This window comes from Engystomops pustulosus, chromosome 5 (assembly GCF_040894005.1).
Source record: "Engystomops pustulosus chromosome 5, aEngPut4.maternal, whole genome shotgun sequence".
Lineage (NCBI taxonomy): Eukaryota > Metazoa > Chordata > Amphibia > Anura > Leptodactylidae > Engystomops > Engystomops pustulosus.
This window is the reverse complement of record NC_092415.1, coordinates 92188069-92332247: the sequence shown is the minus strand read 5'-3', so window position 1 is coordinate 92332247 and position 144179 is coordinate 92188069. Positions and strand designations below refer to the sequence as shown.

General features: G+C 40.7%; 2 protein-coding genes across 5 annotated transcripts; one reads left to right on the top strand and one right to left on the bottom strand.

The window, feature by feature from the left end:
* Positions 1–29020: 29020 nt before the first annotated feature.
* On the bottom strand, positions 29021–58916 carry LOC140133083 (MARVEL domain-containing protein 3-like). 3 transcript variants are annotated; one of them, XM_072152693.1, is made up of 4 exons: positions 58743–58913; positions 55915–56151; positions 45835–46010; positions 29021–31994 (listed from the first exon to the last, which is right to left on the bottom strand). In XM_072152693.1, the coding sequence occupies exons 2-4, from the start codon at positions 56052–56054 to the stop codon at positions 31309–31311; spliced, it is 1002 nt and encodes a 333-aa protein (XP_072008794.1). In that variant the 5' UTR covers positions 56055–56151; positions 58743–58913; the 3' UTR covers positions 29021–31308. The 3 variants fall into 3 exon arrangements, with proteins under 3 accessions (XP_072008794.1, XP_072008796.1, XP_072008795.1); XM_072152695.1 differs by having other exon boundaries at positions 55915–56148; XM_072152694.1 differs by lacking the exon at positions 29021–31994 and adding an exon at positions 37034–41262 and having other exon boundaries at positions 58743–58916.
* Positions 58917–84015: 25099 nt separating this feature from the next.
* On the top strand, positions 84016–143842 carry LOC140134085 (cytochrome c oxidase subunit 4 isoform 1, mitochondrial-like). Of its 2 annotated transcripts, none has more exons than XM_072154729.1 (5): positions 84016–84152; positions 95582–95666; positions 112671–112841; positions 113345–113479; positions 143669–143842. In XM_072154729.1, exons 2-5 carry the CDS (start codon positions 95582–95584, stop codon positions 143803–143805), a joined length of 528 nt encoding a protein of 175 aa, XP_072010830.1. In that variant the 5' UTR covers positions 84016–84152; the 3' UTR covers positions 143806–143842. The 2 variants fall into 2 exon arrangements, with proteins under 2 accessions (XP_072010830.1, XP_072010831.1); XM_072154730.1 differs by lacking the exon at positions 84016–84152 and adding an exon at positions 91719–91755.
* The last annotated feature ends 337 nt before the right edge of the window (positions 143843–144179 follow it).

Below are 144179 nucleotides of genomic sequence, written 5' to 3'. Positions count from 1 at the left end.
TCCAAGAAATAATTTTTTTGTTAACCAAACTCTATTAAATCCATAACAAATTGCTTTTGTTCCTCTAGTATACAGTTATCTTTTTCCAAAAATGTTGCTGCTGCCGCTATTTCCCGTTGGTGTGGTATGCATGTATACACTCACCGGCCACTTTATTAGGTACACCTGTCCAACTGCTCGTTAACACTTAATTTCTAATCAGCCAATCCCATGGCGGCAACTCAGTGCATTTAGGCATGTAGACATGGTCAAGACAATCTCCTGCAGTTCAAACCGAGCATCAGTATGGGGAAGAAAGGTGATTTGAGTGCCTTTGAACGTGGCATGATTGTTGGTGCCAGAAGGGCTGGTCTGAGTATTTCAGAAACTGCTAATCTACTGGGATTTTCACGCACAACCATCTCTAGGGTTTACAGAGAATGGTCCGAAAAAGAAAAAACATCCAGTGAGCTGCAGTTCTGTGGGCGGAAATGCCTTGTTAATGCCAGAGGTCAGAGGAGAATGGGCAGACTGGTTCGAGCTGATAGAAAGGCAAAAGTGACTCAAATCGCCACCCGTTACAACCAAGGTAGGCAGAAGAGCATCTCTGAACGCACAGTACATCGAAATTTGAGGCAGATAGGCTACAGCAGCAGAAGACCACACCGGGTGCCACTCCTTTCAGCTAAGAACATGAAACTGAGGCTACAATTTGCACAAGCTCATCGAAATTGGACAGTAGAAGATTGGAAAAACGTTGCCTGGTCTGATGAGTCTCGATTTCTGCTGCAACATTCGGATGGTAGGGTCAGAATTTGGCGTCAACAACATGAAAGCATGGATCCATCCTGCCTTGTATCAACGGTTCAGGCTGGTGGTGGTGTTGTCATGGTGTGGGGAATATTTTCTTGGCACTCTTTGGGCCCCTTGGTACCAATTGAGCAACGTTGCAACGCCACAGCCTACCTGAGTATTGTTGCTGACCATGTCCATCCCTTTATGACCACAATGTACCCAACATCTGATGGCTACTTTCAGCAGGATAACGCGCCATGTCATAAAGCTGGAATCATCTCAGACTGGTTTCTTGAACATGACAATGAGTTCGCTGTACTCAAATAGCCTCCACAGTCACCAGATCTCAATCCAATAGAGCATCTTTGGGATGTGGTGGAACGGGAGATTCACATCATGGATGTGCAGCCGACAAATCTGCGGCAAATGTGTGATGCCATCATGTCAATATGGACCAAAATCTCTGAGGAATGCTTCCAGCACCTTGTTGAATCTATGCCACGAAGAATTGAGGCAGTTCTGAAGGCAAAAGGGGGTCCAACCCGTTACTAGCATGGTGTACCTAATAAAGTGGCCAGTGAGTGTATAGTGAAGTGACATCACAGGTGCAAAGTATGGTATCTTGATTTACTATGATATCTTTGATGATTTCCAACAAGGCTCCCAAGTCTCTTAGGTAAGCCTGAGTCTTGCACACAAAGGGCTGCAGGAACTTGTCTACATATTATGATGTTCTACTTGACACTGAGTCAATCCCTGCCACTATCGGGCGTCCGGGGGGAGATGTTTTATTTTTGTGTAATTTTAGCAGAAAATGAATTGTAGTTATTTTAAGGAATCCGATATTTAGAAAATCGTATTCCTTGTTATCAATTATGCCTTTCTTTTTGGCCTTATTCAAAATAATCTTCAGTTCACTTTTATACTTCTCAATGGGATTACTTTTCAATTTTGAATATGTGGAACCATTAGATAAAATTCTAATCATTTCCCTCATATAGTATTCTTAATCCATAGTTACCCCCCCCTTATCAGCGGGTTTAATTACTATTGATTGGCCGTTCTGAAGATCTTTCAGGGCGTCTCTTTCTGCCCCTGATAGATTTGGGGTTAGTCTTTTGATTGTACCTGTCCTAGTTCCTCTGTCATGATACGTTTAAAAGTGTTAACACAATCATTGTTAGACAAGTTTGGCATGAAATGAGACTTCTCCTTTAAGCCACTATGGATATATTTATTTGTCTTTTGGTTTATTTCGCAAGGATGCATTATGAAATACTTCTTTAGATTAATGGATCTAATACATTTTTGAATATCAATAAATACATCAAATTTATTCATTTTTTTTATCTGGAATATACTTTAAACTTTTTGATAATGGATAAACATGTGCTGTGGACAAAATTTTTTTTCTCAAGTTAAAAATTCCTTTACTGGGTCTACTTTTCTTTTTTTTTTTTTTTTTGGAGCCATGACATTCACCTCCATCTTTTTACATCCTCTTCTAGTTTTTCTAACTTTATCTTTATTGGAGTGGATCTGGTCTTCTGGCTCCCTTCTATATGTGTTCCCTGTATTTTTGTTATTTGTTCATTCCCCTTTTATTGATGAGGAAAATTTTGTGGGTTACTAGACGGGTTGTGGTGTTGAATAGGCATTGGTTCATTCTCATTATGTTACTGTAAGGGAGCAAACTTGTTTATATCTGTATAATCATTATACCTTGGGGTCTCATGGATTTGGTGGTCCGACCATCTGGTCGGTCTTCTCTTATAGGTATACTCTATCTCATTGTGTTTCCAACTATGCTGGTTATAGTTATATATCTTCTGGTATCCTTGGTTATAATCTCTACTAGGATACTGCGAGTTTCTATTGTAATCGCGGTACCCTTGATTCTTTTGGAAAGGTCTCCTTTGAGTATTATTATTCCATGATTTATAATAATTTTTTACTCTGCTGTCTCTATCTTCATTTACCATAGAGACAGCAGATACCATACTTTGCACCTGTGATGTCACTTCACTATATACATGCATACCACACCAACGGGGAATAGTGGCAGTAGCAACATTTTTGGAAAAAGATAACTGTATACTAGAGGAACAAAAGCAATTTGTTATGGATTTAATAGAGTTTGGTTTACAAAAAAATTATTTCTGGTTCGATGGATCATATTACCTACAAACTTCAGTAACGGCGATGGGGGCAAATTTTGTATATACACTCACCGGCCACTTTATTAGGTACACCTGTCCAACTGCTTGTTAACACTTAATTTCTAATCAGCCAATCACATGGCGGCAACTCAGTGCATTTAGGCATGTAGACATGGACCTGGAGTTCAAACCCAGCATCAGTATGGGGAAGAAAGGTGATTTGAGTGCCTTTGAACGTGGCATGGTTGTTGGTGCCAGAAGGGCTGGTCTGAGTATTTCAGAAACTGCTAATCTACTGGGATTTTCATGCACAACCATCTCTAGGGTTTACAGAGAATGGTCCGAAAAAGAAAAAATATCCAGTGAGCGGCAGTTCTGTGGGCGGAAATGCCTTGTTGATGCCAGAGGTCAGAGCAGAATGGGCAGACTGGTTTGAGCTGATAGAAAGGCAACAGTGACTCAAATCGCCACCCGTTACAACCAAGGTAGGCAGAAGAGCATCTCTAAACGCACAGTACGTCGAAATTTGAGGCAGATGGGCTACAGCAGCAGAAGACCACACTTTCAGCTAAGAACAGGAAACTGAGGCTACAATTTACACAAGCTCATCGAAATTGGACAGTAGAAGATTGGAAAAATGTTGCCTGGTCTGATGAGTCTCGATTTCTGCTGCGACATTCGGATGGTAGGGTCAGAATTTGGCGTCAACAACATGAAAGCATGGATCCATCCTGCCTTGTATCAACGGTTCAGGCTGGTGGTGGTGGCTTGGGACTCTTTGGGCCCCTTGGTACCAATTGAGCACACAGCCTACGTGAGTATTGTTGCTGACCATGTCCACCCCTTTATGACCACAATGTACCCAACATCTGATGGCTACTATCAGCAGGATAATGTGCCATGTCATAAAGCTGGAATCAGCTCAGACTGGTTTCTTGAACATGACAATGAGTTCACTGTACTCAAATGGCCTCCACAGTCACCAGATCTCAATCCAATAGAGCATCTTTGGGATGTGATGGAACGGGAGATTCGCATCATGGATGTGCAGCAGACAAATCTGCGGCAACTGTGTGATGCCATCATGTCAATGATGGACCAAAATCTCTGAGGAATGCTTCCAGCACCTTGTTGAATCTATGCCACGAAGAATTGAGGCAGTTCTGAAGGCAAAAGGGGGTCCAACCCGTTACTAGCATGGTGTACCTAATAAAGTGGCCAGTGAGTGTAGATGATGTGGTCATTCTATGGCAGGGTACTCAGGAATTATTAGAGGAATTTATTATATATATAAACAAGAATGAATATAAATGATCTTTTACTCATAATTATAGTAAAAACGATATTTACTTTTTAGACTTAGAATTGATCAAGGAGAATACCGTATAGACTCGAGTAGAAGCCGACCCGAGTATAAGCAGAGACCCCTAATTTTACCACTAAAAACTGGGAAAACCTATTGACTTGAGTATAAGCCGAGGGTGTAGTATACAGCTAGCCAGCCTCCATGTAGTATAGAGCCAGCCCCAAGTAGTATACAGCCAGCCCCAAGTAGTATACAGCCAGCCCCCATGTAGTATACAGCCAGCCCCCATGTAGTGTACAGCCAGCCCCCAGTAATATACAGCCAGCCCCATGTAGTATACAGCCAGCCCCATGTAGTATACAGCCAGCCCTCATGTAGTATACAGTCAGCCCTCATGTAGTATACAGTCAGCCCTCATTTAGTATACAGCCAGCCCTCATGTAGTATACAGCCAGCCCCCATGTAGTATACAGCCAGCCCCCATGTAGTATACAGCCAGCCCCCATGTAGTATACAGCCAGCCCCCATGTAGTATACAACCAGCCCCCATGTTGTATACAGATAGCCCCCACGTAGTATACAGCCAGCCCCCTGCCAAGCGCATAAAAAATAAAAAAAATCGGGAACCTCGCGCTGAAGATCGGGACCTGCGCCAACGATCCGGACACCGGAGGGTGAGTATTAAGTTTTTTATTTTTTACTTGACTCGTGTACAAGCCGAGGTGAGTTTTTTCAGCACTTTTTTTGTGTTGAAAAACTTGGCTTATACATGAGTATATACGGTATAACACATACACCAAAACTTATTTTAAGGAGACAGATTGCAATAGTTTTATTGAAAATGTTAGCTGTCATTTTACCACATGGCTAAGAAATATCCCCAAAGAAAAATTTAAACGAATTAAACAAAATTTCACAAAAAAGAGGATTTTGACACACAACGTGCAGTATTAAAGTAGAGGTTCTTAGAGAGAAATTATAAAATTGAAGATCTCAATAAAGCACAGAGGGAATTGGAGGAACATGACACAAGAGAAGGATAATAATGTGCAACAAAAAGAGAAATTTCAACAAGGAGGTGGAGGGTGAACAAAACACAATCACTGTACCTTTTATCACTGATTACACAAGAGAGTCCCATCACATACATAGAATTATCAAACAAAATTGGCATATTTTGAAGCATGATCCGATCATAGGCCATTTACTTACAGAACCAAAAATTGTCCATCGGAGGTGTAAAAACCTGAGGGATCATATAGGACATAGTAACATCCACACCAATACCTACCTTACAAACGCAGAACAAAGGTTTCTTTAGATGCTTATACTGCAAAGCGTGTAAAAGTGCTTGCGGTACACATACTGGTGGTATTTTCCACTTTACGCTATCTGACAACTCTACGGTATATGACATAAAACATTTTGCCACCTGTGATTCGAATAGAGTCATCTACATGATTGTTTGCCCTTGAGGCCTCAAATATGTAGGGAGGACAATAAGGAAGCTAAAATTACAAGTGAATGAGCACTTTGGAAATATTACAAAGGGGAAGCTAGATCACTCATTGTCTGCACATTATGCACTTTACCATCAAAAAACACATAAAGAAACTACCTTTTTTTAGTTTGGAGCAAGTATCTCCACATTGGAGGGGCGAGAACCTAGTTAAAAAGATTAGCCAGAGGGAATCCTTCTGGATTTTCCAGTTAAAAACCCTGGCTCCACTAGGTCTGAACACTGATTTTGAGATAAAATGTTTCTTATAAAACCTCCTCTCCTAATATTAATTTTTAGTATTTTTATTAGTAATTTTATCAACTTTTATGAATCTACATTGGTCTCCTGTTATATGAAATTCTTCCTGATATTAATTTGTAGAATGAGTTCAATCGATATGATTGTAGTTTTCTACTAAAAGGGATATAAAGGGGTTAATATGATTGTGGTTTTTACTAAAGGGGATACAACGGGTTAATATGAACACACCTATCTCTATAAATACTTTGAATGTCTGCACGCTGTGAAGCCCCAGAAGAAGCCGTCCTCAGCGTGCATCTTTTATACAAGGCATTTTTAGATTTACTTTTGTGAGTATATTGATGGAGAAATAAAGAATTTTATCATTGTTAAAACTTGCTGCACCATCGCAATTTCCTCTTTTTTTTTTCCTAAGAGTTCAGTCGGTGGAGATAGGAAGGAAGCGGAACAAAAGGTGGAGGAGCTCGGTGTCCGAGCGGAGAGATCATACACCGGTACAGAAATCAACCGCAGGACCGTTAAATGTCCAAATGAACGCCACCCCAAGATAAGGACTCCGTCGTCTCTTATAACCTTTAGATGCGCACCGCCATCTTGGATGGCCGATCGCTGCCCCCTGTCTCATTGAGACTCGTAGGCTTGCCATGTGCATTGATTTCTAATAGCCAGCAGAGGGCAGGCTATTAAAAATCATAGTAAAATAGCTACATACTGCAATACAGTAGTATTGCAGTATATAGTATTAGCAATCGGACCCTGCAGTGGTATAAATATAAATAAACAGTAAAAATCATAAACACATTAGACATCATCACGTCCCAAAATGTCCGATCTATCAAAATATATTAGCAATTTTTCCTGGCGTTTAACCCCGTATTGGAAATTGGCGCCCAAAATGCCACTTTTTTGCCATTTTGAAAAATGTAAAAAATTCTATAAAAAGTGATCAAAAGCCCATACAGTGCTCAAAATGATAGCATTAAAAACGTCATCAAAAGTTGCAAAAATGATACTACCCACAGCTCTGTGCGCTGAAGTATGAAAAAGTTATTAGTGCCAGAACATGGCAAAATGAAGAATTTTTTTTTTGTACAGAAGGTTTTAATTTTTTTAAAAGTATGAAAACATTATAAAACCTGTGCAAATTTGGTATCCTCATGATCGTACCAAGAATAAAACAAATAAAACCATTTTTTCCTCATTTTCACTGCATTCTGAATTATTTTCCTGCTTCCCAGTACACGGCATGAAATGATAAATACCCTCACTATGAAGTGCAATTTGTTACGCCGTAAACAAGCCATCACACAGTTCTGTAGATGGAAAAATAAAAAAGTAACAGATTTTTGAAGTTGGGGAGTGAAAAATGAAAATGCAAAAACAAAAAAGGGCCACGTCCCTAAGGGGTTAAATGCTATCCCAATTAGACAGTTCTTGAGGATCAGAAGAATCTGTTCCACGAATTAACAATTCGAAGAAAGGGCATCTGAGCTCCAACAATGATTTTTGGATTGTGTATACAGTAGATGATCCATTAAGAAGGCAAACAGAAGAGCATGAATTACAAATCAGTTCTCTTTGTACATCCTCAGATTGACAAACTTAAAGGGGTATTCCCATCTGGGCATTCACTTTTTATTTAATTTATTTGCCATATGTAAAAATTTCTTCAATTGGATGTTATTAAAAAATGTTCCTGTGTGAAGATAATTTCTCATAAATGTAGCCATGTAGTCAGATAGCTTCCTCGGATACGACCACCTCACATTTTGGCAGCAATGGCCAGACATTGTTCATTACCACAGGACAGCTGTGGGACATGCAGTAACTCCCAGACATTTCATATACAAAACCCTTTTGTTTCTTTGTGCAATCACTCCAGCAGAGGTGGCTGTATCCAAGGACACAGTCTTGTTGCTAAGGGACCATATCACTACATTTATGAGAAATTATCTTCACCAAGGTAAATTTTGTTAATAACATCTAATTGAAGAAATGTAATAATAATATGGGGGGTATTTATGGGAGCCTGTCATACAGTGGGGCACTTTTACCCCTGAGGAAGTCTCCAATAGGAGACGGAACACGTGGGAAGCCATCCACCTCCACCTGACCTCTGAATTACCTCCATAATGCACTGCTCATGACGCTCACATATGGACTTGTAATGTATGAAGGCTTTTGGATGCACAATTACTGTGTCTTGATTTACTTTGCTGATTTACTTTGCTACTGTGAGCCTTGCATTAAGATATTTACCTTTTGGATATATTTTTCATATACTATAGGTATTCAGATAAACATATACCATTTAAAGGAGGAGGTGTTTAGTATTTATTGTATATGGTACATCAATGCACTATTGTTCCTTATATATATGTACAAAATTTTCCAGAGTTTTTACACATGATCAATTAATGTATTCATTTTTGTAAAGTTATACACATTTTTATACAGTGTCTGGTTTGCACTTTATTTATTTGTACATTAATTATATATGCATACTTGTTAATATTGCGCTATTGTCTATAATTATACAATCTACTTTTCCTTATTTTGTTTTCTTGTACCCTGGTCATATATGGACACTATGCAGTGTTCTTACATTCATTACATTCATTCCATTTATTATTGCAGCTGCTTGTTTATTCTACTCACCATGTAATGTCTTTTTTCTAAGTCTCAATCCTCGCAGCGTATGCTCGCTATGCCGCTGTCTCTTCAGACTGATCGGTGGGTGTATTCCTGCCGTCATAGGGGGTGGAGGGGTGCCTCCCCTCGGTCTCGCTGTCGATACAAGCATTTGGACATGCATTGTACACACAGGTGATTTCAGTCCCCATCAGCTAGGTTCTGGCATCCATTGGCTCTGGTCCTGTTTATATATCAGTGTTTTACTACCTGGCGTCATCCTTGCTGCGGTTTAAACGTGCGTCGGGTTGCACGGCAGGTAATAATCCATCCAGCCCTATACTCTGTTTACATTTTTCGCCGTTTTCGGTGTTTATGTCTGTACCACTATAGTTCTATTCCTCAGTGTTATTTAGGCCATATTACCTTTTGTGCCATCCACACTATAAGCACTACAGCCACTTTGGCGCTTATGTATTTGCTTATATCTACTTGTATCTGTTAGTGTGTCTCTGGCTAGATTACATTTACTGTATCTATATTATAGCAATTTACACTAGGACTTGTTACCTGGTGTGTATTTATTCTCCTGGAGATGTTTTTATATATTTTTATTGTCTCCGTGTTTAATACAAATTATTTTCACATTTTTGTTGTTTGAAATCTTGGGTCTTCTTTCCTCTTTTTCTTCTTTTTGGTTATTTACTTTAATTGGTTGGACTAAACAAAGGATAACATGTTGGGAATATGTTCAGTCATGTTGTGAAGAATATATTTATTTAAGAATACGCTTCATTATACTGTAAGTGACTGTGGTGTTTTTTAAGGGCACATTATGAAGTTGTGCTGCCTGTAGCTGAAGACATTTGACTGTGAATTCAGCAGAGTCGAACCATGGCCACAAAAAAATAGTAGTCCTCTTCCGGATGGGGCAGATCATCACCTGTACAGCACTAGATATCAATAATGTCTGGTTCATTTTCAATTTTTGCCTAAGGGTGCTGTCACACAGTGCGTTCTTGGACCATTCTTGGACTGTTTTTAAATGCACTGAAAATGCATCTCTTTTTAAACACATGTGTTTTGTATGTTTAACATGCGTTTGGATGGTTTGAATCTGTCTTTATTCATTTCTGGAACTGTAAGCAGCTGTGAAACTGATTAAAACCAGCAGAACGCATGGTAAACATACAAAAACGCATGCGTTTAAAAACATACGTTTTCAGTGCGTTTAAAAATGGTCCAAGAACACACCGTGTGAGAGCAAAAAGGCTAGAATCTTCCCTGGTTGTGACCTTTGTAGCTAGTTGGAGAAACATTCAGGTTACAGTATGTCAAGAGCTGCTACGAGTGCAGTGATAGTATCTGTTCAGTAGATGGTAGTGTTGCACAATTAGTATACAGTAGTGACATCTGCTGTGTGTTTAGGTCTGTACGTGTAGAACTTTCACCCCTCTTGTTAAGTACTTACAGGAGACCTTTTCCACTGGACTGGAGCCAATGTTTGTAGTATACAAAAAAGGTGGTGCACAGCTGAGATAAAGAAAGTCTTTAGCAGGAAACAATCTCAAATGAAGAGAGAAACAACCTTTATTATACCTTCTTTAAAACATCCATACAGCAATGGGGAGATGGTGCAAGAGGAGTGGAGTCCACAGGAGCGACAGCTGTTTCATGCACAGTTTCTCTAGCGCTAGCAAACTGTTATAAGCATGGCCAGATTAAGGGTGCAGTCATACGATGCAGTTAAAACGGCATCACAATCAGCTTTGAGGTGGTTTTAGATGTAGTTTTGTAAATTTAACAGGTGAAAGACATTTGTTGAACAGGTTTCCCCTTTAAAATCAAATTCACCTGTTCTGATCATATCCTTCACCTGTTAACCCCTCCCGCCGCAGCCCTTTTTAGTTTCTGCATTTTCATTTTTCACTCCCCACCTTCAAAAATCTATAACTTTTTTATTTTTCCATGTACAGAGCTGTGTTATGGCGTAACAAATTACACTTCAAAATGGTGGTATCTAATAATCCATCCCGTGTACTAGGAAGCAGGAAAAAAATTCCAAATGCAGTTAAATTGGTAAAAAAACGTATTTGTGCTGTATTCTTATAGGCTTGGATTTTACGTATTTCACTGTATGCCCCAAATATCATGTCTACTTTATTCTTTGGGTCAGTATGATTACGGGGATGCCAAATTTAAAACCTCCTGTACAAAATTTTTTTGGGGATTTTGCCATCTTCTGGCACTAATAACTTTTTTATACTTTGGTGTACAGAGCTTTGGAGGTGTTGTTTTTTGCGGCTTTTGATGACATTTATAATGTTATAATTTTTAGGACTGTGCGACCTATTGATCACTTTTCATCAAATTTTATATTTTTTTGAAAATGGCAAAAAAGTGCCATTTTCGACTTTGGGTGCTATTTTCCATTGCGGGGGTTAAACGAAAAACCATTATTATAATTTTGATAGATTGGACATTTTCTGATGCGTCGATACCTAATGTGTTTATGATTTTTACTGTTTATTTATATTTATATCAGTTCTAGGGAAAGGGGGGTGATTTGAGTTCTTAGGTTTTTTTTATAATAACACTTTTTTTTAAACTTTTTTTTAATTTTTACTATTTTTCAGACTCCCTAGGGTACTTTAACCCTAGGTTGTCTGATCGTTCAGTATGGCAGTATATGGGGATTTTCCTCCTCATTCATTACAATGTGCTAATAGTACATTGTAATGAATGGGTTAACAAGAACCCATGGCTGTCATGGCGACGGATTATTGCTCACCGATGATGTCACGGGGAGAGACGATCCTCAGCAAAATGGTGGTGCCAGCACCGATCGCGGGTGCAATATGCAGCAAAGACTTACTGGCTATGGAGAGGGCTCCGCCCGTGAGCCCTCTCCATGCACCCGCACCTGGCATGTGACGTAGTATTACGGCACATGTCGGTAAGGGGTTAAAACTAAACTAAACTAAATTAACTAAACTGCACCTAAATCAACTCAAAACTGATTGTGATGCAGTTGTAACTGCAACGTGTGACCGCACCCTAAGGGTGCTGCCACATGGGGCTTTCCTGGACCGTTTTAGAATGGGCTGATGGTATGTATATCTACACTTCTAGTAATTAAGATAAATAGGTTCAAACCAGCCAAACGCATGGTAAAAATACAAAACGCATGCGTTTTCGGTCCGTTTAAAAATTGTCCAAGAACGCACAGTGTAGCAGCACCCTAAGGGTGATGGCACACGTGGCATTTTGAACGCGTTTTTGGCCCTTTTTTAAACAGTTCGTCAAAAGCCGCATGCATTAAAAAACGCATGCATTTTTGACCAGTTTCAAATAATTGTCATTATCGATAAATTATCGATATTCCCCCGCACGCCGTCTAGCCACAGTGTGTAAACATCATGGTAACATGATGTTTACACAATCGTCAACATGATGTTTACACACTGTGGCTAGACGGCGTGCGGGGGAATATCGATTGGCTACACTGTTTTTTGTACACTTGATACTGTGATCATATGATGTAATAATATTGCACATTGACATGTTTTTGTAATCATGATGTCACATCCTGCGGGGGATTTAAACCCGCCCTGTATCACTGTTTCACTATGCTTGAGAATGGCTGCATAGAGTCAGCCGAAACGTAGCTCTTACCACTGGTGGAATAAACATTCACTATTTATCTTGGAGTGCTGCTTCCTTCCTTGGAGTTTGTATTCAGTGTAATAAATATAAATATATGTCCCCCACACTTCTTGCTAACGAACAGGACTGCTTAATCAATTATTTTATACAAAGTCTGAATACATTTTGTGAATAGTGTGTCCCATTACTCATATAATCCCATCTAAATGATTAATGTATATACTGGCCCCCAATTAATTATTTAATATACTCGGCCACCCCTGTGAATTATTTTAAATACTGAGCTTCCCCAAGAAATTTTATATACTGCCCCTCATGTATTTTATTTACTGGACCATCTCATTTATTTTACTTACCGCCCACACCCCCAATGAATTATATATACTGCCCCTTCCAATTATTTTATATACTGGACCTCCTCATGCATTATATATACTGCGCCCCCTCCAAATAAATTTTTTAATATACTGAGCCCAGCTTGATACTGGTCGTTGACGCCAAGCCAGCCAGGGACCCTCCCCAAATGATAATCCAGGTTGCGGTTCCAACAGTGCCAATGATAATCTGGCTCTGGTTATAAGTGTGTAATAATAATACACAGAGATTTCCAAAACGGTCCCTGTCCCCAATGGAGCTTACAATCTAATCAACCTACCAATTTTTGGAGTGTGGGAGGAAACCAGAGGACACCCACGCAAATACGAGAGCCCAAGACCCCAGGGCTGCAAGGTTGTAGTACTAACCACTGCGCCACCATGCTGCCAAAACAATACAGTTACATCCAGGGCTTGATTTTATTATTATATGCATAATTTTATAGCCTTTTTTTTTCATAAAAACAAGGATATTAGAAACTAAAAGAAGAGTGGATCCTGCCAGAAAGGGTACACATAAACATGTAAATGTGTTTGGTTTACAATATTTAATCCTGGTGGTAGATTTCCATTAAAGTTGATGCTGCCCTGATGGATATGTGTCCTAAGATTGAAGTAGTTTATTTTAGCCACACTTCCTCATCCAGCCACATGTTATCCACATACACTCAGCGGCCACTTTATTAGGTACACCATGCTAGTAACGAGTTGGACCCCCTTTTGCCTTCAGAACTGCCTCAATTCTTCGTGGCATAGATTCAACAAGGTCCTGGAAGCATTCCTCAGAGATTTTGGTCCATATTGACATGATGGCATCACACAGTTGCTGCAGATTTGTCGGCTGCACATTCATGATGCGAATCTCCCGTTCTACCACATCTCAAAGATGCTCTATTGGATTGAGATCTGGTGACTGTGGAGGCCATTTGAGTACAGTGAACTCATTGTCATGTTCAAGAAACCAGTCTGAGATGATTCCAGCTTTATGACATGGCGCATTATCCTGCTGAAAGTAGCCATCAGATGGTGGGTACATTGTGGTCATAAAGGGATGGACATGGTCAGCAACAATACTCAGGTAGGCTGTGGCGTTGCAACAATGCTCAATTGGTGCCAAGGGGCCCAAAGAGTGCCAAGAAAATATTCCCCACACCATGACAACACCACCACCAGCCTGAACCGTTGATACAAGGCAGGATGGATCCATGCTTTCATGTTGTTGACGCCAAATTCTGACCCTACCATCCGAATGTCGCAGCAGAAATCGAGACTCATCAGACCAGGCAATGTTTTTCCAATCTTCTACTGTCCAATTTCGATGAGCTTGTGCAAATTGTAGCCTCAGTTTCCTGTTCTTAGCTGAAAGGAGTGGCACCCGGTGTGGTCTTCTGCTGCTGTAGCCCATCTGCCTCAAAGTTCGACGTACTGTGCGTTTAGAGATGCTCTTCTGCCTACCTTGGTTGTAACGGGTGGCGATTTGAGTCACTGTTGCCTTTCTATCACCTCAAACCAGTCTGCCCATTCTCCTCTGACCTCTGGTATCAACAAGGCATTTCCGCCCACAGAACTGCAGCTCACTGGATGTTTTTTCTTTTTCGGACCATTCTCTGTAAACCCTAGTGATGGTTATGCGTGAAAATCCCAGTAGATTAGCAGTTTCTGAAATACTCAGACCAGCCCTTCTGGCACCAACAACCATGCCACGTTCAAAGGCACTCAAATCACCTTTCTTCCCCATACTGATGCTCGGTTTGAACTGCAGGAGATTGTCTTGACCATGTCTACATGCCTAAATGCACTGAGTTGTCGCCATGTGATTGGCTGATTAGAAATTGAGTGTTAACGAGCAGTTGGACAGTTGTACCTAATAAAGTGGCCGTTGAGTGTATAGGTGTTTTATTGTCCAAACATCCTGATACCCTAACAGTGTTACAATGCTGTTACCTCAAACACTCTCCCTCAACTACTTTAATAGACAAACACAGAAAATCCTCCTGAAAATAATAGGCAAATAAAAAAGCTCCCCATCCCTTTTCAGGCTCTACATTGTATGTGCAAAAAAAACAAACAAACAGAGAACATATAAACCTTTTATTGGAAATTTATTTTAAATAGGGCATCCATTACCTATATAGTGGGGCCAGAACTGGCTTAGATCTCTCCAATATGCACACTTATAAAAAATATACCACCAGGATCAAGAGTTGTAAACCAACCACACTTCCATGTTGGCGTGTCCCCACTCTAGCAAGATCCACTCGCTTTTACACAAAAAGGCTTTAATAATTATGCAAATGAGCCAGAGGGGCTCTGGGCTGAATTCATATTGCAAAATTTGCATCATTTTTACGGCCTTTTTTTGTAATAAAGAGGGCATAAGGAACTAAAATATGAGCAGTTCCTTCCAGAGGTTGCACGTAACAGCATGTAAGTGTACAACACATCTGGCGTCCATCTCGACGCACGTTTCAATCGTACAGCTCTTTCTCAAGGGGCGCCTATAAGCAGGATGTTAGTTTAAATAATATAGGAAACAAAACCTACCCAATAATAGAAGACCCACGTGAACACAGGGCCTGCAGTGATGCATAGTGCCGGAAGCGTGAGTGGGTTCTGGCCAGATGACAAAAGTGATGATGAACCATAGGTACTAATACTAATTGTAGTATTTTCACATATCCTCTTCGCATAGTTTTTTTTGGGAATTTTTCCATACACATCCCTTTTTTTCATTTTGTCACCAATAATGTCCATACTCATGGATTCTCCACACATGCCTCACACCAAGTTTTGCTCACACAGCACATTTTCACAGTTGCATTATTCCATATACACACATATTCACATATTCAGATCATCAGCATCAAACATTCTTACCAGTTCACTGGTGACTCCTTCTAATTTGTCCCCTAATTTAGGCTTCTATTTGACCCTAGTGTGCACGCCTGGGTCAGTGTGCGGTGAGTGAGGACGGGTTGGAACCTATGGTCCGTCATCGCTGGCGTCACCTGGCTGAAACCCACTCCTGCTTCCAGCACTATTCATCCCGTTGTGCTCTATGTCCATGGGTCTTCTATCATTATCTAAAAAGTGATAAATGTTATGAGCTCCAAAATAAGACAGCTAAAAAGAACAGCTCTTCTTGCAAAAATTTAGCCTTTAACCAGATTTTTCACTCGAAAAATTAAAACATAAAGCCTCTGAAAAGATTTTGATGCTAAAATTTACATGATTTTCTCCAAATTAGTTTTCATTCAGTAAAATTGGGATTTTTTTTTTTAAAAAAAAGCCATATAAATGAGGTATTTCCATAATCGTGGCCACCTATAGAATAAAAATAACATATTAGTTTATGTTATGGGGAATTCGCCAAAGCAACAGCAAAAAAATCTTGACAAAAATTGAGGATTTACATTTCTTCCACCAACAAAAAGTGAATCAAATCCCTTCAATAAGCTATAGATGCCCCAAAATGTACCAGAAAAATAAGCCCCTATACATAAAGGTTAAAAAAAGAAAAAATTAAAACCTTTACAATTTGACAATGCAAATCTTCTCAGAATGGTGCTCCTTCCATTCTATGCCCGGCCATGTGCCCATATAGCAGTTCACCACCACATATGGGGGTCATATAGGGTATCTTTACACTCGTCAGAAATTGGGTATTAAACTTTGTGGAGAATTTTGTCATTTAATCCATTGTGAATGTTTAATTTTCTGTCCAAAATGAATGTATTGTCCAAAAAGATGTCATCCAAATTTTTAAACTAATTTGAAGTACAATGTGTCACGGAAAAAACAATCCAAAAATTCTCTGGATATGTTATAGCATTCCAAAGCTATAAGCACTTATATTGACACAAAACAGATTTGAAAAATGGGGCTGTTTGCTTCAGGCCAAAATAGGCCGGAAAGGGTTAACCCCTTAAGAACGTGGGCCTTTTTCAATTTTGCGTTTTCATTTTTCACTCCCCACCTTCAAAAATCTATAACTTTTTTATTTTTCCATGTAAAGAGCTGTGTTTGGGTTTGTTTTCTGTGTAACAAATTGAAATTCATAGTGATGGTATTTATTATTCCATGCAGTGTACTGGGAAGCAGAAAAACATTCTGAATGCATTGAATGCATTTGCGTCATATTCTTGTGGGCTTGGATTTTATAGCTTTCACTGAGCACCCCAAATGACATGTCTACTTTATTCTTTGGGTCGGTAAGATCACGTGGATACCAAATTTGTATAGGTTTTATAATGTTTTCATACATATGCAAAAATTAAAACCTCCTGTACAAAAAAAAAAAAATCTTCATTTTGCCATGTTCTGGCACCAATAACTTTTTTAATAATAACTGGCACTAATAACTCATATTTCAGTGTACAAAGCTGTATAGTCTTTTGATCACTTTTTATAGAATTTTTTATATTTTTCAAAATGGCAAAAAAGTGGCAATTTCGACTTTGGGCGCTATTTTCCGTTACGGGGTTAAAATAGCGGACATTTTGGGACATGATGATACCGAACATGTTTACCAAAAAAAAAAATGTAACCATTATTTCAGACTCTCCAGGGTACTTTAACCCTGCAAGGTCCGATTGATAATACAATACACTACAATACTACTGTATTGCAGTATATAGCAATATTACTGATGATTTCTAATAGCCTGCCACATGGCAAGCCTATGAGTCTCAATGAGGCTGTAGGCTGCCATGGTTACCACTTGCCGGCCTCCGATGATGCCACGGGGGGCGGCAATCGGCCATCCAAGATGGGGATGCCATGTAATGGTAAGTTAGGTGCCGCTGTAAATAGGTTAACTGCCGCGATCGGTGCCAGCACTGACCACGGCAGTAACAGGCGGACGTGAGCTGTATTATACAGCCGACACCTGCTGTGAATTTCGTTTGTGGGGGCGCCGATCGCTGCGATGGCATCTCTGGGTTCCGATCGGGACCCCAGAGATGCCTGAAGGCAGTGCCTTTAAGACGGCGTCTGTGACGTCATCTTAAAGGCACAGTGGATGCCTATGCATGCGCATAGGCTGACAATACTAATACACTACTAATACAATACATTAGTATTGCAGAGTATTATCATGAACAAGCAATCAGATGATTGCTTGTTCATGTCCCATGGTGGAACAAGTAAAAAAAAAAAAGTTTTTCAATAAAAAATAAGTTTATAAATCACTAAAAATGCCCATAAGAACCAAAACATATAAAGAGATATATAACGCAAAAAAAAGTCTAAATCATAACACAAACCCCACATATAGAGTATCACCATGTCCGTAACAATCCATAAAATAAAATTAAATAATTATTGAACCAGTACGATGAACGCCGTAAAAACAACTTTAAAAACTCACCAAAAAATATGATTTTTATCTATTGAATCCCACAAAAAAATGCAATAAAAAGTGATCAACAAAACATATGTACTCCAGAATGTCCCGCAAAAAATAAGCCATCAACCAGCTCCGTAGCCAAAAACGTAACAATGTTATGCCACGTGGAAGACGGCAATGCAAAAATGATAGATTTTCCCTCACAGGATTTTATTTGGCAAATTTTGTAAAACATAAGAAAAAATATTCAAGTCTGGTATCCCCATAGAATAAAGACTACATGATTATTGGGCTATACGGTGAACACGAAAAAAAAAAAAGTTAAAAATCCAGTACAGAATTGATGTTTTTCTACTCGTGACCTAAAAAAGTTCCTAAATATTCAACAATAGGGGACAACAACCCCAAAATGGTAACACTGGAAAAAGCATCTCGTCCTGCAAAAAAAATGCCATCATATGGCCCCAATAACGAAAAAGTGAAAATTGTATAGCCTACAAAAGGGGCCAATTAGGAAACTAAAATCCTGGCAGTTGCAGGTCCCTCCTTCCTTTCTGCGCCTCGCCGTGCGCCCATAAAACAAGTAACGGCCGTGTGTGGGGGTCTCTGTAGTTGGGAGAAATTTCATAAAAAATTTTATGGTGGGTTTTCTCTTTTTATCTTTTGGAAATGTGTAGATTTTAGGGCTAAATGAACGTATAACTGACACAATTTGACCATTCTAAATTTCACCTCTGTTTTGATTCAATTACTATGAAGATCTCAAAGTGTTAACAATCTTCCTAAAAGCTGTTTCTGATAGTTTGAGGGGTGCAGATTTTAAAATGAGTTGGATATATAAGGGGGTTTTGATGTTAAGCCCTTCCCGACGCGCGCGGTACTAGTACGGCGCGCGCCGGGACCCGGTGTATGGAGAGGGCTCGCGGGCTGAGGTTGCACAGTCCTAAAAATGATAGCAATGAAAACGCCATCAAAAGTAGCAAAAAATGACACCACCCACAGCTCTGTACACGAAAGTATGAAAAAGTTATTGCCGCCAGAAGATGGCAAAATAAAAAAAAAAAAATTTGTACAGGAGGTTTTCATTTTTTTAAATGTATGAAAACATTATAAAACCTATACAAATTTGGTATCCACGTAATCGTAGCAACCCAAAGAATAAAGTAGACATGTCATTTGGGGCGCACAGTGAAAGCTGTAAAATCCAAGCCCACAAGAAAACGTCGCAAATGTGTTTTTTCACCATTTTCACTGCATTTGGAATTTTTTTCCCGCTTCCCAGTACGGGCCATGGAATATTAAATACCGTCACTATGAAGTGCAATTTCTTACGCAGAAAATAAGCTATAACAGAGCTCTTTATGTGGAAAAATAAAAAAAGTTATAGATTCTTGAAGGTGGGGAGTGAAAAATGGAAGTGAAAAAACTAAAAAAGGCCAAGTCGTTAAGGGGTTAAATATGTCAAATTTCATTCAAAACTGTAATTATCCCCAAAATAGTCAATTCGGAAAATCCGGAAAAGCGATATTCGATTTGTAAGCCGCATGACATCAAAATAAATTATCCAGACATTTCAAAAATTATGAAAATGTAAAGTAGACATATGGAAAATGTAATTGAACAAGTTATTTAAATGGTAAATCTATTTGCCTTAAAACCCGGTGATTTCGAATTTCAAAAATGGCAAATTTTTTTAAAAATTCATTTTTCCTTTTTTTTGTAAATAAACGCAAAACTTATCAGTCAAAATTTACCACTAAAGTGAAGTACAACATGTGGGGAAAAAAACAATCTCAGAATCACTTTGATAAGTAACGGTGTTCAAAAGTTATAACCATATAAAGCGACGCAAGTCAGAATCCAAAAAATGGGACTGAGCCTTAAGCTACAAAAAGGCTGTGTTAATATCAGTTTAGCAACAATTCCTCAATAACAAGGTTTTATTGTTTTACCAAGCAAAGTGTGCAGGGCCCTTGCACAAAAGAAACGTACAAGCACATAGACATAAAATTGTTACTATTAAAAACTATACCAATAAAACAGCATGAACACCCTTAAAATAATTATCCCGACTAGAACACTTGCAGCCTTGGTAAATCATTCCCATGATTAGTATCCAGTCCTGTATTAGGCCCAATATAGATCGACTGAAACTTTAATGTTTTTACTTGATAGTTATAATGTAGAAGAGTATTAATCCTGTATTAGATATCACAATATATTCTTATTGCAACTCACAGTTTGTTGTTCCACAATCTTATAGGAACGCCTGGTCTTTCTGATAACTCAGGTGTCCTGGAGTAAACTTTGCCATGTTTCATCCTAGGCGCGCATCCACATTTGCTCTCTCTGGCACACTACAGGTTTCAGCTGCCCTGCGAGTTCCTACTGAAAAGGTTCTAAAAAATTTTCCAGTTCTTACATCAATAAAGGAGATGGTATATGTTGATTAATCTAGTTGTCTGATCAATTGTTCCCAACGAACATGCCGGGTCCGGGAGTACATCTACCAAACAAACATAGGTGCCTAATTCTAGCTAATTGAGGCATAACAATTATGCTACCTGCCTATACTCATTGCCTGACGCGTTTCCACATGGGTTGGTGCACCCAGGTGTCATCAGAGGCTGTCAGAGGATTAATCTGGCACAGTCTGACTGTGCCTGCCTGTGTATAACGGCACTGTAGTGGCCACTACAGTTGCAGGTGTACTCTCAGACCTGGGATGTTCTCTGGGAACAATAGATCTATGTCAATCCAGGAAGAGATCACAATAAATCTGCCTATGTGAGTGAATACTATTATACAGATGCAGTGGTGTTATACACTTGCACACCATTACCTATCCCCACATACAAGTCCTGACATCAAATGTGAATACTTTTTGACTATTCAGTGGCCCAGTTTTTATGCGACTTTACAAATAAAGTATAAATTTTAAACGTTCTTCAATCAGGAAGTTTGACTCTTATCTTAGCACAGGACGTATATTTTCTATTGTGACATTTTTTGTGGATATTCTCTGATTAGTCTAGTGATGTTGTCACCGACTTGTGACGTAATGCTACATCACATGCCAGGTGCAGATGCATGGAGAGAGCTCACGGGCTGAGCCCTCTCCATAGCCGGTAAGTGTTTGCTGCATATTGAAGCAAAGGTTTACTGGTAACACCCGTGATTGGTGCTGTCACCCCGGGTGAAACTGCTGACGGCTTCAAAAAGATGGGGAGCGGCGATCCATCGCCATGACATCATCGGGTCTTCCGAAGACCCAAGGCTGCTTCGTGTTAAACCTTTCGTTACAATGTGCTATCAGCACATTGTAATGAATAAGGAGGAAAATCCCCATTTCCTAATCGTCCTTCAGGCAGCACAAGGAACAGTGAGATTAGGATCCCCTAGATCTAATCACATAGAGACAGGTTAGCACAGCAATGACAAATCACTTCAGAATGAGGCTAACCCCACCCATATAAGCTCCCCTGGAGCGAGGACACCTCGTATTTACTTTTCTCTAGGTCTCTGAAGAGACAAGACACAGCAGGGCTCCGAGCCCTAAAAAGATCACCCGGGTTGTATACGCCCTGTAGTGGCGTTCCTCAATCCGAAGGTGTCCTCCTCCTGGACAACGGAGGGGCACACGGGTATCTGAACCCAAACTTTTTTTCTCCCCTCTCCGGCTGCGGGCGCATGCCGTGGGAACTCCGATGCCATCCTTAACCCGTAACCTTGCTCCCTGGGGCCTCCGTGTTCCTCCATGATCGGGCAGGATGACATTCGGGCAAACCGGAAGTGACGTCACGCGGCATTGCACGACTTCTGATTTCGGCAGGTATGTGCCTTTTCCCTTGTGTTCCCCCTGCAAACATGGCAGGAAGTTTCCGGATCAGCGTGGGACACGCTCAGTATGAACGGAAGTGAGGGGATGGAGCGGTAAGTTTAAAAGCTCACCTGAACCTGGTCTCAGGTTGCACTCTGCCATCAACCCGGACCCCTCTGCTGCTGTGGTTAGTACATGGTGAGGGGATTATGCACCTTTATTGTGGATTTCTGTGCATAATTATCTCTGTGGTACTGTCTATGCTTTTTTGTTAGATGTCAGCCTAGGTCTGAGATTTAAGAGTCTCTACAGACTGGAAGAGTCCCCATACAAAAAGTGGGAAAATATCCCTAAAGTGGATTTAGCAGTCGCTCAATTATCCAAAAAAACCTATCTTCCCTTCAGAAGAGTCTTCTTGTCAGATCCAATGGATCGCAAAGCGGATTCTAGTTTAAAAAAATTATACACATCTACGGTGGGCGCTTGTAAAGCTTCCCTGGCTTCCATTCCAGTAGCCAGAGCCCTTAGAGTCTGGCTAAGTGATCTCACAACAAATATTGATGAAGGTACTCCCAGAGAGGTGTTATCAGACACTATGCCGATATTGAAATCCGCAGTTGAATTTCTGGCTGATGCTCATCTCGAGATTCTCAAATGTTCCTCTAGAGCAGTGGTCCCCAAACTATCCGGCCCCTTGGAGCGCCAGCGGCTCCTGCTGAGGCCCCCGGCAAGTCGCGGCAGTCAGGCAGGAGCCTCCGTCCGTCCGGACAGGAAGCTCCTGCCCGCCCCTGAATAGTGCTCGACGCGGCCGATACGGCCGCTCGAGCACTATTATTACAGGTGGAGCGATGTGGCCGGAAGACGACCCCGGCGCACATCGCTCCGTGAACCTGAGTGCGCGGCCGCGTGATGACATCATCACGCGGCCGCGCACCCCTTCCCGGCCGACAGCAGCCCGAAGATAGAAGACTCGGGAGCCGCTGCCAGAGGTGAGTATAGGATTTTTTTTTTTAACCAGCAGCAAATATATTTTGGCGGCCGGGGGGCCCGGATATAAAAAAATTTAATTATGGGGGCATTAAATATAGTATAGGGCAGTATAGGGAATAATTAATAATGGAGGAGCAGTATAGGGAATAATTAATAATGGAGGAGCAGTATAGGGAATAATTAATGATGGAGGGGCAGTATAGGGAAGAATTAATAATAGAGGAGCAGCATAGGGAATAATTAATAATATAGGAGCAGCATAGGGAATAATTAATAATAGAGGAGCAGCATAGGGAATAATTAATGATGGAGGGGCAGTATAGGGAATAATTAATGATGGAGGGGCAGTATAGGGAATAATTAATGGTGGAGGGGCAGTATAGGGAATAATTAATGGTGGAGGGGCAGTAAAGGGAATAATTAATGGTGGAGGGGCAGTATAGGGAATAATTAATGATGGAGGGGCAGTATAGGGAATAATTAATGGTGGAGGGGCAGTATAGGGAATAATTAATGGTGGAGGGGCAGTATAGGGAATAATTAATGATGGAGGGGCAGTATAGGGAATAATTAATGATGGAGGGGCAGTATAGGGAATAATTAATGGTGGAGGGGCAGTATAGGGAATAATTAATGGTGGAGGGGCAGTATAGGAAATAATTAATGGTGGAGGGGCAGTATAGGAAATAATTAATGATGGAGGGGCAGTATAGGGAATAATAATGATGGAGGGGCAGTATAGGGAATAATTAATAATGGAGGAGTAGTATAGGGAATAATTAATGATGGAGGGGCAGTATAGGGAATAATTAATGATGGAGGAGCAGTATAGGGAATAATTAATGATGGAGGGGCAGTATAGGGAATAATTAATGATGGAGGAGCAGTATAGGGAATAATTAATGATGGAGGGGCAGTATAGGGAATAATTAATGATGGAGGGGCAGTATAGGGAACAATTAATGATGGAGGGGCAGTATAGGGAACAATTAATGATGGAGGGGCAGTATAGGGAACAATTAATGATGGAGGGGCAGTATAGGGAATAATTAATGATGGAGGGGCAGTATAGGGAATAATTAATGATGGAGGGGCAGTATAGGGAATAATTAATGATGGCGGGGCAGTATAAGAAATAATTGATGGAGGGGCAGTATAGGGAATAATTAATGGTGGAGGGGCAGTATGAGAAATAATTGATGGAGGGGCAGTATGGGAAATAATTAATGATGGAGGAGCAGTATGGGAAACAATTAATGATGGAGAAGCAGTATAGGAAATAATGATGGAGGTGCAGTACAGAAAATAATTAATGATGGAGGGGCAGTATGGGAAATAATTAATGATAGAGGGGAAGCATAGGAAATAATAAATGGTGGGGGGAAGCATAGGAAATAATTAATGATGAAGGAGCAGTATAGGATATGTGCAGTGTACAGAGGAATTTCTTATTTTTTTTTTTATTTTTTAACTTTAGTCCGGCCCTTCAACGGTCTGAGAGGGACCGTGAACGGCCCTCTATGTAAAAAGTTTGGGGACCCCTGCTCTAGAGCTTTAGCATCCTCAAACGCAGCTAGAAGAGCCTTATGGCTTAAAATGTGGAATGGTGATACTGTATCCAAGGTTAATTTCAGCAATTTGCCTTTTCAGCCAGCTTCGATGTTTGGTCCTCAGCTATCCAAAATTTTGGAATCGCTTGAAGGCAATAAAGGAGCAAAGTTTCGTGAGAGAAAGAAACAATCTGGTAAATTCTTCCAGACACAAAGGAGAAGATCTCCAAAGTCCAAGCCAGGCAAGTTCCCTGCTAAACAGCCCTCCTTCAGGAGAAGGAAAGAACCTACCTCAGGCAAGAAAGTCAGCTTCACTCCAAAGCCTGATCTTTGACGCCAGGAGTCCCTTACTGAAGGTAGGGGCAAGGTTGGGAAACTTTTGGAGTCAATGGTCCGAAACATCATCAGATGCCTGGGTTTCCTTTATCATACGCAGCGGCTACCAGCTCGAGTTCAAACGGTTCCCTCCGGACAAGTACGTCTGCAACACCCGGACGAATCAGGTCCTAGGTCAGTTGATCCAGGATTTTATCCACAAAGCAGCCCTAGAACCAGTCCCCGTTTATCAACAGGGTCGCGGGGTATATTCTCACGTTTTTCCGGTACCGAAGTCAGGAGGCTGGTCATCGACCTTTCGTTTCTCAACAGTTTCCTAGTGCAGAAATCCTTCCGGATGGAGACCATTCGTTTGGTGATCACGACTCTGCAGAAAGGAGATTTCATGGCCAAAATCGACCTTCTGGATGCGTATCTTCACATCCCTATTTTTCCTCCTTACTGGAAATACCTGAGGTTCGCCATCAAAGATGGACTGGGGATTCATCATTTCCAGTTTACGTGTCTCCCCTTCGGGATCACATCCGCCCGAGAGTATTCACCAAGGTGGTGATAGTCCTAGCCTCACTCCTAAGACTACAGAATATATGCATCATCCCATACCTAGACGATTGGCTGGTCAGGGCTCCATCCCAAGCCCTTCTGGAGACTCACCTCCAATATACCCTTCGGATACTTCAGAATAATGGGTTTCTTATAAACCATCAGAAGTCACTCCTAACACCCTCTCACAACATGATGTTTCTAGGGTTCAATATAGAATCTCTCAAGCAGAAGATCACATTAACTCCAGAAAGGATACAATCCATTCAGCGAATGGTGTTCAATCTCAGGAGTCAACGTACGGTGACTATCAGGTTTGCCATGAAGGTCCTAGGAAAGATGACCTCAGCGATCGATGCAGTGCCTTGGGCCAAAGCAAGAATGAGGTCCCTCCAAATGGATCTTTTGAAGGTTTGGAATCATGGCAAAGAGAATCCTCATTCATACCTAACAGTTTCTCCACAAACGATCAAAGATCTATCTTGGTGGCTGACCCCATCCTCTCTCCACAGAGGAGTGTCACTAGTTCCCCTGCCACAGAAGGTCCTCACTACGGATGCGTCCTCCTGGAGCTGGGTGCCCATGTAGATCATCTCGAGTTCCAATCCAAATGGAGGAAGAGAGATTCTTACCTATCGTCGAATCCCAAAGAATTAAAGGCAGTCAAACTGGCCCTCCTACACTTTCAACCAGTTTTGCGAGGTTTCAGGATACTTGTACAGTGGGACAATCTATCCACAGTTTATTATTTAAACAAACAGGGCGGCACCAGAAGCTCATCCATGATGTCGGAGTGCAACCAAATTATGAGCTGGGCTCAACTCAATGTCCCTTCCATCTCAGCGGTCCATATTGAAGGCCATCTGAATCACCTGGCGGACAGTCTCAGCAGAAATCGTCTTCCTCAAACGGAATGGTCACTGAATCATCAAATATTTTCCCTATTGACGAACAGATGGGGTACACCGCTGATAGATGTGATGGCAACAGAGGAGAACTCGAAATGTGTTCATTTCTGCACACTACATTGCTCTCCAAAAGCCCTAGCTCAGCTAGGTCACATCACCTAATATATGTTTCCCCCAGTAGCCCTCATTCTGAAGGTCCTAATTAAGATCAGAGAAGACAGGGCAGAAGCTACAGCCATTCTTCCCTTTCCCCCACGTAGGGCCTGGTTCTCACTCGCGTGGTCGCTTTTGAAAGAAGATCCTATCAAGCTTCCAGTATCCCTCAGCTTACTCTCTCAGGGAAATCGTTTTCACCCGAATCCAGAAGTACTCCAGCTAGCCGTCTGGAGACTGACAGGGAAAATTTGAGAAATTTAGGTCTCTCAAGGGAAGTTATAAGTACTCTCCTGTTATCAAGAAGACCATCTACAGTGAAGGTCTACAATAGAGTTTGGTCTCTGTTCAAGTCATGGTGTCATCAAAACACATCTATTCCAGGCTCCCTTAACTCAATACTTCAATTCCTACAGGAAGGATATCAGAATGGCCTCAAGGTTAACATTCTTAATGTTCAATTCAATGCGATAAATGCGCAATTACAGAGTATCTTCTCTGGTAATCCCTTGGTTAAAAACTTCTTCAACGCTCTTTCAAGGCTGGATCCGAATCCTCATCCTCCAGCTCCTTCCTGGGATTTACCTACTGTCCTAGAACAACTCGTAGGTCCACCATTCGAGCCTTTGGACAAAGCTCCAATCAAGTGGTTGTCAGTAAAAACCCTCTTCTTAGTAGCTATCTCCTCCGCAAGGCGCATTAGCGAGCTACAAGCCTTGTCCCATAGGGATCCATACCTAAGGGACTTAGGGGAATGTCTTATCCTTAGAACCATGCCAGGATTTCTACCCAAAGTGCCTTCTTTCAAAAATATTACACTAGAAATCTGTTTACCAGTCCTATTTCCAGATCCCCAAAATGAGGAGCAAGAGAAAGGACATCTGTTGGACGTCAGAAGAGCAATTCTGATTTATATCCAAAGAACGAGCTCCTTCCATAACTGTGAAGCTCTCTTTTTACAGCTAAGGGACGCCAACAAGGGGCAGAAAGCCAGCAAAGCTACGCTAGCAAGGTGGATTAGAGCCGCCATCGAAAAGTATTATCTTCTAGCAGATTTACCATCTCCTCTAAAAATCAGAGCCCATTCTACTAGGTCAACAGCGACCTCATGGGCCGAGATGGGCCATATTCCTCTGGATGACATCTGCAAGGCTGCAACTTGGTCAAACTCCTCTACGTTTATTCGTCACTACAGGCTTGACTCACTAGCGGCAGAGGGGTCTAAATTTGGCAAAAGAGTGTTGCAGTTGGCGTGCTTGTCCCACCCTTCATCATGAACAATGCCTTGGTAAGTCTCACTGTTCCTTGTGCTGCCTGAAGGACGATCAGGAATGATAAAATTTACTCACGAAATGTTCTTTTCCTGGAGTCCAAAGGCAGCACAAGGCTCCCTCCCTTCTCATTGTGTATCACAAAATTATTGCTGTTCTAATAATATGAGGTGTCCTCGCTCCAGGGGAGCTTATATGGGTTAGCCTCACTCTGAAGTGATTGGTCATTGCTGTGCTAACCTGTCTCCATGTAATTAGATCTAGGGGATCCTAATCTCACTGTTCCTTGTGCTGCCTTTGGACTCCAGGAAAAGGAAATTTTGTGAGTAAATGTTATCAATACTGCCATACTGTACTATGGCAGTATATGGTAGGATTGATCAGGAAACCTAGGGTTAAAGTACACTAGGGAGCCTGAAAAATAGTAAAAATAAGGTTAGGTATTGATGCGTCCGAAAAAGCCCAATCAAAATATAATAACCATTTTTTACTGCGTTTAACCACATAATGGAAAATAGCACCCAAAGTCGAAAATGGCACTTTTTGCCATTTTAAAAAATATTAAAAATTCTATAAAAAGTGATCAAAAGGTCGTACAGTCCTAAAAATTATAACATTGTAAACGTCATCAAAAGTCCCAAAAAACAATAGCTCCCAAAGCTCTGTATACCAAAGTATAAAAAAGTTATTAGCGCCAGAAGATGGCAAAATCCCCCAATTTTCTTTTTTGTAAAGGTTTTAATTTTTGTAAAATGTAATGTATGAAAGCATTATAAAACCTATACAAATTTGGTATCCCCGTAATCGTACCAACCCAAAGAATAAAGTAGGCATGTCATTTGGGGCATACAGTCAAATTTGTAAAATCCAAGCCCACAAGAATACGGCGCAAATGCGTTTTTCACAAATTTCACTTATAATTTTTCTCCCGCTTCCCAGTGCACGGCATGGAATATTAAATACCACCATTTTGAAGTGTAATTTGTTATGGAAAAAGGCATTGGCGGGAAGGGGATAACTTTTATGCAGACGCATCAGTGTTCTGGCTCCATAGTAGAGTATAAAGTAGCTTAGTTCAGATTGGATCGGCTGATCCTCAATAGTGGTCCATATAGAACTTCAGACAGGCCCAGATATACACACACACAAAAATATTCATAAATATTCATAAAAATAAATTTGCATTTCCTCATATAATAAAAAATCCCCTGCTAAATAACAAATAAAAAGGCCTTTTTTTCCCATTTTTAACCCCAAATAAAACTAAAAAAAATGTAAACTTATTATTATGTTTTAACTAGTATTAACTTTTTAACTAATATTTTACTGCCATGTATGAAAATACACTAAAATGCCCCGTTCATTGGAGCTTTTTCAGGCCGCATCACTAAGGGGTTAAAGATGGTGTTACAACAGTAAAAACAAGATGAGAACAGACAAATCTTTATTTCAAATTAATGCAACACAATGCAAAACAAGTTTAAAACTGTACAACTTTAAAAAGAGAATAAATGAATATCTGCGTATTTTTTATGTTCACTGCCTTAGAAAAAATAAACATATATAAACATATACACAGAATCCCCCCAGTTCAAATGAGCAATAAAACAGAGGTAAGGAAACTGTAATTTCTTTATAGTTATCCCTAGTAATAAACCTTTATTCACATAATTGGTAAGAAGAAGGATTCTCCTCTGGCTACTCTCACTATCCATAACTTTTACAGCTATGAAGCTTTTTCATTATTGATGATATTTAAGGGAATACTAATATGTCACGGCATACCTTACACTTCTAGATACACAAATTTAACTATGGTACTTCAATGTCTTCTCAAACATCCTTTTGTTTTATGGTCTTAGCAATGAGCTATAGATTTTCATCCAAGAAAGTGATCAGATCCTGATCCAGAGACATCATCAAAGCTGCTAAACTGAGTTATGTCCAATTTTCATAATACAGATTATTAAAGTAATAGCTGCAATATTTATTCTTAAGAAATTATTATTATATTTCCCTGGTGATATTTTCTTTCCAAAGAGAACTGTATTTAATTTAAACAAGAGTAACATTATTATATTATATGCGAGTATGTACATAAAAAAAAAAGAAGAAAAACTTGTAATGGAAGATTGGTAAGTGCCACCATTAGGGGATACTGTTATAGTGGATCCTGAATACCATTTGGATATTACATGTTGTAGCAACTTATGAGCACAGTTGTAGCAGAGTTTGCATTGAAAAAAGATATTAAGGATAGTGAGAGTGCTGCTTTTACCTCTTTTTGTAATTATTATTTGTATATAATTTCAACTGGAAGCAATAGAACTCAAATTCAATAATAATCCATTAAAATTTAATCAGGGCACACATTCTAACCTGTCTGAAGACATGTCATTTTTACAAGTTGTAAGTAAAATGCCAACCCTTACTGGTAAAGGCAGTTCGTTCTTAAGTTGAATTTGTATGCAAGTCGAAATTGTATATTTTATAATTGTAGTTCTAGACAATTTTTTTGGCCCCAGTGACAATTTGAGTTTCAAATTTTTTTGCTGGAATGGGACCAAGGATTATCAATAAAGCTTCATTACAGACACCTTACAGCTGATTATTGCAGACTGGGACTATAGTAAAGCATCCAGAGAGCTTCACCAGAGGTCATAGGCGTCCGTTTGTAACTATGTAACTCGGGTGTCCCTAAGTAGGGGACCGCCTGTATCTTAATTTCTGTTCCAGACCATTAAGTACAGATCCACAGAGACCAGTAAGCTTCAGAAATCAAGAGTGTTGGAAATTTGGCAAAGTGAGTATTGTTTTTTTTTTTACCCCACTATGAACCATTTAGCAAAGAAACTTTCCCCTCTGCTCAACCCATTTAAGCACCTAAGCATTTTGCTCCTAAAATTGTTACTCAACTTTATCATGCAAATGTTGTGATTCCACCATCCACAAATCCTATACATAGAGGAACAAGGATTGACAACTTCTCAAGTAGAAATAGTATATAGAGGGAAAGTTAACCCAGTGCGTGGGTAAGAGGGGGTTCAAAGATTTGCAAGTCAAAAGAAATTTTTTCGGCACCAGCTTGTAAAATCCAACGCTCAGTCAAGAATGATAGCGCCTCGGTGTGCTCCAAACGCTTTGACCGATTGTACCCAATGACATGTATGGTGAAGGTTGTGATTTTATGTTCATAAATTATTGATATATAAAAGATGAACATTTGCATTTTACAAGCTGGTGTCAGAAAATGTATTTGACTTGCATATGTACAGGGTCTTCAGACTGGGTTTGTTCCTGTGCACTGCTATTGCAAATGGAGATCTGGTGAACTAATCCCATTTTTTCTTTTTCTATGTTTAAGGGGTTGGACTGCTTGAAATAAATCAAACATAATTTCTTTTTAAAGCTGCATATATTTTAAAGGCTCTTCTCAGATTGGCGGCACTTTAAATACATGAAGAAAGCTTCCATTTTTGATAGTTGCTATTTACCAGTTTTATCTTATGAATTTTTATATTTTTCCAGTACTTTATTTTCTGTAATAGTTTTATAATATTGTTAAAAACAACAATAAAAAAAAGATGCTAATAAGTAAAGTCCTGACAATTTATCTAGCAAGAAAGTAGGCAAACATTTTTAGCATGGGTAATGCCAATACACATGGGACTAGACATGGCATTAATAGTCAATCCTTCCTCATAGTCCTTGTTTGTATCTATACTAATGTACTTGGAAGAAAGTTAAGAGTCTCTTCTCTTGATTTGTGCAACCTTTCTTGGTTGTCATTGTATGGAGGTGTATATTCATCAGACAGGTATTTTTTTCTAAAGTCACGTACAGTCCTTATATACAGTGCACACAAGATTGCACTTGGAAGATACACACATGCAGCAATAAGGCCAAAAATAGCCACAGCAGCGTCCCCTCCTTGTACTTCACAGTTCATCCAAGTATAACCACGGCCTGCATACAGGCGTTCCCTAGTTTTACAAGTATCAGTAGCATTAACTTGCTTGATGAAGTGCAAGTATAAACCAACTGCAACAATGTAACCCAAACAACCTAGAACATCACATACTAGTTCTGCATAAAGTAACTTAATGGATACCCTGTGTATGGGTTTAGCCCCCAGTATCAGGAATACTGTTGTTAAGGCACACAATGACAAGCTGAAGGCAACTCCTCCATAAACTCCTGGGGCTCTCAGTTGACTGTACTGAAGGTCCGCATCTCTCACTTGCTGCAGTTCTGAGCCTTCAAATGGACTGTATGCAGAATTAATGCTGAATGAGCCAGAGCCAAAACCAGCAGCAGAAGTGTATCCACTCAAAACTGCATATGAAGCAACCACGCAAATGAGGACCAAGATACCCGCAGATATTTCCACAAATTGTAGAACCCCTTTAAAAGAAAACAGAAACAAATAAATGTTAAATGCCGAACAATATGAAACAAGGTACATAAGAAAATTAGTATTTAGAAATATTTTCCTCTGCCTTTCTTCTTTATTTAAACAATTTTTTATAAATCAGCTTTTATTCCCATAAACCACTGACAGGTAAGAGATAAAGAAACCTGATAATATTTCTTATTACATAAGTCTTTATAGACAGGCAATGAATAGTCTAATCTCCCTAGAGAACGTGATCATCAAGTGAAGTATGGAAAGAGTAAATCTGTAGCCTGTTTTCCTTATCTCTATACTATGTACAAGACTTTTGTTCTTTCTCCTGCAGTGAGCCATAATGTATCTGAAGAAAAAGACAGAGAAAGTGTTTTGCATGATGATGTATATTACATAGTTTACTATTATCACCTTCACTTCTAAACACAGACACTCACACCTTTTATTTACAGAAATAAAATAATTTCAAAAGGTTTAGTTCTGCTTTAAAATTCCGTAACCTTGTATAGTGCCCCATGTATAAAGTGGATTGCAGATTTAGTTAGCCTAGCATGAAATGTACGGTAGATGGATTCAGATGTTTTTGGCTGAATTACCAGAATCACAGAGAGGTCTATCCATACAATCCTTGTTGCATATAAGGTGCAGTTTATCATCATGAAAGTAATTTGCAAAGTACAATTGGAAAACAGTTGAACTGATTGGAACAACAATTTACAATAGAAATGTAGATATGTAAAGGTAAGTGAAGGCCGCAGTTTGCACATTGAAGTTCACACTAGAAATAATGGAAGGGTCTAAGGCAAATCCTTTATTTAGAATTGCAAAAATAGGGTGATTGATAATGAAAGCATAATAGAAAGTAACCTTCTTAATATGGAACCCTATGTGCTTCAGAATTTGCTGTGCTCTTCTACATTATGGAAACCTATCGCTTTTAATTGTGTTAATTTAATATTTATTGATTTTTCTAATAAAGACAGTATATTATATATACACATAAGAGAGCTGAACAAGCTTTGAAATGCATAATTAACTGGTTCACGACCATCACGGGCTGAGCCCTCTTCATAGCCGGTAAGTCTTTGCTGCATATGGGGATTTTCCTCCTCATTCATTACAATGTTCTATCAGCACATTGTAATGAAGGGGTTAAAACTAAATAGCCTCGGATCCGAGGCTATTTAGTTTTAACCCCTTCATTACAATGTGCTGATAGAACATTGTAATGAATGAGGAGGAAAATCCCCACTGTAGTATGGCAGTATATGGTAGGATCGATCAGACAACCTAGGGTTAAAGTACCCTAGGGAGTCTGAAAAATAGTAAAAAGAGAAATAAAAAAAGTTTTAAAAAAAATTTATAATAAAAAAACCTAAAAATTCAAATCACCCCCTTTCCCCAGAACTGACATAAATAAACAGTAAAAATCATAAACAGATTAGGTATTGACGCGTCCGAAAAAGCCCCATCTATCAAAATATAATAACGGTTTCTCAATGTGTTTAACCCCGTAATAGAAAATAGCGCCCAAAATTGAAAATGGCACTTTTTTGCCATTTTGAAAAATACAGCTCCATACAAAAAAGTATGAAAAAGTTATTAGCGCTAGAAGATGGCAAAATCAAAAAAAAAAAAAATTGTACAGGAGGTTTTAATTTTTGTAAATGTATGAAAACATTATAAAACCTATACAAATTTGGTATCCGCGTAATCGTACCAACCCAAAGAATAAAGTAGATTTGTCATTTGGGGCGCTCAGTGAAAGCCGTAATATCCAAGCCCACAAGAAAATGGCGCAAATGCGTTTTTTCACCATTTTCACTGCATTTGGAATTTTTTCCCCGCTTCCCAGTACACGGCATGTAATATTCAATACCATCACTATGAAGTGCAACTTGTTACACAGAAAACAAGCCATCACACAGCTCTTTACGTGCAAAAATAGAAAAGTTATAGATTTTTGAAGGTGGGGAGTGAAAAATGGAAATGAAAAAACAGGAAAGGGCCCGGTCCTTAACCGGTTAACTGCCCCCACGATGTTAAGACAGGAGAGAGGGAGTGATAAAAAAAAAAGTAAAAAGAAAACAAGCACTCACAGAGTTGATTATACTTATTCTAGGTAAATAAGAGTATATTAGAGATCCAGTTTGTGTAGTCTTAGAAAAAAAGGTCTAGACCAAATATGCAAATGATGATGAAAAAGTTGTATGGCATTAAAAGTGTTAATACCAAAAGTCACCACTGGCACCCTGGTTTTAAATGTGTGTTTATGAAATGGATGTAATACTTTAATTGCATGCAAATGGGTTGGTCACTTTACTTTGTGACTTTGTCATGTGGATTAGTGTGGAGGGTAGGATATTTGGTAATTTACCGGTATACACCTATTAGAAATTCTGCACAACTTTTTTGAAATGTCAAGTAAAGTCCCTGTTTCAGAAATGTTTTTACCTCATCAACCAGCCATTCCTGTCGAATAAATGGCAGCAGATGGAAGGTCATGTGAAATCTAACTATCCATGATCAATCAACTTTCCAGTACCTTATGATAGCAAGTGGCCAACTTCTTTAACTTTTCTCTAGTAGCTTCAGACATCGCTAAACTAAGTTATAAGTTAGATATTATTAGTTATGTGAACTAATGCTATTTAGAACTGTAGCATTATCATTTATATATATATATTGTATTAATATATCATTTTTAATGTTTGCCTATAAGCTCTTTTATACCTATGCAAATTGGTCAGAGCCAATAGTGGTCACTACTTAAAGGGAACCTGTCACCAGGAGACCCATTTTTAGCACTCCCCCAGCCCCCACAGAGCATAGTACATACACTGCCAAAGTGTTTTTGTATAAAAAATATTTTTTTTCCTGTAAAACCTAAGTTATATTGTACCTTTCATTAGCATCTGCTGTGTGACTAGGCAGTTGCCTTTGGGGAGGGGTTGGAAAGGAGCAGTTCCCCCCCCCCCCAACCTTGGGATTCAGCTCCTCCATGTGACCTTTTCAAATATATGAAAACACCCATCACTGGGCTTAGCGACACCCCCTGCTCCTCTACAGCCAATCCCGGGTAAGGGGGGGGGGGACTGCTCCTTTCCAGCCCCTCCCAATTGGCAACTTCCTAGTCACAGACACTGACTGTGCGACTGGTTTCTATTTTTTAGTACAGCATCAATTGGGCAGTATAGACATCCCAATTAAATCACTTAGGTTAAAAAAATGTATAAGGCTAATTGGTGAAAAAAAAACTCTTAAAACTTAAAATAAATAGATCCAATATGTTCCAATAAAATTGAATAAACAGCCCATGACAAGATACACCATACATTAAACAATGATGCCTAAATGAATAATTTCATACCTTGTGACGTCCCAGAGCCAGCAGTACCAATGATATATAGACAGATAAAGTAGAGGTGTAGGTGTCATTTATATGGAGTATGTATAACTGGTTGGTAAGAAAGGAACAGGGTGTATTATTGGTCAAAAACGGTCAGCGTGGGATTGCAGTGTGCCACCCTATTATGATCCTCAATGAACAGTCACCCTAATAAGCCCTAATAAACCCTGAACACGGAGCCACACCCTTAAACGCATGTGCTCCCGAATGGAACCTGACCCTGGGAACAAAACAGTCCCTACTTTATCCCTCAGGTGTATGCAGGATCCTAAATAATGAGTTCTGTTGTAGTGAGTACAATTCATTCGGTCAAAAATGTTTCACGACATGACATGTTTCGCCTAATCATAGGCTCATCAGGGGTATATCATAGACCTATCAAGAGACGGATAATTACACTCAGATGTCACAGAAAATATAGCTTACTGTGAATAAAGCCGCCAAAGAAGATTTTAAGATCTTACTAAATAAAAGCATGTCCTGCTCTTAAAGTTCAGAAAGCCATAGAAACCATCCTCTCTTGACACAAAAATACCTATGGGCAAACACATGAATAGGAATGCACCAACAATTGATGTAAACCACAAACCAAACCAATGGACTAATATACAGTCATCCTACCAGAAAGAGAAGTGTCTTTGTGCACCAGGTGCTCTGCGGGGTAATCCATGCACGGTGGACAACAAGAGGCACCAGCTCACCACCTCCCTGCTGGTCTCATGCAATATGGTGAAGACAGTGGACTTACCATAGAGGTCCAAGATTAGGCTTTAAATACAAATATTATAGAGGCATGCCAACCTAACCGTTACCCAAGAGAGTCCCCATCCGGTTTTTGGACATGTGCATGTTACAAGAAAATGTTAACTGCTAACGTTTGGGTGGCAGGCGCCATTTTCTTGTAACCTGTTCTATGCACATGTCCAAAACCTGATGGGGACGCGATCTGGTGTCATAGTTTCCCTGAAGTAGTCTTCTCTTCCTTCACTTCTTTTCAGCATTGTATGCATGGTTCTATTGTCGATAGACACAATGTGATGACATCATGCATGGAAATGAATGAAGAGAAGACTGCTGCAGAGGAAACTCAAATAGATGAAAGTTCCAGCACGATCACGGAGGACGCTTGAAATATTTCAACAGTTTTATTTCATGGATAAAAAGTCACAAAACATGCAGCACATGGACGTAGAAAGACCTACGCGTTTCGTCTGGTTAAGACTTAGTCATTGTCCTTCATGGTCACACTTCCATACTATCGATATGTAGTCAAATATACTGTATAATAATGTTTCTGAGGACATTATTAAGTATCCCAGTCCTCCTTATGTGTTTTGGGGTATATATTTTGTGTTTTTGTTTATATATTAACCCCCCCTTTTGTTTTTATGATGCTTGTCTGGTGTATATAACACATATTCATTTAATAAAGGTTTGTGTTTTGCTATCTGACATATGTTCTTGTGACCGTTTTAAAATTTATACTGTATAGGACTATACATTATTTCGAACATTGATGGAAATAAGAAAAACTGGGAACAAGCTGTTTTAGAAGAGTTTTATTAAACTAAATATTTAGTTATAAATTGCAAAATATTACAAAAGAAACAAATATATTCAGAGAGGCTGATTTGAAGTACATCTATACAATGGCTGAAAAACAATAGAATACATTTACAGACATATATTAAATGTGCTTTGATTTCACAAGATTGTAATCATGGCACAACATAGTGGGATATACTTATACCTGTGCATTCATCTTTCCTAGTGTATTGTTTTTGGCATTACTGAAAATGTTAAATGTACAATAGCTTGCATATTTAGAATGTAATATTTGTATTATATACAATAATGTAACAGATAAGAATAATAAGGGCGTCTATTAGAGCTGAGGTATAGTAAATGGAAAGTGCCAATCAAGTCCCCTTTTATATTATTTGTTCATTTTTGGAAAGTGAAAGCCATCAGCAGTCCAATGTGTCAACATAAGGAGTAACATTGTTTCTGATCATTATGTGACTTGTAATCTTCAACTTTTAGCAGTTCTGATCTCTACTTTCTCTGAATTCTGCTTTGCACTTCCTAATGTGGGAGATGAAATAAGCTTCGAATCATCGACATTGATCTGTCTGCGATTTCCATGTAGAGGTATGTCTACATATTGGGGTTTTTTATGCTATAAATGTTCATTTTAAGCTTTTTTTGCCATTTTTAATTGTATATGGCAACTTTCATGTTCCGTTCTTTACTTAGGTATTCTGGGAATATGAACGTCTGATACAAAAACCCATGATGCTATAAATAAATGAATGTAACAAAACTTAATGTCATTAGTCACAAAATGGAGCTTAAATAGTTAGATTTTATGATTCACAAAATTTTATGGCCTCTCTAAAGTTATCACCAACATGGCTGCCACTGAAAACTACAAGTCCCAAGATCCTTTAGTTCTCAGTAACGATGTGTAACTGCCATCAACAAAACACTGGCCATACTGGATGCACTGCAACCAGCCGACTACAGCCAAACGTAGTGGTGGTCACATGACCTGCCCATGCAGGTGCAGGACATGTGGTGTGGACATGTGACCAGCGGCCATCTTCTGTCCTGTGTATGCTCTGCAACGGACCGCGCGGAGAAGATTAACGGACTGATTAAAGGGCTAGCAGCATTTTAATTCTTCATTACAGTCTGTCACCAGCATTGTATGCTAAGGGAAGCAAAATTTTAAATAACCAATTACATATTAGCTTATATTTTAAGGACCCATTTGTATATGAATTATGCTGATTCCTGGAATACCCCTTTAAATGCTTTACTTCACATTTGAATCATAGGAACTAACTATACTAAGGGATTTTGTGGATTTGAGTGACATATGTCATGAAAAATAGTGTGAGAGAGTGCTTGAAATGTGTTGATGATTCATAATAATGGGATTTTGTGCTTGGTCCTGTTCATGCACTTGGACCTGTTTTAATGCAAGTTTAGATACATAAAGGAAAATTTTTATTATAACGTTCTCAAGCAATTCTGGATTATAATACCTCTATGAAGTTGGTATCTCCTGACTCCGTAGTCCGAACTCGCTCAGATTGTGATACTACTGTATTACTGCAATACTACAGATTTTGCAGAAAGGCGACCTGGAAGTTTTAGAGAGAAGCAGATCAACCATGGGAATGATCTTATCCAGAATGGTGGCGTACATGTGTCACTGCAATTAAATGCTGTTGGCAGCTTTGCCGAGTACATATAACTGGTTAACACCTCGGATCAATGTGTGCAAAGATCCAGGTGTTAGTGGCGGGTGTTACGCATGGTGCGTTATGGGGTTAAGATAGATAATCATTTTTAGATTAGTGGGGGGTCAAAAACCTTGCATGTCCACCAATCAGCCGCTACAAGCTTCAATGAGTGCTACTTTCACTTCACAGGTCAGTTACTTCACATATATTGGGAAAAATTATCTGTTTGCAGCTCAATGCAGAATACTGTGCTTAGCATTGATGACAACTCTGCTGTCTCAGATGTTGGAACCTTGATTGGTATTGATGACCTATTATAACGGTAGGCCTTCAGTGTTTTAAAACTCCTTTAAAAGGTAATTTATTAACATTTTTCATTTAATAATAACAGACAGCAAAACCTTTTTTTGCAATCTGCTTTTTACATTTCTAATTGTAGATTTTTTTTTATCCATAATTATGGAAGCGTTTTTTTTTGTTTTTTTTTTTTTACATATGGTTTCACAGTGAAGAGAAGTCTAAAGGCAGTGACACAATGGGGGATATTTATTAACACACTTGTGCCAGAGTCTTAAATGCCTTGTACCACATTTATCAAGGTTTTTAGACTTTTTCGGCACTTTCCAGCTTGTTCGACTGGCTGTTCGAAAGCGGGCATGGCCTCACATAAAAGGGGATGTGTTCAACTGTAAAATGTGTGCCAAAAATTCCAGTTTAAACCAACAAATATTAGGTCTAAAGTAGGAACTTACAGTTTTCTACTGCATCATAATTCATCATCACAATGGTAATGTTGGTGCAGCAAAAGACTAGTGTTCTAGCCAGAGACTCGCGGAACCTGAGACACATTCTTAAATGTCCCCTGATGTATTTTTACTAATGGATTGGCAATGTTTAGGTTTTACAGAAGGCTGTTACCTGCTATTTTATTAAAGACATGAGGAAAATATTTAAAAAATTTATAACAATTACTAAAATACATATTAAAAAAAAGGGATTTCTAAAAATAGGTAATTTTACTGATGAAACAATAAAAGTAGAATGTAGGGAATTTATTAACACTAGAATTCTGGCGATTTTTCACCCCAAAAAAACCCTTTCTAATAATGCTTTGTACCACATTTATCAAAACTTTAAGACTTTTTGTCTTTAAGCCACTTTTCAGACTAAGGGGATGTGGCCACTGTAAAACAAGTGTGGCCTCACTAAAAAAGGGGCGTGGCCAACAGAAATTCTTCCAAAAATTCTGGTGCGCAGTTTAGACAAACTAAAACTGGGTCTAAAGTAGGAACCAACAGTCTTATACTGCAGTGGAATTTATCATCACAGGTTCTACCAATTAACTAGCAAACACTAGTTTTTGCTGGGCTAAGTTTATCCCTGAAACACATTCCAATATTCTCTCATAATGACAAAGTTCTGAGGAATGGAAAATGGTATATCTGGAAAGCATACCAATAGGTTTTATTTTGTTCTATGAATTAAGACCGGGTATCTGTCTATCAAGGGTCTTCCAGGAATTCTTGAAATGGGGCAGAGGTGACAAAAAACAAAACAAAACAGAGGTACTTTCAATCTTTGACTGTACCCAGCTGGAAGTGGCAGTGGGTCACAGGACCTACTACAGCTAATTCACTGTCTCCGAGGACCACAAGATGTTTCTTCTAATGTCACGGGTCCTTCGAACCCCTGACACTTCTGGCCAGGTGCATCCACTGAAGACCTGAACTACTGAGCTATGGGGAACTGAAAACTGGAGCAGGGATAGTATACCTTTGGGGTTTTATTTACAGCAGCAGCCCTCAAGGGGTTTTCCAGAATTCCTGGAATCACCATTTATGTTATCTCAGCAGTGCACATAATAAACAATTTGTAAATCAATAGACTCACTGTTGTAGCATAGTTTAAAAAAATGAGACTAAATGAAAAGCCCACTTGAGATGTTCTCTTTCATTTTATTGTTGTTCTCACTTTTAAGATCTTGCAGCTCTAATTCTTTTTGTTCTCCTGAATTTTTAAAGGACACCAAGTTCGGGGTATTTCCATTCAACATAAGAACAACAATCACTGCACTAGCAATGTACAGCACAACCAGCAACACAGCAAACACACAAACCGCCATCTCTGTACCCATAATATCACAAGTCACAGAGTTATAGCCACGGCGGTTATAGAGAGACTCTCGTCGCTTACACACCTCTGTACTATTGATGTTTTTGATAAAGTGAATATATAGTGCAGTACATATGATATATGTGATAGCTGACATTACATTAAACACTTCCTCAATCAGCAAAAGCTTCCTGTTTAGGGCAGTAACAGACATGCAACTGGTTGCAAGGCATGAGAGTGTTAGAGTCAGTAGCAGAAGACTGATGGCAACAGCAGCATAAATAGTTGGAAGCTTCATCCGGTTGTATTCCACATCTAATTGGGTCACCTGATCCACTTCCTCCCCCACAAATCCACTCATGCTATAACCCATGCTGTAATATGAACTTCCAAATCCCCCAAGGCTCGAAAAGCCGGCTGATGCACTTTCAGTGGCAGAGGCACAAATCAAGATCAGCAGGTTTAGGAGAATCTCCACAAGCTGCAGGAGACCTGTGAAAAGCCGAAGCAATGGGGCTAATTAAAGCCAAAAAAGCATGTATTATATTATTTAGATCAATATTCTAATACAATAATTTGTTCGAATTTTGAAATATAATTAGAACATAATAATTTCTAAAAACTGATATCAAAGTAGAGAATGTGATAAAAACAACTTTTACCCAAATATTACCCCCATAAAGTGATAATTTCCAAAGGGGTCAGTGTCAATATCAATGATGGAAGAACGTTCAATACATAAACCGGTGAAGCCATTTGCTGCAACCGAAGGAACATTGGGACCAAAATGGGGAAAAACTGGAGTGGCAGGGAATTTAATTGATTCTTCAATTTAAAGGGGTTATCCGGGTTTAAAAATTTTTTATGGCCAGGCTTGGGAGGGCTAGTTAAACATAATAAACATGGACTTACCTCCTCCGGCTCCGCCGATGTCCCGCGCCGCGGTCTCTTCGATCTGTGCCCCTGTTTACAGGGGCACGGAAGCCGCGCACAGGGAGCTTCCAGTCTGCGATGTGGCCGGCTCCTCCCATCCATCCCTATCTCTCAGCGTTGTAAGTGCTGGGAGATGGTGGAGCGCACGGGAGCTTCCGGCCCCATTTACACGGAATTGCTTGTTTACAAGACAGGGGGCAGGAGGGATGCATCTACATGGAACTGCACGTTAGGAGGATTAAGGGACAGGAGGGATGTTTTTACATGAGACTGCATGTTAGGAGGTTGGGGACAGGAGGAATGCATTTACATAGGACTAGGTTGGAAGCATTCAGGGAGTGCCATATATGTAGAAAAGTTTGTTGTGCAGGTGAATTTTTTTCACTTTGCTACTTGGTCGATTTACATGGGTTGTCTCAAATTGGAAAAACATGTCTGCTTAACAGGTAATGCATCATATTGCAGCTATGCAGTTTCCACAGCTGAGATGCAGTACCAGTATGAACTTTAGCCAGGTGTGAAGCTGTTTGTGGAAGAGAGCAGCCATGCCAAATGCCAGACAGTACCTTTAATGGGAGGAGAGTGTTTTTTTTTTGTTTGTTTTTTTTACATGGGGCTGTATGTTGGAGGACTGAGATGCTTTTTATATGGAGGGGACTGGATGATGATGTACATAGAGGCAATTAGCACCTGGCAGGTTACACTAATATATGGTGGGGATTTATCACATGCTTCACATATGTGCAGACACATGGTATACCAGTATAGTATATGACACTTCCAGTATGACCAGTGTTTTGAGACGTCTTCTCAGCAGGGGTGCTTACACATCACAACTATGGTAACAGAGCAGGACAGTTTTTTAGATCATCACTGGGAGTAGAACATGAGAGGGAGAAGATGTTACTGTAATATCCAGTGGTGGCCATCTTGGAGATAACTATGCCTACATTAGAAAGTCCATAAAATTTTGTGAATCATAAAAGTAAACAATTGAAGCTCCATTTTGTGATGACATTGGCCCAGTTATATTATTGTGTGTGGCCAGTTTTTCAACTAAATTTGTACCTGAAGTGTCTTTGGATTTTGCACATGTATTTATTATTTATGTTTGTACCAATTCTGTGTGGCGGCTGCACTTTGTCTGACACTTTAGAAAACTGTTCACCTAAAGGGGCATTGTAGTGTTTACTCAGAGTTTGCTTTATGCAGTTGTGACATTATTGTGGTACAGCACAGTAATAAATCTGATGCAAAGTACACCAAAAAAAAAAAAAAAAGGTGCAAATGTATGCACATCCTGAAAACACACCTGATTTACTAAGAGTGTGCACCAATGTTGGATTATCTGGCACAATCTGCACATATGTGAAGCAAACCGCACTAAGGCAGTTTGCACCACTTTTGATATATTTTGGCCATTGTATTTGTAGCGTATTAGCCATAGAGAGCAGAAGAAGAAGATAGAAGAAATCAGGCAATACATTTTTGAGGCTAACTGAGTACATGTGATGGTCAGCTTTCGAGAATAGTAGCTCTCTTCATCAGACATGATGTTTCATGTTATGCATGAAATAGAAAATTTACAGTATTTTATACACACTAGACATTGATCATTAAAGGAAATTTTAATGACATATTAAACTGGTAGACATATTAAACTACAAAAACTTACCTACGCTCCTCTTGATGTTGATTTATTGTCCTTCTCTAAGCTTGACACGCTGGGATCACTTAGAAAAGTAATTTGCAGCCCGGAGCAGGGGGACGAGATTTCCGGAGCTCTGTGCTTCTAATTATGCATGCCTCCTGCATAACGTCACATCCCTCTCCCATGTCGGAGAGGGATGTGACGTCATGCAGGCGGCATGCATAATGTCATGCAGGAGGCGCGAATTCATGTCTCTCGTATGATGTCACTTCCCTCTCCCAGCACGAGAGAGGGAGGTGTGAGGGTGTGGATAATTAGCACCCTGGAGCTCCGGACATCTCGTCCCCGCTCTCCGGACTGCTAATTAAAAGTTACTTTTTGGATGGTCCTGGCATGTCAAGACTAGCGGAGGACAGCACTGGCAACAAGATCAAGAGGAGCATAAGTTTTTGGAGTTTAATGTGTCTACCAGCTAGATGAACAATTCAGTAGTAGTACCAGTGTGAAGTTTATTTTATTGAATTTGCAACTTGTAATGTCTGTGTACTGAATTTATTTCTGATTTATGTTAAATAGAAAATAACAACATGGGCCACTATTGATTTTGTTTTGTTTTCATTTATTGCTCCCCACCTTCCAAAATCCATTAAAAAAATTGAGTTTTCCCATCTACAGAGCTGTATGAGGGCTTGTTTTCTTTATAACAAATTGTACTTTCCAGTTACTGTATTTAATATTCCATGGATAAAAAAAATAGAAGATTGCCACAGACACAGTCCCTGGATCTATGAGTAAGTGTCCCTCGTTTTATCATGCTTGATTTTGATGGTGGATTTCCTTTAAATATAACTTTAATGAAGCTTCCTCCAGATAATCTGGAAGTGTTGGAGAAGGTCACAGAAATAAAGATGTAGCAAACGCTGGCTTCTAAAATCTAAAAATGTGACTTTTAAATCAACCCACCTCTCAATAAGAACAGTAAGTGCTATTCACCATTTTGTTTGTACTGATTCAAAAAACATTTTAAATGCCATCTCCAGAACTCATTGTTCTAGATATACATTGTTCTATCAACCAAAAGTATTTAAAATTCTGCTTAATGCTCTTTCCTTTGAGAAATAATTTCCATAAAATCAATGAACTTTACCATAACAATAGAAAGAATAGTTAATGGGTAACAAAGAAAACTACAGAAAAGAAGACAACAATGTACAGTGAGGATAAGGACATGTATTTCACTTATTAAAATTGATAAAACATTCCTCATTTTATCCTTACAGCCATATATTAGAGTTTCTGTAGGTTTCAGTATTACACCGCAATTAGGGAGTGAAACAATGAGTACATTTTAGCCCCATTGTTATGAGTAGTGGCTAATAACCTGTGAAATGTGTGGTGCCATATTGAAGTAATAAGCAAAATGTGTTTTGTGTTGTGCGCACAATGGTTTGGATTCAGTGTTTCTTCACTGGATTCTTTGTGGTATGTGTACAACACCAGCACAATTTCAAACAGTCTTTTGTTTGCAACTGTGTACATGTATTAATTATGAGGGAACAGTTTAGGAATTCTGAAATAAAATGGCCCAAGTCTAGCACAAAGTTCAATTTTCTTTACGGATATGAAACCAGCACAGCTGAACATGTCGATCTGCAGGAATTGAACGAGAAGTAGCTCACAGCTTCACCTGATATGCCCGATTATGTCAGCATGAATAAGACGTGATACAAGTCATTCACTGCCAAGCATTACTAACTATGGTCTTTAGCTGAAGAGACTAGTTGAAAAAATGCAGTTGAAGCTGAAGTAATACATCCTGGCTTCAGTATGCATACACCAATGATATGACATCATCCCGCCTGCCGGATTCAGTGCTACACACAGCAGAGGAAAGGAGTAGGACTGTGAAATCGGGAGAGCCATGTACCTATTGTTATTTTACTAACCAGTAGAGGGTCACAAGGATAAAGGGAAGCTGAGGAGGGTAATGGGGGCACGGAATGGAGGGGAGCTGCTCCGGGAGTTTGGTAACCAGTTCTGCCAACCAGTGTTAGGTACTAATGGAGAGGAATCAGGTTTCACTCTGCGTTCAGCGCCGCTCCTGAAAAGCATGCTGCAAGCAGAATACGGGATGGGTGGGCACACTCTCATGGACAGAGCCAGCGAGTCACTGTCATAGCTTGGAGGCAGGAGCAACTGCGGTGTGGGGGCAAGACCACTGCGCATCACATTACTCATAAGGGGACCCACTTATGTAAAGTGGTGGGGATCCCAAGGTGTGTGTCTTGGAGCCCTCCATAGAATCGGGCCTGACGCCAGGAGCTTTCCGGGCATACATGCTAGACATGTGCTAAAAAGTGAAGTGAATGTACCCTCGACAAACTGTCCTGAGCCCTCTTCTCTAAATCACTGACAAGTAATATTTTTATTTCTAGCATTCCAAATATGTAATGTTGATCATCACACAAATGATCACATACCTCTTCTTGAGCATAGATTGGAGCACTTTTCTGAGAATGTCTGCTTCTCTGTGTGGTACCTATGAGAGGGAGAACTGTGTTGTTGATAAGGTGCTCGACTCTGTCTTGAATGATGTTCAGAAATGACAGTGGGTGGTCGCGAATGCTGACTTCTTACTGGGGCCTGTGAAGACAATCTGCAAAAACATATAAAAAAAATATATAGCAAATTATACTTAAAACTGTAATACATTTTTTGTGTTCCTATCTACACTTATAATCCTACCTACCCAACTACTACTCTGCACCCTATTCTGTCTTGCTAGTGAGACAGACAGAAGTACAATAAGATGTCTGATTACATCAAGTGGAAGGGGGTAGACGTTAATAACTGCAGCTAGGTTTCTACATTCCTGCTCTTAAAGGAATTAAAATTAGAGACTACAGAAATGAGAGATTCTAGGAAATAAATAATACAAATCACATTCTACAAAATGAAATGAATATTGCTCCTCTTGCTAACATACTGGAATATTATAGGACATATGTAGGCTAGATTTATTACACTTTTTACTTTAAGTTCCCCTTTTTACAAGGAGCGACAGCATGGTAAATATAACTACTATTGTTGTTTATGCACTTGGCAAATATGATTCAATGTGGATAAATATAAAAGTTATGCACCTGGACACTAATAATCTGTATGCAACATGTGTCTGGGGTATATATACTGTATATATCATAGATTACAGAAAATCTACCATCAAAATCCAGCATTATAAACCAGGCACTGTGTCTTTGGTAATCTTCTTATGTTTGTTATCCATGGCTTCCTTCCTTCTTAAATAAACTTTAACAAATATGCTAATGAACCGGAGGGTTTCTGGTTTCTGTTTTCTGAGCCCCTCAATGAACAGAGAAGGTCTCCCCTCCTCCTGCACCTCCTGTTGCTGCTAGATTGCACAGGCAGAGGGAAAGAACAGGGGAAGGGGGGGGGGGGGGGAGTCATGTTCTGTTCATTGTAACAGCCTGTGAAAAGACATTACTGAGAGGCTCTTGAAACTCCCCCTGAGCCCCTCAGGTTCTCCAGCATAAAGTTTATTTTAGAGGGAAGGAGGCTATAATAATTATTACAATACTTATAAGAAGATTACCACAGTCATGGTGCCTGGATCTATGAGTAAGTGTCCCTGGTTTATCATGATGGATTTTGATCGTAGATTTTCTTTAAATAACAGCATGCAATGTCAATCTGCTGCCTCTAAAGCCAGTAGGATGTTGCCCTAGATGAAGAGAGATATGAACTCAGGATAGGGATGTAACATTACCACTCTACAAGACATTGGTTCAGACAAGGCTTCTTAATAAAACAATTGTGAATCTGTGTTATAGGATACAACAGGAAGAGTGGAAAGCTTCAAAAAGGGCTTGGATGTCTTCTTATAGCGAGATAACATTGATGGTTATATTATAATATAGAATTATATTTCCTTACATCCCTTCCTCCTGCCCTTTACCTGACCTTCCTTGGTAGAACTTGATGTCTTTTGTCAGCTATTCTACGTAACTATTAATTGACAAATTTCCTACTCTAATGTTCTTCAAGCGATACGTACAGTTTGCTTCACTAATGTGCAGCGGGCGACACTTGCCAACAGGGAGCTTGCCGACATAAATGTGGTGGCCGATAGAAATACGCACTGGATCGCCTTTTTCTGTGCACAGGATTGTGTCACGCATGTGTGCAGCCACAACACAATACTAGTGCAAACACTTCATAAATACATGTGCAACCAGTTTGGCAGAATTCTGGTGCAGACTGCTTAGTAAGTGTGCCCCATTCACTACATTTATTTCGCTCATTTTTTTGGCTTGGGTTTCTGGCCCATACACATTAGACACAATAGTTTATACTTCTTTATACACATGTAGGCCCTATAAACCTATTATTCACACAGTGTAAACATTGTTTAATGCTGTGTATGGTAGTTCTAAACGATTTGGTGCAAAAGTATTCCGGAAACCATTATTAAAAGAAACATCACCAGATAATGAACTATTTTTTAAACCTATTTTCAAGTTACTATCTATATTTAACAAAAGGTATGCCATTATTTTCTTTATCATTTATAATGTACAAACAGAATTACAGAAGAGAATTACAACTGCAAATAACACCTAGAAATTGGTTGCGGCTCAAACCTCAGCACATGATTTTACAAAGCCATAGAATTGCTTTTATTTTTTACATAAAAAAATAAATAAAACGTTATTAGAGCAAGAATATGCTGTATATATAATTCATCTTTCTATTTAAATGTTCCTATATCTATCACATGTTGTTGTATTATGAGAAAGCCAATTCAAGCCCCTTTTACATGAGTGTTTTAATGTGCATTTATAGCGCATGTTCCTGACATGCTGGGCTTCCAGTGAAAACGGACTCAATAACCCAGATATATTATTATGTATGCACAGTTTTTCTCTACATTTGCATTTAAAGAAAAGTGTCTTTGCAGATTTAACATTAATTATTATGTTCCTGCTCCACAAATGGCACAGTTGTGATTTGTCTGACACTTTTTAACCCCTTAACGACCAATCTCTTTTTGGTTTTTGAGTTTTTGTTTTTCACTCACCACCTTCAAAAATCTATAATCTTTTTATTTTTCCATGTAAAGAGCAGTGTAACAAATTGCAATTGATAGTGACAGTATTTAATAGTCCATGCAGTGTACTGGGAAGCAGGAAAAAAAATCCAAATGCAGTGAAATTTGTGAAAAAAATGTATTTGTGCCATTTTCTTGTGGGCTTGGATTTGCAGCTTCCACTGTGAGCCCCAAATGACATGTATGGAGCTGTGTGCGGTGTCATTTTTGCGAGATGAAGTAACATTTTCAATGCTCTAATTTTTATGGAGAGGGCACAGCCTGTGAGCCCTCTCCAAACAGCCACAGTCGACCTGTGACTTATAGATACGTCTTAAGGGGTTAATACTTCGCACTTAAAGAGACAAGAAAAAATTGGTGTAACGGTTTAAAAGAGGACCTTTCACCACCTTACATGTGTTCTGTGGGGGCTACTTCACAGATTAAGGAGTACTTTGAATTTTCTTTCTAGCCCCCACGGTTGCAGAGGTATCAGACCAGATATTTTACCATTATAATCTGTGTTTGGTCAGAGAGTAGGATCTGGGGCTGGAGCTGGAGGTGTGTGTTATGCTAATCTTCTCTCGTACTGTCAGTAGTGAGCTGTGATTTTTTTCTGTTCATCTAAAGGCTATGTTCACACACATTCTACTAGTATTCTACTTACTTTACGTTTACACTGGTTTACAAAAATGTGTCATTACAAATTGTAATGCGACTGGGATGCAAACATGACGGGAATGTGAGCACAAACGCATCTAAAACATACGTGCAATGTAAGTGCAAACATGCTGCAAGTGCAATATAAATAAAATGTAATGCCATGTAAATGCAAAAGCCACGCAGACGTAAACACAAATGCGATGCAAGCGCCACACAAATGTAAATGCCATGTGAACATGAATGCAACGTGAACATGAAGCAAATCCCCTGTAAATGCAAATACAACAGACGCAAGCGTCACGTAAATGTGACAAACGCAAACGTTACGCAGGCGTAAATGCGACATAAACCCAAACACTACGTATGTGTAAATGCAATGCAATCGCAACATTAATGTGAACTCCACATAACCATAAGTGTAAATGTGATTATAAAAACAATGTAAATGCAAATGCCACAGCGTAAACACAAAGAAAACACAGCAAACGCTGTGTAAGTGTAAACACAGCGCAAAAGCTTCATATTAGGCAAACACCCTAATAAGCATAACTGCGCCACAATCACAACACCAATGCAAAAGCCATGTAAGCGTATATGCGAGGAAAACGCCATGTAAGCATAAACACGAAGCAAACTCCATGTAAACGAAACAGTGGTGCAAAATCAACATTAGCATAAACGCGACAAACGCAAATCGCTCAAAAGTGTAAACATGATGCAAATGCGACTCACATGCAGAGTAGGCGTAAACGTGATGCAAAAAAAAACAACAGGTAAGCATGATCTCGACGCTAGTGCGACACAAATGCAAATGCCATGTAAGTGTAGATGCAATGCAAATGCCACGTAAGCGTAAACACATCAAAAATGCAGATTCCACACAAGCGTAAAAGTGAAGCAAATGAAGTGTATGTAAAAATGTAAATGCAAAATAAAAAACAAACACCACATAACACAATTTACATGCAAACGGAACAAACACTATGCAAGAGCTTTGTAAAATGCAAATGTGACCAACGTGAGGCAAAGGGCACGCAAACACAAAGTAAATTCAACCACCATGTAAATGTAAGTGTAAACACAATGCAAGAGCCACTTAAACCTGAACGAAATGTAAAAACAATGCAAACACCATGTAAACCCAACCGCCAGCAAGACTTAATGCAAGTCAATGCAAATGCCACGTTCCCGCAGATGTAAGTCAAACGTAAATGCGACGTTAGTGCCAATGCCATGTAAACATGTTTGCGTAAATGTAATGTTTGTATGTAATGTAACATTTACATCACATTTTGTTTACATTGTTTTTGCGGTAACATTGCATCTGGGTTCACATCACGTTTACATCATGTAATCAAATTTGCATTTTAATTGTGGTAACATTACATTTGCTTTCACAAATTCATTTGCGATTCGATTATGCCAACAGAATATTAGCGGATTGTGTGTGAACATAGCATTTAGATGAACATAGAAAAGAAAATCACAGTTCACTACAGTTCATAGTAGCTTCTATGACATTGCTTGCCACTCATTGGACCGAATAAGAGTAGATTAGCAAAACATGCGCCTCCAGCTCCAGCCCCACCCCCAGCTCCTTCTCTCTGACCAAACACAGATTATAATGGTCAGATAAAGGGACTGATATCTCTACAATCACGAAGGCTACAAACAAGGTTCCCCCGAATCTGTGTAGCAGCCGCTACAGAATTGTATGCTAATCTGCACATAAGTGAGGTGGTGCAAGGGCCTCTTTAATTAGGGTCCCATTAACATTAGCGTTTTTTCACTTGTGAATTCTGCGCATGTTTTTGACATTCAGAACTCACATTTCACTCTGTCCCATTGTATTCAATGGGTTTTGTCTGCACCGTACAAGTTTATGGAGACGCATCGAAAACACATTGCACTCTGAAACACATACAAGTGCAATACATTTTTCACTGATCTATTGCCATATATAAACACAATTGCCATAAATTTCCATTTGCATACTCACACACGTGAGTTACAGCGAAGAGTCAGCTGACATCCTGTCGCAACCTACTATCTCCACGGAATTTCTTCACATTCCAACTAACGAGTTCAAAACAAGAGACTTGGAGCGGACATCAAAACAGGTATTAAATTCACAGCTACACTGTGCAACGTTATCTGAATACCTCAAAGTCCAACGGATACCTAGGGGACTGCGGGTCCCCCTAAGACCGACTTTTTTTAAGGATAATAAGGATTTTTGCGCAAGATACGAGCAGATTTTGAACAAATGCTCATTGAACCTTATGACCCTAACCGTTGAATATCTACACAAAGAGATCATTACTCTTCAAGACAAAGTCACTAGCATTGAGTCTCAGCTCCAAGCCACTGTCACCACAGAAGAACTAACTTCCCTACAGACCAAACTTAAATCTTCTCTAGACACATTCAAGAAAGAGCAAGAGATAAAAAAACGTCAAAAATTCTTCAGGGACGCTGAGGACTACTTGAATGACAGAGTCTATAAATGGCAAGACAACTTCCAGTTATACAATGCACGACGACGAAGATACAGATCACCCGCCACCTCTTCAGCTTCCAGTATGGAAGGGGAATACCAAGAACAGCAGGCTTCTGTTTTTTTAGGTACAAATCGAGGACGTCAACCAAGAGGAAGACGAGGAGGGGCAAGAGAAAACAACCGGGATCAACCACCCACAATGGCAACTCGATCCCAGGTAGGGACCCTTCACCCATCATACACCAGCTCCCCGATAGGGACTCGTCACTCATAGTAAATATCTCCTCCATATCCCTTAGTCCTGCTGAACTCCTTCTCCTCCAGAAAGGTTTATCCTTTTGTCCATCTTATAAATATGATACCTTTTCCCTTGACATGGATTTGCAAAGGTTTTACAGGAATTTAAGACTAAAAGCCCATTTCTCTGATGCTACACACACAGAGAATCCCAGGAGCCCGGTGAACCATGTGAACCAGACACATCCCATCAATCTTAAAAATCTTGGCCTTAGAAATAAGAGCACATACATGCCTCCCAAAAACTCACATGCAGTCGAAACCTTCGTCTCCCTTGTTGAGAGAGACGTTACCCAATTCAGACACAACATCAACACCAATAGAATGCATGCATCCAATAACCTTTCTAGTACTGACAAAACAGCCCTACTACACCTTATGTCCAATAGGGAAATCATCATCAAACCGGCAGATAAGGGGGGTGCGGTGGTGATTCAGGATAAGAACAAGTACATTAATGAGATCTTGTCCCAACTCAGTGACACCACTATTTACCATAAACTTGAGAGAAATCCTACTGGCAGAATTACTACTGCCATACAAAAAACACTTGACAAATACAATACATTGGGCATTATCGATTGGGATGTACGCACCTTTCTGACAAAAATCAATCCCATTACTCCGGTCATTTACACATTACCCAAAATCCACAAAAACCTAACCAACCCTCCGGGGCGCCCTATTGTAGCCTCCTCAGATTCCATCCTCTCACCACTCTCCATCCTCTTAGAAAAAATCCTCACTCCACTAGTCAAAACTACTCCGTCCTTCCTCCTTGACACATCCGAATTTCTGAAACTGATCAAAGACATCCACAAAATTGATCCTGGCACCATTTTTGCTACATTTGATGTAAACAGCTTATACACTTCCATTAAACATGAACTAGGCATCAGAGCAGTACAGAAATTACTTGAATCCCACGAATATCCACAACTCGAAATAGAATTCATTATAGATCTACTCAAATTAGTACTGACTGAAAACTTTTTTATGTTTCAAGACAATTACTACATCCAAAGGCAGGGTACTGCCATGGGTTCCAACGTGGCCCCTCCATATGCGAACACATATATGGCCGATTTTGAAGAAACCTTCATTTACCATAATCCTTTGTTTATCCAACATTGTCAAATTTGGAAAAGATATATTGATGATGTGTTCTGCATATGGAGGGGCCCGGAGAATTCACTCTTAGAATTTCTGACATACCTCAACTCTAATCGCCCAGAATTACAATTCACCATCCATCACGACCTTACGAAAATTCAGTTCCTTGACACACTTGTCATTAAAAAAGAGGACGGCACCCTATGGTCTGATATATATACAAAACCCACAGACCGTAATAACTTACTTCACTTTTCCAGCTACCATCCTGAATCCACCAAACGTTCCCTACCTTTTTCCCAATACAACAGGGTTGAACGCATTGTCAGTAAACCTGAACTTGTCGATACTAGGTTAGAAGAAATGAAGACTAAATTTGTGAATAGGGGTTATCCGCACAACACTCTAGACCAGTACAAATCGAGACAGCCACGTCAACAACGACACAAGCAACCACGCATTCCATTTGTACACTCATATCATCCGTTTGCCTACAAAATCCATCAATCCATCAGGAAACATTGGCCCATTCTACACAAAGGTCACCCATCTGTTACAGAATTCCAGCAACCATTCCTTCCTTGTTTTAAGAGGCCCCCCAACTTGAAAGACAAATTGGTTAAAGCCGACATAGGGACTACTTCCAAAATTTCCAGACAATCATTTCTGCGGACACCCAAAAGGGGTACATTCCCGTGCTTGCACTGTGCTCAATGCACTAACATTCAGAGAGGGGACTCATTCACACATCCACTGTCAGGCAAACGTTACTCCATCAGAGGCTACTACACGTGTGACACTGATTACTGTGTTTATCTCATTAAATGCCAATGTGGCCTAGCGTACATAGGGGAAACTACCCAGCGTATCCGTGATCGGATATGTAAGCACAAGTCCACCATTCGTCTCAACAACACATTACTCCCCATACCTGCCCATTTCCTAGAAGCCAGGCATTCCATAAATCAACTTAAATTCCAGATTATCGAACATGTTGAAATGCCAAGGAGAGGAGGGGATCGAGTTGGACTATTAAAGAAGCGTGAATCCTACTGGATACACACATTACAAACATTACAACCAGATGGACTCAATAGAGACTATAATATACAAAGCTTTTGCTAAACCTATTACATTCCCAGTGTCTAATTAATGTGTTTTTTACAGAGACGATAGAATCTCCTGATGCTGATTCGTTGACACCACTACTAAGGATGGGTAAAATAAGCCTGTTCTCTGTATGCTCTCCAACTGTTTTCCAAGTGTCCCCCACCCTAAATCTCTCAATTTTTTCCTATTTATCTTTTCTGGATTTTATCTACCTTATTTTCTATTTTTCTTTCTTTTTTATTATCCTTTTTTCCCCTCCATGTTCAAAATCCATTCCATACCCATCGATGTCCAATATTCATCATTTTTCAATTTTTTCAATTTTTTTTTTTTTTTTTTTTTGTGACAACTTCCGGTCCCATACCGGAAGTTGCTGTCACGATACCGGAAGTACACTCCCCTGGGGCATTAAATAGCCGCCGCCAGCAGGAGGAGACCAGCGCCACACTCCACTAAGCGGCACAGACCGCTATTCCTTCTGGGCAGCGCTACATTGCTACAAGCATACCTCCCTTTACTGATTCCACTTTACAGACTGGTAAGCTGACCTTTCATTGTATTTCCCACAGGTATTTTCTCTGAGATTGGACCAGATATGTCTTTCATGAACCTATGAAGACCATTGTATCTGTAACCACCACTTGTCTTTAACATTGTTTGTGACTCCATGACAACTGCTATTGCTGTATTGTAATGCCTATTTTGGAGTTTGCTCCCTCTTTATTTTGATGCACTCTTGATGTCAATATCGCAATATATTTGTGACTCATTTGTATATATGTAAATAGCTTTTTTGGTGTTTATATAACATTCCTCATGCACTTCTTTTTTGTACTATATTCCACAGAGTTTGATAAAGGTCTATTGTTGACCGAAACGTCACGTATAATAGTTTGTATTAATAAAAAACTCCCTGCAACCTATACAGTGTGACTGGAGTCCAAGATTTTCTTACACTATATGGGATTGGGACCCTCTCCAGTGCACCTGCATCGAATACTTGATTAAGTGTGCAGCCAAAATCCAATTTTTAAACACGTGAGTTACAATCACACATTTTTACACTCATGTGCACGCATATAGAGCATATACACACACATATAGCGCCATATACAAACAGCATATATACACTCATACAGTATATGATACACATTCAGCATATACACATCACATATATGTTATATACATATTATGCTGTACAATGTGCACCACAATATGTATATAATGGTGCATGTCATCCACTTTCGTTGGATCACTGGGCTCCTTGACACTGCAGGCCCCATAGCAGCTGCGATGGCTACTACCACTGTAGTTACACCCCTGTGAAAAATGCCAATGACGCCTAGCAAAAAGTGACCAATACTCGCAGACAAAGACATCTGTTTTTCATGCATTGCATCTGACGTTATCTGCACTCTAAGATAAATGCAAATGTAGTACATAGCATAGACAGTTTTTTTCATGAACATTAAAAATGAAGTAAAATCTGATCAGAAAACGCATGTGAAGAAATGACACACTGAGCAAACTATGACAGAAAACTGAAAATTTTTTGAGGAAATTATGATGAAACTTTGCAAAGCTCATGTAAAAAGGCCATTACACAAACCTCTTAAATAAGAAAGAAATGCAGGGAAAATGGAGGACACAATTTTTTTTCGCTTAGTAAAGTATACTATCATGATCTGCACTATGAATTCATTTAACTTTTTAAAAATGGGAGATACACTATCAGAAAATATCTGTTCTCTATGCCAATGAACTTTGTACCTGTCATGTGATCTGTGATCTCTCCTTTCTCCGTTTGACAGTCCATTGTGGGTAGACCGCTCTCTTCTTGGACGTTCATTGTACGACCTATGGGAAGGTGGGTTCCTGTCACTGATCACACTTCTTTGGGAATGAGACATTGTAGTTCATGGAAATGCAGAATACTAGCACCTAGAACAGCAGTCACAATCCTTTCAGTGCTGAGTTGAGAATGACATGTCTTATGAGATACATCTGCTGCAAAATAATTTGCAAAAATACATCATATTAATACCATATGTATGGATTCAGTTCACATCACATGGTACTTGTAATTTTTTTTATAGTTCTATTCACATAGTTACAATAAAATCCAAGTAAATACTTTATGTTTGACTTATAACCTACATATTTACCCCAACAGATTCTACATAATTTGCTTACAAACTTTGTCCAGTACTTTTAAAACAATATAATTAGTAACTTTGCAAATGCTATTCATTAAAAGTAGATTTCCATTTTGAGCACACTGTTCCCCATCAGTGGGGGGGGGGGGAGGGGAATTTTAAAAGGTGCAGGCATAGGTGAGGAGTACTCCGCACTAGAGCTTGTAAAGGGAAGCTTTTTTCTTTTTTCCATCTTAAAAAATGTATTTCCATAGTCCTAACCCAAAATCTTCAGCGGAGCTTTTGCCCATAGCATTTGAATTACATTTTGGCCTAATGGCAGATGTGCGTTCACTGAAACTCTTGCGATTGGCAAGAAACACAGTGGGAGAGATTTATCAAGACCTGTATGCCAGTTCCCTGCCGTATAAATCCTGAAGCAATCCTGAATTGTGGGTGTGAAGGGACGCAGAGTAGGCCAACTCACCCCCGACCTGCACACTCACTACAGGTAACGACCATTCTAACTGCGCGGTTGCTAATAAGCTGTGCAGCCGGCTGCAAGATACATAATGGGGCTGGAGCCCCTTGATGTACCCGGAGGCACCATAGGGTCAGGGACTGTCAGGAACACGGGTGTATGATAAATCTCCCCCAGTATGTTCTGCATAGTTTACATGGAAAACACAATTAACACAGAGAACTGGCATAGAAGTAATCGCAGGTGGATTGGATGAACACCTGGCTACAGGATCATAAAATAAAAAGGGGAGGGGATCTGCAGTTCGCAACCATAAAAAAAAAAAATGTGTACCAGCGTTGGAAGTGACATTGGATACATCTGGATACGCTGGCTTAGGCCTCCTGTATCCAGATGGTGGTTGTTCTGATGGTCAAAAGTATGCCACCTGTTAGCCGGCATAGTTTTATACAAAAGCCATGGGAGCAACGCATGGTCTATGTAGTGTACCAGCTGCACCCCCTCCACGCGTATACATGATGGATATATACTATATGTATGTGTGTAAAGATAAAATTGTTTTACAAATAAATGAACAATCTTTACTGACCTGCACTAAAGAGCCCAGTACACCTCTTTCCTCCTGACAGTACTGGCTGCATCATAAACCTATTCATACATTACATTTAAATGTAAACCCCTATACATTAAAATACAAAAGATGAATAGAAAAATACAGGAAGGGGGGCAATGGACCCTAAGGCCGGCGGCACACGTGGTGTTTTGAAACCTATTTTTGGGCCATTTTTAAGCAGTCCGTTAAAAAAATCCGTTTTTGACCAGTTTTAAGATAATTGATAAAACCAGTCAAAAACAGACTGCTTAAAAAACGCCCCAAAAACGGGTTCAAAACGCAATCTGTGCCGCCAGCCTAAAAGCGATTACACACTTTTTTTATGCATTTTTGACGCATTCCAAAGGTTTCAGCCTTGATCAAATGATGAGGTTACATTTCGTTTTAGCAGATGCACTGGAAACGCAATGTAAACTTGGCATGTGATCAAGGCTTAAGCCTTTGGAATGCTTCAAAAATTGTGACACAATGCATTGTGTGAAAGCGCCCTAGCAGTGCAGTCACACATGATGCCAGTGTTGCGTTAAACAGTACAAAACTGCATATGCTGATTACCCATTAAATGCTTTTCACTGGATATGCATAAGCGATCGGACTGAGGCCCACCCCCCCGGTGCTAGCCCTAAAACCATGTGTTTTGCCATCTTAGGCTGGATTCACACTGGGGAGAGGAGGAGGAGGGATATATGGGTCACGGCGCTGTATGCTGTGAAAAGATATGACATTTCCTATCTTTTCACGGGGTACGGAGAGGTATGCGTGCAGCACCGTACCACTCCCGTAGGGCGCCATGCGCCCATTGCTTCTATGGGGGACATTTATCTGCCATATATACGTCCCCAATTCGCCAGTGTGAATGTAGCCTTAAACTGCATAGAAATACAGAAAGTAGATAACACATTTAGTGAAAAGTTTTATGAAAAAAAAGTATCTGCAACTTAGTTAAATATTTGATGTTATGATTGGAACCTAACTATTTCTGTATGTTTTTTCTTCAGCAACAGAAATAAGAAAATATGAGCAGAAAATGTATGCACTACTTACTCCATAAGGATTAGAATTGACAGTGATGATGACATTGGAAATAATTGTATGTGATATTACGGTATATTTAATTGCAGTGAGAAAACTTTAGAGAATTAGAAAACTGTAACAAAATGTAGTAGTACCCTGTGATGGGAGTGTCTCACTTTTATATGTTAACAAAGACATTTAGCAGTAAAATCACTAGGTGGAACAATTACAAGACTGTGAACAAGTTCTTATTAATTAAGAAGAAATGACAACCTATTCTTTTTATCATCACAGCGGTACATAGTTCATTATATCTTACAGACTTATATATCATGTATTTAATCTGATAACTTACCTTATTTGCTACAGGTCTTATCCAAGTCAGTAAATAAAATGTCTGCAGGTTGTTATCCAGATCTTTGAGAGCACAGAGAGAAATAGTTTCAGGAGAACAGGTGGGACTGGTCTGACAAGTGCTGCTCAGGAGGAAGTTTGAGCTGCTTAGTTTACCATTACAAGACATAGGCACCACCTATTACGCACCTAGTTTCTGGTAGGATCCTGGGTGATATTGAATATTAAACTCACATTCATCAGTATAAATATCATATGTACATCTCACATACAAAGATGTTAGGATAGGGAAAGTACAAAATAAAAAAGTATATATTATTTATATATTATATATTATTTAGCAACATGCCGTGGGAGATTTAATAATAGACTTTACTTGAACTAGCTTTTACATGTTTGTCTTTCGTTTTTCTCAATTTTTTTGGGTAGAGGTGGATTTAGTATATGGTAGGATCAATCAGACAACCTACTGTTAAAGTACACTAGGGGTTCTGAAAAATAGTAAAAAAAAATATTATATTAAAAAACCCTAAAAATTCAAATCACCCCCCTTTCCCTAGAAGTCATAAAAATATTAATAAAAAGTTATAGCGCCAAAAGATGGCAAAATATATATTTTTTTTGTACATGAGGTTTTAATTGTTGTAAATGTATGAAAACATTATAAAACCTATAGAAATTTGGTATCCCTGTGATTGTACCCAGTAGCATACAGTGAAAGCGCAACATCCAAGCCCACAAGAAAACGGCGCAAATTAGTTTTTTCACCAATTTCACTGCATTTGGAATTTTTCTGCTGCTTCCCTGTACTTGACATGGACTACTAAATACCGTCACTATGAAGAGCAATTTGTTACACAGAAAACTAGCCATCACACAGCTCATTACATGGAAAAATAAAAAAAAAGTTATAGATTTTTGAATGTGGTGGAGTGAAAAATGGAAATGCCAAAAAAAGGGCCAGGTCATTAAGGGGTTAAAAAGCTAAAGAAGGCATTACTTCAGTGAAATTGGGAGTGGCTTAGTTAGTGCGCCAAAAAATTCAGTCAGAAATTAGACCAGCTGTTAGCTGTTCTAATGAAAGAAATATGCAAATATGTTTTCCAAGGTTGGAAATGAAAAATAATGCCTACTTTTGCTACCTTGAAAGGCAGCCCTCACACCAAGCATGGCTTACAAGAAGCCTAATAACCTGATGTAGGATAAAACAAGTATATCTGTTCCAGAAGGAACAGATGCTTTACAGTCGGCATTCCATTAAACAGGGGCTCTGCGGTGGGAATTTCATGAAAGGGGGGCTCTACAGTGGCCATTCCAATAAAGGGGAGGCTCTACAGTGGCCAAAAAGGGGAGCTGCTGCAGGAAAGGGGGCATTTTACACAGAGGGATGCTGAAAATGGCACAATACATGTCAGGGAGCATGTGTGACTAGCTTCTCTATCAATTTTGTGATCTCTGGGTATCCCAATTGAATATCACCATCAAGCACAGTATATAACTTTTTGACGTGGCCAGAATACTGGCACAGACTGCACATAAATACATGTGAAAACATTATGAATGAGTTGATCTGCAATAGGAAATATGTCTAACCTCATGTGTACAACCCTATGATTAAACTGGGCTGGAACCCATCAGAAGCAGAGCAGCCATGCAATTTGTGCAGCCACATCACAGCCCCCAATAAGGCTTTGTGCATGGGGTTTTTGTATAAACTGATGGAGATGATGGATTGTCAGCCCCCATTTTCAAATTATACTTCTTTGCTGTGGTTATATATTCATATATACTCTCTTGCAGATGCACATGACAATGAAAAATGCCTGTGTGCTGCCTGTTTTAGAATGAATGGCACAATGCTGCACTTAATTCAATAGTTTAATTGATCCACGCCCACAGGTGTTACTTTAATGGACTTGAATGTGTAATGGCAGGCTCGTCGGGGACATTATGTACCTTTTGTCAGGATCGGAGATAGTGGATCCTCTGAACAACCGCAGATGATGATACAAGTGAACACCTGGGACCGGAGTCTAAGTGGCGCCCGGTCTTCACCAGAGCCCGCTGCATTGCAGGATGGTCTTGCTGCGGAATGGTACCACCAGGTCGTTCCACAGGTGTGACTTGTCCTTGGTGGCAGCCAAGGTCAAGGTACAGGAACGGCAGGCAGTCTCGTAGTCAGGGACAGGCAAGAGGTCAGGACGGGCAGCACGGTATCAGAGTCGGGGACGTAGCAATAGGTCAAGGCAGGCAGTGGTGGAGCATAGTCAGGAACAGAACCGGGGTCACAACGTGAAATCACAATAATAGCGCAGGGCATCAGACAAAGTTTTTTCTAAGGCACAAGGCATGAAGATACGGCAGGGTGTGATGGGAGAGGCAGATTTAAGAAGCCTTCTGGAAAATGGCCAGCGCCTATTAGCGGTGCGCTGGCCCTTTAAATTACCTGAAGCCGGTGCAGGCACGCCCTAGGAGACAGGGACTCACGCGCATGGGCCGAGGATGGGAATCCTGAGCGAGGACAGGGAAGCAGCACAGGTGCCACGCCTGTGGGCACTTGGGGGCACAGGTGTGCCCGCGACCCACGATATGAGTCGCAGGGCACCCGTTACACCTTTACACTTATCATAGTATCATAGTATATAAGGCTGGAAAAAGACACAAGTCCATCAAGTCCAACCATTAAGAATTAAATAAATGTTTTATCCCCATAACACGTGATATTTTTTCTTTCCAGAAAGGCATCCAGGCCTCTCTTGAACATGTACATAGAGTCCGCCATAACAACCTCCTGCGGCAGAGAGTTCCATAGTCTCACTGCTCATACAGTAAAGAACCTTTGTCTATGTTGATGGTAGAATCGGCTCTCCTCTAGGCGTAGGGGATGCCCCCTTGTCCTGGTCACAGGCCTAGGTATAAAAAGATCTTTGGAAAGATCCTTGTATTGTCCGTTCAGGTATTTGTACATTGTAATGAGGCCTCCCCTCAGTCGTCTTTTTTCTAAACTGAATAATCCCAAATTTTGTAATCTGTCAGTGTATTCTATTCCCCCCATTCCCCTAATTATCCTGGTTGCTCTCCTCTGCATATCCTTTTTATACACTGGTGCCCAAAACTGTACACAATATTCCACGTGTGGTCTGACCAGGGATTTGTATAAGGGCAAAACTATGTCTTTATCATGAGAATCTATTCCTCTCTTGATACATCCCATAATTTTATTTGCTTTAGCAGCAGCCGCTTGGCTCTGGTCACTAAAATTAAGTTTACCATCCACCAATACCCCCTTTTCCGCTCCAGTTTTACCAAGTAATTTACTGTTTAGAACATAATTATACTTTTTGGTTACATGGCCCAAGTGCTTAACTTTACATTTATCTACATTAAACCTCATCAGCCATTTCTCTGCCCACTCTTACAAATACCTCTGTAATGCTAAACTATAGACCTCAGTATTTATTACTTTACACAGCTTAGTATCATCTGCAAATATTGAAACTTGACTGTGTAAACCCACTACAAGGTCATTAATAAAAATATTAAAAAGAAGTGGCCTCAATACTGACCCCTGTGGCACTCCACTGGTAACATCAACCCAATCTGAGAATGTGCCATTAATGACGACCCTCTGTTTTCTATCACTAAGCCAATTACTTACCCAAATACACAGATTTTCCCCTATTTTTCCCAGCAGTCTCAATTTATATACCAACCTTTTTGTGGCACGGTGTCAAATGCCTTTGAAAAGTCCAGATATACAACATCCACAGCGTCCCCCAGATCCATTCTTGAACTTACCTCCTCGTAGAAACTAATCAGAGCAGTCTGACAGAACCGATCTCTCATAAACCCATGCTGACGCTGGGTAATAAGGTTGTGCACAGTGAGATACTCCAGGATAGCATCTCTAACAAATCCCTCAAATATTTTCCTCACCACAGGTCTGTAGTTTCCAGGATCGCTTTTTGATCCTTTTTTGTATATTGGTACCACATTTGCTATGCGCCAGTCTTGTGGAACATAACCAGTCCTCAGTGAATCTTCAAATATTAAAAATAACGGTCTGTCTATCACGGTACATATTTCATGCAGAACCCGGGGGTGTATGCCATCTGGCCCCAGTGATTTATCTATCTTAGTGGTTGCGAGGCGGTGCCGTACCTCTTCCTGGGTTAAACTGTTGACATTCCAAAAAGAATTTACATTATTCCTCATTGTGTCTTCCACCAGGGTATTTTCCTGGGTAAAGACAGTTGAGAAGGCGACGTTTAGTATATTGGCCCTTTCCTCATCTCCTTCCACCATGACCCCCATGTTATTTCTAAGGGGACCCACACTCTCTGTTTTTAGTTTCTTATCATTTATATACTTGAAAAATAATTTGGGATTATTTTTGCTCTCCCTGGCAATATTTCTCTCAGTCTCTATTTTTGCGGCCTTTATCTGCTTTTTACAGGATTTATTTTTCTCTCTATAATCCTGTAATGCCTCATCGCTACCTTCACGTTTTAGCACCTTAAACACCTTATCTTTCTTGCTTATTGCTTTCCTTACAAGACTAGTTAGCCACATTGGCTTTTTCTTGTTCCTCTTATGCTTTTTCCCATAAGGTATGTGTTTCTCACAGGACTTTTTCAGAATATATGAGAAAAATTCCCATTACTTGCCCAATTCTATCCTATAATTTTTGGTGTTCTGTTCATTCCATCTACTTCTCATTGTGGGTATTGCAGCTGCAATGTTCTATTTGCATGAAGGGGAGGGTTAAAGTGGTATTCCCATCTGGGCATTCACATTTAATTAAATTCATTTGCCATATGTAAACATTTCTTTAGTTGGATGTAATTAAAAAAAAATTTCTGTGTGAAGATAATTTCTCATAAATGTAGCCATGATGTCCCTTAGAAACGAGATAGCTTCCTCAGATACGACCTCCTCACATTTTGGCAATGGTGGCCAGACATGCGCTATTCAGTCCTGTTTGACCACCTGGCTTCAGCGTTCATTACCACAGGGCGGCTGTAGTATATGCAGTAACTCCCGGACATTTCATATACAAAAACCTTTTGTTTCTTTGTGCAATCCCTCCAGCAGAGGTGGCCTTATCCAAGGACACAGTCTTGTTTCTAAAGGACTATATGACTACATATATGGGAAATTAACTTCACACAGGAACATTTTTTTTAATAACATCTAATTGAAGAAATGGATATATATTGTGACAAAGTCACTATTGAATTGGAGATAAAATGAGTTTTCATGTGTATTACAGCGACCACAATGTGAATTGGATCACACTGGAATCTGTTTTCCATGTGTTGGTCTCTTGGAAGACCTGGTAGAGGTCTCTAATTGCAGGAGTGGAGACAAATGTGATCACTGCTCCAGACCAAAGCTTCCACATTGTAATAAGTCTAACAATGCACCAGGTGTGCAATCCCTTAAAGAAGGGTGCGGAGCAGTCAGAAGGGGCTCTCTACCTGGAGACACAGAAGCTGGACTGAGTGAGAGCCACACGTGAGTGACACGGGGTTACTGAACGTATTTTTCAAGCTGGCAGGGAGAAGCCCTCCAGTGGCTAGTGAGGGCCGCCAAGTGTATAGTTAGAGCCGGAAAGGCAAGGATTTTGTTGCCTGCTGTTTTTTGGAATAAATGCACAGTTTTCATCTTGAATCCTGCTGTCCATGAAAGCTTTGTCATTGCCGAGCCCGCATTTGAGCTGAACCCCTACAATATATATATATATATATATATACACACTCACCGGCCACTTTATTAGGTACACCATGCTAGTAACGGGTTGGACCCCCTTTTGCCTTCAGAACTGCCTCAATTCTTCATGGCATAGTTTTAAGAAGGTGCTGAAAGCATTCCTCAGAGATTTTGGTCCATATTGACATGATGGCATCACACAGTTGCCGCAGATTTGTCGGCTGCACATCCATGATGCGAATCTTCCGTTCCACCACATCCCAAAGTTGCTCTATTGGATTGAGATCTGGTGACTGTGGAGGCCATTTGAGTACACTGAACTCATTGTCATGTTCAAGAAACCAGTCTGAGATGATTCCAGCTTTATGACATGGCACATTATCCTGCTGAAAGTAGCCATCAGGGTACATTGTGGTCATAAAGGGATGGACATGGTCAGCAACAATACTCAGGTAGGCTGTGGCATTGCAACGATGCTCAATTGGTACCAAGGGGTCCAAAGAGTGCCAAGAAAATATACCCCACACCATGACACCACCACCCCCAGCCTGAAACGTTGATACAAGGCAGGATGTTGTTGACGCCAAATTCTGACCCTACCATCCGAATGTCGCAGCAGAAATCGAGACTCATCAGACCAGGCAACGTTTTTCCAATCTTCTACTGTCCAATTTCAATGAGCTTGTGCAAATTGTAGCCTCAGTTTCCAGTTCTTAGCTGAAAGGAGTGGCACCTGGTGTGGTCTTCTGCTGCTGTAGCCCATCTGCCTCAATGTTCAACGTACTGTGCGTTCAGAGATGCTCTTCTGCCTACCTTGGTTGTAACGGGTGGCGATTTGAGTCACTGTTGCCTTTCTATCAGCTCGAACCAGTCTGCCCATTCTCCTCTTACCTCTGGCATCAACAAGGCATTTCCGCCCACAGAACTGCCGCTCACTGGATGTTTTTTCTTTTTCGGACCATTCTCTGTAAACCTTAGAGATGGTTGTGCGTGAAAATCCCAGTAGATCAGCAGTTTCTAAAATACTCAGACCAGCCCTTCTGGCACCAACAACCATGCCACGGTCAAAGGCACTCAAATCACCTTTCTTCCCCATACTGATGCTCGGTTTGAACTGCAGGAGATTGTCTTGACCATGTCTACATGCCTAAATGCACTGAGTTGCCGCCATGTGATTGGCTGATTAGAAATTAAGTGTTAACGAGCAGTTGGACAGGTGTACCTAATAAAGTAAAAGCAAATAATGAAAAAAGTTAGCTGCTCACCTACATCCATGTCCGTGCTCTGGAGTACGTCCGGACCTTGACGTGTACATGGGAGAGGAAGAAAATGTTGAACACTCCGGCACCAGGAACTTCTTAAAAAGTTGCAAGTTTTATTTGTCAAAAAAATTTCAAATCCATAAAAATTATTTGCAAACATCCATTAACGCATCACCAAAAGACCTTATGTGGAAAGGCAAAGCCTACGCGTTTCAGGTGTGTGCTACACCCTTAATCATGGCTAGATTAAGGGTGTAGCACACACCTGAAACGTGTAGGCTTTGCCTTTCCACATAAGGTCTTTTGGTGATGCGTTAATGGATGTTTGCAAATAATTTTTATGGATTTGAAATTTTTTTGACAAATAAAACTTGCAACTTTTTAAGAAGTTCCTGGTGCCGGAGTGTTCAACATTTTCTTCCTCTACCTAATAAAGTGGCCGGTGAGTGTATATATATATATATATATATATATATATAGTAGATTAACGGAACTGAATGTGAATGCCCAGACGAGAATACCTCTTTAAAGTGTTATCCATTTATAATCAATGTTATATATTGCTATTCATGATCTGTACCAAGCTCCCCTATTGCTTGGATACCCGGGACTCAAAGAGTGGAAGTTTATTAATGCTCCACCTGGCTGAAGTTCAAGAGAATTCTTTGAGTCTGGGTCCATGTCATACTTGAGGAGGAGAAGTGTGCGGAAAAGTCTCTTAAGAGAGTCGGTGGAGATGGAGCTAGCCGCAACCCGGAACCGGAGTCTAAGTGGACACCTGGTCTTCCCCATAGTCCGCCGCAAAGCAGGATGCTCATGTTGTGGCAGGGTGCCACCAGGTCGTTCCACGGGTGCGACCAGGCCGTGGTGGCAGCCAAGGTAGTACGGCAGGAAATGCAGGAAACAGTCCAAATCTGAGATGACAGCAGGAAACACGGAGGAATACAGGTAACGCTGGCACACAGAGGAACACTGATAACGCTTGCACAGACTGAAGATTCCGCAGGACAGGAACCCTGGAAGGCACAGCAGGTCACAGGAATGGTAGCAACATGGAGGATCTCTGGAAACGCAGGAACGCAGAGGTACACTGGAAACACAGGGAACGCAGGAGGGCTTTCATTTAGCAGGAAATAATGCTGAAGTTCCGACGGGGAGTGAAGGGAGGTGCCGTATTATAAAGGCAAGCTGGATTAGCAAGAGGCAATCAGGAGGATGCTGGTGGCCCTTTAAGTCTTAAAGAGCTGTCGTGCGCCCTAGCAGTGGGAACACATGGCCTAGCAGGAGTACAACCAGGAGTGTGGAGAGGTGAGTCCAGGCTGGGGAGCGGGACAGCGGCAGTGGTGACCGCGGCACATAGAGGGGCACGGGTGTGCCTGCGATCTGCGACAAGAATCGTAGGTACATCTGTGACAGTCCAATGTCTAGTTCAGTCTGTTCCAGAGTGCAACCACAGCACAAGGCCTGCCGCTGCTGTTTCCCCCAACAGGGTCTTCCCTCTATCTGGCCTGCAGCTCTACCTCCCTACAGAGCTTGCACAAACTGCTGCCAAAGCAGCCAAACTCCTTCTCCAGTCCTAAGCCACTGGACCTGGGCTGTGAGTTACTCCAGACACCATTGCTGTTTTGAAATCTTGGAATAAAGAGACTGTGAGTTTGATGTTCATAACCCTGCCTTCACATGTGATAAATAGCTGCTGCAAACATCACGGGCCTCCCCTTCACCATCTTTACAGGGATCCCTACACCCCACATATCCAACATCCGCCACCGGGGCCTAGCCTTTTCTTGTGGGTCTGGAGGCAGCCGGGGCCCAGAATCCGGAGTGGCTGGCTATTGCGGACTAGGGCATGCTGTTGTCACAGTGCTTCGTATGGGGACCGGAGGGCTGACCTACAGCCTGACAGGTCTTCAGCAGGTGGTGTGTGCAAGAAATAAGGAGGAAGAGGCTGATGTACTGGTTTTTCTCTGGGGCAACCCCTGAGTGTCTATAGGATGAGTCCCTGGGTAATGGTGGATGGGGAAGCTTTGGGTGGTAGACAGCCGTATCCAGGGATTAGACGGAGGCAACATTGTGCAAATCAACTTACAGTTCTTTATTGAACAGCAGATAGCAGGCAACGGGCCAAAATGGTCAAACGGATTCTGGTTACTTGAGCGGTCATGGAGAATGATCCGCAGGAATAGTGCACCATGCTGGTAGTAGATGCAGGCTCGGATAGTTGAGATGGAGCTGTGTCCAAACTGTGGAAGCTACAGCTCTGGGTTAGAGTTTCCTGACTCAGTTTCTGGGATTGGTATCTGTGCCAGCACCAAAGTTGTGCTGCAAACAGTCTCTCTCTGTTCACTCTGAGATTAAACCAGCTAAGACTGGTCAGGTGGTAGCACCTCTCCAATCACAATCCAGCTTACAATACAGACACATAATTGGATAACTACTTACACCCATTTAACTGTTGCCTTTGCAGGCAGAGGCTACAGATGCAATTTACCTAAGTCCTCCTGGCAATATCCTCTGGGTGAGTTGCACAGGCTCACTGGATAGATCCTGACATGGAGAGGGCGCTATTCGCAACTACCACCTTGCCTATACATTGGCAGTGGTGTTACACATACACTAGGCATGCCCCAGGGGGAACTTTCCATCATACTTCACCCTCCCATTGCATCCCCTCACTGTCTCTGTCCAGCGTTGAAGAGGCCTGTTTACCTGGTCCAGCTGCCCCCACACCAGGTCAGGCCCTCGTTGACAGAAGTTTATGAAGTTCCTGTGAAAACAGACTCAGGCAAACGGCCGTGAAAACAAAATTGTCCATTCTTTGCTGTTTTTGCTACAATAGTAATACTAAAAAACATCTGCAAGAGTGTTTGAAATATAATACGTGAAGCTATAAAGTAATAAGGGATGTTTTATGATACTTTGTGTTCTCTATCAGAATTGATATGCACTGGGTGGTGACTACTCCCAAACACTGGGCACTGAGTTAGTTCCCTAGACAAAAGCATGTACTTAGTTTATAACAGATAAGTCTTGGTGCACTTCTCACAAGTCGTCTTCTCTCCATATAGCTAAACCCCTTCCCATTCATCTGAGTGAGGCAGGAAGAATGACTTTCCATGAAGCTTTTTGTAACCAGTTTCAGTATACTGGTGCCCCCTTGTGGACTGTGCACAGACATAATGCTCTTTTATAGAGATGGAACATGGATGATTTCACTTTATTTCAGCATTTTTAAAGTTAATATTTATATAATTGGATTTCTGTGCGACCAGAAGATTACTTTCCTCATGAATATACTGGACTCATAACTACTATACTTGTCCTTGTTACTCATTTTCTTTAAATTGCATAACAATTTTTGAAACTATGAAAGTGTGGATCTGTAACTAACTATAAAGTGGTATACAGCCACTCACTTAATTTATCAAAGTATTATAACGGAACAGTGCTTGCCACAAACACATAATTAGACTACATGCACACCTGTGCTTCTTTAACCCCTTAACGCCAAGGCCCTTTTTTGTTTTTGCGTTTCCATTTTTCACTCCCCAACTATAAAAATCTATAACCATTTTATTTTTCCAGGTAGAGAGCTTGTTTTCTGTGTAACAAATTGCACTTCATAGTGATGGTATTGACCCCATTCCCTCACATCTCATACAATCCCTCTCCAGCAGTCACTTCTCACCTCACTAATATCTTCAACCTCTCTCTCTCTTCTGGTGTCTTTCCCTCCTCTTTCAAGCACGCGGTTGTTACCCCATTACTACAGAAACCTTACTTGATCTTCCTTTCATCTCCAAACTCCTGGAATGCCTGGTCTATTTTTGACTTACCTGTTGTCTCTTGGCTAACTCCCGCCTTGACCTTCTACCATATGGTTTACAGTCTATTAATTACAATGAAACTGCTCTTTCTAAAGCCTCCAATGATCTCCTCACTGCTAAATCCAAAGGTGACTATTATCCCCTCATTCTTCTGGATCTCTTGGCAGCGTTCGATACAGTGGACAGCTCGTCCTCAGAATTACTCCATTGGCCTGAAAGACACTGCACTCTCTTGGTTTTCTTTGACCTCAGTGTCTCCTTTTCTGGATCCCTCTCTTCTTCCTTTAGTGTCACACGGCTCTGATTACTCTGTGTGACAATATCAGCTCATGTACCTGTGTGTACATCACATCACCACGGACAGATTTCTATCCACAGGAAGTAAACATAAACAGATTATGGGAACAAATTATTTCTTTTATGTGGTGTTAATCCAGGGAGTTATTCTGACATATTTTTTCATAAGAGAAGCCAACTCCAAAGTCACTTATGAAAGCCCTAAGCAGTCCAACATTAAATAGAAATCATTTGAAGCCTTGAAGAAGTAGAAATGAGACATTCATCTGTGTGTTCACACTGTGTTCAAATAAAGAATAAAGTTGGTTTGCCCATGAAAGAAAGTTCTCAAATTTGAATCCCTTGGTGATGTTTACACAATAAACATCATTTTGAACCACCTTACTTTACTATTTTACTTTTCATTGGGAGTGACCATCTAAGCAGATCTCTTTAAGCAGACACCTCATGATTCTTCTGTGCTATGAGATGCTTTGTGCTAACAATTTACTTAGATTATTAGGGTACAGGTTTATCTACACTTTTATTTGGCTTCTGAACATTCTACTAGTATCTGACACAGAAAAAGAGAGATGAGACAGATAATGAGATCCATGAGATGATATAAGACAGAATTACACTCTCAGCTCTGCTAATCTCTTTATGACACACATGGAGTATGCTCTTCTATATGTTGCCCTCACCCTGCCCTTGATAAAGACCTTATCTGTCCGTTGCTACGGTAGTCTCTGGAGTAAGTCTCTGCAGACTGCTGCTTCCTGGCAGGAAGTGTCTGTATCTGAGCTGGTCTTGTAATGCAGATGGGAGGGGCAGGAGACAAAGAGCACTGGAGTGTGTAGACAAGAGAAGCTATTCATGAGAAGAATCCAATCACATTCAGAAGTTTCACGGTAGGTTCCATGGGCAACTAAATTGTAAACATCAGCACTGATAGAGACAGGTTGGAATTATATCTCAGAAATTTTTGTTAAAAAAAAAACTGTGAATCAGAGAATGTTATTTGTTATCCTAAGTATCCTAAGAATGTTGTCTTTGAGGGAATACCCCTTTAAAAAGTTTGTACCCTGGTGAGTGCTACCCTTCTTTCTTTTCTCCTGGCTATACTCTAGAGCACATTTGTGGTTGATGCCCACCAGATACTTCTACTGGAGCAACCCCCTTCTCCAACTCCCAACTGAAGACATGGCAAGACAGTGCCGGTTAAACATATTTGTCAAATCCATTGTGATTCTTTCCTCAGAACCCTAATATTCCACACTCCTCTTAGGAGCAATGGGTTGATCACTCACATCCCTTGAATATCAGCATCAGGAGTCCAGATCTCCTTAAGTGCACATGCAGTGATAGCATTGCATTGGTTTACATGGATGACATCATCACGCACACTGGTCTATGTCACTGCACACAATATTACTGCCGGCACCGGCGGGAGAGGAGCTGGGAGGGAGCGCTGGGTCTGGAGATACGTACCTGGTTTATTTTTTTTTGGGTGTCATAAATATACTACTGGGGAATCCTGTATATATACTACTGGGGGAGGCTGTATATAGAAAATACTAAGGGAAGGTTATGTATACACCACTGGGGGAGGCTGTACATATACTGCTGGGGAAGGCTGGGTATTACTAGGGGAGGCTGTGTACTGCAAGGAGAGGATGTTTTCTACTGGGGGAGTCTGTGTGCTACTGGGGGGCTGTGTGTTCCTGGGGGGTTGTGTATTACTGGGGATGGCAGAATACTGCTGGGGGAGGCTGACTGCTTCTGGGGGAGGCAGTGTGCTACTAGGGGAGGCTGTGTGCTGTATTTCAGGGGGTGTGGTATATATAATTGTGGGTGCTATATGCACTATAATTATAAATATATAAACTATATAAAGACATTTGACTGTGAATTCATCAGAAATCAACCATGGCTGGGATAAATCGTAAAGAAGTCCTCTTCCTAATGGAGCAGCTCATCACCTGTAAGGTACTAGATACAAGATATCACTAATGTCCGTGTCATTGACTGAGTACTAGTGTGTCAGGGGCATGATCTGGCGCAGAGGGGGAGGTACATTTTCAATTTTTGCCCCAGACAGCAAAAATGCTAGAATTATAGAAATGTACAGGGCATATTGCTACTTACCTTATATACTCGAGTATAAGCCTAGTTTTTCAGCACAAAATTTGTGCTCAAAAACCCTAACTCGGCTTATACTCGAGTCAACTAAAAAAAACAAAACTCACCTTTCTGACGTCACCCGTAGGTCCTCTTCTGTCTGAGACAGTCTGAGACAGAAGAGGACCTATGGGGGACGTCGGAAGAATGAGTACAGTGTTATTTTTTTTCCTACTACATGGGTTGGGCAGGCTGTATGCTACAGGGGCTGGTAGACTATATACTGGGAGGCTGTAACCAATGCATTTCCCACCCTCGGCTTATACTCGAGTCAATAGGTTTTCCCAGTTTTTTGTGTTGAAATTAGGGGTCTCGGCTTATACTCGGGTCGGCTTATACTCGAGTATATATGGTATTTCCTCAAGTCAAAAAATACACTTGTGGAGAAAGGAAAGACATTCTCCCATTGCAATCACGTGGCAAATCTGCTGTATGAACAAGTACAATGCCCTTTTTGCTGTATTGTTGTAATACCATTATATATAGGTAATTTACAGTTGACTAAAGCACATGAAAATCTAATACACAAGTATAAGATTTTTTATTGACAAGGATTGGTCAAAACTTTGTTACTTTTTGTTAGTCTTTTAGAAATTATTTGTGCCTGTACCCTAGCTCAATAATTTACAGTACACTCTATTTCTTTTTAAATCTTAGATCACCATATCAATTTCCCATTATTTTCATTTTAATGATGGGATAACATACATTGCACACACTGCATACATTAATGACATAAAACTAGACTGAACAAGTGAAGGAAAACCTAACAGTAAAAGCATAATCTGTTATTGAGGGCTAACTCCATTCAGAGTCATTGGAAGGAAAAACCTTCAGTTTAATACACAGTTGTGAAATATTAACTTGGTATTCAACTATGCATTACAACATGGAGTAAAGAAATGTAGTCCTGCAAATGCCTTAGTAGTGTACGTGCGCTCAGTCATTCAGTCTGTGATGGAGAAAAACATGTGACCTGTCAGAATATTTTCAAGGAGGAAGAAATGTTCTAATACAAGTGCTTAACAGATTCATCAACAATTAGACCCTAGTAATTTTAGTGAAATAAACTGAGATAAAAATGTATATTGTATAACTTATTTGGATCCAAAAACATTGCATGACAAATAGATACAAATAATCCTTGTGTTTTGCAACAGCCCTCAGGACCAGCACTATTTAGGACACAGTATACAGGAAAAATTCAATTCTCCATCAATTTGAATGAATTCTTCATTGAATTTGAACCTAATTGCCATGTGGTTAAAAGAGAAGGTACACAACCTAGGAAGCAATACATGATTTGGCAGTCAGTAGCTAACCAGCCCTATCCCGCTTAATCTCGTTATTTGCTTGCTGCATTATTGTAGGAAAAGACTGTTAGGCCCTTTTCAAGCATTTTTCAAGTTTTTTCCCCCTTGTGTTTTTTTTTTTTACATGCATAACTCACATTGCACTCTGAACCATTATATTCAATGGATTTTTTATTTCACACATTTCCCCATTATATCTTAGTCTTATAGATATGTTTTACAGCTTACAATGTCCAATGGGGCAGATATATGAAACCGTCTAAAAACAACTGTTTTTGTAGATTATAGTTACCAATCATAATGCAGCTTGAATTTCTGAAGAGGAGAATATGAAACTAAATTTAGCAGACATTATGACTGTCCAGTGGACTTCTAACCCCAGAAATAATCACATGATCTGCAGGGGAAGCCAGTGCACAGAGTTGCACCAGTGAGGTGAGGGCGAACATGATAAGAGCTAATGGAAGGGGGGAAACATAGGGGGCAACTGTGTGGGCACATCACTGGGGGGTTGTGTGGGGAACATTACTGGGGGGCTATATGAGGACATTACTGGGGAGCTTTGTGAGGATTTAACTGGGGGGCTATGTAGGGGACATTACTGAGGGGGCTGTGTAGGGGACATTACTGGGGGGCTGTGTGAGGACATTACTGGGGGCTGTATGGGCACATTACTGGGGGTCTGTGTGAGGACATTACTGGGGGGCTGTGGGGATATTACTGGGGGGCTGTAAGAGGACATTAATGGGGGCTGTGTGAGGACATTACTGAGTGTATGCATGGCCAGAGTGCATGGAGGTGTCACTGCTGGCGTACAGTAACCAAGAAGAGAACCTGCGGGGGGCGTTGGAAAGTAAGTAAGTACAGAGTGCTTTTTTTATAGCCGAGTATAAAACTTGGCTTATACTTGAGTATATACAATAATATTCTGTAATTGTCATTTCCTGTGATGAGGTATTTTTGGACATTTGCGCTGGATGCTTCAGCAGTAATCAGCTATTAGAACTGTAAGAGCCATATTCATTAGAACAAGGTACTCATTGCATCAACATCTCAAAAACTAGAGAGAAATGGAAATGTATAATGGAGAAATGGAAATTCACAGAACAGCACACGAATGGATAAACCTCGGATAAAAGGATAAAAGGAATTGTAGACACCATATCCAAAATAAAGTCCCCATTAGATTAGTAGTAGTGGAGGGTTCCCGCAGTCTGTTCCCCCTGGTCCAAGGGTTCAGTGGAAATCCAATAAGAAAGTAAATAACCGCAGCACAGCACAGGAATGGATAAACTCAAAAGAAATGCTTTATCCCAACCATATGTGACGTTACTATCTCTATGCGACCATTATCAAGCAGGTCCCATGGAGATCAAAACGCTGCATATGGTTGGGATAAAGCATTTGTTTTGAGTTTATCCATTCCTGTGCTGTGCTGCGGTTATTTACTTTCTTATTGGATTTCCACTGAACCCTTGGACCAGGGTGGACAGACCGTGGGAACCTTCCATTACAACTAATCTTATGGTGACTTTATTTTGGATATGCTGTCTACAATTCCTTTTATTGAGAGAGAAATGTAAGATAAATTCTGAATCAGCAGCTCAAAAATACACTTAAACAGGTGAAAAACTCCAAGTACCACGAAAAAATGTTTTTATTTCTTCCCCACTGTTGTCTATATTCCCTACATAGATGACTAGAGCCCCTCTTACCTACTGGGCTCTATACAGATAAATCATATAAAATAGTGATAGTGATCAGGCTATAATTTTTTCCTATTCTCTCCATTTTGAGCATTCAACTTATCTCCACTGTACAGTGTCAGCCTTAAAATTCTGGAGTTAAATCCCCTTCTATGGAATGTTTCTGTATACATATTTATACCCTTTAATAAAACTTTACACATATCTGCGTAATTAGTAACCATATTTGGGTACCTGTTTCTTGAGCCATAAACTAAGTGAGACAGAACCTTGCAAATATTTATAGAACTTGCACCAAATAGGAGTCAGCACTAGAGATGAGCGAGCACTAAAATGCTCGGGTACTCGTTATTCGAGACGAACTTTTCCCGATGCTCGAGTGCTCGTTTCGAGTAACGAGCCCCATTGAAGTCAATGGGAGACTCGAGCATTTTTCAAGGGGACCAAGGCTCTGCACAGGGAAGCTTGGCCAAACACCTGGGAACCTCAGAAAAGGATGGAAACACCACGGAAATGGACAGGAAACAGCAGGGGCAGCATGCATGGATGCCTCTGAGGCTGCTTAATCGCACCATTATGCCAAAATTATGGGCAACAGCATGGCCATGACAGAGTGACAGAATGAAGCTAGATAGCATCTAAAACATCCAATAATTGACCCTGACACTATAGGGGACGGCATGCAGAGGCAGCGGCAGCAGCGGAAGGCTAGAGAGTGGCATGGCGACATACCCTAAATGGACTCAGGCTTCAAACCAATGGGTAGCAGAGAGGAACCAAAGAAGGTGAGCAAGAAGCGCTCAAATAATATTGGTACATGATAAAAGTTTGCCAGTATATTTTGTGGATTACACAGCAGGGTGGCGACAAAGTTAACATGGAAGCCATGAAAACAATCCAAAATTCTGCCTGACACAGCTCGTTTGATAAGGGGACGATGTATGGAGGCAGTGAACTAGTAGTAGATTAAAGGTACTGCAGTTAAAACTATGTTAGTTGGTTCTTGGCATGGAGCTGGCGCTCCGCTGCCAGGCGAGCTTTCGCCAATCCAAGCCCCTGTCTCTAGGCTACTCCCCAAACAGCACTTCTAAGAACCTTTCGGATAAGATCAAGTGTAGTAGCGTTCTTATAAGTTTGGGATATGGCGGGTGAGGGGAATGTAAACATCTGCGCAAGAAGCGCTGAAATAATATCCGTAAATGAAAAAAGTTTTCCAGCATATTTTGTGGCTTACACAGCAGGGTGGCGACAAAGTTAACAAGTTTGATGTGGAATGCCCTGCAATAGCTCTTGGGCGGTGTGCCTTTTATCACCTAGGCTCAGCAGTTTGAGCACCGCCTGCTGTCGCTTAGCAACGGCACTGCTGCTGTGCCTAGAGCTACCGACTGATGGCGCCATGCCCACGGATGGTAATTCGGAGGAGGAGGAGGTGGAGGAGGGGTGGGAGGATTTGGAGGTATAGTAGGCCTTTGAGATCTGGACCGAGGTAGGCCCCGCAATCCTCTGCGTCGGCAGTATATGACCAGCCCCAGGGTCAGACTCGGTCCCAGCCTGCACCAAGTTAAGTGTAGTAGCGTTCTTATAAGTTTGGGATATGGCGGGTGAGGGGAATGTAAACAGATGCGCAAGAAGCGCATGATGCGCATGGAGCTGGCGCTCCGCTGCTAGGCGAGCTTTCGCCAATCCAAGCCCCTGTCTCTAGGCTACTCCCCAAACAGCACTTCTAAGAACCTTTTGTATAAGATCAAGTGTAGTAGCGTTCTTATAAGTTTAGGATATGGCGGGTGAGGGGAATGTAAACAGATGCGCAAGAAGCGCTGAAATAATATCCGTAAATGGTAAAAGTTTGCCAGTGTATTTTGTGGATAACACAGCAGGGTGGCGACAAAGTTAACAACTTTGATGTGGAATCCATGAAAACAACCCAAATTTCGGCCTGACAAACCTCGTTTGATAAAGGGACGATGTATGGAGGCAGCTATATGGACGACTTTTGGAGGTAGCAATGGAGACAACGTGTGGAGGCTGCTATGGAGACAATTCAATTTGGATAGTGCCTGTATGTGGCAGTCCAAAAAATTTTTCAAACCAGAGGAGCAGGTAGGTGGCCCTCCAGAAAAATGGAATAGATTGAGTGCCTGTATGTGGCAGTCCAAAAAATTTTTCAAACCAGAGGAGCAGGTAGGTGGCCCTCCAGAAAAATGGAATAGATTGAGTGCCTGTATGTGGCAGTCCAAAAAAGTTTTTAAACCAGAGGAGCAGGTAGGTGGCCCTCCAGAAAAATGGAATAGATTGAGTGCCTGTATGTGGCAGTCCAAAAAATTTTTCAAACCAGAGGAGCAGGTAGGTGGCCCTCCAGAAAAATGGAATAGATTGAGTGCCTGTATGTGGCAGTCCCAAAAAATTGTTTAAAACAGAGGACCGGAAAGGTGGCCCTCCAGAAAAATTGAATAGATTGAGTGCCTGTATGTGGCACTCCCAAAAATTGTTTAAAACAGAGGACCGTGTCGGTGGCCCTCCAGAAAAATTAAATGCATAAAGTACTATACCTAGAGCCAGTGGGCCCTGTCAAAAAACAGCCAGTTTCCTCTGCTTTACTGTAGAAAGAGGAGGAGAAGGAGGAAAATGAGGAGGAGGAGGAGTGGATAAATTATTCAGGTTGAGCTTCCTTCACCTGCTGGAGATTTGAAATTAGGAGAAATCCATGCTTTATTCATCTTGATAAGCGTCAGCCTGTCAGCGCTGTCAGTCGACAGGCGTGTACGCTTATCGGTGATGATGCCACCAGCTGCACTGAAAACCCGCTCTGACAAGACGCTAGCGGCAGGGCAGGCAAGAACCACCAAGGCGTAGAGCGCCAGTTCGTGCCACATGTCCAACTTTGAAACCCAGTAGTTGTAGGGAGCTGTGTGATCATTTAGGACGATGGTATGGTCAGCTACGTACTCCCTCACCATCTTTCTGTAAAGATCAGCCCTACTCTGCCGAGACTGGGGACAGGTGACAGTGTCTTGCTGGGGTGACATAAAGCTGGCAAAAGCCTTGTAAAGCGTACCCTTGCCAGTGCTGGACAAGCTGCCTGCTCGCCTACTCTCCCTCGCTACTTGTCCCGCAGAACTACGCACTCTGCCGCTAGCGCTGTCAGAAGGGAAATACTGTTTCAGCTTGTGCACCAGGGCCTGCTGGTATTCATGCATTCTCACACTCCTTTCCTCTCCAGGGATGAGAGTGGAAAGATTTTGCTTGTACCGTGGGTCCAGGAGAGTGAACACCCAGTAATCGGTGCTGGAATAAATTCTTTGAACGCGAGGGTCACGGGATAGGCAGCCTAGCATGAAATCTGCCATATGCGCCAGAGTACCAACGCGTAAGAATTCACTCCCCTCACTGGCCTGACTGTCCATTTCCTCCTCCTCCAACTCCTCCAACTCCTCTTCTTCTGCCCATACACGCTCAACAGTGTAGGACTCAACAATGGTCCCCTCTTGTGTCTCGCCAACATTCTCCTCCTCTTCCTCCTCATCCTCCTCCACCTCCACCTCCTCCGATATGCGCTGAGAAACAGACCTAAGGGTGCTTTGGCTATCAACAAGGGAATCTTCTTCCCCTGTCTCTTGTGAGGAGCGCAAAGCTTCCGACTTCATGCTGACCAGAGAGTTTTTCAACAGGCCAAGCAGCGGGATGGTGAGGCTGATGATGGCGGCATCGCCACTGACCATCTGTGTTGACTCCTCAAAGTTACTCAGCACCTGACAGATATCAGACATCCACGTCCACTCCTCATTGTAGACTTGAGGAAGCTGACTGACCTGACTACCAGTTCTGGTGGAAGTTGACATCTGGCAGTCTACAATCGCTCGGCGCTGCTGGTAAACTCTGGATAACATGGTCAGTGTTGAATTCCACCTCGTGGGCACGTCGCACAACAGTCGGTGAGCGGGCAGTTGGAGGCGGCGCTGCGCTGCCCTGAGAGTGGCAGCATCTGTGCTGGACTTCCTGAAATGCGCACAGATGCGGCGCACCTTCGTGAGCAAATCAGACAGATTGGGGTATGTCTTGAGGAAACGCTGAACTATCAGATTTAACACATGGGCCAGGCATGGCACATGTGTCAGTCTGCCGAGTTGCAGAGCCGCCACCAGGTTACGGCCGTTGTCACACACAACCATGCCTGGCTTCAGGTTCAGCGGTGCCAGCCACAGATCAGTCTGCGCCGTGATGCCCTGTAATAGTTCTTGGGCGGTGTGCCTTTTATCGCCTAGGCTCAGCAGTTTGAGCACCGCCTGCTGTCGCTTAGCGACGGCACTGCTGCTGTGCCTAGAGCTACCGACTGATGGCGCCATGCCCACGGATGGTCGTTCGGCGGAGGAGGTGGAGGAGGGGTGGGAGGAGGAGGAGGCATAGTAGGCCTCAAACACCTGGACCGAGGTAGGCCCCGCAATCCTCGGCGTCGGCAGTATATGACCAGCCGCAGGGTCACACTCGGTCCCAGCCTCCACCAAGTTAACCCAATGTGCCGTCAGAGATATATAGTGGCCCTGCCCGGCAGCACTCGTCCACGTGTCCGTGGTCAGGTGGACCTTGTCAGAAACGGCGTTGGTCAGGGCACGGATTATGTTGTCTGACACGTGCTGGTGCAGGGCTGGGACGGCACATCGGGAAAAGTAGTGGCGGCTGGGGACCGAATACCGAGGGGCGGCCGCCGCCATGAGGCTGCGAAAGGCCTCGGTCTCTACTAGCCTATAGGGCAGCATCTCCAGGCTTAGCAATCTGGAGATGTGCACATTAAGGGCTTGGGCGTGCGGGTGGGTTGCACTATATTTGCGTTTCCGCTCCAGCGTCTGGGGTATGGAGAGCTGAACGCTGGTGGATGCTGTGGAGGATTGTGGAGGTGACGATGGGGTTTTTGTGGCAGGGTCCTGGGCAGGGGGCTGACTATCAGCTGACACAGGGGAAGGAGCAGTGGTGTGCACGGCCGGAGGTGAACGCGCTTGTTGCCACTGAGTGGGGTGTTTAGCATTCATATGCCTGCGCATACTGGTGGTAGTTAAGCTAGTAGTGGTGGAACCCCTGCTGATCCTGGTTTGGCAAATGTGGCACACCACAGTCCGTCGGTCATCCGGTGTTTCCTTAAAGAACCTCCAGACTTCTGAAAATCTAGCCCTCGCCGCAGGAGCCCTCGCCACGGGAGCTTCACTAGTTGACACATTTGGCGCTGATGCACCAGCTCTGGCCCTGCCTCTCCGTCTGGCCCCACCACTGCCTCTTCCAACCTGTTCTGGTCGAGGACTCTCCTCCGTCTCAGAAGCACTGTGTTCACCCGGCCTCTCAACCCAGCTTGGGTCTGTCACCTCATCATCCTCCGATCCCTCAGTCTGCTCCCCCCTCGGACTTCCTGCCCTGACAACAACTTCCCCACTGTCTGACAACCGTGTCTCCTCATCGTCGGACACCTCTTTACACACTTCTTCCACTACGTCAACAAGGTCATCATCACCCACAGACTGCGACTGGTGGAAAACCTGGGCATCGGAAAATTGCTCATCAGCAACCGGACAAGTGGTTTGTGACTGTGGGAAGGGTCCAGAAAACAGTTCCTCAGAGTATGCCGGTTCAAATGGCAAATTTTGCTGGGAGGGGGCAGACTGGGGGGGAGGAGGCGAGGTGCAGGAGCTGGAGGAGTGCCGATTTCGGTGACATGGGTGGACTGCGTGGAAGACTGACTGGTGGACAAATTGCGCGAAGCATTGTCGGCAATCCACGACATCACCTGTTCGCACTGTTCTGGCCTCAACAGTGCTCTACCACGATTCCCAGTAACTTCAGACATGAACCTAGGGAGTGTAGCTCTGCGGCGTTCCCCTGCTCCCTCATAAGCAGGTGGTGTCTCACCCCGCCCAGGACCACGGCCTCTGACCCCTGCAGTAGTTGGACGCCCACGTCCCCGCCCTCGTCCTCTACCCCTAGCCCTCGGGTTAAACATTTTGAAAATGAGAGTTATAACTTGTATTTTTTTTTTAACTTTTTTTTTTTTGTTTTTTTTTTGTGTTTTTTAGTTTTTAAAACCAAACGATGCTATCCTATTGCTATGGCTATTTTCTAGCCAAGTATTACAGCACACTACTATGCCAGATGAGATGACGCTGAGTTATGAAAAAAATAAACGTAAAATAAAAAAGGAAATGGCAGACTGTGCCTAATTGAAATACAACCCCGGGCCCTAATAAATTTTCCCACTTCGGTCTTTGCGATGGATATGTGCGTCACTAAAACACAGTGGTCGCAAGTCTGACTCCAAATTGCTCCCAATTTGATAGTAGATGCACTACAGCAAGTACAGCCACCAGCAGATCAACCAGAAATCAAATATATATAACGCTACTGTAGGCGTAATTAAGACGTTTGTATTCTCCTATGGCTATTTTCTAGCCAAGTATTACAGCACACTACTATGCCAGATGAGATGACGCTGAGTTATGAAAAAAATAAACGTAAAATAAAAAGAAACTGGCAGACTGTGCCTAATTGAAATACAACCCCGGGCCCTAATAAATTTTCCCACTTCGGTCTTTGCGATGGATATGTGCGTCACTAAAACACAGTGGTCGCAAGTCTGACTCCAAATTGCTCCCAATTTGATAGTAGATGCACTGCAGCAAGTACAGCCACCAGCAGATCAACCAGAAATCAAATATATATAACGCTACTGTAGGCGTAATTAAGACGTTTGTATTCTCCTATGGCTATTTTCTAGCCAAGTATTACAGCACACTACTATGCCAGATGAGATGACGCTGAGTTATGAAAAAAATAAACGTAAAATAAAAAGAAACTGGCAGACTGTGCCTAATTGAAATACAACCCCGGGCCCTAATAAATTTTCCCACTTCGGTCTTTGCGATGGATATGTGCGTCACTAAAACACAGTGGTCGCAAGTCTGACTCCAAATTGCTCCCAATTTGATAGTAGATGCACTGCAGCAAGTACAGCCACCAGCAGATCAACCAGAAATCAAATATATATAACGCTACTGTAGGCGTAATTAAGACGTTTGTATTCTCCTATGGCTATTTTCTAGCCAAGTATTACAGCACACTACTATGCCAGATGAGATGACGCTGAGTTATGAAAAAAATAAACGTAAAATAAAAAGAAACTGGCAGACTGTGCCTAATTGAAATACAACCCCGGGCCCTAATAAATTTTCCCACTTCGGTCTTTGCGATGGATATGTGCGTCACTAAAACACAGTGGTCGCAAGTCTGACTCCAAATTGCTCCCAATTTGATAGTAGATGCACTGCAGCAAGTACAGCCACCAGCAGATCAACCAGAAATCAAATATATATAACGCTACTGTAGGCGTAATTAAGACGTTTGTATTCTCCTATGGCTATTTTCTAGCCAAGTATTACAGCACACTACTATGCCAGATGAGATGACGCTGAGTTATGAAAAAAATAAACGTAAAATAAAAAGAAACTGGCAGACTGTGCCTAATTGAAATACAACCCCGGGCCCTAATAAATTTTCCCACTTCGGTCTTTGCGATGGATATGTGCGTCACTAAAACACAGTGGTCGAAAGTCTGACTCCAAATTGCTCCCAATTTGATAGTAGATGCACTGCAGCAAGTACAGCCACCAGCAGATCAACCAGAAATCAAATATATATAACGCTACTGTAGGCGTAAGTAAGCCGTTTGTATTCTCCTATGGCTATTTTCTAGCCAAGTATTACAGCACACTACTATGCCAGATGAGATGACGCTGAGTTATGAAAAAAATAAACGTAAAATAAAAAGAAACTGGCAGACTGTGCCTAATTGAAATACAACCCCGGGCCCTAATAAATTTTCCCACTTCGGTCTTTGCGATGGATATGTGCGTCACTAAAACACAGTGGTCGCAAGTCTGACTCCAAATTGCTCCCAATTTGATAGTAGATGCACTGCAGCAAGTACAGCCACCAGCAGATCAACCAGAAATCAAATATATATAACGCTACCGTAGGCGTAATTAAGACGTTTGTATTCTCCTATGGCTATTTTCTAGCCAAGTATTACAGCACACTACTATGCCAGATGAGATGACGCTGAGTTATGAAAAAAATAAACGTAAAATAAAAAGAAACTGGCAGACTGTGCCTAATTCTACTCAAACCCCTAATAAATTTTCCCACTTTGGTGTTTGAGGTGGATATGTGTGTCACTAAGAGCTAAACACAACGGTAGCAAGTCCCCCTGCTAATTCCTCACAATATGGTACTAGCTGCAAATAAAAAAAAAAAAAAAATATAACGTTATTGTAGCCCTAAGAAGGGCTGTTGGGTTCTTTTAGAATCACTCCTGCCTAACAGTAAGCTAATAGAACACCCTAACGCTTTCCCTGAGCAGCAGCAGCTCTCTCCCTAGCGGCATCCAGACAGAGAATGATCCGAGCAGCGCGGGCAGCGGCTAGTCTATCCCAGGGTCACCTGATCTGGCCAGCCAACCACTGCTATCTACGTGTAAGGGTACCACGTCATGCTGGGTGGAGTGCAGAGTCTCCTGGCTTGTGATTGGCTCTGTTTCTGGCCGCCAAAAAGCAAAACGGCGGGAGCTGCCATTTTCTCGAGCGGGCGAAATACTCGTCCGAGCAACGAGCAGTTACGAGTACGCTAATGCTCGATCAAGCATCAAGCTCGGACGAGTATGTTCGCTCATCTCTAGTCAGCACTTAGCAAGGAAATCCCAATCATCCTGTTGCTATATGTTGCATGTAGTACAGCCAAATGCTTGTGTAGAATAATCTGTTACATATCTATGTTTGATTTCATGATGTTGCATATCTGTTCATAGCTAATACTATTGAAGAGTTAGATGCGTTTTAACAATTTATTAACTCAGTATATATTATCCAATGTGATAAAAGAATGTTAATCAGTCTGGGTCACTTGCGTTGTTTCATCCTTCTGTGCTACGTGCTGCTCTTTTGTGTGACTTCCTATTATAAGGAGATAGGCTCGGCATAAGCCAGCAACACCTACTTTCTGTTAGAGCGTCAACATAAATGTATATAAATATAGCACCTGCCTGTCTGAGCGGAGACTGAACACAAGTTCATTCTTAAAAGCAGATACAAAGGGACACAAAGGTAAGATGAGCCTCTCTCACAAACTACTAGGCAATGTAGTAGCAATTCCATTGAAATGTCTATGAGAATAAGTTATATTTATTATGTAATCTATTTATGCTTTGCATCGTAGATTGTGAGATTAGTAGCTAGGTCTAAGTCTTGCATTAACAAGTAAAATAATGTTTTATAAGTTAAGTATTTAAAAATATATATCATCATGTAGATTGTGAGGCTAGACACATTTTACATTTTACTATTTCCTGGTTATGGTTATCAAATGGAAGAAAATGCTGAAACTCCCTGATAACATTTCTTTTCCGTAATTTCTGCTGATTATGTCTTGTGAGTTTACACAATGCTTTTTCCAAACATGCTAACAAATTCTTTTTTAGGACTTACTGTATAATTTTCAAAACAAATGTGCTTATTTTGATATATTTTATAATTGTATCTTTTTAAAAGAATTTGGGTACCAGTGAGAATTCGATTTTCTAAATTTTGTGTTTTCATGGGAACAAGGAGTGTCAATAAAACTTCATTACATACAGCTGATCATTGCAACCTGTGACTAAAGTAAAGCATCCAGAAAGCTTTACCAGAGGTCACAGTGGCTATTGAGGTCTGTCTGTAACTAGGGGTTGTCTGTAAGTCAGGTGTCTTTAAGTCAGGGACTATCTGTATATAATGTCTTATATTTTTATTCTGATGCCAAAAATACATAAAAATTCAAAACTATAAGACTGTGTTAATCGAAAAACCAGGTGTAAAATTTACAGTGCACATACACAGATAATAAAGTAATCTTTCCCAAATACCAGTATTGATAAGCATTGTGCAGGGCCATTCCTGAGTAAGATGACAGTATAGCTACGTGACTCTGAGCACAGCACCGATGAGACTCATTTGTAAGCACAACCTCCCATGCATAGCTTTTCATAAAGTTACAGTCATTCTGAAACCTGTGGTATAATATGAGAACAGAAGCCTTAAGGCATTTGTGGTGACAGACAGAAAATAAAAACTTACACATTTTTCTTCTAGTGTATACAGGTCTTTTTATGTAAGAAAGCAGATATTTCTTCATTTTCATTCAGGGTGTTTTAGAACGACTGATTAAAGACTTACAGAAAGATTTGTATAAAAATTAAAGTTGCAGCACCAGTTCCAAACTTTAATAAATTACATTTTTAAAACCATTATGAGTGCACATCTCATAAAGTCCCAGTCATGTGATCATGTTTTGAACAATATTATTTATTAAAGTGCAGAATTTTAATATGATTCTTCTTCATTGGTCCTAGACCCTCCCTTATTCCTTTTCACCTATTTGTTTCCAAACCTGTGTTTTGAGTGGTGAGATGGAAAACATTTGCTTTTTAAAGTTTATTTGTGTCTACCTACAACAATGAACTCTTGGTCCGTTTTTGCGTTCCATGTGCCCTCAGTCTATAGTTCGTTTCTGTGTGTAATGGAAGGCTGGAAAATGATGTCACTAGCTTTTCCCAACTGATCTAAAATATGGACCGCATATGGATGATACCTGTGCATCATCCATGTTTTTCATGTTCTCTTGGACTTCTACAAGAAGACATGGGCCACAGACATGGGCAGGGATAGGACCTGCTCTGAATGTTTTATAGCCTTCACACTGATCAGTGAAAAACAAGTTGTGCACGGGTCCAATGAAATTAATGTATCACTGTTTCATCTGCAAAAAAACCAACAAACAGCACTTGTATTGTGCACATATAGCCTTACTATTGTACAGAAATATATTTATTCCACGAATCTGTGCTAGGAGAGTCTTGTGCTGCAGGTGCTGAAAGCCAGTACATATAATAGAATCTGCCCATGTGAGACTGCATTGTAAAGAACTGCATTCAGTGACATGGAGACATATTGCTCAGTGTGTTGAATGACAGAATGTATTAAATCATGTATATATTTTAGATATACATCTATAATAATAATACATTTTTAATTATATAGCCATCAAATTCGGTATCGCTTTACAAATCATAGGGGGCATATACAACTATAATAATACATTACAGAGTACAAACAGTCATATGAAACAATACATATTATCAATATTTCAAGGGAGTCCACCAGCTTTTGAATGACCTCAAAAGTAAAAAGCTCTTGTGAATGTCACTTTAGAGGTATTCTAGACATACAGTACCTTTCCTGTTTCCCAGCAATTAGTCATTTTAGTGATAATTACAATTGTTATGTTAATGAGAATGAGCTTCTCAGTTCATCAGTGACATGCCCTTAACTACTGGTGCCTCTGCTTTCTTTTCCTTTGCTGCCCATCACAACCAATTCACATAATAATTGACATCCCTTGTAAAGTAAGAGAGTATAAAAAACAAAGCAAATTTCCATTACACAAAAATATGCAATCTTTCCTCTCCATCTGTCTCCTCATTGCCATCAGATATGTATATGAACCTACAGTAGATATGGGTTTACCTCTCAGTCAGCTACCCACTACCCATCAAAGGTTTTACAGGAAGTAAAGAAACAGAACAAAACTCTGGTAGTATACTTTAGGTCAGTGATGGCGAACCTTTTAGAGACGGAGTGCCCAAACTACAAGATAAATCCTCTTATTTACCATGGAGTGCTAAAATGGCTTTTAAGCAGTAACTTATTGCTACCTGCTCTTCCACATCTTCCAATCGTATCGGCCCCCTGAGGCCACCAATATAATTAAAAGAAGGAGGGCAAATTCAGACTAACATTATAGCTTCTCTGCAGGGTCTCTCTGTAGAGGAAGAATGGTGGGTCCAGCAGGAGGACCTCCAAAGATATTGCAGTTCTGTCAGCACCTTTTCACTTTTCCCGCAGTTCCAAACAGCCAATGAAGTGTCACTTTAAAATAGCATTGAGAGCAGCATCTCATAAATTGCCTGCACCTGCAGGAAGATTTGGGGGATTTGGTCATATTTGGTGAACTGAAGCAATGGTCTGATTGCCCACAGAAATGGATCAGAGTGCCACTTCTGGCACCCGTGCCATAGGTTCGCCACCACTGCTTTAGGTTAATTCATTACCTACACACAGAAATTATCTGAAAATTGTGTTGAATAAATCAAGGTGAAATATTGGATAGTCTGCAAAATCTCCATTTAGTCCACTTTCTTTCTGCAAGTATGCAATTTATCTTTAACTCCACAAGGCCACCCTGCACATTTCATTCTAATTCTTATTGTATTTAGTCTTACAATGGAGTATAGCTCCCAAGAGGATGTACACAGACACAAAACACAGCAATCTGCTACAATTATCACTAACTGGCTACAAGGTGTAGACTGCTATTTGCTTATTCTTAATATAGAGACAGGTGTACATATGGCTTTCCTTTCATCTCTCTGGAGACCTGGTGCACTTAGCCAACACAAATGATGGCTCACTTAATCTTTCCACCAAGTGCAATAAAGCTTTAACGTAAGGCAGCTCTGTGGATGCTAACTGCAAGTTAATAATCAGCCCGAGTACTGCATAATAAAGTATGTGGAATGGTAAAAAATATTACACTTTACACACCCTATAAGAAGTTGTACAAGGCTATTATGAATAAAACTAGTCCAAAGGCTGCTGCTATGAAATACTTTTATACGTCAATAACTTCATAGTGTAACCTTCATAATGAGAAGGTAAATTCACTGTTTCTAATACCAAAAATGAATGTAATTCTGTATAATATTATGTGTGAATACCCTAATGCTGTATTTAATATGTAAACAAAATATGGCTCTTACTCTATCAGTTCTGGCAATTGCAAGCACTATGACCCACTGACTTCAGAAGACACTGTATTATGCCTTATATCATTTTTCCTGATCTAAAATAGGCATATAGAATTGCATCGATGTTTAACAGAATTGTTAAAGGGGTATTCCAGGAATCAGCATAATTCATATACAAATGGGCACTCAAAATATAAGCCAATGTGTAATTAGTTGTTATTTAAAATTTTGCTCCCCGTAGCAGAAAATGCTGGTGACATAGACTGTAATGAAGAACTAAAATGCTACCGGCCCTTTAATCAGTCCTTTAAGTTCCTCCGTGCGGTCCATTGCAGGACAGAAGATGGCTGCTGGTCACATGTCCACATCACATGTCCTGTACCTGCCTGGGCATGGTCATGTGATCACCACTACGTTTGGCTGTAGTCAGTATGGCCAGTGTTGTGCTGATGGCAGTTACACATCATTACTATGGTAATAGAGCAAGAAAACCTGTTAGATCATCACTGTTAGCAGAGCATAAGTGGTAGGAGGAGTTACTGAGAACTAAAGGATCTTGTAGTTTCCAGTGGCGGCCATCTTAGTGATAACTCCACCTACTTTAGAGAGGCCATAAATTTTGTAAATCATAAAATCATATTATTTTGGCTCCGTTTTGTGACTAATGACATTGAGTATTGTTGTATTCATTTATTTATATCATCATGGGTTTTTGTGTCAGACGTTCATATTCCCGTAATACCCCTTTAAGCTATTTAATTAACTTTCTCTATTTGTAATCAGAGGCTTAGCAGGAAGGAGTGAAGGAGTCCCAAGTAGAGTGTAAAATGTGCACCAACAAACTATATATACACATATGGTATGCAGATACATGGCAAGTAGTACAGCATGTTGTACCTTTGCCCTGGGTGCCCAAAGCCTATCCCTTCATAGAAATACAAGTATTGAGCTCACTAAACTGATCGATGAACTGGCTCCTCACACACTATTCTTTCTCTGTGTAATACAGACTCATTACTTTCATATTAATTTATGTTGGACAATAAGTTTTGTTTTATTTTTTAACCTTTCACAGACATGAGACTAGTGCATACTCTGTATGCAGTTCCTATATGATTGAAAATAATGGTATAAAAGCCACCTAAATAAATACATATACCATAGAATATCATGTCCGGCAAATTTAGGCTACCCAACTATACAAAAATGGTATCCAGGAGACTCAATCAGAAGCCTGTATGTAGGCATGTGCTACAGTTTTATGACTTTTGTAACCATTGTATTGGAAAATTCCATGTTTAGCCATGTTAATAATGAAATATTACTACTTTTTTTTTGTTTTACATGAAATTGAATTCACATTGTGTATAGATCATACTAAGCACTAAACGATTGTCCTGTCTATAATAAACAGAAAGCTATTTACACTAGTGGATTGACATTTTCAATAGATGCCATAAGATACTGGGATCTCTCCACCACAGTACCAGTTGGTTCCCCTGAACAGAGATCAGCTACATTTGAAGTCCAACCCACTACAGGTTTACTTTAACATTCCAATAGCCTCCATATAATAAGTACAGGCTCCACTCCTTCAAAAAACAGTAAATAAGTACATGTACTCCATCTTAACCAGTGATTTGAAGCGTAGCATTTACTCCATCTCATAATGTGTCAGGAAGTAGTTACTAATGGCAGCAGCAGGACAGGAGTGTCAGGGATAGATGAAGTGCCGCTTCCCTCTTGACAATCCCCTTCACTTCCACATTGGGTATTCCCATTGTGCAGTGCCTCTTCTTCCCAGACATACCTTTCTGGTTTCTCAGATATCTATAAATGAAAAGAAAATCAATTGTTTATTTTTATGCAAATAAGCTTTTATGCTGTGAAGTGACTTTAGAGCTGTTAGATCTTCCTTAAGCTTTAGACATAGCAGTTTTATTCTCTTTACACGCTCAGAGTTGTTTGAAGCTGTAATTTAGCAAAATGTGGCAAGAAGTCTGTGAGAAAATACAATAGTACCTCTGGTCTGTGGTGTAACTAGAAGCTGGTGGGCCCCAGTGCAAAGTCTGTGCCAGGCCCCCAACTATAATGTATGGTTTATAGTAATAGTCTTCTCGTATGGGAAAGTGACACCACAAGGGCCCCTTAAACCTCTTGGGCCCAGGTATGATCGCAACCTCTGCACTCCCTAAAGTTACACCCCTGCCTCTGGTTTTATATTAAGGCATTTAGAGATTTTCAGATTTATAGATTATCTAATATATATATATATATATATATATATATATATATATATATATATATATATGCAACACCCTCGCCGATGCAATGGCGAGGTAGGGTTTGCGAATACGTCCCACCTGCATGTAATCCCATTACACAACATGGTTCTGATAGGACATAGGGATATTGCAGTGGTGAATCCTGCCTGGCAAGGCAGAGGTTAAGTATTTTGTATAATGCAGGATGCTGTCATCCAATGATATGTGTTACATCCTGTGCTCTGTAAGCTGAGATGTGATTGGAGGAGCAGCCACCACCTGACCAAGGGGAGGTAATTAAACCTCTGGCCAGGAATGTTCTGGAGAACAGTTTAGTCTGAGCTCAGCTCAGATCAGAACATTAGATGATTATTCTAGTGTGGAATCCTAGGAGAATCAGTGAGTGAGTGAGAAATCTCTGTCTAGCCCATACCAGAGCAGGAAGACCCTAGCCCCTGCCTCTGAAGAGTGGAGCATTAGACTAGAGTTAGTGTAGTGAGGAAAAGGGGTATCATCTTACCTTTGAAGGTGATACCTGAAGCCCTACAGGACAAGCTGAAGCTTCCTACCAGGACACAGCTGCCTCCCAGCCTGCTCTCTACATCCAGGCTGGTGAACTATCTCCTGAGGCTCCCTCCAACTCACATCTCGGCACTCTACCTACCTGTTAAAGGCACGTTTGCTGCGGTTCCTGCGGTTCAAATAAAGAACTGTAAGTTGTTTTCTTCAACTTCTGTCTCCGTCTGGTCCCTGCTAATACGGCTGCCTTCATCACCGGCACCCTGTCCATCACCCAGAGACTCACCCTCGGGACATTAAGGGGTTGCCCCAGGGAGATCCGCTATAGCAGCCTCTCCCTCATCATTTCTTGCCAACACCACCCTGCTGGAGACCTGCCAGGCTGTAGGACAGCCCTCCGGTTCCCCCGTACCAAGCACCGTGACAACAGCGTGCTTAGGCCGCAACCGCCAGCCACTCCGGTACCGCGGGCCCCGGCTGTCTCCAGGCCTCACCTCAAGGGCTAGGCCCCGGTGGGGGATGTTGCATATATATATATATATATATATATATATATATATATATATATATATAGTGCCAGTGCCAGTGTAGAATTATGTTTTCACTGCAGAGAAACTGCAGCAATGCCAAAAAGTGTCACTCTAGAATCAGGACCAGCACCGCTTGCTGTGAAAGACAATAGGCAGTCAGGATCAAGTTAAGGGTGATTGATAACATGACAGTTTAGAATTCTAGTGTTTGGCTGCACATGGTGTCCACCAACTCTGCAACAGCCATGATAATATATACATAACACTATCACTTGTATCAGTGTTCACTCTTCTCTAGTTATAAATTATAATACTGAAACTTTTCTTGTCATTGAATAAACTTTCACCTTTTCACTTATGTATATTATTCAGCATCTTAGCTACAAGCTCCACACTTGCCTGTGTGGGTGTGTCTGAGATGCACAAGCTTTGGTCTCATTGGTCAACTGCACATAGTTGTGATGATGTCACAGGAAGCAGGTTCAACCCCTTCCACCTTGCTGATTGTAGTTCATTTTAGACCTTGGTTCCATGGTTGCTTTGGTACAAAAAGGTACTAAATGGGGACTGAGAGGCAAAATACTTTGAGGAATGATTCCCAGGGACATTTGAACCAGAATGTTTCTTAGTTTTTTTTGGCCAGAATACAGGTTACCCTTTAAATAATAACAGTGACTGCTTGGGAACAGTTGGTGCTACATAGAAAATTCCATCTATAATAGAATCAGCAGAATACTGTCTATTTAGGGATTATGGTTGTGAAGGTGATATATAAAACAATCCAGTGTTTTTGTGTTTTCTGTACAGATGACTACAATACAGATATTTTCTTGATACATATCCAAGTATCTATGTGAATAATACTAACAGCTCCTTAGTTTTAAGTTTCATTTTAAAATGAGTAAAACTTGTGTAGGGCAAATGTACCCCTTATACAAATAAGCTTGGGCATATATGCTCTGCCCAACAATGTCCAGCACTCACCAATTACACAATTGTTGACATACCCTATGAGCAAAGGTGCAAATAGAATGATGGAATAGAGAATGTACATTGTAGAGAATTGTAAATTGTAAATTGAAGCTAATTTGTATAAAGATAAAAACGAAATCTCTAAAATTACAGATCAATAGCAATTAGGAAAGGTATTTTTTTCCAACCCACCTTTTCTAATTGCTATTGATCTATTTTTTTTACAGGAATCTATCTTTTATCTTTATGCAAACTAGCTTTGTCTTCTAGTGCATCACGCAGTGCTGTTTTTATTTGTGGAGAAATTTGGGAAGTGAAAGACTCCCATAGAGGTAAACAAGTGTTCAGAGAGGTATAATGTATTCATCTTATTTCTTAGCTGACATTTATCTTCAGTTGACATATTCAAAACGTTAAAAAGTATGCTAATGAGCCTAAGGGGCTCTGGGGGAGGTTCCCAGAGTCCTTCAGTGATGTCTTTTCACTGGTTGTTACAATGAGTAGAGCAGGTCTTGCCTCCCCTTGCATTTCCTGCTGCTGCTAGATAACACAGGAAGAGGGAGGAAGGGGACATGTTCTTCTCATTGTAACAGCCTGTGAATATGTAGTACTAATGGGCACAGGAAAGACCCACCAGAGCATCTCAGGCTGATAAGTATAATTTTAAAAGTTTATTTTAGAAGGAAGGAGGCCATTGATAACTAATATATGAAGATTATCACAGTTACAGTGCCTGGTTCTATGAGTAAGTGTCCCTGGTTTATCCGTGCTTGATTGTGATGGTAGATTTCCTTTAAGGGAAAGTGTTATGAGAAATGAATGTAGTGGTTACACTTTTCTATATTAATATTACTTAATGCGTTTCAGTTTCCATTTTAATTGCAACTTTGCAAAAGACATAACTTTTTATTTTTATACACAGCCATATAAAGGCTTGTTATCTGTGCAACATGTTGTACTTCTTACTTTCACCATTTATCGTAATACTCCAAGCAATGTACTGGACAGCTGGTAAAAAAAATATCCAAATGCAGTACAATTGCCAGAAAAGCAAAGCTGCACCATTTTCTTACAGACTCCGCTTTTAAGCTTTCACTATGCGGTCTAAATTAATCCTTTTAATTTTTTTTGTATTTTACTGTGTATAGAGTTATTGAAGGTGATATTTATTAATTATAATTAGATTACAACCATTCAATATAACACTGCCCTACACATTGGGGCTTATTTACTAAGGGTCGCGCGGCCCCATTTCCGTTGGGTTTTCCAACGTTTTCAGGGATCACGCTGCTGTGACAGGGGTTTAGAAGGGGCTATTGTCGCACACGATCGGATTTTGGTGCATCGGCGCTGGCTTTCATGCGACAGAAATCAGGGGGGCGGGCCGTCGGACGATCCGACTGATTCGGACAGAGCACAGGATTTTCACTTTCAAATTGTGCCGCAAGCCTAGCACTTACATGCACCAGGAAGAAGATGGTGAACTCCGGCGGACCTGATCGGGGAGCGACACCATGCAGGATATTGGGCGCATGATGTAAGTGAATCACAGCACAGTGCATTCTTGTCGGACACTCCAGATCGGGGAAGGCTCAGGACCGGGTAAGTAAATGTGCCCCATTGTGGTTATAGTGGTTAAAAAAGGCAACAAAAACCTAAGCCCATGGTGAAGTAGAAATTAAGTTGGGAGGATCTTACACTCAATGACTGTTTTAATTGGTTCACACACACCCATTGTATATTTACAGTGGTTGGTCTTGGTTTCTAAAATCTGTGCCATTTATGGTTGGGTTTTAGATGGCTGTCTGAGTGATTAGGCAACTGAATGCCTTTCCCCCCTCCTGTTGTAATCTCTGGGGAAATTACTGCTTCTGTCTTCTTCTGCTCTCATTTACAGCACTCAAACATAGAGCTGTGCAGATAAAGGGGAAGTGGCGTCTGTATCCCGGAGGTCATATGATAAAACCTGACCACCAGGATCCTGGTGCTGATCCACTCACTACTTTAGATAATAAGCTCCAAAGGGCTTACAAATTAAGAAAGTGACATGCTGCAAAGTAATAATTAAACATATCTTTCCCTTTAAGTCACAATTATCTCCATGGATCTAATTAATTTTAGAATAATTATTTTCCTATAATTACAGGTTGTCTGTGTTGGGACTTGTTTATTGTGTGAAAGTCTCTCTATATGTCTTCTTACATAAGACACTTCATAATATCTCATGTGAACCATACACATGATATGAGCTGCCATCATTTGGATGATTTCCCAAGCCACTCTATTGTGTTTGGGGGAGAGTGAAGGAGGAAAACACAACTGATGGTAGTTCATCTTAAATCGTACACAATCTGTACACTTTTCAACATTTATATCCTGGGTGATAAAATCTAAATTAAATTTACATAAATTTTGTCAAAATTTGCATTATTTTCTAACTTCCGAGGCACATTTCCTGAAACATATAGGAGGAGATGTACCAATTTGTCCACAGCAGAATACTGTAGACATTTGCACCTGAAATGCAGGCCCCAAATGTTGTCCAGAAAGGGGGTGAAGCCAATCTGGAAATTTAGTCTGTGTGCCAGAAAATTCAATTGCAAATTCAATTTGCAACTGCAATGTTGTGCACCATATTTATTGAGGATTTTAGACCATTTTAGACATTTTTTGGACTTGTCTGTGCCCTCTGTAAAAAGGGGGACAAAATAGCCTGTGTGCCAGAAAATTAAATATTGTGATGCAGCAAACTAGACCAATTAATATAAGGTGCAAAGTAGGACTCACAAGCCTTATACTGCACCACATTACTCATCCAGCAACAGGCACAATGGGGCAAATTTATCAAGCTGTCTAAAAGAAAGACTGTTCTTAATTGTCAATGGCAACCAATTACAGCTCAGCTTTCATTTTACCAGTGCTCATGAATATTTGCCATGGGCAACTAAGAATATTCTTACTTTTATACAGCTTGATAAATCTGCCCCAATGATTAATCTGGAGCAGCAGAGAACTGTCTAGTTCTATTCTGCACTGGTTTAAAGAAACATTAATACATCTCCCCAATTGCGTTGAAGCTTGGATGAATTATCCATACAAAGGCAGCGCATCGCACATAGAGAGCAGGGATGGGTTTTCTTACAAAGGTAGCTTTATATTAGATATATCACTGCCAGAAACATGTACTGTATGTATAACCTGTTTTTGTATTTGTATACATTTAAAGAGATTCATATTTTAGTTCTGTCTTTCTGGGTTGTCTGTTTATAGTGTGATGTTGTACACAGAACTCTAAGTAAATTATATATATTATAATAAATGTAACTATGTGCTACATTTTTATTGGACAGAGTTCTTTTTGTACTGTTTTGCACAATTACATTTTATTGTGTTCTCATTATTAATAGATGTTATCTGTTGCACGTGCCCTTCGTGGATCAAAGTCCATTGCATGGAGGAGTCTCTCTACCAGCAGTTATTTGTCTGCACATGGTGAGTACAGCTCATCATTTTCTATTCATTATTATTATGGAGAGTGCCTGGCTGGCTATCCAAATTATTTTTCTCTGAAATATGACACCAGTCAGAAGGTTGGTGTAAACTTACAGCTGAACTTTTTTCTTGTTAACGATATTTTGAGTCTCTAGTTTCTGTTATAACTTTATGTTACAGAAATGCATATTAAAAGCCCAATACTTATGGTATTCGGAAACTACTTATCAATATTGGGCTTCTGTTAAAGAGTAACTGTAAAGGTTTTTTCACAAATCAATAGCTCTTGGGATGTAAAACAAATTTGCCTATTATCTTTATTACCTATATAACAGTATTTTCCTTGCTACAGCCCTCAGATTTCCATAGTGCTGCAATGGGTGTCTCCTCTCCATGTGCTGATAGCCCTGGAATCTGTCAGAGAAACAAAGTGTAAACAAACTATGCATTCATGGGAGGGGAGTAGCTGCTGCTCCCTGCCCAGGGGAGGAGGTCATGTAACGGTGAATGCAGCAGAACTGTATGTGTATGCAGATGTCTCCTGCACAGAATAGTGAGGTACAATATCTCCCTGTTCCCTCCCTCATCCTAGTCTGTGATGCTACATAAGTTTCTCTGTCTGTCTCTGCTCTTCTAGCTGCTCCCTTCCCCCACCTTATTATTGACAGTATCAGCTCTGTCCAGACAAGCTATTAACCCTTAGTGCTCACACAGCATAGGCTATAGACTTAATGTAACTTGGTTACTAATGATTTCTACCACTTATTACATGTTCCATGCTCCTCCATGTGATGGAGGCTGCCAGGCTGTCACCATATACTGTACATCCTGTATGTGCACTGTGCAGCGTCCAGGTGGATTTACTTGTGGAAAACTAAATGGATTTAATGCTAAATTACTTTGAGAGAGAAAACAAGGCATCATGGGATCTGTGGGCAATCTAAATGGCCTCAGCCTGAGGGCATAGACTGACAGATATTACTCCCCACCCACTTCAGGACAAGCAGCACACAGTAGGCATATTGCTGTTTGTTTTCAAAGGGGGGATCACATATAATATTTTGGTAAAACTAAACAGCCGTTTGCTCCTGGATTCCTCCTCCCTTTTTACAAGACCTTTTTCCCCCACAGGCTCTCTCTCTGTTTTATCTATTCATAAAGCCATGACATTTGTAGATCTCGCTTACACTCTGAAGAGTTTGATCCAATGGATATCAGTGACAGAGACCCCGTCCTATAATTAGTTATATAAACATTCTTTAGTATGATGGGGCCATCTTTGAGAACTCCTACTGACAAAAAGAAAGTGGGGGATGTATCAGTCTGTTTGTGCCAGAATTCTGGAGTAATTTGCAGCTGAAATGCTGTGCACCACATTTATTGAGGGTTTTAGACCATTTTGGACATTTTTCAGACTTGTCTGAAAATAGGGTTGTGTCTTCTGTAAAAGTAGGGAGAAACTAGCCTGTGCACCAGAGAATTCAATATTGTCGTGCAGAACCCTAGACTAATAGGAGGTACAAAGTAGGACTCACCAGTCTTATACTGCACCAGATTAATAATCCAGCATCAGACACAATGATCAATCTGGCGCAACAGAGAACTGTCTAGTTCTATTCTGCATTGGTCAAAAGAACGACCCGAAAACCAGGTCCAGAATGAAGATGATTCCTTGGCCAGAAGGAGAGTTAAGTATTTTGGTGTTTTTTTACACTAACTAAACCATTGAGCATTTGCAATGGAACAGTGGTACATTATATGCATCTATATTCAACAACATAATAAGGCCATGTTCGTATGTTGAGGATTTTGTAAGGATTTACTCTTTGTAATCCTCACATAAAGCCACAAATTTCCTACTGTTTTATGTGAATGGGGTATATAAGGATTCATTAACATGATCCAAAATATCTTTGTGAATTAACACTTTTTAGATTTTTAAATCTGCATAATGTTAAATGCGGTAAATCCCATGGCATGGAGTTATCTTTTATTTAATCTGAGTGTAAGTAGTGTGCTGTAGAAAACTTCTGCTGAAACCCAGATTTAGCCAATAGATTTACAAAGACATTGGGGCTTATTTACTAAAGGCCTCGCTGCTCACTTCCATCAGATTGTGCGTTGTTCTCAGGATTTGTGCGGCTTTGACAGGTATTTAACAGGGGTTTGCGCTGGATTGTGTCGCATGAGATCGTTTTTTGTTTTAGTGGCGCCGGCTTTCATTTGACAGAAATCAGGGGGCGGGCCGTCGGAGTATCCGACTGATTCGGACTGAGTGCCGGATTTAACTTTCAAATTGTGTTGCAAGACAATGCACTTATATGGAAAAAGAAGGTGAACTCTGTCGGACCTGAGTGGGGAAGTGACATATGCAGGACATATGCAGAATACACCAACAGATGACATGGCTCCCCAAACCATCACTGACTGTGGGAACCTCAAGCAGCTTGGATTGTGCCTCTCCACTATTTCTCCAGACTCTGGGACATCGATTTCCAAATAAAATGCAAAATTGACTTTCATCTGAAAACAACAACTTGTTCAGTTCAGATCTTTTTCTCCTTGGCCCACGTAAGACGCTTCTGGCATTGTCTATTGATCAGTAATGGTTTGACACATGGAATGTGACACTTATAGCCCATGTCCTGGATACGTCTGTGAGTGGGTTCTCTTGAAACACTCACACCAGCACCACTTTACTCCTTGTGAACCTCCCCCCAATTTTTTTTTAAATAAAGGCTGCAGTTTTTCCGTGTTGCTTTTGCACCTTTTGTGCCAATGACTGACTTTTCCCCACAATTTCCTACAGAACCAGACTGGACCTTTTAAAACACTTAGGAAGCCTTTTCAGGTGTTTTGGGTTAATTATTAGAATTTTCAGAAAAAAATTACTTTTGTGTTTTCCTTGGCTGTAAGCTATAATCATTAACATAAATAAACACCTGAAAAAGTTCAATTTTGTAATTAGTCTATACTTAATATGAGTTATTTTGAATTGAATTACTGAAAAAAAAATCATTATTTGCTGATACTTTCATTTATTGAGAAGCGCTTATTTTTGACTGCCTCAGCTTTGTCCAATATATACTAGAGCAGATGTGTTTCTTTGTATTTGCACCTTTTGTACACAATTCATTTGAATAGCAACACTATGACAGCAACACCTTGTGGTTTTTTTTCATGGGAGGAGGAAAAAAGGCACAAAAATGCCTCAAAGCCAGGAGCATAAAAGTGAATTGACAGATTTAACACAGTAAAAAATCCTAATGATAAATTAGACCAAAAAAACAAACAAACCAGAAAAAAAGAAGAAACAACAACAATTTTTAAACATGCTGTAAATGTTAAGATCTGCAGAATGTCCATAATTGGGTTTTGTAATGTGAACCTGATTTTATGAGTCTATTCAGATTTCAACCTAAAAACTGTGGAATAGATTGATTTGATTACAAATCTGGATTTTAGATGTGTCTTTTTTCTGAGATTACATACAAAATCCACAGTGGATTTGCCTAGTATAAATCTTCACCATGTGAATCCATGATAAAATGTTTTTACTCTAATCACCCACTAAAGATAGAGCTTTATCTTTATTCATCTAGGTTTTCTAAATGAATTTCATTCATGTTGAGTTTTGACCCTGTATAATGTTGACTGCTTCTGTTTACAATGGAGTGAAAAGTTACTGCCTGTAAAGAACAATAAACTCAAGGCTTCTATAAAAGTATGTTTAACATACAAGTTAAAGGGTAAAGTATACTAAGGATAACTTTAACTGAAGGAAATAGTTCCATTTTATGATGTTGTAGCAGGGGTCATTGTGTGGTTATATTATTCAAGGTGGATCTTATTATAAAAGTTGCCACAAAAAGTAGATGAAATGAAGCTTACCCATATTGAGACGATCATCTCAATATGGGTAAGTTACATTTCATCTAGTTTTGATGACCACTGTTTCGGATGTATCTGTAATTGGTTTATGCTTCCCATCAATACCACACTGATAGATGTGGCCATTGGTGCCTTTATTAAATACCCAGAGGTAGTAGATACAGTTTTTTCACTATGATCTGTTGTCTGGCATGCAACATTGTCTTGTGTCCCCTCTGGGGCAGCATCATTTTTTAACCAGTGTTTGTTACTTGATTAAAATAAAGTATTTATATTTTTGACATCACTAATCCTTTTCTGTTTCAATTTGTGCTACATTTTTGGACTTTTACTTCCTTTTTCTCTGAAAGGAAGAACAATAGGTTTCATTTATAACTCTCCAACAAGCCATATGGTACCACATCATGTAGGGACAAAAACAGGTTGCAGCGCATCAATATGGTATAACACATATGTTATTATTTTCTTCCCTACTTTGGTTTGTTCAATTTTGTAGTTTCTATAATGGGGTAATTTATGGGGTTTTACTTTTATTTAGGCCTCTTAATGTGACTTGAAATCTGAGCAGGTCCTGCAAAAGCAGGATTATGTGTTTTTTACAAAAATGAGAGAATGCATAAAAAACCATGGATACATAAAGCAGACATTTGCTTAATGTTGGTTATCAAGTTTTTTTTGCTGTCATGACTATGTATGGAAAAAGTAGAACATTTTCAATTTCAAAAATCGAGACTTTTTCAAATTTTCACCAAATATCCGTTTTTTTCCATAAATAAACGCAACACATACCAACAAAATTTTTCAACTAATATTAAGTACTTAGTGTCACGAGAAAAAAATTTGAATCCTCTTTGATATGTTAAAGAGTTCCGTAGGTATAACCACTTATAGTGCAGATTTGAAAAAAAAATGCCATGACAGGAAGGTGAAAAGTGGCTTCAGCGTTAAGGGCTTAACCCCTTAAGGACGCAGCCATTTTACAGCTTAAGGCTCAGCCCGATTTTTTGGATTCTGACTTGCTTCGCTTTATATGGTTATAACTTTTGAACACTGTTACTTATCAAAACGATTCTGAGATTGTTTTTTCCCCACATGTTGTACTTCATTTTAGTGGTAAATTTTGGCAGATAAGTTTTGCGTTTATTTACAAAAAAAAGAAAATGTGATGAATTTTTTGAAAAATTTGCCATTTTCGAAATTCTAAATCATCACGTTTTCAGGCAGATAGATTTACCAGCTAAATAAGTTGCTGAATAACATTTCCCATTTGTCTACTTTACATTTTCATAATTTCTGAAATATCTGGATAATTTATTTTGACGTCACGCGGCTTACAAATCGAATATCGCTTTTCCGGATTTTCAGAATTGACTATTTTGGGGATAAATACAGTTTTGAATGAAATTTTACATATTTAGCATCAAAACCCCCTATATAACCAACCCATTTTCAAATCTGCACCCCTCAAGCTATCAGAAACAGCTTTTACGAAGATTGTTAACCCCTTGAGATCTTCATAGTAATTGAATCAAAATGGAGGTGAAATTTAGAATGGTCATATTGTTCCCTTATACGTTCATTTAGCACCAAAATTTACACATTTCCAAAATATAAAAAGAGAAAACCCACCATACAATTTGTTCTGCAATTTCTCCTGAGTACAAAGACCCCCCACATGTGGCCGTTACTTGTTTTATGGGGGCACAGCGAGGCGCAGAAGGGAAGGAGGGCGCTGCAGCTGCCAGGAATTTAGTTTCCTCATTGGCCCCTTTTGAAGGCTATAAAATTTTCGCTTTTTCGTTATTGGGGCCATGTGACGGCATTTTTTTTGCGGGATGAGATGCTTTTTCCATTGTTACCATTTTGGGGTTGGTATCACCTATTGTTGAAAATTTAGGAACTTTTTTTGAGGGCAGGAGTAGAAAAGCATCAATTCTGTACTGGATTTTTGACTTTTTTTTTTTTGGTGTTCACCGTATAGACTAATAGTCATGTTATCTTTATTCTATGGGTTGATACGATTACGGGGATACCAGACATGAATATATTTTCTTACGTTTTACTAAATTTGTCAAACAAAACCCTAATGTGGGGAAAAATCTATAATTTTTGTATTGCCATCTTCCAAGTGGCATAACTTTGTTACGTTTTTGGCTACGGAGCTGGTTGATGGCTTGTTTTTTGCGGGACATGTTGTACTTTGCACCAGTATCATGTCTGAGTACATATGGTTTTTTGGTCGCATTTTATATCATTTTTTGTGGGATTGAAAAGGTAAAAATCATAATTTTTGGAGGGTTTATAACAGTTTTTTTTACGGCGTTTATCGTGGGGGTTCAATAATGATTTACTTTTATTCTACGGGTTGTTACGGACGCGGTGATACTATATATGTGGGGTTTGTGTTATGATTTAGACTTTTTTTTTGAGTTATATGTCTCTTTATATGTTTTGGGGGTTTGGGGCATTTTTAGTGATTTATGACTTTATTTTTTTATTGAATAACTTTTTTTTTTACTTTTTCACTTTTATACCATGGGACATGAAGAAGCAATCTTCTGATTGCTTCTTCATGATAATATTCTGCAATACTCATGTATTGCAGAGTATTATCAGTGTCAGCCTATGCACTTGCATAGGCTGGCACTTTGCCAGTAAGATGACGTCACAGACGCCATCTTACTGGCAATTCTTGCTAGTAACTCTGGGGTCCAGATCGGACCCCAGAGTTACTATAGCAACGATCGGCGCCCCCCGAAAACGGTTCGGGGGGGCCGATCGTGGGGGAAAGACCCCCCAGATACTTGTTAGATGCCGCGGTCGCGCTGACCGCGGCATCTAACGGGTTAAGCACCCGCGATCGGAGACAACTCCGATCGCGGGTGTTACACTGGGGTGCCGGCTATCAGTTACAGCCGGCACCCCGTGTTTCCCGATGCCGGTTCGGCTCTGATCCAGAGCCGAGCCGGCATAGGAGCCGTGGCGGATATATCCGCCACGGAGCGCTAAGTCACTGCGCTCCGTGGCGGATATATCCGCCGCGGAGCGCGAAGGGGTTAAAGGGGTATTCTCATCTGGGCACTCTCATTCAGTTTCATTCATCTTCCATATATAAACATTTATTCAATTAGATGTTATTAAAAAAAATGTTCCTGTGTGAAGATAATTTCTCATAAATGTAGCCATGTTGTCCCTTAGAAACGAGATAGCTTCCTCGGATACGGCCACGTCTGATAGATTAAGTGCACAAAGAAACAAAAGGTTATTGTATATAAAATGTCCGGGAGTTACTAAATGACCCCCAGCCGTCCTGTGGTTATGATTGCTGAATCCTGGCGGTCCGGCAAGACTCTATAGCGCAAGTCTGGCCACCGCTGCCAGAGTGTGACGTGGTCGTATCCGAGGAAGCCATCTGGTTTCTAAGGGACAACATGACTACATTTATGAGAAATTATCTGCACACAGGAACATTTTTTTTATTCACATCCAATTGAAGAAATGTTTACATATGGCAAATGCATTTAATTAAATGTAAATCCCCTGATGAGAATACCCCTTTAACCCCTTAACGCTGAAGCCTCTTTTCACCTTCCTGACACGGCCCATTTTTTCAAATCTGCCCTGTGTTACTATAAATGGTTATAACTTTGGAACGCTTTAACATATCCAAGTGATTTTGAAATTGTTTTCTCATGACACATTGTACTTCATGTTAGTTAAAAAATTTTGGTGGTATGTTTTGCATTTATTTATGAGAAAATCAGATATTTGGTGAAAATTTGGAAAAATTCGCAATTTTCGAAATTCAAAATGTTCTACTTTTTCCACACATAAGTCATAACCCCAAAAAAACGTAATAACTAGCATTCACTGAATGTCTACTTTATGCCTCAGTGGTTTTTTATGCATACTCTTATTTTTGTAGGATGTTATGGGGCTTTGAACGTTAGGTGCGATGTTTCATATTTTCATTAAAAAAGCTAAATCCTGCTATTGAGGGACCTGCTCAGGTTTGAAGTCACTTTGAGAGGCCTAAATAAAAGTAAAACCCCATAAATTACTCCATTATAGAAACTACACCCCTCGACGTACGTAAAACAACTTTTATGAAGTTTGTTAACCCTTTAATTGGTTTACAGGGGTTAAAACAAAAACGGATGCAATTTTGAAATTACATTTTTTTGGGCTAAATGAATGTGTTTTTCATAAAATGTACAAATTCTCAGTGGATAAAATACCAAAACGCTCCACAAAATTTGATACCCAATCCCTCCCGCGTATAACAATCCCCCATATGTGGTGGTAACCTGCTGTATGGGCACACGCCAGGGCATTGAGGGGGGAGCTGCGCCATTCAGAGCAGATTATGCATTGTCACTTTATAATGGCTATACAATCTTTATTTTTTTGGCAATTTGGACATATAAGGGCTTATTTTTTGCAATATGAGATGCACTTTACAAATACTTCATTTAAGTGGGTCTGTAGCTTTTTGATGAGATTTTATTAACTCTTTAATGTATGGAGGAAAACAAAATTGTCAATTTTGGGTTTCTTTTTTTTGTATATTTTGGGGGTCGTACACCATACACTAAACATACTATAATATTTTTATTCTATAGATCACTACGATTACCGTGATACCTCATTTATATAGTTTTTTATATATTTTACAATTTTACAGGAAAAAATGAATATAAAGAAAATCTCATTTGTTTTTGCATCGCCATCGTTTCGGAGACGTAACTGTAATATTTTTGGGTTGACAAAGCTGGTTTATGGCTTATTTTTTACATGTTGAGTTGTCGTTTTCAGTGGTACCATTTTGGTGCAAATAACTTTTTTTTAATCACTTTTTGGAACATTTTTGTTTAGGGATTTTATGAAAATTTACATTTTTGGTTTTTCAGGTTTTATTTATTTATTTAATTAATAAATTATTAAAAAATAATTTATTTATTTAATTAATTCTTTTTATTAAAAAGTGTGTTTAATTAGTGTTTTGAACTTTTTCTCTTTACTTTTACAGGTTAGCTTGAACAAGTAATCCACTGATCACTTGTTCAAGCTATTCTTCACCTAATACAGTGCGCATGCTCAGTGTGTCACAGCCGGGTCCTGGCTGGACCCGGCTCCCCGGAAGGAGATCGCGCAGCCCCGGGCACTAGCAGTCCCGGGGCTGCGATCGGAGGCACCTACAACCCCCGTTAAGCGCCGCGGGGGGGGGGGGTCCGATTACGGTCAAATGCCCCTGACACGCCGCGGTCAGCGCGACCGCGGCGTGTTAGGGGTTAACACCCGCGATTGGAGAAATCTCCGATCACGGGTGTTAGAGGTGGGTGTCAGCTATAATATATAGCCGACACCCGCAGCTTCTGGCGCGGGCTCCGTTCTGGAGCTGGCGCCAGAAGCATGACATACTATTACTGCATTTTGCGGGAACGCACCTCCCGCCATGCAGTAATAGTACGTCAAATGTCGGGAAGGGGTTAAACTTTCCAAAAGGAGAATTCTTCTTCCCTGATCCTAGTCAAAAGCCTCTCACTCATGTAAACCAGTTACCTACACAGTACTGGAGATGCAACCAGGTACAGGTGCAAACAGTGCTGTCTACAGTTGGGAATCTGTTCATTCTGGAATAGATATAATGGTTTGGCTTTAATCCCACATCATGTCATTAGGCTTCCTGAAAATCATGCTTGATGGTAAGGGAGCTGCCTTACAAGGTAGCAAAAGAGGCATGTCTCATCTAGGAAAACTTATTTATAAATTCCACTGTATCTGATATTATAATATGGATATCCGTACAAAGCTGAATTTTCAACTGAAGTTAAGGCACTATGTACTATGCCTGGGTATAGTGCAAAGGGCACCTGATTCAGGATTTCTGGCACATCTTCTTCATGAATCTGGCACTCCCTGCATTTCTCCGACAGAGTGCACCACTTTTCTTTGCTCCACCTTTAACATGTGGCGTGTGACATACTTCTGTCGGACTTTGCATGCCAAATGGGGCGCATGGTTCAACTGAGCAGATTTCAGTGCAGTATAGTGCAGCGGCAACACAAATGTGTCCCAGACACTTCTTAAATACATGTGCAAGCAGTTTGCACTGTGAGGCTTGAATGTATATTTCCATCATTAGGATCCTTTCTGTCATTCTGGAGTGCCTCTGTTGCCCTGCAGCTGCTCTTCCAAATTGTACTAGGCAACAGCTCGTTCTGTGAAGATAAGTGTTACAAGAAGTAGAACTGACTTTTACAGGTTCTACCCATTTCAATAAAAGAAATGTAAAAATTAGAAGACAAGGCAGCACTCCTGAAGTAATAAGGTTTTTATTCATCAAAGGTAAAAGGTGCAACGTTTCAGCCTCTCACTGGAGCTATTTTCAGTCATACAGGTGAAGGTTACAAATGGAGTTTAAAAACACTCCCAGGAATTGACATAATCAATTAGCAACATTAACAGTTACAGGAGGGCATATATCAAAAATACTTTGTGTCACATAGTATAAATTGTGATCATTAAAACATGTGCTACTGTGTATATAATGGACTGATCCTCAACTACCTATGGGAACCCTTGAGCAGCATACATGGAGTTAGTAGACTTGCAGAAAAACAAACAAGCGGTCCAGGCAGGGCTTTGGCAATAAATCGGCTTTCATAGGATAGGCAAGCGAACAGGGAGTCTATTGCCAGTGAAGCTGCGATCACCAGACAACTCTGGGCTAAACTCAAGGCTAGGCTCAGCTAGATGATGTCACCCGATCATCGAGCTATGAAGCCTAGTAAGTGTGCAGAGCCGCCATTTTTATTAGGGGAAAATTGCCCATAAGAGATGAACAGTAACCACCATGTCTTTTGGAAAGTGGAAACAAACACTCAAGTAGATACTTTAGAGTGGATACTTTAGCTCCTGCAATGTGTTCACCTACTTAGACTTACCTAGTTTTCAATTAGTACAACCAATATATTGTAAATGACAAAATAAAAACGGTGCCATACAAACAACATGTGTAGATTCACAATTCATATGAGTTTTAATATGGTAAACATGTTTAGCATGGCCGGCGGCAGCACCCTGCATATCCGGGCAATTGTTGAGGCCCACTGGTGCTGGAAGGGACCACTCGAGGCAAAAGAGGTGTGTCCCAGGGATTCAACTCCTGAGTTGAATATAATAATGGTGCAGAAAGCGGATGCTAACTGCATCATCAGTGCCTGTATTGCAGCTTTGCACTGTGCTACCCCAAGGCCCCATGGCAGTGGAAACCTCCCTCTGTGTGTTTCACTGAACATTGTCACCCTTACTGTTCAGGGTTGGCCACAGTATGAGCAGATACAAGAGCAGGAGGAACATCTCTACCCACAGGACACAGGCAGGAAGCAACATGTGCTGAACTTGTCACCTCCTTTGACTGCAGTGTGATGTATGCTGACCCAGTGACCATGTGTGAAAAGGCTCTGGAGGACATCATGGTAGGAGTCAAGCTGTTTGAGCTCTGGAGGAAGCCAGTAGTAGCATTCATATATTCCTGTTGACCCCCCTGCCTCTTCCCCACATACATACAGGGCCGCTTCTAGCCTCCCCACCAGACAACCCCTGATCCCTGGCTATATTTTAAGCCCACTGAATTTACAAATTAAATTTAAAAATGATCAAAAAGTTGCTGGACCTCTGTGATGGACACTACACATGCTAACAGCAAGTAGTCAGTCAGTGACACAGATATTGGTGGAAGCTGATGGAGTCCTAGTCCTACCTTTCTGCTGTCTCAAGTACCAGAACCCCTTACACTGGGGGCTCTATAGGATCTGCTATGGTACACCCCTGATGTTTAGTAGTTTGAGAAACAAAAATAAACTTTTTATGCATATATTGGCACAAATTGCATCTAAAGCTCCCACTGAATAGCTGCCTTTGTGACAGAGCCAAGTGCCTTGTTTGTATCTGTCCTTAAAGACATAAGGAGACAGGACACTCCCTAAAGTTGGCGTACAGATGTGAACAGTAGAAATGTCCTGTTTTAAATGTCGTTTAGAGTAGAGTCATGGCATAATATGGGTAAGTAATTATTAACCTCTTAGAGCTCCAAGATGTACTATTACTGCACAGAGCACTGTAATTTAGCGCTCCATGCTGTAATAGTATGTCATGGAGCCAATGCAGGTTCAGCTCATCCATAGAGCTGAACCATCATAGAAAAAAAACGGGATGTGTCGCAGGTATTAACCTGTTAAAAGTCACAGTCAATGCAAATGTGGTATTTAAATGCCTGCAGTGAGAGTCCCTGTCTAATAGGTGCTTTTCATCCTGCAAAAAATAGGCCTTCACATGGCAACATTAACAGAAAAATAAATTACAAACTACAGGGAAAAACTGTCTGCTGCATGGCTTCCTTCCCTTCTGCATCCATACAACGTAATAAGTAACGTCCACATGTTGTGTGTCTCTTTACTCTTTTGTGAATGTGTAATTTTTTTCAAAATTTTTAATTTTAAATTTCAGCTCCATTTTGTTTCAATGACTAATGAGATCTCAAAGGGTTAACAATCTTCATAAAAACTGCTTCTAATAGTAGAGGGTTGCATATTTGAAAATGGAGGAATTTAAAGGGGGTTTCTAATAATATATATCTCAAAGCTCAATAAAATCATAAATGATCCCCCAAAAAAGTCAATTACAGAAATACAGAAAACCGAAATAAAGGAAGACAAATGGGAAATGTTTATTAGTTTTACCTCCGAAATTTGTTACTATCTGTCAGAAAAGGAGATCATTTCAAATTGGCAAAATTTTCAATAAATAAACTTAAAACTTATCAACCAAAATTTACCATGAATTTGAAGTTCAACATCAAACAATCTCAAAATCACTTTGGTAGATTAAAGTTTTCAAAACCTTTAACCATATGAAGCAATGTATGTCAGATTACAAAAAAGGGGCTAAGCCTTAAGGGAGCCTGTCATGCAAATTAACCAGCTTATTCATGAGTGTGAGCACCTCCCAGTGCTTGACTGACATGCTGTATAATGATGTGACACTCCTTGTGCTGACTCATTCATGTGCTGTAAATGATAATATCATCCAGATAGGCTGAAGCGTATCTCCTATGTGGCTTTAACACTATGTCCATTAACCGTTGGAAGGTGGCGGGGGCCCCATGAAGCCCGAACGGTAACACAACATTGTGAAAAAGGCCCTCAGGGGTGATAAAGGCTGTCTTTTCTCTAGCCCTATCTGTGGGGGGTACCTGCCCATAGCCTTTAGTTAGATCCAGGGTGGTGAAGTACCGAGCTACCCCTAGTCTCTCAATAAGCTTGGCAACCCGTGGCATGGGATAGGCATCAAACTTAAACACCTCATTCAATTGTCGCAGTAGGTGGACTATGCAGACTCTCTCTGTCTTTCCAGGCTTTTAACAGATTTACATGATAAGTCTTCTCAGATTTTCTCAGTCCGGGCTGACGTACCCTGTAATTTACCTCTCCTACCTTCTCTAGCACCTCATACGATCCTTGCCATTTAGTGAGAAACTTACTTTCTACAATGGGGACTAGCACCAACACACGATTACTGGGATTAAAGGACCTTACTTTTGCTGACCTGTTATAAACCCGGCTTTGAGTTCTTTGTGCCTCCTCCATATGTTCTTTGACGATGGGCATGACGGCTGCCACCCTGTCCTGCATATCTGAGATATGGTCTATTACACTTTTGTGGGGGGTGGGCTCTTGTTCCCATGTCTCCTTGGCTATGTCCAGGAGACCCCTGGGATGTCTGCCATACACTAACTCAAATGGTGAAAACCCAGTAGAGGTTTGTGGGACTTCTCGGATGGCGAACATTAAATAAGGCAACAGTACATAAAAGTCTTTTCCATCCCTGTTCACCACCATTTTTTTAGCATACTCTTTAGACTTTTGTTAAACCGTTCTACCAATCCATCCGTCTGAGGATGGTACACAGAGGTGCGTAACTGTTTAATATTAAAGAGCCGACATAGCTCCTTGGTTACCTTTGACATAAAAGGGGTCCCCTGATCTGTGAGGATCTCCTTGGGCAATCCCACCCGGCAAAACATGGCAAACAATTCCTTAGCAATTAGTTTTGCAGAGGTGTGCCGTAGTGGGATGGCCTCAGGATATCGGGTAGCATAGTCCATGACTACCAAGATATGCTGATGCCCCCGAGCGGATTTAACCAGCGGACCCACCAAATCCATAGCAACCCTTTCAAAGGTTACCTCAATAATGGGCATAGGTACCAATGGACTTCAAAAGTGTACCATGGGAGCATGCAATTGACACTCAGGGCAAGTTTCACAATACCTTTTTACCCTATTGTACATTCCGGGCCAATAAAAACGCTGCAAGATGCGTTCCATTGTTTTTGCGGCCTCCCATCACATGCTTATGGGCAAGGTCTAATACCGTCTATCGATATGGCTGAGGCAACATTAACTGCTCCCGGGTTTCACTGTGCACCTGATCAATTCGGTAGAACAATTCTTGATTAACCATCATTCTAGGAAACAACTTTTCTGCACCTGGATGTTGAGGTACTCCATTAATCTCGACTACATTTTCTCTGGTGCGGACCAGAGTGGGGTCCTGGAGTTGTGCAGTAACAAACTTGTCACGGGACACTTCCAGATCTGACAACTGTGGCCCTGTCACTACCTCCTCAGTTTAGCCTGCCATAACATCAAGGGGAAACATTACACTTCCCTCTTCTTCTGTGGTGGCCACCCCTATGACAGGAACCCCAGAGTCATCAGGCTCGGGTTCTGAGACCTGACCAGACGATACAGGAGAATGTCCGCCCAACTCTTGTTTTCCCCGCCGTAAAGTCCAGAACATGGGGAAGTCCCGTCCCAAGATAAGGTCAAGGGGCAAGTTCATGACAAACGCGGCCTCATGTAGTGTCTCTCCACAAGAGGTCTGGAAATTAATAACTGTGGTGGGGTAGTCCTTTACGTCCCCATAGATGCACAGGACACCAATTGTGTGCCCTGTGACTGTCTTGGGGTCTATGAGGGACCCATTAATCAAGGTCACCCAACTGCCTGAGTCCAGCAGGGCAAACACTGGATGCCCTGCCACAGTCACCCGGCACAGGTGGCGCTCATCAGCAGTGTAGATGCTAGTAGCTGTGTAGACAGGGGTAGCATAGAGAGAAACCCTTCTGGAGGAACTGCAGTCCATGGGCTCTGATAAATTGGGGCAATGGGCTGTAATATGACCTGGCTCATGGCAGGTCCAACAAGTGGGAGCCTCCCCCCTCCTCCTTTCATGGGGTACATCCCAGGCATGGGAAAACAACTTTCTCCACAATCTGGGCTGGGGTTGATGTCTCCGGCTGGAGCCACTTACGGACCAAGTGAAGCAGTTGGTGCATCTGTCCCCTCGGTGGTAGTGCCTCCTGGTAACTCCAGCTGTGCACTCTTTGAGCGCGTAGATGCAGATTCACTCCTAGTTGGGCCTTTAACTTGGGGTAGTCCCGGGCATCCTCCTCGCTCAGATCATAGAATGCCTGTTGGGGATCAGCAACGAGGAACGGGGCCAACATCTCTGCCTAGTATTGCTGTGGCAACCTCTCATAGGTAGCCACCCTCTCAAATCCTGTCAGATAGGCCTCCACAACGTCCTCTGCTGTCATCTTTGTCATGGCTTTACGGACCTCTTCACTGGGGTCTTTCACAGTCATCGCTGGGACAGTCCTTTGCTGAGTAGCTGCCAGGGCTGTCACCTGTTGGAGCAACATTCTGCTTGTTTACTGCTGCTGCAAGTTGGCTTGTTGCTGCTCAGCAATTGTCCTCTCATGGCTTTCCTGCTGCTGCAAATTGGCCTGCTGCTGAGCCACCATGGCCTGTTGCTACTGCACATTGGACTGGACAAGCTGCTTTATTAACTGTTCCATGGCTGTGGCTTGCAGCTTCAGTGCTGTCGACATCCAGTACATGCAACTAGTGTGTACTTCACTGCACTTTGTCGACTCCAATCCACCATATGTGGGGAATTGCTCAGGTAGATGCCTGGTAGTAGTAGTGCAGGAAGCAGGGACACATGCAGAGTTCAAGTCCAAATAAAGTGTTTTATTCACACTTCAAAAACAACATAAATTCAGCCTTGGTCAGCAGATTATATGAGGCTCTAACGAGGCCTGGGAACCACACCTGTGGGCTATACAAAAGCCCAAGACCGAAGCCAGGGTGGAGTCCCACTATCAACCTACCCCCACTTCATAATAAGCAGGCCCAGTACGGACATTACCAATGTGTCCATGTTAGCTAGGCCAACATGGACCAAACAGACTATTTCTGCTTACTATATGTCTGCATTAACCCTTGAGTTACTGCAGACAAAACTAGGGCTTTTACCACCTGCATTTTATCTGCCTGTAAGACAGATAGCGGTTTTCCCACACCTCTTACTTTCTCACATATGGCAAATCTGTCAACACAATTAATGATGAGTCTCTCTCTCCTCTCTTTGCACAGAGTGTTACCGCTTCCTGCTCTCTCCTTGGCTGTAGTATGCTATTAACACTATATTCAAACATGCTAAAAGCTACAAGCTACAATCCTCACTTCCAGAGCTGTTTAAACACACAGGGAGATTTAATGTGAGCTCATGCACCTAGACACACACTATACAGGCTGGAAAACATCTCTCTATGGGTGGGAGTAGCAGAATTTGTTAAGTACAGTATATTAGAAAAATGTTCACCATATCCCCAATACAGAATATAAAACATTTTCTCAAATGATGGTTACACTTTAAACCTTCTTCATTAGAACCATCAATGGTTGACCATGACCTTTTGGTCCCAATGTGTGTGGAGGTTAATTGTGTGTGGGGGATGACAGCTGCTAGTAGGTAATAATGAATTACCTGCAGGGGGCTTATGGTACAATAAAGTCTGCACTCTCTTGTTCTGCGTATTCCCAGTGAGTTCTACAGCCAAAAAGGGAATATTGGCATTCTGCCAAACCCTACTTAAAGGTGTCATGATTTTCGAAATCACAAAATATGGAATGTTAAGTTCTGTAATGTAGTAATTACAGGAGTGTAATTAATCATCAAAATGTTTAAATTTTTTTTGCAGATGTTTCAAGTGACAGAGTGCCATTCTACACCAAACCAATCTACTATGATTCCCGTGCATTACCTCTGCCTGATGTACCCTTTGTGTCTGAGCTGAATCCACAGCAGAAGGCACTGAAAGATAAGGAAGCAGGATCCTGGACTCAGCTAACAAAGGAAGAAAAACTGGCATGTATGTCATTCCCACTCTACCTGAATATCCTACATGTGACAGAATCTATGAAAACTCTTAGTATTAACATTATTGGTTAATGGAGGTCTGCTTTAGGTGCTGCCAAATCAGCTTCAAGTAAAAGCAGCATTGTATTTGGCACCTTATAAACTTCTAAGACAAAACTTTCCTGTTTCCCAGAGATATTTCATATTAGAAAAAAAACTATCTTTCTGCATATGTGCTTCCTGGTGTAGCAGTGACATTGGCACCCTTTTCCACTAGAAACTCACTGGCCCTTTAAATTGACATTTCCTATAGTAGCAAGGCGGAGATAGTGACTAGACTACATGTTTCTTATGTACTCATGAACGTGCTAATCTGTTCTGAATATTTTCATCTTCAGCTTCTACTACTCATGCATTCATTTTATTTTTTTCTATTTTATTCCAGTTTGAATCATGTATTAAACTTTTATGCTAAATGTAGATCAATATTTAGAATTGTGTATCTCTCTTATACAGTATATCGGATCAGTTTCAACCAGTCTTTCACAGAGATGAAAAAAGGAAATCCATCAGAGTGGAAAACTGTGTTGGGTGCTGTCCTTTACTTCCTGGCCTTTAGTGGATTATACCTCTGGTGGCATCGCATTTATGGTTAGTATGATTTATATTTCCTTAAAGGAAACCTACCATGGCGAATCTACCATCAGAAGTGTATCCGATGGTAGATTCCTCTTGCCTGCCTCTGCCTTAATCTGTAATTTAATAATCCCGGAACATAACCTAAATTGTTAAAAACTTTATTTTAGTAATATGTAAATCAGCTGCAGAGGCTACTGGGGCATGGAGCAGCCTTATCTCCCAGTGCCCGGCCAGGCTAGTACACCCCCAAGTAGTTGCTGTGGCTAATTTGCATATTACTAAAATAAAGTTTTTAACATAAAGGTTAAGTTCCAGGGTTATCAAATTACAAATTAGGACAGAGGCAGGCAGGTGGAATCTACCATCAGATCTCCTTCTGATGGTAGATTCTTCATGGTAGGTTTCCTTTAAAATGTTTTCTAAAACTCATAGAGCATAAGTTTAAGTTTTGATTTAGAATATAGCACCAAATACTACTTGCTGCCTAGATTGGCCATGGTTTGTATCCATCAGATAATGGATCTCTCAAATACTATGGCATCTGTTATAAGCAAAACTGATAACACTACTGTAAACTGTGAGCTACTGTCTGAAACAAAAGATTTAGATGCAGGATTAGATACTGCTCAGCCAGTAATACATTTACTTTAACTAAGTGGAAATTTGAATTTATATTCTATAAAGATTCTGTGGCTGTATGGTTGTTTCCAGAAGCTTGCAGTCTAACCTTTAGCTGTGGTACCACTTTTTGCTTGTTTCTATTTCTCTTAATATATTTTCTTATATACACTTTAGCATAACTCTTACTTCACCCTGGGTAACTATCGTTTTTAGCTAAAGAATGGTTATACTGTGGGATCATTTTGATGGCCTATTCTTAGAATTTGACCTATTTCACTAAGAGACCTTGGCCAATACCCCTATTGATTAGTTTAGATGACTTGGATCCCAGATTTTGATGACCACCAATATTAAAGTTTCTACCACAATACCTTTTGCAAGTCAGAGAAACCCACAGTAGTAGCGCATCTCCGTTAAAATCATATCCTTTTTATTATTGTATAGAGGAACTACGCGTTTTGGCGCTGGACAAACGCCTTCATCAGGTTCAAAATAACAAAATGGAATAAAACATATAAAACACATTCAATGCTCTTTGGGTGAAGGAAATACATACTGATGTTAACATAGGGAGACCTGTTTGTCTATCATTCATAGTGTCATCTCTGTGTTATTAAAATAACTAAATAGTATAATTTCATATTTTCAAAATGGGAAGTACAATATATGGTAACAAATGAATAAAAATACTGAATGTTTGTTTGTTTATGAGTGTATAGTTAGCTGTTTGGGAGCGGATGTAATGTGATGTTTGAGGTTAGCGTCTGTTTGTAATGATGTTGGTAACTACGGAAGCCGACTGTGATCGAAAATGGATTCCGGTGATTCCGTCCTAGCTATGTTGATAACTATGGAAGTCGGCAATGGACAAAAAGGGGTTCCGTCATTTTTCTGCTTGGTCGTCGGAGATGTCAGATGGATCGGATGAACGGTAGAGAAGATTTTAGAGAGATTTTAAAGCAGAGCTTATTCGATATATATCTGTTCCATATTGGTTCGTTATCTTAGATTTGACAGATTGATTGAGGTAGATCGATATCACTTAGCTCGCGGAGATAACTATCCAGTATAAAATTAATTTTCAAAAGTTTCAATCGCTTCGTTCAACCCTTCAGGGGCTAGAGTATGTAATCTAAAGATCCACTATGATTCTTTTTTATTCAGGGTGGTTATTCGATCCGGTGTGTCTTCTGGAATATGTTCGATGGGGGTTATTGTGATGCAGCTGAAGTCTTTGTTGTGTACTGTTGTTAAATGTTTGGAAAGACTTTGTAGCAGAAATCCAGATTTTGTCTTGCATCTGTGGCCATTTAATCTTGTTCGTAAGGATTGTGTTGTTGTCCACAGCTGCAGTTATTAAGGTATACTACAAAGTTTGATTCACAGGTCATTCTATATCTGATACGGAATTCTTCTTTGGTGATGTTAGAGCGGAAGGAAGTTTTCTTATCTGTAATTACTGAGCAACATAAGCATTTCTTATGTTGGCATTTGTAAACGCCTTTTACTACCGTTTTTTCTTGGATACTTTGTGATTTCTTTATAGTTCTTAATTTACTGGGTGCAATAATGCTCTTTATAGTTCTTGCTTTTCTGAATGTTATGGCTGGTTCGTTCGGTAAAAGTTTTTCCAGATGGGGATAATTTTTCAAAATTTTCCAGTTTTTTTGTAGAAGACATCTGATGGCATTATTGCCCTTATCAAATGTTGTAATGAAATTAGACTGTATGGGTGTTGAATTTTGAAGGGTATGTTTTTTTGATTTTTTTGGGAGCAAGCATTCTTTTTGTGTGGTATACAGGTTTTTTATATATGCCTTTTGTATAAGTGGCCTCGGATATCTCTTTGCGAGGAATCTATTAAAGATGATTTTGGCTTGGCTTTTATAGTCAGTTATAGTCACCCTAGACGTTTTAGCCTTGTATTCTAATATCTCACATAAATTGGGACTAAAATCAATGGAATGGTACTTACGTAACCAAACGAATATGGATGAAAGACAAACTGAATTTATCATAAAGAGCTTCAAGTTTGTCCTTAAACTTAATGTTTTTGAGTTCCAAGGCCAAATTTTCAAACAGGTACGCAGTACAGCAATGGGGACCCGAGCAGCCCCCAGTTACGCGAACCTGTTTATGGGAGCATTTAAAACCCAATTTATACAAGCTTCACCAAAAATAATACTATATAGAAGATATATAGATGATTTGTTTATGATCTGGAGGGGGGATGAAATGGAAGCTAATGCCTTTGTGAAACACGTGAATGACAACTGCTGAGGACTAAAATTCACATCGACCTTCAATTCCAATTCAATTATCTTTCTGGATTTGGAAATAAGTAAAGATAACCAATACCACATCAAAATCAGAACTCATTTTAAAAAAGTCGACGGAAATAGTTATCTGAATTTTAAAAGCGCACATTACAACAAATGGCTAAGGAACATATCCTTCAGTCAGTTCCGGAGTATAAGAAGAAATTGTACCACTATAACTGACTATAAAAGCCAAGCCAAAATCATCTTTAATAGATTCCTCACAAAGGGATATCTGAGGCCACTTATACAAAAGGCATATATCAAAATCCTGTATACCACACAAAAAGAATGCTTGTTCCCCAAAAAATAAAAAAACATACCCTTCAAAATTCAACACCCATACAGTCTAATTTCACTACAACATTTGATAAGGGCAATAATGCCATCAGATGTCTTCTACAAAAAAACTGGAAAATTTTGAAAAATGATCCCCATCTGGAAAAACTTTTACCGAACGAACCAGTCATAACATTCAGAAAAGCAAGAACTATAAAGAGCATTATTGAACCCAGTAAATTAAGAACTATAAGGAAATCACATAGTATCCAAGAAAAAACGGTAATAAAGGGCGTTTACAAATGCCAACATAAGAAATGCTTATATTGCTCAGTAATTGCAGATAAGAAAATTTCCTTCCACTCTAACATCACCAAAGAAGATTTCCGTATCAGATATAGAATGACCTGTGAATCAAACTTTGTAGTATACCTAATCAACTGCAGCTGTGGATTACAATATGTGGGACGAACAACACAATCCTTACGAACAAGATTAAATGGCCACAGATGCAAGACAAAATCTGGATTTCTGCTACAAAGTCTTTCTAAACATTTAACAACAGTACACAACAAAGACTTCAGCTGCATCACAATAACCCCCATCGAACATATTCCAGAAGACACACCGGATCGAATAACCACCCTGAATAAAAAAGAATCATACTGGATCTTCAGATTACAAACTCTAGCCCCTGAAGGGTTGAACGAAGCGATTGAAACTTTTGAAAATTAATTTTATACTGGATAGTTATCTCCGCGAGCTAAGTGATATCGATCTACCTCAATCAATCTGTCAAATCTAAGATAACGAACCAATATGGAACAGCTATATATCGAATAAGCTCTGCTTTAAAATCTCTCTAAAATCTTCTCTACCGTTCATCCGATCCATCTGACATCTCCGGCGACCAAGCAGAAAAATGACGGAACCCCTTTTTGTCCATTGCCGACTTCCGTAGTTATCAACATAGCTAGGACGGAATGACCGGAATTTTTTTTCGATTACAGCCGGCTTCCGTAGTTACCAACATCACTTAGACGGAATGTCCGGTCTCCAGGGAAACAGACGCTAACCTCAAACATCACATTACATTCGCTCCCAAACAGCTAACTATACACTCATTAACAAACAAACATTCAGTATTTTTATACATTTCTTACCTTATATTGTACTTCCCATTTTAAAAATATGAAATTATACTATTTAGTTATTTTACTAACACAGAGATGACACTATGAATGATAGACAAAAAGGTCTCCCTATGTTAACATCAGTATGTATTTCCTAACCCCAAAGAGCATTGAATGTGTTTTATATGTTTTATTCCATTTTGTTATTTTGAACCTGATGAAGACGCTTGTCCAGTGCCGAAATGCGTAGTTCCTCTATACAATAATAAAAAGGATATGATTTTAACGGAGATGCGCTACTACTGTGGATTTCTCTGACTTGCAAAAGTGATCTACCTCCTGCCGCGGGATAAACCCTTGGACGCTTATTCCTCATGGCTGCCTTCCTGCACAAGCTGCTTTCCGTGATGCCATACTACACGCTTGATCACAAGATAGCGTAAAGGTGAGCACCCTATCTCTACCAGCTACCAAACGATTTGTAAATACTACACTTGAGTCGTGGCGCCCTGTGTCTCCCTATCCTTGTAGTGTGAACAAATATTGTCCATACCACAATACCTGAAACTGATTGGCCCCAATGTTCTGAGAGTGCATGTGAAAAAATTGTATGTGAACATGACCTTATAATCAAATTATCAAATCAAATTTATATAAATATAATCTCCTGGAAAACAATGTACTTACTCCCCTGCAAGCCCATATCCAGTACCAACCAGATGAAACAGTAGTTCTGACCTCTAGAGTTTCAGAGAAAAAGTTATGTAACATCTATGCCTTATCACATAGGCATCCACCTCCAAGGTACTCAGAAGCAGATGAGACCCCCTGAATTATTTTATGGACGGTTAAAGGGAACCTACCACCACATATCTACCTATAAAGGTAGATAGGGCAGTAGGTGGACCTATAGGATGTGAGGATAGCCCTTTAAAGGGGTAATCCTCACATCCCTGAAATCTTTAGCAAACTTTTATTCAGTATATATGTAAATTTCCGTACAAGGCTACTGGGGCAGGGAGTAGCCGGAGCTGAGACCACACGTCGCGGCTACTCCACGCCGCGTTAGCCTTTTTGTTCCGCATACCAAAATCTTCGGCGCGCAGCTACCCTCGTTCAATGATCCTGCCATCTGCGCATGTGCAGTGGCTCTGGGTTCGGATCAATGACCGCGCAGCCGCGGGCCCACTGTTCTGCGCATGCGCAGACATAAGAATCATCAGAGGAGGGCGCGCAGCTACGACGAGCTGCGCTCCGAAGATTTTGGTAGGCGGAAAAAAAGGCTAACGGGGCGTGGAGTAGCTGCGACGTGTGGCCTCAGTTCCGGCTGCTCCACACCCCAGTAGCCGCGTACGGAAATTTACAAATATACTGAATAAAAGTTTGCTAAAGATTGCAGGGACGTGAGGATTAGCCCTTAAAAGGGCTATCCTCACGTCCCATAGGTCCACCTACCACCCTATCTACCTTTATAGGTAGATATGTGGTGGTAGGTTCCCTTTAATGACAGTTTTTGAGAAACTGAATCATGACTTCCTGGAGATCAAATTTATATAACTTAGAAATTACCGTATTTTTTTGACTATAAGACACTTCTCACTATAGGACGCATCCCAGATTTAGGCTTCCAAAAAAAGGAAAAAAATATTTTAGACCAATTAAAATATCCCTGTTGGTCGCACTAAAGCACAGCACACACAGACATACATTTGGACACACAGCACTGCATCATCCATACACAGCTTAGTTAAACACACAGAACCACACACACACAGAGCTCAGCTATACAGAACCACACACACAGTCAGCTACACACACAGATCCACACACACAGTCAGCTACACACACAGAACCACACACACACACACAGAACTACACACACACACACACAGAACCACACAAACAGCTCAGCTACACACACAGAACCACACACACAGCTCAGCTACACACACAGAACCACACACACACAGCTCAGCTACACACACAGAACTACACACACACAGAACTACACACACACAGAACCACACACACACAGAACCACACAAACAGCCCAGCTACACACACAGAACCACACACACAGCTCAGATACACACACAGAACCACACACACACAGAACTACACACACACAGAACCACACACACACAGCTCAGCTACACACACAGTTCAGCTACACACACAGAACCACACACACACAGAACTACACACACACAGAACCACACACACACAGCTCAGCTACACACAGAGCACAGCTACACACACAGAACCACACACACACAGCTCAGCTACACGAAAATCTCAACTACACACACAGAGACACACAGAACCACACACACACACACACAGAACCACACACACACTTCCCCCATTCCCCTTCTTCTTACCCTGTCCCAGCGCAGCATGGCAGTATGAGACCTGTGGTGATGTAAGAAGCATGTTATCAGTCACATGATTCTGACATCACCGCAGGTCCTGTAGAACACCCAGGAGAGAGCAGTACGAAGGCTCTCCTCTCTGGGAGATCGGGTGCAGCTCTATATCAGGGCATCACCCAATCTCCATTACAGGGTCAGGAGGGTCTGGCAGTGCTGGATCCTCCTGACCTTCGGTCTGTAAGACGCAGGGACTTTTTAGCAAGATTTTTTCTTGCTAAAAAGTGCGTCTTATAGTCCAAAAAATATGGGAAGTGCTACAATGAAGGAATTAGGCCTTGCATTTTAACTGTGACATAATATTTAACATAGCAAATATTAATTGAAGAACTTCTTGATTTCCTTCTAAATGTATGTGTAACAAATCTGTTGTTTATTGAGAGTTTTTGGCAGCAAGAACCAAGTTCTTGCTCAGAAAACATTGTGAAACCAACAGAACAGTACACATATAATTCAGTGGGGATAGTTTGAACGTGGAAGCCAGATATGTAGCAAAACCAGAGCCTGACATCCCTGTTTTACTAAATATTTGTATTCTTGACACTGTCCAGTCAGTGCTGTCAGTGCTCCAGAATTGTAATTTTGTGGGGTTTCCAAGTATTTACTAAAACAGTCCTCCTTAAATTATAGTGTATTTTATTCAGTTTTTGTAGTAAATAAAGATCAGTGAAATATTTTGTATTAAAGCTTTGGATGTATTCATATTAATTAACAATTTAAAATACCAATTTAAATGGCATCTACACAACTGGCAACAACCAAATGGAGAATTTAGAAACTTGCAAAGGTCTAAGCTGTTGCTAAAACATATGGGACAGTAATATTGATTTTCACTATTTTAATACAAAGCTGCAATAACAAAGTTCTGTGTTTAACCCCTGAACCACACCACAATAGTGTAGCACAGTTAAAGAGAACCCGTCAGGCAAATCAACCCCTGAAACTAAATATATTTTCATAAACTGCCATTAGAACGCATTGTCCCTATCCGGTCATGGTCCCTATCCGGTACAGGTACTAAAGCTGTATGCAAATGACCTGAGAGATGTCAAATAAGTCACTATCATATTCAAGCTGTCCAGCTTATTCATTAGTGGGAGGCACAGCCACACCCCCAGTGCTTTACTGACAGCCTGTATAATGGTGTAATGGCTCCTCTGCAGCCTGTGTGTATGAGATACTACATACACATGACTGACAGCCTGTATAACGATGTGAGGTATAATGGTGTAATGGCTCCTCCATGTTCTTCCTGGTGCTGGCAGCCACGCAGGGCCGGTTCTAGACAAAGTGGGGCCCTGGGCAAAACTAAAAGTGGGGCCCCAAAATAAAACTATTTTATGACCAGTCACAGTCAGGAAGAGGCTCCTTTAGTATGGTACAACAAACTGTAATATGGGAGAATTTTCATAGGCGATAGATAAATGATAGGGAGATTTATGGGCAGCATGGTGGCTCCGTGATTAGCACTACAGCCTTGCAGCGCTGGTCAACATCTGAAAAAGATTTTGTATGTTCTCTCTGTGTCTGCGTGGGTTTCCTCCGGGTCCTCCGGTTTCCTCCCACACTCCAGAAAATTACTGGTAGGTTGATTAGACTGTGAGGCCCATTGGGGAGAGGGACCGATATTTTCTGAAAGCAGACACTTGCCCCATTTTCAAAATTGCTTCAAAGATTTTATAGACATAGGCGCCTTCATGCAATTTTGATTCAAATTGAAACATTTTATTAAAAATACTTAAAATTTGACTTTGATGGCAAAAAATTTGATCCAAACAGAAAATGTTTACCTTCACATCTCCTAAATGTAATACATGGACATTTGTAGAGTTCACAAATGTGCCCTATTGATATGTTCACATAAATAAATCCACATAATATCACTAAAACTACTATAACTAGATATCTGCTTTTCAGCTAGAAATTCAAAGACTGTCACAACCTGCAAAATATATCAATAAAACAGAATAAAAAGTAAAGGCGCCATAAACCTATAGAATTTTGAAAGCAGACAACCAGGCGATGCATTTGGCAATTAACATTCAAAGTTTCCTCTAAAATATGTACAAATCCAGATACTTATATAAAGAAAATCTACTTTCCTAAAACAGTAAGATGTGAGGAGAGCATACATACCCCACACCAATATATTCACCAAAATATGCAGCAAAGGGAACTGCAGAAAATTCACACAGATTTATCATTGTATGCTCCTTACACAATGGTAACCCAAATAAATAACTATATATCCATAAACCTCTCTAATGAGATAATAAAAGTAACTTTTAGATGTGCGCCAATGTATTATCACAATAACAGAACCCTCCGCGCTTCATAAGATTGAGAGTGAGAACGTCATAACATTGGTGTAAGTAATGGAGGATGGTGGGAAATAAAAACTTTATTCCAGGACATGTGTGTGTTTTTGGTGTTACATTTAACTTTATGGACATGTTCTGGTCGCTGTGTAGTCACATTAGACGAAGAGGATTGAATGTTCATCGTATCAGTCAATTTTCCCAACAAAAAATAACCATCACAAAATAAAAGGGAATAAGAGAGAAAGGGCCACATTTATCACTTTTGTGCGCGTAAGTGTAGTAGCTGCGCCTAAATTCTGGTGCACTGTTTTCCAGAATTATCACAAGCTACAACCATCTTTGATAAGTTAATTTCCTGCCTCTTATTAATCACTTTACTTTAACACAGTTTAGGCGCAATTTTGGCGCAGTTTAGGCGCAATGTTAGATTCAGGCACTTACATGTGATCCTGCTACAAGCTCCTCTCTGCTTCTCCCACAGCCCAGAATGAAGATAACACTCACAGCAGCACCCAGGTGTGTGACACCCAGCACCCAGTGACCTCCTCAGCAGTGGCTTCTCCTGGAGGGGATCCCCCAGTGCTGGTCTCCTGCTGCACCCCTGTAATTCTGCATAGTATCCCCCTCAGACACAGAATTACATGGGGGACACTTGTTTGTAGTATCTGCAACATTCTGTAACGTTCTCTTCTCTCTTGCTCTGAGCTCAGGATTCTGCAGAATGTTTTGTAAATAGAAGGTGATGAACTGTAAATAGAGTCTGCAGCTCCTGTCTGCAGAGTATCTCATGTCTGTATTATATGTTCTAGTGTCTGCAATGTCTGGATGAGCTTTGCAGAACAGTTCATTTCTAGCAGCAAAGGGGCTCAGTGCTTTCTTCTCCGTTAACGCCACCTTCGGGCTGGAGTGTTTTTGCGCCCGTTTTTGCGCCTAAATGAAAAGTCGCAAGTGATGAATATCATTAGGCGCAGCAAAACATCTGGATTGCTAGGATAAATGAGGGAAAGCTGGTTATTTTTGCTGCGCGGCTAATTTGGCGTTTAGTCGCAAAAATGGCACAAAAATGGTGCACCTGAATGAAAAGGCGCAAAAACAACAGAAAAAAACGAGTGATACATGTGGCCCAAAGTGTGTTAGTTCTGTATAGAGAAGGGTTAAAAACATGAATATTAGTTGATATTATCCCTTCTCAAAATGTAGCAACATATTAGGGCAGATTTACTTAACCGGCCCATTCGTGATCCAGCGGCGCGTTCTCTGAACAGGATTCGGGTCCGGACGGGATTTATGAAGGTAGTTCCTCCGCCGTCCACCAGGTGGCGCTGCTGCGCTGAAAATCATCTGAACGTGCCGGAATACACCGAGCTGGACCAGGTGAAGGTAAGCGCTTCCCAAACGACACATTTTCGGTTTTTAAATGCGGCGGTTTTTCCGAATACGTCAGGTTTTCGTTCGGCCACGCCCCCCGATTTCCGTTGCGTGCATGCCAGCGCCGATGCGCCACAATCCGATCGCGCCAAAATCCAGGGGCAATTCAGGTACAATCGGTGCAAATCGGAAATATTTGGGTAACACGTCGGGAAAACGCGAATCGGGCCCTAAGTAAATGACCCCCATTATCTGTGAGGTGCAGCAGCTCCTGTGTCCAGCAAATGCTCCCTGCAGCCTAATGGCTAAGAATCTGGATTGGGGGGGGGGTTAATTTCAGGGGGCTGTATCTCTGGCTCTGTGACACATAGAACCTCACTTCTTTTTTCCTTTGAAAGAAGAGAGTCTCCTCTTTTATATGCATCTAAATTTTTGTTTCTAAAGTGAAGGAAAACTGAAATATTAACTGTTAAACTGCCGTTGGGAGTGATTTTTAAATATAAAAATGGCACCTGATATTCTCACTTTAAACCTGAATATCTCTGGATCCATAGCACCTAGAAACACAATTCAAGATTCATTTGAAAGAAGAGATTCTCCCCTTTCTCCCAGGGGGCCCTAGGCAATTGCCACCTTTGCCTACCCATAGCGCCGGCCCTGCAGCCACGCCCCCTGCAACCTGTGTGTATGAGATACTCCTATACACATGACTGACAGCTTGTATAATGATGTGATGCATAATGGTGCATTGGCTCCTCTATGTGCTTCCTGGTGCTGGCGGCCACGCCCCCAGCAGCCTGCGTGTGTGTATAGGAGAGATACAACAGCTCCAGGCAGCCATGTTATAGCAGAACATGTCAGGTGTAGCTGATGTCTGTGTCTTTCAGATGTGTATTAGGAGAGAGCATATCAGCAGATAAAGCACAGACACTAGCAATACTTTACTATACATTACACACAGACATGAGCAGGGGGAGGAGAGGGGAGGGGTAACAGGGGTGACATCACTGCCTCTACCATGTGACCAGCCTCATTTACATAATAAAGAAAAGATGATTTTTGCAATGAGTAATGTATGACTTGACTAGACAAAGGCAGGGATGGGATCCTTGTGAACTGCTCCAACAGGTAGAGGTGACAGATATAGTGACAGAAACCTGATGACAGGCGTCCTTTAAGGTTTTATAAAGAGGGCCCAAGGGCTGAGCCCTTTGAATGCAAGGTGGATGTCCACTTTATGGCACTGCCATCTTGGATTGCTGACCAGATACTATGGCTTTGTGGCTCGCAGGCCTATTACATAAAAAAGAAAAAGAATTATACAATGGTGTCTAACTGGATATTTTTTGTCAGGTTTATCAGGAGTCAGATCATAGTATTTTATAGAGAAAAGGTTTTGTTGCTCTCTGAAGGTTTACTTAATGCTACCCATTAAGATTTTTATTTACATATATAACTGATAAATAGTGATGAGGGGGTAAGTTGAAATGCAGGTTCCATGGGTTTGTCCAAATTTAGCAACAAAATTTGATTTGGGACCCGGACTTTGGACCAAACTTTGACCCGTGCACGAACTCCATTGAAGTCTTTTGGGATCTGGCTTTTAACACCCAAAAATGGCTGTAAATTGGTGCTAGTAAGGGCTAGGGGGGTGAAAATTGGTGGGAGTAACAAGGTAGCTGTACATGAAATAATAACATTTAAAAAAAAAAAAATTTTTAAGTTATGTCACAGCTGTTTAAGGCCCTCTGGGTGTTCAAACCCAGTTAGCCATTAGAAGAAGCAATGGGAAGAAGAAGCAGCGATAGAAGAAGCAATGGGAAAACCACACACCTTTCCACTCACTGCGGTTAAAGACACTCTGGGTGTTCAGTCCCAGTTATTTGAATGTGAATACTGCAACCAAAACATTTATGCTTGTCCTCATAGGCATTTATTTATTGGACCTTCATAGTGGACTAACTGCCACACTAGAGAGGAATAAATACTTCTCCCTGTCTGTATTGTGAATACAGCTCAATTGTTTGGCCATGTAGTAACCAAAAGCAATCCAATTGATAAACATACTGCAGAACTTAAAGGCAACCTGTCACCAGGGACCTTGTTTTTACTAAAGACAGGTTACAGAAGCCCATAACAGCTGCAGTGCACATATTCCTTTCTGCTTTCTCTAAGAATTTGTATTACAATATAATTGTGTGTTATAACATACCCTGCACCCTGACAGAATCCTCTGTTTAGTCCCAGGAGTTGGGCATTGGTTTGGATGCATTTCAATAAACAACATGTGACTTGTCTGTACTGCAGACTGCTCAGCTCTTGTCCCCCATCCTTGTGCTCCTGTACAGCTTGGAAAATAAGTATTCCTAATCACTGAATAATTCCTTAACATTTTAGTTTTGCTGCAATGCACCATGCACAAGTGTCTTAAAATGTTGAGCTAGCATTAAGACATTTCGAGAATTGTACTATGTAAATGAGAGATCCTACGGTCTCTGTTACAAATTGATAATTACAATCACCTTTACTCTTTCAGTTCCCATTACATGAAAAAATACCCTTAGTGTTACTGGAATTTATAGACAGAAAATGTTGTGAAGTATTGTAAGCCACACTTTGGTTCTGTTCCAAAATTCTCTCCTTAAATCTCCTTAAAGGCCCTGGAGAGCTTGGCAGCATCAAACAATATGCCAGTACATAAAGCATGAATCTTACATATGACCAACAGATGGCAGCAGATCTCTTTCGGTTGTGCTGTAAATGGCAGCTTTCTGCCTCTTCCAAGCAGGGGTTTTATTAGTCATGAGATGCCTTCTGCAGCAGTGGATGTTTGTTTTCTTCAAAGACTTCAAGAGGATTATACAGCAATACTTGCAAATACTAGACATTTTTATTCACCTTAACTGCATCATCCAGCAACATCATAAAGGTCCTGTTCCTGTATAGTATTCAGCTCCAGAAAATAATCATCATCAATCATACCTTGATTGGCAAGTTCCTCCTGTCAGTGAATAGCGCACATGAATAAGAAAAAGTAGAGTTATTAAATGTGAAGGAAAGCATTTAAGCTACAAGACTGGATTTTTCCATTTTCTGAAGCCAAAATAGAAAGTAAAAGTGCTGTCATTTGCCTTTCCTGCATTGGTGCAATGGGTTAGGGTTAATTACTGCATTATTTGCAATACATTTGCATTCATCTTAACCCCTTACCGACGTTTGACCTAATAGTCAAACATCGTCTGACGTTGTATAGAGAAGGCTCACGGGCTGGGCCCTCTCCATACAAGGTGGGTGTTGGCTACAATATGCAGACACCCACCGGTAATATGCAAACACCCACTGGTAATATGCAAACACCCACAGTTGGCGCTGGCACAGATCGCAGGTATTAACCATGTAAATGTTTCTAGCAAAGCTGCTGGATACATTTAAATCCTTGCGACATGTAGGCGCCACCTTCTTGGAGTCAATCACTGTGCCCTGTGAAGTCATCGGGGGGCAGCGATTGGTTACTATGACATACAAAGACTACATACAAAGACCCAAGGCTGCCTTTTTTTAACCCATGTATTACAATGTGCGATTTACACATTGTAATAGATGATTTGTAAAATCCCCATACACCGCCATACCATAGTATGGCAGTATATGGTAGCATCAGTCAGACAACCTAGGGTTAAAGTACCCTAGGGGGTCTGGAAAATAGTAAAGAAAAAATTTTAAAAAATGTTTCAAAAGTTACATTAAAAAACCTAACAATTCATGGCTCTGTACATGGAAAAATAAAAAGGTTATAGTTTTTTGTAGGTGGGAAGTAAAAAAATGGAAACGCAACAATGAAAGAGGGCTTGGGCGTTAAAGGTTAAAGGGTCTTTTCAAGTCAAAAGGGGGGTAAATGAACTCCAATGCTCATTTCCCAACTGTCCTTGCCTACTTGACAAGCAAACAATGGCCATCAACTGAAGGATGCTCCCTACACTGTATAAGGTGATTGCTAGGAAGAAGGGGAGAAAAAAACATAGTCTGTAAACTGAGTAAAATAAAAAGGATAGTGCATCGAACAAGCCAGAGAATAGTAACAGTATGAACAAAATCATAACAAGATGGCAGCTTAGTACAAAATCAGAATGTAAAGGATAGTCAGACAACAGATCGGATGTCAGACAACTGGAAGCCAGATAAGGAAAAATCCACACACGGGAAGTTTAACCAAATAATTGTCAGTAAACTCCTGTCTCAAGGTATAAGGGGAAAATCAGATGATTGAGAGGCAGCTGAAGAAAACCATTAAAGATTTAGAAATTTTCTTACATGTTTGTAAGTACTGCCAATAGAACAGTTTGGCCGGTCTGTTTGGTATAATGTGCCCCTTTTCATATTTAACAACATTAAATTTCACTTGAATTAAAGTTTTAAAATGACTCTATCAGTAGTTTTGACAAGGCAAAAATGCAGACAGTGCTAGTTAGTAGCCCTTAAAAGCTACTGATTTATACCTTTGTGTATGTTGTTAGCAACAACCAGGGGAGGTGAGATATAATTATAGCAGCTTCCTGATGCAACCAGGCATCCTTTACTGAGAGGTCACAGTATGGTGGATGTGGGCGGTAGAGGTGGCCCCATTAAGGCAGCTGCCAATATCCCCCTACTGGACATCCGGCATTGCATAGGGGTATGTTTTTACACTACTATGTACTTAGCTCTCTGCACATTACTATATTCCATCCAATCCGTTTAATGACTGTTGTACTACTCACAACGGCCTTAATTGGCAGTCTCTGTAAGGAGAACTCTAATTTCCGGACCATAGTACTTACCTAGCATCCTCAGCCAGAGCAAAGGGCTAAAGACTTTGAAGCAGCTCAACCCAGGGAGCCAAGGGCATAACCAAGCCTCGGCACAACATTTTCTCTGACTTCTAGCAATTGAAGCATAATAAAATCTTCAACCTTACTCTGTGCGCTGTTCTTTAACTGCAAGTTTTAAACCAAATCCAAACTCCCTTCCCCCACCCTAAGAATATCACCAATAAATTTCAGAAGTAGCATTGGTTTAGTATATAGTCAAGTAAGGGCTGGCTCCAGGGTTCGGTAGGTCAGTAGGTTCAGAGGACAACAGAGCCTTAGTGGGCCACTTTTCAGAGAATACAAGTGGTGGAATTAAATATCAGAAATTAAAACAGTCCCCTGTTCATTAAAATATTCTCTAGTTTATCATCCCAAACAGCCCCTTCATGGTTATTTTGTATACAGCCTCCGCATGGGTTATGTTATATACAGCCACCCGCAGATTCACTATATAGATCCCCCTTAGCAGGCTGGGGACTGAGATTTGGCCATGTGGACCCCTCATCAGCTCTGGGCACTGGCACTTGCCTGGGCATGCAGGGATTCCAGTATGCTTTCTTCTCCATTCTCACTGATGTGATAACATCACTAGATGTAAATGAAGTTTAATCACCTCTAGCTAGTATTTAATCTGTATCTACCATTCAGTGGGTTCTATTGTAATTTGTGCATCTTAAATGCCTTGTGCCACAGCAAGGGTTTAAGATTTTAAGCTTTGTACAACATAGGGGTGTGGCCCTGGTAAAGCAGGCATAGCTTAGTATAACTGCATCTCATGCAGTAGAAATATATCTGTCTAGAACTGTGCACTGCCTTGGGCTACATTCACACGAACATAACAATACTATAGCAATGCACAGCGCATGTCCTATCTTTTCACATGTACGGAGCGGTACAGTGCCACACGTTTGCTGCACTGTATAGCTCTGTGCACCCATTTCCGGCCTATGGGGGACATCGCCCTACGGTCGTGTGAATGCAGCCTTAATTTGAGACACTCTTGATAAATCTGTCCCATAGAGATAAGCCACTGTATCTAAGTGACATTGTTAGATGATCTCTCTACCTGTTACAGCATCACTTTTCCCCATTAGGCAGTGAATGTGCTGATGATGCACTTTAGTATTTTGAATGGCTGTGCCATCCATCATTCTGCCTTGCGATCCATATACATGTGATTGCAACACTTCCACCCCTTTGCTAAAAGCTGGTTCCAGTGGTGACACTATGGCTCCATCACCCCTGAGAACATCCAGAATAGGCAAAATATGAGAGGCGGGTTTGTTGCTTTGTTGTTAAAACTTAATTTCCAGTGGTCTCTGTGAGCGGTGTACTGCAGAAACTCCTTGAAAGTCGCTCTATAGATAGTCAGGTAGTCAATCAGCACTAGTTATCTGGAATAACTGGTGGGCATGTGGAGGTGTAATGTCCAGCAGCATGCGCCATTACCAAATTCTACACCCAGCTAACTTCCTGGTTGGTTGGAAAGGGTCTAAGGCCAGAGCATTTCTTGCCTCTTTCAAGGCTGTGTCAACCCTTTAAGAGACAATTTCCCCACTAATTGCACTGCTGGCAATTTTTGCGGAGATTTTAAAGTAGCAAACAGATTCTTTGAATTTATTTTAACAAATTCATGTGATGCTCTACATCTCTTACAATTTATAGTCAAAAGAATGCATGTCATGATGTGCCATTGTGGTCCTGACCCCCATACACTGCACACTTCAGGCTAGCAGAACTTTATAAGTTATGCAATTTTGCTGCCAGATGGTTGCAGTAGCTCTATCTTTGCTGTGACCTCTACCTTACAACACACTTCATTTCTCTGCCGCCTTATTTCATAACGGATGCTGTCTTATCAGGGCAAACAGCATGAGATCATAGAACTGTCCTTCATTTTCTATGCATACAACCATAACATTATAACATCATTTTATGCATAGAGAGATGAGATGCTTGTTCATTAAATAATTCAGGTTATATTTCCTGTAACGGTTCCCATAAGACATATTTACATATGAAGTAACAAACTCATCATAAATATGATTGGCATGTGTAATAAAAATTTTAAAAATGCTATATAATATCTAAAATAATTTATTTTAACATGAAGTTTTAAGCAGCACTTAGAGCAAGACGGGTCACTTTGAGGAGCAAAGCTATTGCTCCTGTTGCTAGGCATTAGCCTATTGTAATCTAGCTAACAAGATATTTGTACAGTTGTGAAATTTGGGACTCTAAAGTATTCCCTAATGGAATGGAAAACCTCACATATATATAGCAGCCCTTTATCAATTAAACTATATTACTTTTTACAGAGCACCACACAAATTAATATATATGTAGCACCCCAATTAATATGTATAAATAAAGGAATTATTATTATTATTTAATTTAAACATAATTAATACACTCAACTTAGTGCCCCTGGGGCTATGGCCAGTAGAAACATAAAACAGCTCTTTTGCTGCTCTGCTCTGCTTCTGTTATTAGTTGTACGAGCAGCTCTTGTCAGGTCTGTACTTCTAATGAGTGATGTGGGTGGCCAAGGCCCGATCAGCTGTTCGAATCACCCGCATTATAATCTGCAATTTTACTATTGTCAACTTAAATTGTTTGCATTCCAGCAAAAAAATTCTATACAGAAAGATACTGATTTCATATAAAGGATGAGTTCAATTTGTAGATTCTAGGTAATGCCAGTAATTGTATGAATGCATAAGACTCTTTGTACTCTGTCATGTAGTATTTTATTTGTATATATCCCCTATGATTTGTAAAGAGCTATGGAATATGATGGCGCTATATAAATAAAGATTATTATGCTAATATCTTTCTAACATGCTGTGGATTTACTAGGAACATTACAGTATGGTAACATAATGGCTAAACAATTTATGAGCCGTGTGTAGTTTATATGACAGCACAAGAATGAGGACATCTATCACCTACTATAACCTGCATTCCAAGTAAGGGAGGAAGATGCATACCATCATGCGTTGTATTACCATCACATTCTCTTCTCCCCATGCCAAGTAAAGCAGTTTGGTCAGTTTTCCCATGAAGTCTCAAAGGAGTGGCCTGGATGACATAAGCATTGGTATCATGGGAAAACCTGCCAAAAGCCTTGATTTCAATTACCACACAAAGCACGAGAAATGTTTACAAAACAGCTCGCTCTGATGTAAGCCTAACGCAGGTTGTATGGAGAGGCGGGCACAACATCCAGGAAAAAGAGGGCAATTGTTTTGGAGAACAAAGCAAATACTTTGGCACAAAATATGTATGAAAATGTGCTTTGTTTTTGGTTTGCTCAGTGTTCAGTGTAAATTACCAGATAAACCATTTGCGTGCAATGTGTTAAGTATTAATGCTATAAAATGTTTCATGTAGCTTTTTAGAACTATTTGGTTCATAACCACATATGGAAACATCTGAAAATATTGTATTGTTAATCTAGATGGACGGAAAACACTAAAAGTACAGATGAATCCTTAGTATGAGGCAACTCCAATTTTTATAATGACAGATCACTTCCATGATTTGAATAAATCTTTTAATTTGTCTCCTAATCACTGGCCAATAAAATAATAGAAGCAACTTCGCTTTTTTAACCAGTGATCCTGGATTCCATCACCCGCAAAGCTTTAGGTCACTGTTGTGTGGTAGCTGACCAGTAACCTGCCATATACAGGCCAGACTGCATACAGCTGTTCAGCCATATACTCAGACCCGGAGTCACGTCACCAGGCAATATTTACTTTATCTGTGAGAAGATCCTTTGTGCACCCTCCCCCAGCTTCTCACTGTACCCTGCTGGCTAAGAACCTGGAGGGGGCGCACTTCAGAGGGCTATAACTTTACATCCCTGGCACCTCAGTGTTTTTTTGTCTGAAAAAGGAGAATATCTTCTTTACTAAGGATCTAGAATTGTGTTTCTAACTGCCAGAGATCCACAGATATTAACTGTTAAAGTGCAAGTCAGGTGTGATTTATATACATATAAATCGCACCTGAAATTGTCACGTTAAGGCTACATTCACATCGGCATATAGCAGCGCGCTGGAGGGGAGGAGGGGGTCACCACTCCCGTCTCCATAGAAAATAATACTTCACGGCCATAGATAGGACATGCTTTATCTTTTTTTGCAGACATGGCTCGGAACAGTGAGCTTTCGTACTGAGCCTGGGTACAATAGCAAATTTGCGGCCGGATATACGTTGCCCCAATGATTGTGTGAATGCACTCTAAACATCTATATCTCACTATCCCTGGAACCTAGAAACATAAACTTTTAGATTATTATGAGAGAGGAGATTCTCCTCTTTCATACAAGAAAGACCCTGAGATTTTGGGTGCCAGAGATCCAAAGTTATAGCTCCTTGAATCCAGGACTTATCTCATTCGCCCTTGGCCATAGTGGTGACACCCTTGTGAGAATGTATGAGTTATCTATAGGATAGTTGATACTGAACTGAAGGGACTGAAAAACTAGATATGAACCTTGTCTAACGGAGAAGAATAATCACTTCCACAGGGTGTGATGCACCACCATGGCACATGGGATAGTGTTGTAATTTTGCCTTGGTGACCCCTTTGTGACTAATTATAGCCAATTTCCATTTGATAAACCCCTTCTAACTTCACATTCTTCTTCTACCAAGTACATAACAAGCATAATATCAATAGTGTTTCTATGATGCATCCGCTGTTTTGGCTAGTTAATGGTGCTATAAAGTCCTGACAGGTCTCTTTAATTTGGCTATGTGTGAATATTGTATACCCTTCCATACATAGGTAACTTGTTTCACATATCTTCATTTACAGAGTTTGCTTACATCCTACAAGCATAGCATTGGATAAGTAATGACAGAACGCTGATTATATGGAATGAGTGGACTGTAGGTAGCAAGAAGTCTTCCTACAGTCAATGGGAGTCATTATTGGAGCATACAGTAATCCTTTAGTGCCAGTGTGATCACTTGTAATATGCATGTATTGAAATTGCTGTAGGTTTTGTGTATTGCTCTCTGCTATCTATAATTCATCATCAGTTTGCCGTTTCAGGGTTATCACATCTGTGGTTACTGCAGGGAGGTCAGACCTGGTTCCAGAATAGCAGAATTGCCTTTAGTATTGTTGAGATGATGATTTAATAGGGCTCCTTCTATGAACTGTACATCATTCTTGTAAATGCAAGCCGCTTTCTGTCAGTTAAACTGCCGGTAGAGATAAAATAGGGTTGGTGTTAGAGTTTGCCTTGCACAAGAAACCACCTCTTTACTGATGAAAGACTTAATGCCTGACAACCAGACTTTTCCTTCAACGAATTTCCTATTCAACTGCCAAAATTGAGAACTTGATATAAATTCTTATGTGTCCGCTTGTCTTGCACAAGTAGTCTTTGCCTTAGTCCCTTGCTAGATGACAGTCATCAAACTAAGTGGAGTGTGTTCTTTATAGGAGTGAACTATTGTAATATACAAACTCAGAGAACTTTTTCATCTACTTTTCTGGTCAATCTCGAGTGATTTTAAAAATCTCTGTTTGCTGTCATTGAATAGAGACACTTTGACTTAGGCTCCATGCACACATATGTAGGCATGCGGCAGGAGTGATGAAGAGGAGGAGGGGTGAGCGCCTCTCTTCTCTCTTCATAGAAAAAAGTGGCGCACAGCTGTTCTTATGGCCAAAGATAGAGCAGTCTCTATCTTTTTGTGACCACAGCACTTGTGACCACTCGTTGTGCCCAACGTACCGCGCACTGTGCCCATTGCCATCTATGGGGGTGTATACACGGCTGCATAACATTGCTATTTAGACAAATGAATAAAAGTGCAATACTCAGGCTCTCTTTTCTCAATTTTTTTCTTTGCTGATGCAACCGTATTCCATATGGGTGATGCACCAACATGAGGTAATGTAAGGAGTAACATTAAGTATTAGACCAACCTTGATGTCAGGTAGTTTGTTTTAATCTATGTTGTACATAAGATCTGAGGAACTGATGCACATAATGTGTATCCAAATATTACAAAATCTTTCATTGCACCATGATTAAAGGAAAACTGCCATCAGGGATTTCACTAATAAGGCAGATCTGATGGTAGGTTTCTACTATCTAACTGATGAAGCTATTAGATAGATTCCCTACATAATTCCCTTTTTAGCAGGCAGAAGCAGAGAAAAAGCTTATCTTATATTAATGCAAATGATGGGCAAAGGCTACGCTCCAGTAGCCTTTGCTCCACCTACGAAAGGTCCTTGGCTCACTCCTTAGGTTGGTTCCTTTTACTCTCTGGTCCCAAAGCCTAAGATCTGCGCATGCGGTTGCACTCTGCATAGATAGTCTAAGTAGAGCATTTGCACATAGCGGCACACCCTTCAACCCGAAGCTGCGGTGCATGTGCACAACTCCGGCTTCGGGACCAGAGCGTGAAAGGAAAGCATGTAAAGAGCTCGCCGAGTACCTTTGGTAGGTGGGATCGGCAGAGGCTTCTGGGGCGTGGAGTAGCTTTTGCTCCCACGTCCCAGTAGCCTCTGCCGATCATTTATATGTATAAAAGCGTTTTCTCTACTTCTGCCTGCTAAAAGGATTAGATAGGGACACTATAGGCATGAGTTAGATACTAGAAACATACCACCGGATCTACCTTGTTATGTAGATCCTTGAAGGTAAGTTTCCTTTAAGTTTTATTTCTTGAAAGCCCCTTTTTTATACAAACTTCAAAGGAGATGTAACCTATTTATGTTTCTTTCCATTGATTTCCAGTGATTACATAAGGGATGTGCTCCTATTTTTGTGTCTCAGGAAGATTAAAATGGATTACAATAGTCTATACCGTAGGTGGTGAGAAAATAAATTGAGTCAATTAAAGTATCAGCTTTAAGACAATATCAATAAACTACTGTAAATTATTTAAACCATATTTTCTTTAGCCATAGAAAGCTCAGCACATAATGATATGAAAATAATGGTAATAAATAAGTAATGTAACCAGTCTTACCCCTGAACGGGTTGGTTGTCTTGGATTACATTTTGGGATTCTGTTTAGTGTAAACCAGAGGGGAATAAGGGGGCTCGAGAAATTCTTGGACAAAAATGCTATTGATACCTATATCATGGTGCGAGTCAGGTGCGTAATGATTGCAATTGCTGTGGGTGCAACAGTGACCCGGCTCGCATCTGCCAGATCATGGGTCCATAAAGAAGAATAAAATGTATATGTGTCTTTAATACACACATGCATTGATTATGTGCACCCCTCAAACACACACACTGCTATCTTGGGGTGATGGGAGTATTATAGCATCTGCTATGAAGACTGCATACCTGGTTCAGCATGAAAGGTCAGTGTCCTTGTATGAGTGAGCATATGAATAGAAGTATATGAATGTGATTGAATACATTTCGTCTTTGTGTATATTATATGAATGTATTGAAATGCATGTATACATAAATGTATGGGTGTGTATTAAATGTGCGTACCTGGAATACTGTTATTGTAAAGATTTGTTTATCCTTTATGTGCATCCATTGCAGATTATATCATAAGTGTCAGACACTACTGCAGAAATACACTCACCGGCCACTTTATTAGGTACACCATGCTAGTAACGGGTTGGACCCCCTTTTGCCTTCAGAACTGCCTCAATTCTTCGTGGCATAGATTCAACAAGGTGCTGGAAGCATTCCTCAGAGATTTTGGTCCATATTGACATGATGGCATCACACAGTTGCCGCAGATTTGTCGGCTGCACATCCATGATGCAAATCTCCCGGTCCACCACATCCCAAAGATGCTCTATTGGATTGAGATCTGGTGACTGTGGAGGCCATTTGAGTACAGTGAACTCATTGTCATGTTCAAGAAACCAGTCTGAGATGATTCCAGCTTTATGACATGGCGCATTATCCTGCTGAAAGTAGCCATCAGATGTTGGGTACATTGTGGTCATAAAGGGATGGACATGGTCAGCAACAATACTCAGGAAGGCTGTGGCGTTGCAACGATGCTCAATTGGTACCAAGGGGCCCAAAGAGCGCCAAGAAAATATTCCCCACACCATGACACCACCACCACCAGCCTGAACCGTTGATACAAGGCAGGATGGATCCATGCTTTCATGTTGTTGATGCCAAATTCTGACCCTACCATACGAATGTCGGAGCAGAAATCAAGACTCATCAGACCTGGCAACGTTTTTCCAATCTTCTACTGTCCAATTTCGATGAGCTTGTGCAAATTGTAGCCTCAGTTTCCTGTTCTTAGCTGAAAGGAGTGGCACCCGGTGTGGTCTTCTGCTGCTGTAGCCCATCTGCCTCAAAGTTCGACGTACTGTGCGTTCAGAGATGCTCTTCTGCCTACCTTGGTTGTAACGGGTGGCGATTTGAGTCACTGTTGCCTTTCTATCAGCTCGAACCAGTCTGCCCATTCTCCTCTGACCTCTGGCATCAACAAGGCATTTCCGTCCACAGAACTGCCACACACTGGATGTTTTTTCTTTTTCGGACCATTGTCTGTAAACCCCAGAGATGGTTGTGCGTGAAAATCCCAGTAGATCAGCAGTTTCTGAAATACGCAGACCAGCCCTTCTGGCACCAACAACCATGCCACGTTCAAAGGCACTCAAATCACCTTTCTTCCCCATACTGATGCTCGGTTTGAACTGCAGGAGATTGTCTACATGCCTAAATGCACTGGGTGTGTGTCTTTAGCATATAGCATATATAGTATTTGTGAATGTTTCTGACCATAAATATGAATATAAATGTGAGTAGAATATATGTTTCATAAATAGTATATGTATGTTTATGTCTGTGATATATTTTTAAGTATATAATGGTACTAGCTGTAGCTCCCAGTGTTGCCCAGGATAGTAAATAGCTGCTCTTAGCTGTGACAAAATAGAATGGGTTAACAAAAATATTTTATATGTATCTATAGACTGTCCTAGACTGTCTCTGACTGTCTCTGTCACTGTCTGTCTCATTCCAGTGACCGTCTCTGACAGTCTCATTCAGCGACTGTGTCTCGGACGCTCTCACTCCAGTGACTGTCGGTCTCGGGCACTCTCACTCCAGTGACTGTCGGTCTCGGGCACTATCACTCCAGTGACTGTCGGTCTCGGGCACTCTCACTCCAGTGACTGCCGGTCTCGGGCAAAATGGAAGTCTGATTTAGAAACTTTAGATTTATTTTTGGAAAACTGCCGTCATAGTACTGTGGCAGCAGATCGTATAGACATGCATCTGCTGGCCCGGCTGGGAACCCGAAGACTGGCTGCGGGCAGAAGAGGACTCCGGGGGACAGCACCGGAGGTTGAGTACTAACTGGGGGTCTTGTGCTGAAAAACTCAGCTTATACTCAAGTATGTACAAGTAATCTTTTTTAGTATCTCTTTTCAGAGGCTGTATTTTTCTGTTGACAGATCTGGTTGTGATGTATTTTTACTTTTTTGCAAAAAGTTGTTCTTTTCATTCCCATCATTTTAGGGCGCATAACTTTTTTTAATTTTTTTGGTGAGGGTATTTGATGAAAAATAATATAATTCTAATGCTGGCACTATATAAATAAAGGAATGAATTATATTACAGGAAACTTTTAGGTTTTTTTTACGCTGTTAGGAACCTTTAACCTCATTCATTTTTTACACACTTGGGCTTGTACAAGTGTTCGTCTGATCGCTTGTTGAAGCCCTTACACACTTAAATACAAATGTATTGCAGTGCGTAATGTAAGTAATTGATGCAAGCTCATTTGGTTGCAGCCAAGTCCTGCCAGAAGGCAGAACCAGCTGAATAGTGAGCAGACAACATCGGCCTCGGATGGATCAGTTCTCCCGGTAAGCTCACCGGGGAGGTCTGATCCAGGAGGAATAGACTTACACACCACGGTCATGATTGACCACGGCATATAAGGGGTTAAACACCCAGGATCCGAGTTTTAAATCATTTTGTTAGGGGCTTGTAAGAAAATGCCTTTATGCATAATGCAGTGTTGGAAAGCCATACTCAGCAGAATATTTTCATGAGGCCATTTAGATAACTTAAACTGAAATCTTATTACATGCTTAACAACTGAGCATCTAAATGAGCACAAAATGTTAACTTATAACTGATTACTGCGGGTGAGGAAGTTGGTTGCTAGGCAATGTGATCTCATGTGTTACATTGCAATGCTGCACGTCCTTCCTCCGCTGTGCTCCTTGTCATTCCTCTCTATCAATGTATTACATTAAATTCTTCCAAACTAAAACCTTGTAGATGCTATAGGTTGGCTTTCATGGATCTACATCTTTATTTAACCTTATATACTATAATCCTTTGTCATACTTTGTAGGGTTTATATGAAAAAATAAAATGTGCTCAAAAGAGCAGTTAATGTAATAGGCAGCATTATAATATTTTAGAGAACCTGATTAGAGTAATGTCTCTACCTTCCGCAGCATGTTGGCTCAGAAAAGTGAGGCAAATTTATGACGAATATGTGTTACTGAGTATAATTGTTTTTTTTTTTTTTAATAAAGCCTGTACCAAGTTCACATAGGGCTCTTTGGGATACTACGACACCCATTCATAAGCGCCTGTCAGTGGTTTAGTGTCCAAGGTATCCCAACAGAGAATTGTTTAAGGTGTATCTAACCTTTCAACAAAATAGTCAGAAATCAATTGCCCAGTGTACACCTCAGGAATAACACTGCTTCTATGCATTATGCAAAAATCACTTTGAGGTATTCTGCCAGCGCCCAAATGCCTTAAACTGACAGTTGGGCAAAAGGTGCTATAATAGGGCTACAGGGAAGATCTATCACTTCTTCTATGGCTGAACAAGGGGGCAAGGCTGCTACCATATGCTGGCACAGGAGCTCCGGCATATAGTAAATTCCCCCCTATAAGTCTATTAGGATGGCCAAAAATGCATATTAAATCCATATTTATCCCTGTCTGCAATTACAAGTCATTGCGTCAATACTATGAGAATGCAGTGATTTCTAAGTAACCATTGTCTCACCCAGAGATATTTCATAAAGCACCTTTGTGTCTTAAGCAGAAGGAAACAGATTCTCATAAAGGCTAAAAGGAGCAGGGACATCCACACCGTGTTGCTGAAAACACCTCACTCACTTTCAGCAAAAACTCCTGTACAAAATATAAAAATCATGTCTCACACCGTGCTCCTAAATCCTTTCTAGCCTGCGCAACAGACCACACTGTGCCCCACATAAATAAAATACCTCTCACAACATAATGAGCCCCACTGTGCCTGTGCTTAAGAAATATGCAATTTTGTCTACAAAATACAGTGACCCCTCAATACATTACAATCTATACCAAGCCCTCAAAAAAAAACATAGCCTCCATAACCAAAATGTGGAGCCTTCTGCTAAATACAGCTATGTATCCTATCTTTCAGAACACCTGAACAGTGTAACAGCTAAATGTATTGGACTATTAAAATGGTGTACTGGAAAACAAATCAACAGTTAAATACTCTTGAAGTGAATGCATTTTTTTGCATTTGACATGATGCATCTACTACATACAATTGCTGGTGAGAAGTGTAGAATTAGACATTTGAATAAATATTCTTCTGGGCTAGGTACCAATAGAAGTGGACAAATATTGGTTTGCATATAGTTTGGTTGCATTGAAAACTATTCAGTTACCCTAAGTTACTACTCAGAGACATACAGGTGATTGTGTATAGGGTTAGTTGAAAACAATAGAGACAATCCCACTGTAGACTGCAGGGGCCAGGAAGCAGATTGGCGTAACAGCTTTAGGCAGGTAGCATTGATTTATTAGGAACTGCGGGGTAAGTGTGTAGCAGGTAAAGTACCAACTGCGCACAGATTTATTTTCAATATACTGTGAAATTATATAACAATACCCAACTTGGGTCAAGGGGTCCTGTTGACACTTCCATTAGAGTTTTTGTTTTTTAAAGCCCCCAATGATAAGTTCCGTAGATCTAGTCTTTAAATGTATTGATGCCTCTAGATGCCAAATAAGCTAAGCTCTGGGAAAATCTGATCCACCTCATTAGTGCTGTGAAAAACACCATCTGGTTTTGTTGCTGCAGACAATATTAAAACTAAAAATAAGATCTGGGAGGCAGGCATTACAGTAGAATTACAGGGCAAATCAGGGATTATACCATTTAATTAGGAGAAATTTCATAATACTTTATTAAACTATAACAGGCCAGAAGGAGACTGTGTTGAATATAACAAAGATAAATATGTTTAAGTTCACTGAAAGTGAATGGAAATCCAAGTGTATGTGAAGATACGAAATCACAGGATAGATAATAGCAGGCAGCTCTGCAGTCAGTGGGCGTGAGTTCAGGCAGCTGTCCCGACGGATAGGTGTTTGGGGGTCCATGCCGTTGGGGAGCTGTGCCTGGGGGAGTACGAGCAGAAAGGTCATCAGGCAGGCGGGAGGAGGGCTGTGCTGTTGGTCTGGGGGAAGGGAGTCGGCTGTGCCGTCGGCCGGGGGGAGGGAGGGCAGCTGTGCCGACTGGTGGGAGTTTGGGTGGCTGTGATAGTGGGCAGCCTGTATACGTGGGTAGACCAGGCCAGCACAGCAGGGGGGTCCCATTTATGCTGTGTTGTTGGCGTCAGCAGGGAGAGAGGGCCTGGGAGAATGCCACTGATAGATTTTGGTTCCGCCATCCATCCCAGGCTTCTGAGCAACGTGGGCCCCTGCCTACAAAGTAAAATGTCCCCTGTACCAAACCATATAAACATCTGTGTTGCCCAGGGAAGTGTAGGTGTTGTGATGTAATGGCTGGCTGGATGTACCTAAAGGGAGATGTCATAGGCAGCATTGTGATGTGTCAGCGCTGAGTCTCCCCCATTGAGCATGTATAATTTATTGAAATGGTGAAAGTCAGCACAGATTGAGTGCTAACAGTGTATAACTGTAGAATTTTCCTGACAGTGTCAGGAATGTGTATATAATCCAGTACAGGTTTTAGGGTACCCACATGCAGGAGAGGCTAAAGAGAGGTGGCCATAGTTCCCTTATGTTTGGGGCTTCTTTAGCTTGAATGCTGGCTAGGTAATACTGGTTTTGCAGGGAAATGCTGCTATGTTGCAAAGGACAAATTCCAAATAATTCCAAATTCCAAACAAACAAAATCCAAATTTAATTGTTCTGATGAGGGTGGACTTTCATATGTTGTCTCACTTGCTAGAAGAGCTAGTGGCACCTTGTTCACTCTCTGGATGAATGTATAGAACTGGCTGCATACTAGAAAGTAAGAATACCCTCCTGGCATGGACTGGGATGTGTCTCATAGAAGTACTACATGGCACTGTGATCACCAGAATGCTCCAAGGCTGGGATGAGAAGTAGCAACAGATCTAGCGATATTTACTAAGCTAAGGCTTACTTATTTACATCAAAACTTTAAGTCCTTTTTTCCCTAAAGTTGTAGTTTTCATTAACTTTAAACTGTCCGAACTCATTTATTACATTTTTCTATTCCAGGGCCCATTCTTATCATAAATGAAGGTTTATATACCATTGCACTTGCATCTGGCTTTTTTCTTGTACTTTTTGTGTGCCCCATAATCTTCTCTCATCTCATACCTCAATATTCAATGTCAACTTAAATATTTCTGAAACTAACATGAAAAACCCAGCAGTAATGTTCCCACATCTATTGCATGTTGCCTCACTTCAATGACCAGCTTTTTGAGGGGGATTAGTACAATCTCTGATTGAATCCAGGGTCAGAATGTGATGTGCAGCAGGGAACACTCTGGCCACACCACACTCATTGTCAATGGCTTGAAGATGCAGATGCTTCCACCCTTTCCTATTTACCCCCTCCCCTTTTTTTAGGTCTGTGACCTATTTTGCACCTGTTTTACTGAATGCCGAAAAATCAATAAACACAATAAAAAAATTAAAAAAAAAGATGCAGATGCCATTGATGGCTTTCCGTTCAGTATAGTTCTCAAGCAGACGATTGCAGCCACATCGAGTAGTGTTTCTATCACTGGCCATGGCCATAGACATAGTGCCAGGTGTTGGGGCCCACCGGTGGATTCTTGTCCTATTTTCCTCCAAAAGTTAACTTCTGATAATTCTTTTGCCTTCCGAATTACCTGAGTGTCATAAATTTGTCAAGAAATCAACGATCCCTCTAATCTGAATCTTCCAATCTCATCCCAAGATTTACTTAAGTCTGACTTGACTGACATTGAGAATTGGATGGAGAATCCTCAACCAATCTTCATGTTCCATAAAACAGACATACAGTCTTCCAGAAGTCATAAGCACCCTGCTCCACCTGTGTAGCACACTCTATATGAGCCCTGAGGAGCGGAAATTGGAACTGTCCCACTCTCCAGTTTCAGGAGTTTGGAACTATGTTTTTAGGTTTCACAAAAAAATGCAAAGAAAGAGTGTTGTAAGATATTAATATTATAGAATGAAATGTTATGTTTATTGGGGAAATCTGTACAAAGAGGTTGAAGTACCCTGTTGGAGCACCATTAGCCTGGATACAGGTAGAGATAGCTGGACATTGATGCATATAGTTTCTACAGATGCTGCACAGTTTAGGTGGCAAAACCTGCATTCTCAGCAAATCCTATGGCTGCCCAATTAGTGATGGACCTGACTACCAGGTAGGCAAAGACTATGTTGCCATTTGACAGAGAAATATTATATATATTATATTTTCTTGTCATGAAATTGACATAAAATTGAGTGGATTCATTCATAAAAAGGAATTTTGAAATACCAAACCTGTGACGATAAATTTGTTGTGGAAGCCTTCCACTTTCCAGGATTTCCTTTTCCAAAATTTGTTGTAAAAATTGAGAAACTTCTGATTTTTTGCTAATTGTTTCTTTTTCTTTTCAGTGTTTGGTCCTGTCCCACACACTCTGTCTGAAGAATGGATAGCAATGCAAACCAAAAGGATGATTGACATGAGGGTGAATCCTGTGACAGGTTTCTCTTCTAGCTGGGACTATGAGAAGAATCAGTGGAAAAAGTAGAATAAATATGACCTTGTCAAAAATACTACAATAAAATGCCTGTAATTCATGAAAGCATTTTTTTTCTTTATTTGTGTACTAAGTCATAGTCAAAAGGAAACAACCCTTTAAAGTATCCACTAGTATTGATTGCATGTGAGGAAAGTAGTTGTCCTTACTGTGACAAAAATACATTTACTGTGACCAAGCTTCTCAATATTTACACAATACCTTGTCATTTTTTCCATAGTGCCAATATATCCTGCAGTACTATACAGAGATTGTCATAACCAACATCAGCCTGCATTGGGTCTCACAGTCTTGAAATGGACCCAGGTGCTGGTCAGATCCCTTGGACCAAGCTCAATGCAGGGAATGGGAGTCCTTCCATCACA

Excerpts from the sequence above, each read along its gene's own strand:
- LOC140133083 (XM_072152694.1), bottom strand. The coding sequence starts at position 56,054 with ATGTCTCATTCCCAAAGAAGTGTGATCAGTGACAGGAACCCACCTTCC. Across the intron at positions 46,011-55,914 it reads GATCACAGATCACATGACAG|ATTGTCTTCACAGGCCCCAG; the intron begins GTACAAAGTTCA and ends ATGTTTTTGCAG. Across the intron at positions 41,263-45,834 it reads CAATCTATGCTCAAGAAGAG|GTCTCCTGCAGCTTGTGGAG; the intron begins GTATGTGATCAT and ends GGCTTTTCACAG.
- LOC140134085 (XM_072154729.1), top strand. The coding sequence starts at position 95,582 with ATGTTATCTGTTGCACGTGCCCTTCGTGGATCAAAGTCCATTGCATGG. Across the intron at positions 95,667-112,670 it reads CAGTTATTTGTCTGCACATG|ATGTTTCAAGTGACAGAGTG; the intron begins GTGAGTACAGCT and ends TTTTTTTTGCAG. Across the intron at positions 112,842-113,344 it reads AAAGGAAGAAAAACTGGCAT|TATATCGGATCAGTTTCAAC; the intron begins GTATGTCATTCC and ends TCTCTTATACAG.